This window comes from Sylvia atricapilla, chromosome 8 (assembly GCF_009819655.1).
Source record: "Sylvia atricapilla isolate bSylAtr1 chromosome 8, bSylAtr1.pri, whole genome shotgun sequence".
NCBI lineage: Eukaryota > Metazoa > Chordata > Aves > Passeriformes > Sylviidae > Sylvia > Sylvia atricapilla.
This window is the reverse complement of record NC_089147.1, coordinates 34,681,628-34,796,144: the sequence shown is the minus strand read 5'-3', so window position 1 is coordinate 34,796,144 and position 114,517 is coordinate 34,681,628. Positions and strand designations below refer to the sequence as shown.

General features: G+C 39.8%; 6 protein-coding genes across 16 annotated transcripts; 1 reads left to right on the top strand and 5 right to left on the bottom strand.

Moving 5' to 3' along the window:
• Positions 1-3,102: 3,102 nt before the first annotated feature.
• ATOH7 (atonal bHLH transcription factor 7) lies at positions 3,103-4,558 on the bottom strand. Its single transcript, XM_066324521.1, has one exon. It carries the CDS (start codon positions 4,349-4,351, stop codon positions 3,896-3,898), a length of 456 nt encoding a protein of 151 aa, XP_066180618.1. The 5' UTR covers positions 4,352-4,558; the 3' UTR covers positions 3,103-3,895.
• Positions 4,559-20,197: 15,639 nt separating this feature from the next.
• PBLD (phenazine biosynthesis like protein domain containing) lies at positions 20,198-34,305 on the bottom strand. Of its 2 annotated transcripts, none has more exons than XM_066324400.1 (9): positions 34,043-34,300; positions 31,936-32,035; positions 29,505-29,603; positions 28,859-28,968; positions 28,689-28,718; positions 28,065-28,153; positions 26,697-26,869; positions 25,822-25,884; positions 20,198-21,000 (listed from the first exon to the last, which is right to left on the bottom strand). In XM_066324400.1, the coding sequence occupies exons 1-9, from the start codon at positions 34,124-34,126 to the stop codon at positions 20,888-20,890; spliced, it is 861 nt and encodes a 286-aa protein (XP_066180497.1). In that variant the 5' UTR covers positions 34,127-34,300; the 3' UTR covers positions 20,198-20,887. The 2 variants fall into 2 exon arrangements, with proteins under 2 accessions (XP_066180497.1, XP_066180498.1); XM_066324401.1 differs by lacking the exon at positions 20,198-21,000 and adding an exon at positions 26,401-26,460 and having other exon boundaries at positions 34,043-34,305.
• Positions 34,306-34,910: 605 nt separating this feature from the next.
• Positions 34,911-40,972, top strand: HNRNPH3 (heterogeneous nuclear ribonucleoprotein H3). Of its 4 annotated transcripts, none has more exons than XM_066324404.1 (10): positions 34,911-35,105; positions 36,093-36,229; positions 36,762-36,900; positions 37,445-37,632; positions 38,038-38,124; positions 38,455-38,570; positions 39,769-39,904; positions 40,120-40,200; positions 40,285-40,371; positions 40,637-40,757. In XM_066324404.1, exons 2-10 carry the CDS (start codon positions 36,112-36,114, stop codon positions 40,648-40,650), a joined length of 966 nt encoding a protein of 321 aa, XP_066180501.1. In that variant the 5' UTR covers positions 34,911-35,105; positions 36,093-36,111; the 3' UTR covers positions 40,651-40,757. The 4 variants fall into 4 exon arrangements, with proteins under 4 accessions (XP_066180501.1, XP_066180500.1, XP_066180499.1 ...); XM_066324403.1 differs by having other exon boundaries at positions 34,912-35,105; positions 37,445-37,587; positions 40,672-40,972; XM_066324402.1 differs by having other exon boundaries at positions 34,914-35,105; positions 40,672-40,972.
• A 2,620-nt stretch (positions 40,973-43,592) lies between these two features.
• RUFY2 (RUN and FYVE domain containing 2) lies at positions 43,593-69,259 on the bottom strand. 2 transcript variants are annotated; one of them, XM_066324397.1, is made up of 18 exons: positions 69,216-69,259; positions 66,665-66,838; positions 66,053-66,170; positions 64,753-64,854; positions 63,535-63,658; positions 61,909-61,970; positions 61,264-61,329; positions 58,990-59,059; positions 57,712-57,813; positions 57,152-57,268; positions 55,937-56,104; positions 54,681-54,778; positions 50,748-50,867; positions 48,835-48,964; positions 48,208-48,302; positions 46,905-46,953; positions 45,948-46,025; positions 43,593-45,133 (listed from the first exon to the last, which is right to left on the bottom strand). In XM_066324397.1, exons 1-18 carry the CDS (start codon positions 69,217-69,219, stop codon positions 44,990-44,992), a joined length of 1,821 nt encoding a protein of 606 aa, XP_066180494.1. In that variant the 5' UTR covers positions 69,220-69,259; the 3' UTR covers positions 43,593-44,989. The 2 variants fall into 2 exon arrangements, with proteins under 2 accessions (XP_066180494.1, XP_066180495.1); XM_066324398.1 differs by lacking the exons at positions 43,593-45,133; positions 45,948-46,025; positions 46,905-46,953; ... (1 more) ...; positions 48,835-48,964; positions 50,748-50,867 and adding an exon at positions 52,459-53,809.
• Positions 69,260-69,322: 63 nt separating this feature from the next.
• On the bottom strand, positions 69,323-90,410 carry DNA2 (DNA replication helicase/nuclease 2). The gene is made up of 23 exons (XM_066324553.1): positions 90,367-90,410; positions 89,493-89,684; positions 88,907-89,090; positions 87,425-87,570; positions 85,826-85,951; positions 84,787-85,006; positions 83,579-83,696; positions 83,145-83,310; positions 81,757-81,951; positions 81,359-81,589; positions 80,738-80,854; positions 80,525-80,634; positions 79,343-79,452; positions 78,196-78,420; positions 76,918-77,111; positions 76,725-76,814; positions 76,422-76,614; positions 73,726-73,815; positions 72,938-73,120; positions 72,621-72,799; positions 70,199-70,259; positions 69,905-69,959; positions 69,323-69,468 (listed from the first exon to the last, which is right to left on the bottom strand). Exons 1-23 carry the CDS (start codon positions 90,408-90,410, stop codon positions 69,323-69,325), a joined length of 3,375 nt encoding a protein of 1,124 aa, XP_066180650.1.
• Positions 90,411-92,435: 2,025 nt separating this feature from the next.
• SLC25A16 (solute carrier family 25 member 16) lies at positions 92,436-111,705 on the bottom strand. Of its 6 annotated transcripts, XR_010744152.1 has the most exons (10): positions 108,717-108,872; positions 107,794-107,886; positions 105,546-105,679; positions 103,818-103,881; positions 97,914-98,035; positions 97,313-97,379; positions 96,431-96,593; positions 95,541-95,609; positions 94,446-94,632; positions 93,809-93,995 (listed from the first exon to the last, which is right to left on the bottom strand). XR_010744152.1 is itself a non-coding variant. In XM_066324395.1 (9 exons), the coding sequence occupies exons 3-9, from the start codon at positions 105,606-105,608 to the stop codon at positions 93,839-93,841; spliced, it is 705 nt and encodes a 234-aa protein (XP_066180492.1). In that variant the 5' UTR covers positions 105,609-105,679; positions 107,794-107,886; positions 111,420-111,705; the 3' UTR covers positions 92,436-93,838. The 6 variants fall into 6 exon arrangements, 5 of the variants coding, with proteins under 5 accessions (XP_066180492.1, XP_066180489.1, XP_066180493.1 ...); XM_066324395.1 differs by lacking the exons at positions 94,446-94,632; positions 108,717-108,872 and adding an exon at positions 111,420-111,705 and having other exon boundaries at positions 92,436-93,995; XM_066324392.1 differs by lacking the exon at positions 94,446-94,632 and having other exon boundaries at positions 92,436-93,995.
• Between the last annotated feature and the right edge of the window lie 2,812 nt (positions 111,706-114,517).

Below are 114,517 nucleotides of genomic sequence, written 5' to 3'. Positions count from 1 at the left end.
CACCATTTCAGAATTCCAGTCTACAACTAAGACTTGCGCTGTGTGTATGTATAGTACAAGATGGATTGTGCACAAAATACCTCATAAATGGGGAGACAGAAGACAAAAGTCTAAAAAACTGGAATGAATGGAAGTTGAAAGACATGTTGATGATAAGGAAGAAAGCACTGACTTTTTATTACTAACATACGTTTTGGGAATGTGCGACCCTAATTCTGCTTTTAGCTGCTGCAAACACACTGCAGTTAAAAATGCCAGTCTAGTTCCAAGCTCAGAAATAAGTCTGGGCATGTCAAAACACGGTAATATGATTAAAAGGATCATAGAAGCAGAGAATCTGTAGCTTCAAACAGAAAACCCTGCAGAAAGTCCTTTCAGAAAAATCGAGGTTAATATCCCACGAATAGTTCATTAGAATTTCACACTGAGTTTCAACAGTGAAACACATATTTGTAGAGTACACAAGACATATTTCATGAAGCAAGCATTTGTCATCCCCAGTGCTCTCACAATAACGTGGTTCCAGGATTACAGTGATAACTGGACACATGGATCAGATGTAGTACTGATACTACAAACAAAAGTATTTCATGTTTGCACTGCTATTCAGTGGGACAAAGATTTATGAGCAGACAAAACTCAGCCTCTAAGAACACACCAAAGTCTGAGAGTCTAAACGTTTGCTTATTTGGGGACCAAATAGAAGCCACAATTATTTAAGGGGAGGTGGTATGAAATGCCCAGACCAGCAAAGTCCAGTACAGAAAGCAGCTCAGAGCCATTACCAGCATCAAACAGTCTGGAGGGAACAAATATTTGGGATATAATAATCAAACCCAAGTCAAACTATCAAGCTTACATTTCACAAATGTCACTGATATATTTGTAAAGGAAAGCAGTGAAGAGAAATCAACAATTTACCCAATAGTTGTTGAGAAGTTGAGAAGTTGTTGAGTTGTTTGAGAAGTCCCAACCAGCATGGATATTATCTGTTTTTCAAACCGCACTCAGAAAGAATTTTTAATGATCTAACCTCCTCATCACCTCAACTGACTCCCCAAAAGGCTTTGACAGATAATCAATAGACAGAGCTGTCTGTGCAACGCAGAATTTACTCTGCTGCCCTCACTGCCACAGTAAACTGAAAATCCCAACTTCAACACTGCACCCTCCCAAGAAACAAAACCAGTACAACATTAGATAAAATCACAAAATTTCCAGCAGCAATATTACTAACTATAAATAAAGGTGTCAATAGCATTCACATCCCATTAGCACAACAAACTCTAAGAGAATGGGGATTACAGGGGATTATAACCTTTAACCACATTGTTCAGCAGCAGAGATTGATACCATGACCTGACTAATAAGTGCTCAGTACCTACATACTGCACTGAAGTGCTTTGCAGGGCTGCAGTTTCAATTCTTCATAACTTGGTGACATGAGCACAGGTATTTTATAGTTTGCGTTGCTTCGTTCCTCTTTATGAGAGTTTACTACCACTTAATCATTCCCTGCATACTAATCCATTATTTTTAACTATATCATCATATGCAGTAGAAAATAAAGTGCAAAGCTGCATTTTAAGAAGAAACAAAATTGGAAGAGAAAAGGCTGTTAAGTACTTCTACCTGAATTACTGCAATGCCATGTCCCACAAAAACAAACCATTTGCCAGAAGCATCAGTTGTGTTCTTGCACCCTATTCTGGCATTTATCCTTTTGAACTGTATTTGCCTTCACACCTCAGCTTTAGGCAATCTTTTACTAATCCAAGCTTTCCATGTCATATAATCACATTATTTATTTGCATCCTACTCCTGTTTCAGTACGGAAAACCCACTCCTGTGTTAGCAGTGCAGGTCTGCCTGAAGTTTACAGCTAATACATTAGGGTAAGATAGCACATCATTTAATTAAGAATTGTATTCATTGTTACTACATACATAAACTTGCCACTTACTGGTAAGTAATATTCACACAATATTAACTTGACTGTATGATGGACAACAATTAATTCTACTGTCTGAGTAACATGACTTCATATCTCTAAAGTTGAATCCACCGTCTGCTCGCTGATAAAGATCTAATATAATTCACACAAAGCGAAGGTCCCCATTTTAATAATTAACACTATTCATTACCTTTAAAGAGGCTAAATATACGTTTAAAAACCCATTCCCGAATGCCAGTGTTTAAAGGAGAGAGTTGCTCAGAATATTCAGAGTGTTTAAGGCAGCCTGGAAGCCAGCCTCCGGGCCAGGAAGCACCCAACTCGCAGAACAGGAAAGGCGGCAGCCTGTATCAGTGAGCGAGGGCGAAAAGTCTGCGAGGGACAGCCACACGGGGAGGAACTGCTCCTGAAGCACGCCCCTCTCCCCCTAAACACGGCTTAGTTCCTATGAATGCCTTTGTTCTTCTCTGAAAGCTGCTTAATTGCCGAAAATAACTCCTATCAAAGCTATTCACTCGTCATTCGAAAGAATCCTAAAATTCTAAAATAAGGCGTGGCAGCAAGCCAGCAGGGAACTCGCAAGCCTTCCCTGCTGGAAATCCACCAGCAGCTGTTGTGGGACAGCAGCTCCCTTTCTCCCACCCTCTCCGGGCTAACACCAGGGAGGGCTTTTCTCTGCGATCTCCCCTCCGCAGAGCCAGCAGAGGCACCCTTCAGCCCCACAGTCTGCTATCTCCACACCAGACACCGCCAGCTGAGCCTCTGCAGACTCTGCACCCTGCTACATGTGCTTCCCCACTCATTCTTCATCTTCCCAACCTCTTTCCTCTTCTGCCTTTTCTCCCCAGACCCCTCTATCCCTCACAAGTAAAAGCAGCAAGTAAACAAAAGGCCATTCAGCACATCACCAGGGCTGAAATGAATCTGCAAGAATGCTCCATAATTTTTTCCCAAACTCATACATCAAATAGACTCCGTACTGTAGCTGGGAAGAAAATATCACTTGCTGGTTGGCTCTTCAGTACATTAAACTGCCAGGATTGTGACAGAAATAGTGTAATGTTTGGGGTAGAAAATCCACTAGTAAGTAATTCCCAGGGTAGGAATTCTAGATATTCGATGAGGACATAGCATAGAAAACACTTTATTTATGATTTACAAAATCTGTCATTGTTTCCAGATAACATAAGATTAAAAAATAAAATCCCATCATTTAAAGACTACAAAAATCTAGAGGTTTAGATTATTTTCACGCAAGCATTCTCATTTGTAGTATATAGACACACGTGCTTTTACAACTACTGAAAAGAAAACATTCCTTCCATGACTTGAAACCAGCTCGTTTTCGAGCATACAAGAGACACCATAAATTGGATTAAAGCAAACCTACACAACTTTGGAACCCATATGTCAAACTTACAAAGTTTAAGAAAGTTAGTTCTCTGAGGACTAGCACTCCAATACATTATAAAACTTTTTCCATGTGAACCATTTATGCAAAAAGAAACTAAAGAATAACTTTAAAGCTGACACAAAAACATGGAATGAAGTTAATTTCTGGTGCTATTCCATTCAGTTACACCATGGGTCAACTTGTCCCATGATCTGTAGAAATACTGTCATGATTCATCACAGTTAAAAAAAAAAAACACCAAAAATTATTTAATTAAAGCATCAAATACACTAGATGAACTAGGAAAAAATGGTCAGAAATATTTAAAATTAAAAGTATCATTTCCACCAGCATTAAATAGATTCAATCATCTTAAATGCCTTTTGATTTTACATTCTCAGAGCAAATTTATTTTGCCAAATTACTATAAGATGCAAACAAGAATGAGCTATTATAATGCCAATATTACCTTAGTCAAGCAGATTAACTCTTGCTAATTATTAAATTACACATCTGGCCTGCTGCACATTTTTAGCTGGCAACAAGTTCTAATTAGCTATTTGGAAGTGCTCCGGGTGGTAGCCGAACACTCTCTGCGTGTAAGGGTCGCTGTCCGCCGTGGGTTTCTGTGCCGGGTAGTGGTGGTAGCTGTCGGCATGGAAGTGCTCACAGTGCAGGCTAATCCACTCTCGCTCACTACTGTACCTTTCAGCTTCGGCCAGGATCCTGGTCAGAGCCATGATGTAGCTCAGAGCCATCTGCAGGGTCTCATACTTGGACAGTTTCTTATCCTGCCCCCACTGCGGAACCACCTTTCTCAAGCGATCGAAGGCGGTGTTCAGTCCCTGCATCCGTCTCCTCTCGCGGGCATTGGCAGCCAGTCTCCTCTTGGCAGCGTTCTCCATCCGTTCCGAACTGCACTTCACAACACAGCCTGCTCCGCTCCTGCACTGCGTGTCTGACTCCACACCTGAGTCCAGGTGACTGGATTTACAGGTTTTCATATTTGATGCAGCTTCACTTTCACACACACAAAGATCACCTAGCAAAAATTCGGTATCTAAAAAGTGGTAAGGAAAGCACTCATGGAGTAGCCTTTGTATCTCTCGAATCTGTTTCCCGATATCAATTACAGAGTATTTTTCTTGGCTTCTAAAAAAATAAATATAATAAAATAAAAGTTCTTCTGGTTCCTCTGGGGAAGTCTGAAAATGTTTTCTTATCGTTGAAAGAAAGAATGAAGCTTTTTTTTTTAATGTCTTTTGCTTTCATTCATTTAATTTCTATAATCTCAGCGAGCGAGAGAGAAAACAATGAAATCTCCATTCTCCAAATGCATGTTACTGGAGAAAACGGTCTGTTTAATCCAAGAAGGATCTTAGTGGATTAAAGGCACAACAACTCCAAATGGCTGTTTCAAATGAGGAGAAGTTCTGACTCAGTTTAGGAGAGTATTTTGCGATGGTGAAGGGTTGCAATCTGAAGATGTAACTTCCTAAGAGAGATCTCTTTTTCCTTGGCTCCTGCTCGCCAGCAACGATTGTGTCGAGTGGACAAGACGATGCTTTATAGAAACTGTAAAAGCTAAACAGGTGGTAGCAGGTGGGCGGGCGGCACGCTGCTGCCATCCCAGCACCTTCCCACCCTGGGAACTACAGGGGGGAAAAAAAAAGCCAAACAGTAAAATCCCAACATTACAGCCTTCATCTGGTGAGAAGTCTTCCAAAGCCATTCTGTCCAGCCCTAACAACTTGCCATCTGGAGTAGTGTCTGGCTGGCCCCACAAGATTCTGGGCAGTTAAGCAAAAGATCCTTTCAATGGATAATCGGTTGCAACTCAGGGAAAAAGAAATCTTTGTGCATTGCAGTATTTGTACATTAAAACTCGTGAAAATCCTGGCTAAGTATTTAGGATAGAAGAAATAACTGCATTAATGAAAAAAGAGAAAGAGCTAAAATGTACATGGCCAAGAATACCACTGTTTTGCACATGTGGTACCAAAATAAGTAAACTCAAATTATTAGAAACCCTCCAGCATTCATAATTTTAATATTGTATAAAGTATACAACAACATTGCAATCAGAGCAGTATCTTGAGAAAAAGGGAATTATATATTAGCCTGTCAGCAAACTCAAAGTCATCAAAATAATTTAAATATATTTAAACACTTAAAATGTAGCTATAGATTTATCTAATAACTGCAAAAATATTTAGATGGGTTATGATAATTATACACAAAAACATGTAACTATACAAGTCACCTGAAAACTGTCCTTTTAATACACCCTAATAAAGTACATATGTGTATTTGATGTAAAATAAAGGTGTCTTTTTAGTAATATCTCTAAATAAGTGACAAGAATAAAAGAGGATGTGAAAAACAAATCTGATTGCTGGCAGCAAGGAATCAATTCTGCTACCAACTGTAATGACAGAGGAGCCACAATATACTCACACCCATGCCCTACAATTAAAACATCTTTCTTTTACTATACTTGTATTACTAAAATCATAACTACATAAACTTACAAGGATATATCATATGATCTTTTTCTGATGTACACAAAAGGGAAAAAAAAAACCTGCCACACAACGATTTATTATCAGTATTGATTTCAAACGTAATTAAATTGTTACCAGCATTCATAAATTAGTAACTTTTTTCACTAGAGACTGAATACTGTATATTTATTTAGAACTATAGCTCAATTGTTTTCATTATGACTGCAAAACTTGGTGTAGTTGTAAACAGCTGATTAATCCCTAGCAAAAGCAATGACAATGAAATGAGGTTGAATAATCCAAAAACAATAGGATGCAATTGAACACTCATGGACTCCAGCACGACAGATGTTGGACGTCGGCTGTTACGCCCAGTTGCTCTGCTCTTAATATTCCGCATCCTAATGATCATGAACAGAGATGATAGTTGGGGTAGGGAGTCTCCATTATTCCATTATCAAAATGTATGCCACTTCTTCAATTTTTAAAGAAGTGCGACTTCATCATGTTTCATTAGAAATGTTCAACTTGGCTATCTGTGTGCGCTGACCTATTCTCCCAAACATAAAGAGCTACTACCACACGCTAAAACGCCACTTTCTGACAGACAATTTCTGATTATCTGTGTGAGAACAGCTCAGTTCAAAGCCCCACGGAAACATATGTCTTTCCCAAAAGGATCAGCAATTAGAACTTGTGAGAGCTCTGTTTCTGAAGATGCTCCATGGGAAGTACTGCATGTGCAGTAGAAAAGAAAATTCACATCTGATCTTCATACTATTGCTAAAGCGTATTTTAGTGCTACTGCAGCCTTTGAACCCAAATGAGTTTGTTAGTTAAACTCTTTGTCTCCTACAATGAATGTCAATTGATTTTTCATGTAAAAATATTAAGGTGTCTTGTAAGTTCTTAAATACTGTGTATTCTCATGAAATAGCTAAACTCAGTTCAGGTAATTAATCACTTCATCTTAAGAGTGCTGCTAATGTCATGCCGTAAATTTGAAAAGCTCCCCTTTAACACACAGTACTGTATTTTTTCACTTGGCAGCAGTTTTCTCTTTTTAACTGATTATGTCCTGCCAGTATAAACGAAAATGAAAACTTCAAATACATTGAAAATCACAGTGCATCAGAAACTTTGTATTTTACTTCACTAATGCACAGTAACACAGTACACAGCAGTGCTGTTAATTTTCCCTTTCTAATTGATTCACCACCATTATCATGCTTTGACTAACACACGCCGCTGTAATCTCAAGAGAGAAACTGTGATTTATCTCTCCTACTGAACACACTCTAACTTCAGCTTAAATGATTTACTATCAAAGCACAGGACAAGAGCCCAGATCCATTTAGACTAATAACAAATTAACAACAGGATTTTATAGCTCAGAGGCAAAGCTAAAAAATGCTGGCTGATCAAAACACCTGCTTTTCATCACTTAAAATCTTGTTAAGTTCCTGCTTTATTAAAGTGAAATACAAAATGTATCAAGGTCTTATTCAGACCCACCTAGTTCATTTACACAGCCCTCTTGCATAGCCCTATAATAATGTTATCTCAAGCTAAAAAATAATCTGCTTTATGGCTCAGTGAATAAGAGAAAGGGTATCGATTGGAATTTTCACAGGTTTTCTTCACTCAGTTTGATTTCCCCTATATTTCTGTTTATCTCATTTAGTGCTTATGTAATCTTATTCCCTCTTCCTATCACCTTTAACAATTTCTCATATATACGACTATTTGAAACATTTTTTAAAATATTATCAATATTTTATTATATATTTTGTAAAAGCTATTACTATATCCTGATGTGATGAACTGCTGTAGTGCTAAAAGCTTTTTTTTAATCCTACCTTATATTAGTTTTGTAGGTTTTGTACATCAATCATTTCTCAGAAAGTTCCCTTTTACTCTTTTTTTCTCATAAGAAAATCTCAAGCCAGAAAAAAACCAGAATCACCACAAAAATCTTCTGTGCCTACCCAGTTGCTCAAATTTCAATCTTTGATTTTCTAACTATACAGGTACCAATTTAGTGCTATTCCATGATCACTGCAGCATTATTCCTGAGTCATATTTTAATTCTAAAACAGTGTCATTAACCAAAATATTATGTTTGCTTCAGAGAAAAACAATAGTCAGATAAGAATGCTATTTCAGTCACAAACTTTTAGCAACTTCAAGTCACCTCCAATATTAGGAAAATAAAGGAGAGTTTAAATCCATTAAAGAAATTAGCTAGTTTTAGGATTTATGACTACATACATAAACCCATTCAAAATTGTCAAGGTATCCAAGTTAAAAACTCAGATGCAATTAGTGCACCCACTAAGAGATGAACATCTTTCACCTGTACTACTATGGAAAACACAATCTAATTACTTTTATTGGGATTGACTGGGGCCAGATACTAAATTTAAAATGAAATTAAAGCAGTATTTCTGGTTAAAGTCTAATCCCTCCCTACTTTCTCCACCTGTGTTTATAAAAACATATACAAGCAATGTATCAAAACAAGCATCTTACCTCTCCCTTCTAGCCAGAACTATTTCCTTTGAGGTAGATCCTTTCTATAAGCCTTAAGACTCCTCACCACTGTAGTTTACCATGAGCAAAGCAGGAAGACTGGCACGCTGTACACTGCCTAATTAAGAGCAGGTGGGTAACTACCAAGATATGACCATCCTTAAGGGCCCAATTTCTTGTAACGTTTGACTCAGCTCACAAGACAGGCTAGAAATCCATGGTGCGCAGAAACACTTCTTTTCCTGCCTTGGTTATTTGCGTTGGTTTTTTTCCCTGTTACAGCTATAGAACTATCCAAAACCAACAATTCAGTAGAGAATGTTTTATCCTGAAGGGACTAACTTAGTAACTAATTCTGGAAATGGAATAACAATCTACAGCCGGAAGAAGAGTTTGCACTCATTTCACCTGGGGGCTTTCCACACTGGTACTGGACATTCTTTCCTATAAAGTGCTTAGAACAGTTCACTTTCCTCTTCAGTCTCTCTGGGCTCAGCTCTTCTTTCTAGCAGCTCAAGTAAATGTCCCAGCTATACTTCAGGCTCTACCTGCCATACTGCCCTCCAGTTACCACTTCTCAATTCACCCATTCCTCCTCTGTTCCACATCATCCTTCTCACTTCCTTCATGTGAGTCTCAAAAAGCAAAGCCTCCTCCAGCAATCCTGCAGAGAACACCCTTCCAACATAACTTTGCTTGAAAGCGTGCTTTTAAAACAGAAGGTCAGAAACCTCTTCAAAAACCAAAAAGGGGAAAGGAGTCCTTTTACCACATTACTAGAGGAACATGTTTTGAATATTAACCTGGTTTTCACCTACATTACATACTGAATTTGGGTAATTGGGCACATTATGTGCCTTAGTATACACACACAACAGATCATGAAAGAAGTTTCCACCTAGAATGATACTGCAACCCACTGCACCACTAGAGCAGCAAAAAAGCTCTGACGTATTACAAAGCTAGTGAATTTTCCAGGCATTGTATACATCTCATGTGTTTAAAAATACAGTTATCTATCAAGGTCAACTGCACCTGCACCTGTTCAGCAGTTTGCAAGAGCTGTCCTGATGTTATTCACAAGGGAACCTACAGACACAACACACCAGGGCACACATGGTGACCTGGCACAATGTTCACTGGTCACTGCTCCAGCAGAATTGTGCAAGGAAGCTTGGCTGCTGCAGTACTACAGCTGTGGGAGCTTTGTTCCACAGCTGAACCAACTAGGGGTGAAATACTGACTCTGTTCACCTCTCAGCTGAGAATTAACTAGATCAGCATTATCTCCAGTACCACCGGGCAATATAAGTTTTTAAAAAGTAAAAAAAAACCTTGTTATGCATTACATAGGCATTCTGACACAGGCAAGAGCAGAACCCCATTTATTTAAGATGTCATCCAGTTTCTTTAAGCACTTTTTATTTTCCTATATACTCAACTTCAATGAGACAAGAGTCTTCCAGAAAAGACCTCCCATTACTATATGGCTTGAGACTTATTAAAAGCACTATGCATGCTCTGCACCATGAAACAGATGAGGGAAGGAATCTCCTTTATCCTCCTGACTCCAGATAGGAATTACTCTTTTTATGATCTCTGGCAGATGTTTTCCTAACCTGTTCTATAAAACCTCTAACAGGGTAATTAGCAGCATGAGTGATAAATTATTATCTTTTCATAGATCAGATACCTCAGGATTAGAAAGATGAAGTAGATGGTGAGGACATACTTCACCAGCGGGCTTTACCACTTTTCCTCACAGCAGAAAGAATTATAAACTCAGAAATCTTGAGCTCAGTGCCCGATTCTGGAAAAAGCAATTTTCCAGAGGTTGTTTACCTCTTAGTCCTGCGGCTCTTACCTTAGTCCTCCTCTCTTGTGGCCCCTCCCCTTTTTCAAACTTTTTCAGGTGTCTCTCATCCAATTATCACCCTGCTCATTCCTCACACCTGTGCATCACAGCCACCTCTGTAACACCTTTGAGGTCACAGGGATGGGAACTCCCCTGTTTATTCCCTGTGCCCACTGCCCTCCAAATACAATTGGTTGGTCCTTGCAGCCTCAAACCAGAGATGTTTGTTCCAAAATGATTCTGCAGAAAGGGCAACAGCCAAAGCCCAACTGTTTATGAACCCGCCTGCGTGAACTAGGATGTGTGCACTTGTTCTTCGAACTTTATAAATGGAGCTAAATTTAATGAGATTCTTGACACTGAAGCAACACCAACTGCTACAAATGAAACAACCCCCAAAATCCCAAGCTTGCTGCAAAGAAAGGATGAACCAAAATCTTTTAATAGGAAATCAGTTGTGTTCTTCCTCCAAGCAACACACATGGTCAGACAGCCTCAAGCAGAGGGTATGATTTGTTATTACATTTTACCTGCTGACAGGTCAGCCTTTTGCTGGATCAGGTGGTGTTATGGCTTTCCTGTCCCTAGGAGCTGCTTCCTGCCAAACACCATCATGGGAGGCGACACAGCAGTCACAAATTGAGTCAGTTCCCCACACCAACCTTGTGAAAAAACAATCTTTTTTACCCTGCAGTAAGTTATTCTTAAATTACCTATTTGCTATGACATCAGAAGCACAAGAAATACATTAACATTATGGCAATCACTGCTAAAAAACCCCTCAATTTCATTTGCTCTTTCAAAAACAAACAAACAACCCCACAACCCCCCCCAAAATACCAAGACCATTCATAAGTTAGCCTTTAATTATTTTCCTTTGCAATAGAAGTAGAATAGAAGAAAAAAAAATTCTTTTTTTGTAGAAAGCCAACAAAAAGCCCTAACAATAGAAACTGAATCAGTAACTATGCTGAGAGACAATACGGAAATTCATCATACAACAAAATTTCTTCCCTAGAAGACTCTCCCCAGCTGTTGAAGATCATCAAATATCAAAGTGTGAAAACACAACCCCTTTATATTTTCTGATAAACCTTTTTCTCTTAATATCTGGGGATTGTATTCCTGATACATAGGAGAACTAAACTGGTTCATGCAGTATCTACAGACTTTAGTATTGACTTAATCACAGACTATGGAAGAGAGCTGTAACAGGAGTGGAGTTTTCTCTTTACTCTTGAGGGGACAAAGAGGAGCAGAGAAAGGGAGCTATAAAAGGTGTGTCATGGTAGGAGTGTAAGAATGTGTTCGACCAAGTTTCCCAAATACCTAATCAGAAAAAATCTTACTTACAATCAAGCAAACAAAAAAACTGCTTGCACATGCAGATTTTGATCAAACAAGGACTTTGGTGTACTCCAAAAGTAGGAAAAAAAAGTTGCAGCATTTTATTACTGAATTACACTCTATTTTATTAAAATTTTTCTGAATGATTTATAACTGTGAAAAAAATGCACTTCATGAGTAAAAGCACCATTTCCCCACCCAGACATGAACAGCTAGTCCATCTCACTTTTAGTGAGATTTTTTTTCCCTCACATGCCAGCTGTCCAGGGGACAGGACCAATGACAGCCACTCTGAACACTTAGCTTTAAAGGAGTAACTTTTTATTCCTTCCACCAAGAACACTGCATTTCTCAATTCTTTCCTACAGTGAAAAGTCACTGTCTAGTGTGTTTTCTTTATCAAGAGGTATAAAGACCCCAGACTGAAGCTGACATCTTCCCTGCCCCTGTTGCCAAAAAACCCAAGGAGACATGGAAATGAGTACTGCAATCCACTTATGGGACACTACGACTCGTGTAGTTTCTATACCATAAAGACTTTGCAACCTGCAACCTGCTTCACTCCAAGTACAGAAATAATGAATGTGCAGAACAATACAAGCTAGTTTAAGGATGAAAATGAGTGGTGAAATTGTTGAAAACAGAAATACTTCTTGACAAGTAGACAAAAAAACAAAAGCCAGTAGAGAATGGTCCCCTTTTTGAGAACCGGAAAAGTAGACAAGGAAGAAGCTCTGTGTGGGATAAAATGTAGTCTCTAAAGCCATGACTCTCTGAAGACCTGAGTATATTTAATACTCAGCCCTAAGTCATCTCACTGAATTGAATGGCAGTCTGCTTACAATATTAGAAACCAGAACCTGGAATTTCAGGGAAAAGCGAAAAGTGATGAAAGGCAACAGGGAAAAACAAAGCCCACAATATGAGATATAAGCAGATATACAGGCAGGAAAGAAAGTGACAATAATAAAACATGGGAAGGTTTCAAGTGGACTGAGCTGCAACAGTTTACAGTGGCAGGAACGTACAGTCCCTAAGATTACAAACCGTCTTTGTTTTATTTCTTCTCAAGCTCTCTGACTGATTGTTGTAAAATGGAGAAGAGAATGTAATGCACCTTGGAAATGAATTACAATTATACAGCTGGTTCTTAGCCAATTAGATAGAAGACTCTCAAAACTCCTCATCTCCCAAAAACATCATCAATGCTACAGTTAATGTTGCTTGCTCAAAACAAATTCATGTGTAGATTGTGCCACAGTTTATTGACTAATCAAAATACAAGAAGGAACAATGGAGAGAAGTGATGCCAAAGGATGCTGTAAGCTTTTTATAAAATCATTTTTCACTTCAGAAGGAGTTATTTTCTTGTGTAAACAGGCATGAAATCACTACCCAGTGCCCTGCTTCTCATTGATTTCTATTTGGCACAGTTTGCCAGATGCTGTTTAGTCTAAGTGATGCCTTGACCTCCACTGGTGACGCTGGCCCCTTTCTGCTTTGTGGCGCAGCATTTTCCCAGCAGGGACATCCCACTCTTCTAATAGTTGTTGCAACTTTTGCGGAAGGCTCAGAGGTTACCCATATGTTGTAGTGAAGAGGGCAGCCTGGCTGGAATTAACTCAGGAATGGCGTCCAGCTTTGTGGCTGGAGCTGGCCCAGAGGAGATTATAAATGTCCCAAAACTAATTAAATATTTTGTCTCCTGCTGGTAAACAAAAGCGAATGAGGGCAAAAATACGAAATGCCTGATTTAACTAGGATCTGTAAGTAGCTTGACAACAGCAACCCTGAAGTCAGTGAAGCATGATTTAAAAGCCCCTAATGGGTCAAAGCTGTTACACAAATGAGACTTTTGTCAATTATCCTTCACTTTGCAAAACTGTTACATAAATGTACTTCCTATCAGTTTTTAGAGCATTTTACACAGCATTTGGGCCATGCAGTCCTGATATTCATTTAGAAGCTTTAGCTTTCACTTTTGCACTGAAGAAATGCAGAAAGTATATATAACCACCAAGGAAATAGGTTCAAATAAGAAGTAACAGTATTTTCAAGGATCTGACCTGTCAAGTGTTGCTTCATAAAAATGAGAGAATAATTCTCTCAGTTAATAGCAGATCTAGTAAAATTTTTTCAATTCAATTTTCTCAGCTACGTGCCTTCTTCTAGGCATTCTATTTAAATATATATATAAAAATATATAGAATATCTAATCAAATTCTTTAAATGCACAAAAAAATCTATTTAAGTAGTTAAATTATTTAAATGACAGATCAAATGCTTTTGATATATATAATTCAGACTTCATGTATTCAGTTGTGTAAATGAAAAATCCACTCTTGTGGCATTTTCAATATAGTATGTATACTATAGTATACCCCATGAGGGTATACTGTATTTTAAAACACACTGCTGCAGACTCAGTTTATTTTAGAAAAATGTAAGAATTGTCACATAAATATTCCATGACAATATTTTAGAAGGTTAAGTGATGGAAAGTCTCACAAAAATCCCCTTATGAAAGAAAATGAGAATTCTAATTTGATGTTCTGTATACTAATTTCTCATTCATGCTTAACTTCACGTGTTTCTGTAATCCTTCTGCAGCTAATGGGACTAATCCAGTATCCAAAGGTAAAAATCGCCATAAGGTTTGGTTGTCCAGGATCCCAGTGCATAACGCTGTGAACTAGAAAGTGACTTGTTAATGAAAGCAGAATGTTCACCTCATCTAGGAGGGCACATGTCCAATCTTTATATTTTCCATAAGCCCTGTTTTATTTGCTTTTTTAAAAAAAAAAAAAACAAACCTCTTTACAGTAAAGTTATCTTTATCTGCTGAAACTTGAAACTTACTCAAAAATGGCAAGGATCAAGTATAGGAGTAAAAGAAAAGGAAACCTTAAAACTAATTGGTGTGTGTACATATATATAGATATATATACAAAATATAAATATAGATCTCACTTCATTTTTATTGTACTTTACCACTAGATTTATACTTCATAATTTAACTGTTATGCAAATTAAGTAATCCTCAGTCAGTTTAAGTAAAAGTTGATAGTAATGGCTGATGTTGCAATTACTGCTTTCCAAATTAAGGAGGAACTCTTGCAGCTCTCTTGGTCTGCACCCTGCCCAGACAGCTGAGTGCCCACGCACACACTCATATTCCACATCTGCTCTTTTGTCTGCAGGGACAGCAGGACGCCACAAAGGTTTCCCCATCAAAAGAAAGGCAATTCTAAAAGATTAAGATGTTCTAGTTAGGCACATGGTAACATTTAATGTTTTGGATTTTCAGCCCTCCCAAGTGTCACATTTGCGAGCTCCAACGAATTGGATGTGACGGGTGTATTCTAAAAGTTACCAGGAAAGGCAGTTTGTGAATAAAGAAACACTTAATGTCGTGCCTGCTAATAGATAATGCTGGCTCAGAATGCACATAGAACAACATTTCCCATCAGGTACAATAGAATAAAGTGATAAGCCATGGCTAGGAAAGCAAAAATTTCACTGCATTCCATGTACATAGCAAAAGGACTGAACATTTGATTTCAGCAAGCTTGATGTTTGTTTATTTCTCCCATGAAGCTAATTGTTTCCTTTAATTCCCTGTTATTTCAGGATTTCAAGAGTCCTGAAAGTCAGCATTCTTTCCATTTCAGTGGAGTTTTCTTCTGAATTCTACAAACTCGAAGATGGGAAGGTTAATTATTATTTTAGTGGAACTTAATTATTACCACAGTGGAAATTTCAAATTAGGAGTTCTCATAATTTTTTACAGAAATATTTTCAGCCACTGCTGTTATACAAGTTTCCTTCTTTCCATACAAAATATATTACAATCATTCTTGTTTAATACAATCATTCTTATTTAATTGCATACATCATGGTTTTTGTCATCAACTACTCATAGATTTTAATTCCTGCAAAAAATGTAGGAAGGCAGCTCTGTCGCAGCTGACCTTATTCACATATAATTGAGAAGCAAAAAGATATGCATTACTTTTTTTTTCTTATCATTTAGAAAAAAAGTCTGAGCATAGTAATAATACTTGTGTAATTCAGACTCACTGAAAAATGAGGCTCCGATAAAAGTGCTATTGGTTTGAAGAATTTGGGATGCTTTCAAAGTCAAAGATTAAGAAAAGTTTTGAGGAATATGGGTGACAAAACAGGAACATGTATGTATGACTGGGCAGGGGACACGAGCTTGTCTCTACTTTTTTCGGTCTGTTTTCCAGACAGGGTGTTAATGTTTTCTCCCGCAAAGAAAAAGGTCTCAATACATTGCACACGGCCTTTACACAGGCCCAGTTGGAAGAAGCACGTAAGAAAATTTCTCCTAGTTAAGAGAAGTGGCAAAATCGGTGTCAGGTTTCACTAAAGGAACAAAATGCCTGAAAACAATTGAGGAGAGAAAATAAACACACAGAACTTATGATACCTCCTACTTTTCCTTCGCTGGCAGGAAAGGCTAACAGAAGCAACAAATTCATATTGTACTGTTCTAAGGATCAAGATCCCACTTTTTGATTGTCCATCTCAAAATCCTAGGGCATAGCACAACTTAATCCATACTCCCAATCAGCCAGGAATGTAGCAAAGACTACACCTCCTGAAGTACAGTTCCCTTTGGAGCTCTTCCTGGAACTGGCTGTACTATTCTTTAGTCAGTGCTAGTGCTTGGTAAGACAATCAAATCCTTTGTTAAGAACTTCCAAAATGAAACAGAAATACCAATTAGCTGGTATTCTGTCTTGAACTAATTTAATTCAAAGGCATCTTCTAGTACCTTGGGATATGGTGTGTTCTGCTCTGGAGAGAATCAATCGGTGAGAGATTGATGAAGGGGTGGTGAGGTCACGTTTGCAAATACAGAACCATCTGCAGAGTCTCCTGGGTTGGTACCTGCAGCATAGTAATTTACAGGAGCAGGTGTTTCCTTTTAAATCTACATTTTTTTTCTGCTGAAATTGTAACTTCATCGAAAAGTGCCTGCAGTTTGTTATTAAGAGGGTACTTTGTTCCTATTAACTAACTGCTGAAAGGTTTTTGAAAGTTCTAATGCCGATAATCCTCAAAAATACATTAAAGAAAAGAGGCTGTGATGTTAAATATGGAAGTCAACCAGCCACATCTTCAGAAAGCTGAAACACATGAACATAATAAAGCCCAAAAGTCTGTTCTTAAAACTCAATTATATGGCTCAGGAATGAGCCATTTCTTCCCAAATAAGGCTGACTGAAATTACCATAAGCTTATAATTTATTTATAAATTGTTAAGATTATAATTTATTTTTGTTTACAGCCATAACTAATTATGGAGAAAGGAAGCTTTCTGAGACAGAAAAAAATTCCAAGAATTCCAGCTGGAATTTCCCACCTGAGTTGAGCTTGGTGGGATGGGCACTCTGGTCAGACCCCTTTCCAAAACACAGCAAAAGGTCAGTAAAGAATATATTTGAACTCAAACTCAAGTTCTTGGCTTTGCTGCATCTCACACTCTGCTCCATCTCTACTATAATATACATTATCTCTTCTCTGGCCTAGCGTCTCTCAACCTGACTCCCACATCATCCAAACTGTCTTTGCAAGGGTTTGAATGGTGCTCACATTCCAGTCTCCACACAGGAATTACACCTTCTGCTCCTCACACACCTCCTTCAGCTCCTTAAACCCTCTGCCTCCACAATTCTTCAAATGTTCTGGAGAATTTTCCTTGGGTTTGCCTAATATATTTTACCTACCTGTAACTCTTACCAGGACAATAATGACACACAGGAAAGTAGTTTCCTGGTTTGGGTGTATCACCAAAAAAGTTACAGAACACTGCAATGTGAATAGAACTTGGGCTTATATGAATCACAGCATTAAAACCCATGGAATATCCTTCTTTGCCAATCAGTGAGGCAAAACCCACGTCAAAGTGCACCTCTCACTGAAGAAACCAATAGATTAGAAATGTTTATTTTTTCATATTGTGCTTTAGACATTAAATCTAAATGTCTTAGTCTAAAACCAACTTCCTAGGAAAAAACCCCATACACACTATTGACAATCTAGTCATATCCTGGGGTTTTTTCTTTCACTTTCCTATTCTTTGGAAATTTTTATTTGTGGTTTGCAGTAAACTTCAGGAAATAAAAGGACAGTGACTCAGCAATTGAGAAAAATCCCTTGTTCTGTGTTTTTGTTTAAGTCTCTTAATTAATTTCAAGACAGATTTACCTCTTGGGGACAAAAAAAAAAAAAATGGATGTGAGAATAAAATGTGCTTAATTGTCAGATTTTTCAGTTTTTAATTGAACTAATTTAATTTTTACCTGACCAAGCATTGCTCTTTATTTTAATTTAGGTTTGGTTTTTTTTTTTACTTCTGGGAATGTTCCCTCTGTTCCTGGCATGTTTCCCTGTCACTCTGATGAATACTGAGACAAAGAAATCTTTCCTTTCCCAGAACTAACTGCTTCATCTGTTGCTAATTTCCCTTCCCATTCCTTATGGAACACATGGCTCCTTTCATGACCTCTTGCTGTGTGCACATTCATGAAGTCTTTAATCTTCTCTTCTTGCAAAACTTTCCAAAATTAGTAACAACATTTAATATATGTTTCTGTCTATTCTCATCTAAAAACGCAAAAGAAATGCAAAGTATTTTCATGACTCCTTTAAGCAAAGCTGTTAAATGGCTTGAATAAAAAAATGGCTTTCAATTTTCTTTATATCCCTTTTAGCTCTACATTCATTTCCATAGCAATAAACTTGTATGGTTTCTGTCGCTCACTAATCTTGTTTTGCCTCCTTCCTCATGGCTATGTACTTTCCTCCTGGTCTCTACATGAGCTGTGCCTCTGCAGAGGCACACTCCAAAGAAGCAAAATAAGCAAACGGACATTTAAATGTGCATGTCTGGGCTCCTGATCTAGCCATGGATTTACTCCAGCCTTACTGTGCCCTGAAGCTTCTGTTGGACACTCTCACAACATGTAACACTCAAGTGAACAGAAATTTCTGGAATTGTATTTCCCTTCACATAATTTGCTCTTGGTTCAACACATCTCTATGCCACCAGTCTTAATTAAGAGAGCAGCACAAAACAGTTCTGCAAATCTTTTGCAAAAGGATGTGAAACAAGGCCACACAAGTTCTAAATAATCTTACTTCAAGTTTGCACTACCTGTTTTATGAATTTGTCACAACTAATTTCCCTTCTGCTAACTGAAAATGTGCAATACATTAAAATAAGTCTTAGTGAATAATCAGTATTTCAGGAGAATAAAGTTGCTCCTCAGAAAATAAGTGCTCTTTTTCTTGCCATTCTCAGCAGCCTTACTTGTTTTGCATATGGTTGCATTTTAATTAGCAATCTTTCTGTAAGTGTCTGCAATTAGACAATGATGATTAATAAAATAACTTCTTTAAAGCTCCATTTAGGCAGCAGAACTGCACAACCAGGTATAATTAATTCATCATTAATAAATCATTGCTGATTAACTAATATGTTGATTACAAACACATTACTGCATCACCTCCCACCTGAGCTCTGGTGATTTTTCTATCCTGAAAAGAAACAGAGGCAAAGTAGTAATAAACTGTTAAAAAAATGCTTTAAGCAGCAAAGATATTAGTTTGGTCAGGAAATTTAGATAACAAGTCTCTTTAAAATGTATGGGCCTTGTTCATTATTAGTCCTGTTGAGTAAAAGGAATCACTGTACTATTTGTCAGATGTGGATGGTGAACAGTAACTGGTTCTTTAGTTCATTTATATTCCTAAGGAAGGCTTTTTTTCCCACAAGCATCTCTGATTATGGGCCAGATTCAGTCTTTGCCTGAGCGAGCAGGAAAAATTAAAGGCAGCACCACAAGCACACAGCACTGCTGCTCCAGAAGGTGCATGTCCCCTACCAGGCAGGGAACAATCCGTGCTGGGGAGAGGAAGCAGAGCTAAAGCTGCCAGAGCAGCCGTGCTGCTGCCACAGCTGTGATTTGCACCTGATCACCAGTCCATGTTCAGAAATCATATTGCAGCTCCACCAACTTCAGCAAGACTGAATGCAGGAGAAGAACGTGCCTTTGGACACTCCTTTTGCTTGCCACCTAGCCTCTGAGCTGAGTATACTGCACTTAAATCACCTTTTTGGTATGTTCTTTGTAGCTGCAGGAGATGGAACTTTCTATTTAAATTAAGATTCTCACACTGTTACTTGTCCAGCTACTTGGACTTAAGTAAGATGCAAGTAACAAGTTCTGATAAAATTAAAAATAAATGGAAAAAAGTCAACTTGGCATAACTAAGTTCCTCGTGATTTGTAACAGGATGACATCCAACTGTTCCCACAGTATTAGACTGTCTTTTGAATTCAAAACACATCACTCTGAAATATTGCAAAGAACTAAAGCAACGCTTAGGACAGAGGTGACTTAAAAGGGAAAACAGTTTTAGCTAGAGTAACTGGAAGTTCCATATTCTTAATAAATCCAGTGAAAGACCACATCATGGTCACAAAATCTGAAGCAGTATACTTCATGAAGATTATAGAAGAAATTTTTCATTTAGAGAAAATCTTCCGGGTTTTGAAAAATAATTGACATTGGAACCAATAAAGTTTCCTTTCAGATTTTAATCAACTTTATGTGCATCACAAGGTCAATCTGTTAAATCTTTCTTATAAACCTTTAATTAAAAGTATTGACTAAGCAGCAGCACTATGATCAAAGGCAATACCATTCAACTTTGAAAAATACTGCTCATAAAAGAGAGCCACAAGGCACATTTCTAAAGCATTTGTATTTTTTCATATTTTAATTCAAGTAAGAACATGGCTGTCACTTCAATATATAGCAGAGAACATTTTATTAAAAAAAAAAAAAAAAAAAAAAACAAAAAAAAAAACCAACCAAATTTAGATTTAATGAAAAATTATCTGTATGGGGAAAGTTTGATTATCAAACATATGCTTACAGTTGAATCCTGGAGGCAGTAAGGTCTTTTAACATGGAATTTGGAAATAAAGAGAAGAATCATTTAAAAGCAGAAGAACAAGATCACTGTACTCAAACATTATCATAGGTCAGTGTACATAGGAAGTGGCAAGATGGAAGTGAAGAATACCAAGGATCTTGAGGATCAGAAGTGAGTACTTTGAAGCAATTTTTAAAAATGGACAACGAGTAATCAGACTTTTGAGAATAGCAGTGATTCACTGGCTAGAGCTGAGATAAAAGCAGCATATCAGAGTAATGCGAAGATTAATGATTAGTGAGAGAAAAGGGAGATTAGTGCCAGTTCTTTCAGAAAATCAGATTTCCCTTCAATACAATGGCAGTTTGCCCTGCAATGTCAACTCTTCCATCACTGCGCAGGGAAATCTTCAACTCTCCTCCACGGCGGGAACATTGAAAAGCTAAACAGAAACAAGAACCCAGAGTTAAAAAACGAGTGTGTATCACAAATTATTTAGAAATCCATGAAAACTCAATGAGAGGAGGCTTCTGGCTCCAGAAAGCAAGCAGCACCAGGGCAAACAGAGCACCAGGGACACCCTGGATGAATTTCCTTTATGGATGAAGGTCAGCTGAGGGTGTATTTCCAGCTAGACCTTGCCTATTGAGTCTGACAAAACTGCTACTTCATACAAGCAGCGAAGGGTAGTCTGCTTTGTTGCAGCAAATTAAGTTTCCTATGTGTATCTAAGAAGTCTTGAATTCTCCCTTTGTGGGATACGGCTTTTGGAGGGAAGAAGAAAGAACACCAAGCATTATCTGCATGAGAACGAGTAACCATTTTACTGGCACTGAACTCCAAAGGCACCAAAAGTTGATACTGCATTCAAAGAATGTGCCTAGCTAAATGGTGAATAAGTTCACAAAGGCAATGGGAAAAGTCTACAAAGAAACAAATACTGCTTCAGCAGTCACAAACTGACACTAAATTCTTACACAGGCAGCAACAGATATTGATTTATAGAATCTTGAAGGTATAATTTAATACACCTGGATAAACCTGAAGTAGAAACAGCCTTCTGCTTGTAATTGCTTAGAAAACTAAGCTTTTGCCTGAACTATTGAGCCGTACACAGGCGGGATGATGTTCACTTAGCATGTAGAGCCTCCAACTTGTTTCATTTGAGTTGCACAACTTGACCAGAAAATGGTCTGATTCAGATGGCATTTAGAAGAGGTTTGAGTTTTGAGCAGAGCTGCTTTTGTGAAAGGCTCTAAATGGATGAAAAGGCAATAATGTTCAATCTCCTTATTCAATGAACTTCCAACTGCTCCAGAAGTTGTCCAAAGCTAAAGGGCATGTTTTTGCTCTCAAACCCACAATTTATAAATTGGGTAGATTGTATTCAGATCTCAATGGAGCACGGGCTCTCTGATGGCATCTATGCTGTATGCTTTAAAACTATTTCTCAGCCACTGCTGCTAAGAAGGCTCTTCTTTGATCAGGAAATTAGATTCTCAGACAAAGCAAGCATTCCAAAAGAGAGGAAACAGGAACTACTTAGAGATTGATACTTTCTGTTCTTTTCCATTTATAGAACCATGAGTTGTTTTTGTCAGAACACCATCTATGAATGGAGTAAGGCTTCAACTGAATATTTTAGACTCTTAAAAGACCCAGGCCAGCTAAAATTGACAAATTATTACTACCAGGTATGGAGATACACCTAAGCCCTCCCACTCCCACATGATAGCAGATTTAAATAAAGGAGATTAATTATTTCAACCCTTCAAAGGTTGGTTTGATTTGTTTTTTCTTCTTTAAACGTTCAAACTCTAGCTCTTTCATGTCAGGACTGCTGAGATTGTTTTGCTATTGGTCCGTTTTATTTTACTTTTACAGAAACTTCCAAAGTAGAAGAAAAAATAATCCACAAAAGAATTTTTTCCCAAGCTTATATGAAAATAATACTCGACCTATCACACAAACGCACTGATATCTCAGGCTGTGTCCAAGAGTAGACAGGCATGCACGAAACATTTCAATACTTAGAGGATTTTGTTTAACAGCAGCACCTCTGGAGGCATTCGGACATCTCTGAAGTGCACTCACCCTTTAGATCACAAAGTTCTTGCACACCTATTCCTGTATTTACCAGGAGTACCTCATACTACACATACACTATGTAGACTTTATACATATTTTCTATCAAAACAAATATGTATAACTGTACAAACAACATCTAACAACTGAACTCACAGTGCTCTGGGCTCCTCCGTGGTTAACCTGACACACAGGAAAGTCTGGGAGCAGCCACAAGGTCTGTGAGGTTGAGGATGCTGGTATCACACCCCCCTGCATTCACACATCAGCTGGTGGCCTTGTACAAACATCCTGTTGGTTTGGAGCTTCTCACCAGCCTAGATGGAGCTCAATGACCCCTGCTTAACAAATTTAAGGACTAATGGTTTTTCTACATAATGTCATCAGAATGACACCAACACCAACTCAGGAAGAAGTGACAGTCTTGTAATAATATTTATTTTCAGAAATCACTAGTATTTTGTTTGAATTTCTAAACCCTATAGAGGAATGTTGAAAAAAAGCACTTGTTCCTTAACCTAAGTGAAGGTTTCCAAGACCTTTTTTTATCCTAAGAAAAAAGATGGACTAATCTGGTGATTGATGGAGGAAAACACCTCTCCTTTGAAGAAATGTTACACTTGGGCATAAATCTGATGTTGTCAATCTGTGTGTTGAAACTACTTAGAAAATAGGAAAGCTGCAATGAAAACTCCTGACTTCATGAGAATTCAAATTAGCATAAAGTTAAATACAGGTAGAATTTTGTACCTTAACGAAGCAACTTCTTCTGTCTTTTTATGTGTTTTGTTGTTGCTGTTAATGTTGGTGGTAATTTTTGTTTTGTTTCTGGCCCTCAAAAAACAACTTTTAAATCTTATAAACCTGTTCTGTGCTGGAAGGAACCAGAGAAGTTAAAGATAGTAACAAGAAACAAATCTCCCCATAAATTAATATAGTTGTCCCAAGTAAATTGGTATATCAAGATTGCCCTAGCATAACTTGAGATAAAAACTGTCCTGGATAAGCCCTTTCTCATCACAGTAATTTGGGAAGTCCTCTCTAATTTGTCTAATTGTATGGAATTCCTTATGCATGTTTATAAAAGTTACCTTAGAAATACGACGACAGTGTGAAGGGCTGGGTACACAGACAGTTGTTATACACTGCATTCACTAGCAACTGTGGAAGTCTACACATCTGAGAGATTATAATTTTTATACATTGCAGAGACTCCTCAAATGAAAGAAAGGCAAGGACTGATAAAATACCCTGACTTAACCAGCAGCTTAAATTCAAGGACATGTACCCACCTTCAAGAAAAGATCATAAAGTATTTCACCTTGCAAAAATACTGGAAAATTCTCTTTGTAGTTGGTGGAGGTGGTTATTGTTTGACAACTTACTCTAAAAAAAGTACGAAGAGAACCCAAACACAGGAAATTAAGTCTGATGCTTCAGCAGAGCTGCAGCTGACCCCCTCCTAAAGGCCTCAGTAGCCAGAGAGATCTGACAATAGATTTATTGTTTTTCATTTTTTATATTATTTTATATGTAATCTATCTGGGAACTAACAGATCCTTCATTTTATGGAAGAAATTCTCCCTTCATTCTTGCAATAAAAAGTATTGGATATTACAGAAGCTACCACAGAGGTTTCTAAAAAGCCTGAAGATGTTCTTATTTATTAGTAATTGGTGATATGGAATGCCCTTGAATGCCAACTATCTTTTCCAAATAATCTCATTAGTAATAGAATTTGCCCAGTACTACCTGATACCTCTCAGACAGACATATGTAAGGAAAACTTATTTCTCATAAACACACATCAACTTAACTTGTCCTATTTAAAGCAGTTTTGTACAATTTCTACCACAGAAGAAGTTTGAGGACATATATGTATGGAATATGAATTAAAAAATCCAACACAAACATATCTTGTGGACAGACAAGACTTTTTTTGTGCTAAACACATTAAAGCAGCTGATTACAGTACCAATTGAAATCTTGGCTTCTTGAGCTGGTTTTCCTAAAAGAGGAAATGGGACCATACATACAAAATACATGGAAATGCAAAACAGGTGGAAAGTGTCAATTTTATAGACAGGCAGTATTCCAGTTTAATTGAGTACTTAAAGAAGCAGCGTCCATAGATGGCATGGGGAGTTCTAAATCCTCATTAACACCCAAGAATGTCAAAATCTTCTGAGAGACAGCTGGTCCATAAGGACACATTACAAAAGACAGCTTTTCATCTTCAGAATGAGATTCTGCCCTGTCGCCCCCCCCCTCCCTCCCCAACATTATTTAAGCTATCACAGATACTGTGTGGTGTAAATGCAAATACAAGATCTTTGAGACAGAATGTTAAATCTTTCCTTCAGTCCATGATGGAGAAGGTCCTTTCATGGTGTTCATGGTGAATCCTTTGAAGACTTATTGTCCTCAAGAAAATCCATTTTGAGGCTCATTTGAGCAAATGCAGGAAGGCTTATATTCAGGGTAGCAGTTTGTTTGGAAAAGTGTTTACTTTTATGGACAAAGAACCTTACTAGATCAAGCATCCAAGCTCTGTTTTAAACTAAATGTGACCAAATGCTTGTGTGCAGAATTGCCCCCAACCCCTCGTGGGGAACCAGGTAGGGGATGAGGGTATTTTGTATTGCTTCTCTTGTTCGTCTGCTCTCTGGCAAAGCAGTAGGAACAGGAGAAGCAAGGAGTCACCCAATACCTCCTCATCTAGCATTGTCAGATGTTAACAGTTTCTCTTGGCTTTTTTCCACCAGGTTCTTAAGTTTCTTGCTTAATAACAAAAGGTGATCTAATAAGCATATCTCACTGATTAAATCAAAACACATAAACAACACGCCCTGAGATTCACCAAGCTTCCGTTAGGATGAAAGGTCATGAGAACTAAAATCCAAAAGCCAAGATCAAAATTGACTGCAAAGAGTTATGATCCAGAAACCAACACCTCAAACTCCCTGGGCATGATGCATCATGGTGGTGGATAGGCAAGGTGGTGGATTCCTCAAAGATTACCTCACACACAAAATATTCCACAATATTCTATTCATCTTGAGGAAATGGATAGGGAGTTATTGCTACAGCTTGGATTGCAGTAGTAATAGAACCTTTTCTTTTCTAGTGAGTAGATTTACATAAATGGACAGCTTTGCAATAAAACAGTTTATCTTACCAAGCATTTCTTTCTTCCCCAGCTGCTCTGACCAGTAGCTGCTTAAAACAGCATGAGCAGATCCTTAAAAGAAATTGGAAAACAAAGTACAGAATTAAATTATAATCACTACTTTACAGAGTAAGCATAGTCAAAATAGAAATATCATAAATCAAGTGCCACATGTGTTTAGGGTAAAAAAAACCAAGAGTCTGCACAGCAGACAGAACTTAATGCTTTATAATTTCAATTTATGGTAAAGCAGTATTACTTTCACATCCTCTAGCTTCAGTGGAAATCTTGCTAGGTGAGGGAATCATCATTAGCCACAACCCTCAGCTGACTAATAACAAAGGAGACCATCCTGCAGCAATGACCATCACACTGAGTGCAACATCAGAAGAAGAGACAGGAACACATCCTGCTGCCCCAAGCATGCAGCTAGCTGAGCTCTCATAAGCCTGAGAACAGCAGCAGTGTCATGAAACCAGTGAAGATCTCGGGTGAAATGCATTGGAAAAAAACCCAAACAAAAATCCAAAGCACCACACAAAAAGAACACCAACAGAAGTGGATATAAATTTGCACAGCAATATTCACTGAACTAGTACTGAACGAGTCTCTCACTTTTCTCTAATTGTAATACTTGAGGAAAAAGATCTGAAAAAGGCGCAAGAATATCTGGCCTAATGACAGAAAGAAGCTGATTTGATTTTTTTCTGAATGAGTTGGCCTCAGTCACTAATGTTTCTAGTTTAATGAGCGCTCCTGCTATCCATACAAACCAATAATTTATAAGAGACTTCAAAGTACGAAAACAGATTATCGGATTTTAATAAGGACCTTTTAATTGAACTGAAACAAAAGTATGAGTTGCTAATCATATAAACACATACCTGTAACAGGGTCTTCCAGAACTCCATACCAAGGTGCAAAATATCTGGAGTAAAAATCATGGCCTTTTCCACTGGAATTTCCCTTAACAGTGAGTATGAGTCCTTTCACTTTTCCTGTTTTTTCAGCTGACAGAAAGCGTTGTGCACTCACCTTCAAGTCTTCCAACACAGACCTTGAATATAATGATGAAATTTTAATAGCCTATATTCTTTATTTTACATGAATGTAAGTATTGAAAAGGAAAAAAAAAAAGGAAAATAGAATCATCTTTTCTACAATTCAAAACCAGCCCTAAAATATTAGAGGAGACAAGATTCCTAGCATTGTCCTTCTAATTGGTATTTGACAGAAAATCACCTTGAACCTAATACACTCTGAATGAGCAGAGGAAAAAAACCTCAAGCCATGAGGTTCCTATTTATTTCTGAAAACAGAGCATCCTGAAATACTAGCCACAAAAAACCAAAACAACAAAACAGCAAAAAACCCCAAAAACCCAAAAAAACCACCCAAAAAACCAAAATCCAACAAAACGAACAAACAAACAAAAAACAAACAAACAAAAAAAAAAAACCCAAACAAAACCTCACACGTTGTTTCAACATTTTAATCACTGAAAGAATTATTGCCTCAATACAGAACATACCAAGTGCCCCACCTCCTTTCAGAGCAGGCAAATAACTAATCATGAAGGTTTTCATGGCATCCTAAAGCCATCTACAACTGACTGACACCTCCCTACAAAACAGTCTGAAAGACTGAAATAAGCTGAGAATACTTTTTTTTTCCCCACTTCTCCAGACTTTAACCATGAGTTAGGCCAAACTTCAAGTTTGCAATAACAGTAATTCGGCCTGATTAAAGAAGTTATGTTCTGGCAGTATATACCTAAATTATACCTGAATTAACAACAAAGTTCAGATGAGCTTTTGAATAATTTGAATTGGAATTTCCTCTCTAAAGCTACTTATGGTGCTGTTAAGCGTGTGTAAGCAGATTACAGTCCAATGGAAGTAAGAATCCCTGGCATTCTGACAATGTGCCCTGAACTGAAGCAGGACTCTCAACTTCCTGCCAGATTACTGGATCATCTTTAGACTCAGATGGATGGGAAAAATACACCACCGTTAAAACCGTTTCCTACACCTTCTTCTCTTGAAGACAGATTTCAGAATGATCTTATTCAGCTTTGCAGCTTCAGTAAGCTCATAGTAAAAGATAAAATAACCACTTTACACAGAAATTTAAATCAGAAGATTTTAATCTCCACCTGATTTAAAACTAGATAAAAGAGCCTAGTATGTAAGGAATAGAGAATAAGCAGACCAACTCAATTCTTGATCAAAATAATGAAGAGTGTAAGATACCTTTCGTAGGTGTCACTGAGGCGGACTAAGAGTTTCTTTGTGTCAGGAGAATAACGGACATCTTGAACAATCATGTCACCAACAGCTGCCTGGTGGAAAATGTAAAGGAGACAGAAAAAAAAACCATCATCACTTGAATATAAAATATTATTTCCTTAGCATATCTGTAGACCACATTCCACTGCTAGAGGAGGACTTATGCAACATATTCCATGCAACACTCGAGTACCCGCAAGCAAGAAAAGCAAATGCACCAAGTGCATGAATGGATATGGGTGAGTTACGAGCCCCACATAAGTCAATTTGGGAAAATATGCAGGACCTAGAGGAGGGCAAGGACACAGACCTCCCTCTTCTGCACACAAAAGGCTGAAAATGCCATTGAAATAAATATCGACACTTCGGTCAATGGTAATGGGAGACCCAGGTTCAGTTGTGGCATTTTGGAGGATTACATTCTCTGACCATTACTGACTCACTACTGAGAGCTTTGAAGTTTGGTGTGTCAAATTCAGAGTACATCGAGCAGTGCCTTGCCACCATTTTTAACCCATTTTAATACATAAAAATAAGCAAAGCTATTATAAATGTTTTTCTAAGACAATTGATGGATTCTTCTTTTACCTTTATTAATTCTTCTACTTCCTTAAGTTCCTGAAGGAAAAAAAAAACACATACACTGTAAAAAATGCAATATGTAAGTAAGTATGTATCTATGCAACTACAGACAGACGCATATACTGACATACACATACTTCCCCTAAAAGCCTATCACAAATAAAATTTTGACTAACCTGGGGGTAGGCTGTGTAAAGTGGCAAGTCCAGGACAATATGATCTTTCACTTGTCTGGCCTTTAGTTCCCCACTCAGTGTCACAAACGTGAGAACGGAATTTGTATTTTCTAGAGAGAGAACATTGCAACATTATCAAACGTAAGAACTTTAATCTAAATTATTATATAATGGGAGTAGCTCAGTATATTCAGAGGAAGTTAGTTATGCAGCACAAATATATCTAGGGTAACTCTGTATTCTGGGCAAAATTCCCAACTAACTCAATAAATCTGCTGAGGCTAATAAACACAGCAATTGTCAGGGAATCGTTCCTGCATAGGCCTAGAATGAATGGGAATGTCCTTTTAACAGAAAGAGCAATATTCCCTATTCATCAGATTCTACTGTACCTCTCCCAGATGACATTTGCATATTGAGCACTTTTCTTAAACAAGAGTAATAGCAGGGCATTGGAATCAGAGGCTAGGCATCAGACTACAGCCTTGTAACAACAGAGCAGCAGTAAAAGGCAATACCCAGGGTATCTCCATCTCTGTTCCATAGACGTTCTCAATGTTTAATTGCCTTTGTCTTAAAAAACAGAGGTGCTAACTAGAAGTAAATGTTCTAAAAAGTTATAGTAATACACAGGTTGTAAACCTACTTTGTACATGGAATAACACAGCAGCTGATGCAAGAGTAGCATGACCACAGAGAGGAACTTCATTGGCTGGGGTGAACCATCTGAGGCCAAAGCAGGAACCTTGAAAAATAAAGGTTATTTAATGCTATTAAGAGGAAGAAGTCTATTTCTTTATTTTATCTCAACATATGTATGTCCAATGATGATGTTCCAGTTAATCAAAATGCATGTTACAATCAGTTTTGGTCCTAAACACACTTTTAGGTACCCATTTTGCACTGATTTTTCAGAATAGCTGTCCGTTTTGAATCAGGTCAACAACGTTTGCATGCTGCACAGATTTTTCTTTGTCCTAAACAGGCCTTATTTAGAAGATAAAGCCTCCATGCCCCTGTGCATGATGAAATCCTGCAAAGGCACAGTCATGATCTGTATACACCTGCAGGCCAGGTTACCATTTAGAGCTCATAGGTGGTTTTGTTGGTATAACAGAGCCTGTACTGGAGTTAGCTCAGTTATTAATTATTTTGCTTAAACCACCAGTCAAGTCTGGTAAAAGTCTCTAATGTGTACTAACCCTTAATTGCACTAGAAATCGTATTTCTATTTGCCGTTTAAAAAATTTGGAACACAAATGCATGATACTTGGTTTCCTGTAACTTTTGCACACACATTTCAAGTGAATAATTACCATACAAACACAACTAAAAGTGGAAAAGAATTTTTTTTTTTAAATCCAAACAAGTCTCTTGTCATTGCCACTATGGAAAATTATTGCATTCAAGTCAGTCCCCTCTAATGAAAACCAAGAGAACCCAAATAAAACCTTGTGGTAGAACCTAATGGCCCCAGCAGTGAAGTGCTATGAGTGAGGGCTGGCCCAGCCCCAGCTGTGAGCCTGCTCCGTGCTGTTCATGCACTGCTCCACGGGGAAGCTGCGCCTGGGAGCAGGAGCACGTGAAGGATTCCACACACTTTGAATGGAGACAAACATCTCTGGGACCCAGAACAGCTGCCTGGACACTCCAACATACAGCTGGACTGGGACTGAGAGGACATTGAGTACTCTCATAAATTCACATGTCCCTAAAATAACAGAGTTGATTGGCTTGGGTTTTTCTTTAATTAAAATTAAATTAAACAATTAAACATACTGATCACGAAGGCCTGTAGAAACATACACTGTGTCTGAGAGCCCTCACTACACCAATCAATGTTCCAGAAGCAGATGACAAATGACATTCTGATGTTCCTGGTTCACTCCCACGACCCGTCAGCACACACAGTCTCAGGTGTAGCTGAGTGACCAAATTCCTTTGAAAGATCTGTGCACTTCTTGGGCAGCTGTGTGGGTGTGATGCCACAAACTAGCCCTTGGTATCAAAAGCACTATAATGATAAAGAAGCTGGTATTTTGTATGCCATCAGATACGGATGACTTGAAAATAAGTGTGTTAAACATACTGGCAAAGTGCTAACATGAAAACTGAAAAGTAGTATTGCTTCTTGCTCCAAGCAATTACTCTAACCCTAAAATAAATTGCAATTTATTAACAATAGGAGCAACCAATTATAGTTACTACTATCCTTCATATTTTTAATTACAGAGACTGTACAAAATCCTACTCCCTGTACAATCCATCAAACAGCAAAGACTCCTTAACCTGGAATCTAAGTCCGGACCAGTGGAGTTCCAGCTCCTTTGGCTTACGCCACAACACAACTGTCAAGTGAGCAGATTCAGCTAACTGACTCAGCTGAAAATTAATCCCCAGAGTCAGTCTGAATGATTCAATTCATTATCTGATGTTTTCTATCTTGCCCAGAGTCCCTCCAGTTCCTCTCCCAACGTACACACATGCACTACCAACAAACTCCAGTCAACTCTCTCCATTTAAACTGATCAAAGGAGCAGCTTTAAGTATGAGGTTTGGACCACTCCAGAATTCCCAGCTTTGTTGGAAACCTGCATTCTCCAGTACCGGCTCTACAGACATCTCTGTGACAAACTCAAATAACTTCAGAGTTACATTACAGCAATGATTCTCTAAACAGCCAAGGCAGATTCTACTCACTTTGCAGTCCTGCACATATGGAATGAGTATGTTCCATCTCTATTCTTCCGCTTGTATAAGAAATTATCACAGGGTATTATTAGTAATAAGGGAAATAATCGAAAGATGTCTGCTTAGCATTTTCTTGCTTTTTTGGTAAAAGGCATTAAAACAAATGGTCTTAATTCTGAATAAATATGTTTATCTTCTAAAATAAAATTAAGCACGAATACTTTCAAGAATACACATCCAATAGTCTTACTATGATCTTAAGATACATTGCAACTTCAAGATTTTGTTTTACTGTGTTACAAATTAGAACCATTCCTTATAAATGTACCCACAAGTGTCTTCCTATTCCTTTGTTAGCATTTTGGAGGGTAAACAGAACCACTAACTTTTGGTAAAGTCATCTCCAGGTTTCAGTTTTCTGATGAAAGCCGTTTCTGAAAGGTTCATTTCTGTTGCAATTTTTTGGTGCAAATCTTCATCCAAGTCCTAGAGGCGAAATAACAAATCCAATCAAGAGCAGGCAAAAAATGCAGAATCAAACTTTCTGTCAAATAGAGTTATTTAATTTTCTATTACAATAAAACATAGATTCAGTTTTAATTCAAAATACTCTGACAGTAAAATAAACTTTAAGTTGGACAATACGCTCCCCCTGTAGGAGCTGAGACAAGACAAACTGGGAAAAAAAATAAAACTGCTGGAGGTCACTAACCGCCTGTGATTTAAGCCAGTAAACGTTGATCCCAGGATACCCAAGCTCCAGGGATTGTATAACATTCTCCTTGGCCCACGGTCCACTGTTCTTTCCCCACAGTTATGCTGACTGGCCAGGTTGGAGAATACCAATCTTTAAATACTGAAACTCAAGTGAAACAAAGTACTAAAGGGACCTCACCAGGTTCAGCCTCTGAGAGATAAAAATGTGCCCTTTTAACTTTAATTACTTCCTTTAATAACTAATCCTTTTCAGCCAATAATCCCACACTACAGCTATAAACCAATAACTGATTAGTACACTTGAGCAGTACTTGCAGGCTGAATTCTGTACAGTTAAACAACATTCTAACGCTTTACAGTACAGTTGCATTCCCTTTATCCCAGGGAGAGTCCTGTCAGTTACTGTAAAGATCCTAGACCAGAACAAAGACCAGTAAAAAATGTTACTAAACATAAGGGGGTTTTTTTAGTATGTAACTTTATTGAAATACTGCCATCCTGTGGCACCTCTGAAACACTGAAAGGACCGGTTTTGCCATTCTTGCATTTCTCCTGATTTTTTTCTGTAAAGCATCTGCTGAGACTCTGGAGGAAGCAGAGAACAGCTATTTTGCATGGCTGTATCACACTTTCTTCAATCTTAGAATAAAATGCTGAATTAGGATCCCAGTTTTAGTTGTCACACTAAAGCCTTTACTCCCAGGAACTGTAGAAAAAACTTTTTAAACGTCTGTATTCTAAAGTCGTCATCCAGGTAAGGTGGCCTCACAATATCTTAAAGTAATAAAACAAAGCTAACATAAAAATGCAATTAAAACCTCATACTTTTAAAGCAGAGATCATTTTGAGAGTATTTAGATTTTATGGGGCCAAAAATATCTCTGAAGAGAGATGTTCCCAGTCATACCTTTAGCTGACCTGGTAAATAGGCAACATTATACGAGATTTAGACACAGGAACATGTAGAAAGGATTCATGGTCATTACAAGCTCCTGCCATTGGCTACTCTACATATATTTTCATATTTACAATTTTTATCAGGAGTTACTATACAAACAATACAAGGTGTGTAAATTTCTAATCCAACTTAATAATTATTTTTGTTGGAAATCAATGCCAATTAGTATCAACTGTTCAAAACACCCTGATGAGGATAACCATCGTCAACTGCGCCAAAACTACCATGCAACAAGGAAGCAATAAGCACTAGTAGTTTAAACTTGGCTAAAGCTGAACCCAACACACTAATGGTAAAAGACTCATATCCAGTTCAATACCTGCTCTTTTTCTTTCCAGAGAAAGAGGAAAAATGAAAGGAAAAAAATGAAGAAAACCCACACCAAAGAACAAATCCCACAGCTTAATCCTTCTAATGAGTACTGATTCTGTTTTACAGCATTACTTTTCAGCTTTCACTCTGAATCCTTCTTAATCCTCGAGTCTTTATTCTGAATCATTTTGGAAGAAACTGAGACATTTTTCTTGACTAAACTCAAAAGAAATCCAGTCTATCCCTTAATAAAGTATTTCTAATAGCCCACAAAATATTTAAAGGTTGTCTCGGATGACATCATTTTGATTAAAAAAAAAAAAAAAAAAAAAAGCACCCCTGAACGAATTTCTCTGTATTCTGGCGCCACAGCAAACAATTCTGGAAAACAGAAGTCTCGAGTAAAGACGGCGAAGTCTGAAGCAGTGCCGACTCCTCAGGCCAAGTATAGAATGGCAAATGTCATTACAGTACCTAAAAAAACCCGCTGGGGTTTTTTAACTTACATTTTCAAGTAGACAAACTGCCGCAGGATTTCCAGAAAATGGCCGGTTTGTAAATGCATCGACCGTAAAAATCGGAATCTGCATTGTCGTGTGCACCTGTTTAGCCGCAGGCTGCGCTCTGCCAGGTACTCTCTAACCTGTTTCCCCCAACCCGACAGCAGAACCCCAAGTTAATGTTTTCCTGACGACAGGCGGAGCCAGCGGCCCTATCCCGTCACTTCCCAGCGGCGACACGGAGCGAGACTCCTTCCTACGCCCCTGGCGCTCCGATCTGCTTGCCTTTTTTTTTTTTTTTTTTTTTTTTTTTTTTTTTTTTTTTTTTGTTTTGTTTTGTTTTGTTTTAATTAAAACACACATTTTAGCCTTCCTTCCTCGCCACCAGACCCTGAACATCTCAACGCGCCCTTTCACCACAGCGCCCGGCCCGGTCTGCCCCGCACTGCGGGAGGCGGGATCCTGCCCGCCTCGGCAGGTTTGCTGAGGAGACGTGGGCAACCTTCCTCATCCTCACTCCTTCCCAAAGCTGCGCCGGGAAAGAAGGACACGGTGAGCGGGACACAAGCTCCAGACCACGACCCGAGGCCGCCTGCACCGCGGCCGTGAGGCGATGGCGGCGTACCGTCATGCCCAGATGCGCGCGCCCCGCACCACCGCCCCGCGCCGCGCGCGCTCCCTCTTGGCGCCAAAACGCGCGGCGGCGGCCGCGTGAGCGAGGGAGGAGAGCGCACGCGCCCGGGCGGCCCCTCAGCAGAGAAGGCGGTGAAAGGAAGGGGCGGGAACGCCCCCTCCCTTACTTCGCATGCGCCGTCGCTCCCTTCCACCACCACCCCCGGGCCCCCGCTCCCCCCCTCCGTGAGGCGCGCGTGCGCGGGAGCTGCCCGGGCGAGTGTGAGGCGGCGCGCGGCACGGATATCGCGATAGTCGCGCGGCGCGGACGCTCCGCTGCCCGTGGGCGCTGCGCGGGTGTGGGCCCGTAGTACGGCTCGGCACTGAGTGAGGAGGCGCGTCCTGCCCGGAGCGAGCGGCTGCCGGAGCACGGCCAGGGGTGCGCGAGAGGCTCGCGGTGAGCGGAGAGGGCCAGCGGGCCGAGCGAGCGGCGGCGGGGCGCGCCCGAAGGCGTTCGGCGGGCGAAGAGAGGCGGCGCCGGGGGGTCGGAAGCCGCCCGGAGCCGGGTCGGGCCCGGCGCGCGCACGAGGGCGGGGGAGGGGGGAGGCGGTGCGGAGCCTCGTTCTCGATCGCGGCCGCCATTTTGAGCGGCGGAGCCGAGGGCGGTGGCGGCGCCGGGAGAGCGCGGGCGGGGGGTCCTGGGGCCGTGAGGGAGCACGGGCCAGGCGGCGCGGCGCAGCACCTCTGAGGCCAGAGGTGAACAGCGGGGCGCGGCGGGGGGCGCGGCGGGAGCGGGGCAGGCGAGTGGCGGGTGCCCCGAGGAGGCGCGGTAAATGGCGGCGAGTAGCAGGCGGGGGGTCAGGGCCGCGGTCTCGGGAGGACGGCGGGAGGCGGGATCATCGCGATGGCTCCGCGCCTGACGAGGTGGGGATGGCGGCTCTCTTTGTGGAATGGTGGCGGTGCCCCCCTCCACACGCCTCCGTCACACGCACACCCGCCCGCCGCCCCCGGCTGAGGGCAGACAAAGAGAGGCCTTGTGGTTCCGACCCCTTCCTCAACAGTCACGCTTTAAGGGGAAAAAAAAAAAAAAAGAAGCAACCCGAAAAAAACCCCAAAACTCACGAAGCTTTGCGTAGAGGATGTGGAATGCATTCCGAGCATTATGTGCTTTATGCCAAGCTTTATGTGTTGTGCCTGCCCACGTGCTGCCCTCCGTCCACGCGGTGCTCCCCAGCAGCAGCCCCCAGTGACATCCCCTTGGTGGGGGTTTATATCCCGTTGGGGTTTGTTTAAACGCAGAGTTTCAAATCCGAAATAGAAATAAAGTTCACGACTGATCGTGATAATTATCTAAACGAAACCTAACAGATTTCTTTTTAAGGGAGGGACTTAGGCATGGACGGACACTCAAGGTTTTTATTTCTGTTTTGTTGGGTCTTTTTAGGATTTAAATTAAATAAAAGATGGACTGGAGTGGAAAACACAATGGGCCCAATGACACAACCAATGATGGAACAGTGGTACGACTCCGAGGCCTGCCATTTGGTTGCAGCAAAGAAGAGATTGTTCAGTTTTTCCAAGGTACTTCCAGTATACTCGAAGTGTAGTGGGTTTCTTTAGAGGATTTTTGTGTCTTTTACACAGTGTTTTGTACACGTTTAGTAGCTGTTAATGGGGTGGATGGGGAGGGATTGCATTAAATTAGTTTGTCTTAAGTAAGATTTATGCTCTGTAAATAAAGCACAGATAACCATAGATGTAGTAGAACACAAAATGTATCTGATTTTGTCGAGGTGGGGAACATACCATGCATATTGGGATAACCTGAATGTTAGCATTTGGATCAGTTAAATTGCTTGATTGGTAGTTATGTTTTTTCATGTAACTTAGGTGGTTGCATTTTTGTATAGTCTAAACAGAAAAGAAGTACGGCTAAATCCATAAATGTTTAATGAAAAATCACGGGCTTGTATTGTTGGGTGATGGGGGAAACAAGGTGGTTTTCTTTTTCGTTGTTGTTGTTTAGATATGCTTTAAGTATTTGCTACAGATGGGAATGTTTCAGCCTTTAACACTGTTCCCCTTGACGGGGTTATTTGTCCTTGGGTTAAAGGGTTGGAAATCGTGCCAAATGGGATAACATTGACGCTGGACTACCAGGGGAGAAGCACAGGGGAGGCCTTCGTGCAGTTTGCTTCAAAGGAGATAGCAGAAAATGCTCTGGGGAAACACAAGGAAAGAATAGGGCACAGGTGGGGATGGAGAGTTTGGGATGGTGTTAAATCTTTATTTTTGGGGGTTGTGGGTCAGTAATGCTTTTGGGGGGTTGGGGACCATTGGGGAATTGGCTGTTTTTAAGAATTTTTATAACTGATCCTAAGTTAACTTGGGAAATACGGTAGATTTGGGGGGTGGGGGAGACAGTATTGCACTGGGTAGTTTGCTAAACTCAGAAAATTGTTTCTATCGTGCTTGTGTTGGGTAATTTGTGATAAATGCTGCTACAGCCAGACATTGTTTTTCAACAGTATGTTTCTCATACTGGAAAGACGTGTTTTAAGCTTAATTTGTACAGCTAGAATTTTCACATACTAATTTTTGCCACCATAAAGTGGGGGGTTTTTAATACACTTAAGATTCTTACAGTTTGGAGGAGAAACTTAAGTTGTATGGCATTTCTAGTCACTTCTGTTGGCTTGTACGTTTAGCTCTAGAAAATGTAGTATGGCCTCTTGTGAAATTCAGACTGCTTCTGCCTGTGTTCTTACTGGTACCTTAAAAATCCTTTTTTATTAGATACATTGAAATCTTCAAAAGTAGTAAGAGCGAAATCAGAGGATTCTCTGACATGCCAAGAAGAATGATGGGACAACAGCGACCTGGACCATATGATAGACCATTAGGAGGAAGAGGGGGTTATTATGGAGCTGGGCGTGGAAGTATGTATGACAGAATGCGTCGAGGAGGTGGTGGATATGACGGTGGTATGTTCATCTAATGAACACAGGTTCTCTTGGCAGTTTCATGTTTCTGACATACTTGTCAAGAAATAAGAAATGGCAGTAGCTGTAATGCCCATTAGGTTGGATGTATTTATCTGGAAAAAGCTTGTAATGTATCAAAACATGTGGCTTAGTATTTAAGATGATCGTTAATAAGGGAGCTATTTTCATTAGAATCAGATCTTTCCATTTGCATGTTTCAGTGTGTGTTATATAAAGAGAAACGTACTTTTGCACCATGTTCAGAAGTCCAGGTTTGACAGTCTGCAGAGGCTGTTTGCAAAGTGCTGGGTGCCCAGAGACTGCAAAATTGAGTGTTGTGTGTGCATTGCTCTGTGAATTCTGAGCAGTAATGTAATGGCTCCCTTCCTTCTCTCTGTTGCACAGGATATGGTGGCTTCGATGATTATGGTGGCTATAATAACTATGGCTATGGAAACGACGGCTATGACGACAGGATGAGGGATGGGAGAGGTAAAAGAAGTTACTAGTTTGTCTGAAAAGGTTGTCCTGTTACTTGAGTTGCAAGACACAGTATTTCCAAGGCAGAGATAATAGTTTCATTCCGCTATTTGGTAAAGGAGGCTGTTTAAAAAGGGGAGGGGAGGGGAGTGGAGAATCGTAGGAAAACGTAAACAGATTGCTTAGGAGGGCTTCTGGTTAAGGTTTGGGTTGATCCATGGGAAGCATAAACACTGTGCATTCACTGGGATAATTTAGCACTTTCAGAAAGAGTAGCGATGACTTTTGGCTTTTCATGATCTTAGAGGTGTGTGGGTTTTTTTGGTTTGGGTTTTCCAATAGGCATGGGAGGACATGGCTATGGAGCTGGAGATGCAGGGTCGGGGTTCCATGGTGGCGGTCATTTTGTTCACATGAGAGGGCTGCCTTTCCGAGCCACGGAAAACGATATTGCTAACGTAAGTACCACGGGGGAAAGGGCTTCCTCATGCCAGCAGTGTGCATGTCCCTGTCTGTCCCAGTCCAACTCGGGGAGCCTTCTCAAACAAGTCACTGCTACACCTGCACAAAGTTAATGAGCTTTTATTAAGCTGCTGTCTGAGGTGGGATTACCAACAAAGTCAGCAAAGCTATATTTAACATTAATCCTTGAACTCTCTGCTGTTTTGTTTCCATAAAAGGTGTATTGCAGAGACAACAGTTGCTGCAATCAGTATCTTCATTTTAAGGCCTTTAGGGTTTCTTTAAGCTTCTCTGATTTTGTGAAAATGACAGATGTAAACTTTCAGTTGCTTACTTTGCATATTTGTTTCTTGACCTGACACAAACAGGTCAGGTGGCAGGGTGGGCAGGCCACAGAGAGCTGTGTTGGCTTGGAGAGGACTGTGTCCCTATCATAAGAGATCAGAGTGGCAGATAAAAGCATATCTGCAGGATTTGGGGAATGCATTCTTGTGTTAATGCAGATGTGGTGTTGTCAGGGGAAAAGCTTTCTTGGGATAGGAGGCCTGGTTTGAACATAGCACATCTTGGAGAGAGGCTGTCTTGCTGGTTGCTCCTATATATTACATATGCAGAGCTCCATTCTTAAGCTTGTGTTCGTTTGCCTTTGTGGCTGGTCGGTTTACTTAGAAGGAGATGTATTTTCTTGTGCCAGTTTGATTGTTCCATTTAGGGTAAACACTCTGTGACAACAAGGGCCAAAAGTCAGACTTTGATCTGGAGCAGTGAGGAAGAGCAGTGTGATTGCCAGGCAGCTTTTCTTGAATTCCATGAATGCATCCTTGCTTTGGGAAAGCTGAAGAAGCAGAGCCAGATGAAAACCAGCTGATTATTTTGTTGTCCAGGATGCCATCGCAGTAGACTGTGTTGCTGTGTGTGGGCAGGAGTTGTATCTTTGCTGTCAAATAAAGCTCCTCAGGCTCTGTAGCTGCAGCTCTCCAAGCTGTGTAGTAACAATGGATTGTAAACATGGGTTGACCTGATGTTGAATGTCCCACAACCACCAAGTACTGCTTGAGAAATGAGTAGTTCAATGTACGTGGTAGGATGACGTTGAATTGAAGCAGTGCGCCACTAACCATGGGAATGAAAAACAAGTACCTGGCTTGAATTCTGCATTAATGTGATTTGTTTTTTAATTTGTTTTTTCCCTAGTTTTTCTCACCGTTGAACCCTATAAGAGTTCACATTGACATTGGAGCAGATGGAAGAGCTACAGGAGAGGCAGATGTAGAATTTGTGACACACGAGGATGCAGTAGCTGCCATGTCCAAGGATAAGAACCACATGCGTGAGTGTCGTGTTCCCTGCCGCTGCCACTTGGCCAGGCTCGAGCAGGGCTGTGAGCAGCAGATCCATCCTGAGGTTTTACCAGTTCGCCACTGTACAGACTCGCTCATTTGTGGCCTTCTGGCTGCTCCCTGTAAGGGGCGGGGGGCTGCTTTGTATGTCTGCTTCTGGTCTGGGAAACAAAATACAAAATGAGGCTTTTTTGGCTTCTTACAGAGCATCGATATATTGAACTATTCCTGAATTCCACTGCTGGAGGTGGCTCTGGAATGGGAGGCTATGGCAGAGATGGAATGGGTATGCATCAATTGCACATTCAGCTGATGCTTTGCCAAGTCTAATGCGTTCCAAGCTTGTAATGTTGTGCTTTTGGCTTTGCAGATCAAGGTTATGGCTCTGTTGGTAGAATGGGAATGGGTAGCAATTACAGCGGCGGATACGGAACTCCTGATGGCTTGGGTGGATACAGTAAGTACAATTTCTCTTTGAAATGTTGGGGGGGAGAGTGTGAATGTCCGTCTTCTGACAGAGGAGATAAGGGTTGGTGGGCTTTGGGCTGGCAGAAAGGAAAGAGGGGCAGTGGTGTTTTGAAACTGAATCTCTGGGGGCTTTACACATTGTGCTACTGCAGCAAATGCTGGTTAAGAGCAGTAGTACTGGAGTGTTGGTAGTGTAAGTTGTCATCTTCAACCAGTTGTTCTGTATTACCCATCCCATTTTTTCTTTTTTTAAGGTATGTATGCGTGACGTTGTGTCAATTGTTTGCAGGTCGTGGCAGTGGAAATAGTGGAGGATACTATGGGCAAGGCAGTATGGGTGGAGGAGGATGGCGTGGGATGTATTGAAGGATAGCCTTGCTTCTGCAAAACACCTTGGAAGAAACAGTCTCTGGTCTACTAGACTTTCTTACAAAATTTAATTTCTTTTGTATTTTAAGAACTTTATAATGACTGAAGGAATGTGTTTTCACAATATTATTTGGTAAGCAACAGATTGTGATGGGAAAATCTGTTTTCTGTAGGTTTTATTTGTTGCATACTCTGACTTTAAATAAATTTTTATATTCAAACCACTGATGTTGATACTTTTTATACTAGTTAATCCTAAGGATGTATTACATATTCAAGACTACAGTTGGTTTAAAATGTTGTACTATGGTTCCATAAAGGTGGTTGTACTGTAACTCCTATGAACACTGATTCAGTTCTATGTAATCTTGGTCTAGTGAACAAATTTAAACATTTCACTTGTTTAAGGGGAGAGAAGGGTAGATGAATAGGTTAGATTATTTGGTAATGACTTTCCTAAACCCTTTTGGTAGGTTGTATGTGATAACTGCACCACAGCATAAAGCTGTGGAGGCTCAGTCGTCTTTCTGGTTTCTTCCTCCTGCTGCCAGCACCCCCCAGCAAATGCACACCTCTGTAAAGGAGCTGCACCCCCATTTTTGCCTCCACAACACCAAGCAGTCACCATTATTCCCATGCTTTGCAGTAGTGTTCTAGAGCCTGCATTTCACACTTGTAACCTGCAAATCTAACAAACACTAGCACAGCTTTCAGCTAACACAGCATAGGTCAAATACTAGTTCATTTGATGCTTTTTGCTTAGTGTTTTTTTCACAAACATGCTTTTAGGAAGAGTGGAGGATTTGGAAGCAAGTTCCTTCTTTTCCTTGATTGAATTTATTGTATCTAAACATGGTTCAGCATTTTTTTCACTGCACAGAGCTGATTTATCTGTATTCAAGTTTGCCAAGCCATTCGATGTAGGAGCTCATTAGAAGCCAAGATCTCGAAAATATCTGTAGGCCCAGTATTTCCTCAGTAACACACAACCCAAACACATTGATAAAACTTCTCATGCATTTGCAACATGTAAGATATGTAAGAAACTTACTGTTTGAAGACACTTAACATACCCGATGTGTAATGGAAAAAGGTATTTATTCTTCTGAGCCAGTGTGATCTCCCAAATTAACTGCTTTGTTCTCAATGCCTCCCTTAAAATGTCAAATGTGATCTTGGGTATTGCAAGTCTGTCACCTGTTTTGCTAGTACTGTGTTATATCTGTAATAAATGTCTTCTTGTGGGAGAGAGGAGAATGGAGTTTATTTCACTAGAGAATGTGTTTGGGTGTCAAAGGGACTGGAAGAGCTGAAAAGGGTAACTGGCACAGGAAGCTTTCCAAGCACTGGAACAGTTGGCTAGGAATGGGAGGGAAAAGGAGTTCTTAACCATCTGAACCATTGTTGCTCTGCAGAAATAGGAGCTTCTTGGTCTGTTGCCAGAAAAGCTGAGGTGTTTCCCAAGTGGCAGGGTAGCACCGGAGTTAATGCAATTGCAGAAGTACCTTAAAGTAAGGTGGAGGAATGGTGCACTTGCAGGAAGCCTGTTGGTACCGTGGGCACGGCAGAGTTAAAGCCTGCAGCTCTGCAGCGCTTCCTCACTTGGGAACACCCAGGGTTCCATCTCGGGAGCAGGAGCCCTGACACCTGCCTAGGACCCACCTTTGGAGAGTGGACTGGGGTTTGTTTGAGCGGAGCAGGAGCAGGCGGTCTGCCATGAGTCCACTGCGCTTCAGCCCCAGCCAGCGCAGTTGCACTGTGCGGCACAGCGAGGCCCTTGGGCCCGTCCTGTCCCTTAATCCCGCACCGAGAGCCGCGTCCAGCCTGGAGCCTTCAGCTCGCTGAAGCAGCACTGGCACGGCAGAGGATTGGGTCCCAAGAGCCGTGAGCAGGGCCGTGCCCGCTCCGTGAGGCCGGTGCCGCAGCCTCTGCTCTGGGGAGCTGCAGCCCCGCTCCTGCCGGGCAGCGGCCACGCCAGGGCTGCCAGAAAGGGCCGGGCACTCCCTTGGCTCCCGGGCCAGCGGAGCAAACACGGGCACGGAGCCCCTGGTGGGGTGGGGCAGGAGGAACAGCACATCGCCTAGGGCACTTGGTAACGCCCCCAGAGCAGGAAGGCAGAAGTCGCCTCAACAGCTGCAGGTTCTCGTGGGTACCCCACCGCTCTTCCTGTGCTCTGTGAGAAGAATTTACACTTAAGAGCAGGGTTTTACAGAAAGACAAAGACACAGCATTAGTCACAGTGGTGTGCAAAAACCTTAAAAGCAGGCCAGGGATGTAGTTTGATGCCAAGGGAAATGAAATCGTATGGCATTCATTTTGTTCAAGGCAGAAGTCTTACCTGCAGTCAGTAATAGCAATCTGAATAATTATACACTTTCCCTATGCAAATAGGACAGCACAGAGGGGAAGAAAAGATGGCAGTTAAGTAACAATTTACTGCATGTTATGGAAATGCACTATATTCTTATTTTAAAAGATTGCCTATTTAAAATTATTTCTGTTTAGATGCATCCCTTTTGACAAGTTACCTATTAAAGCAGTACAGATTAGCTTTATCCTGAACCTCTATCCTGCATCACACCCTGCTGTCTCCATGCTTGCCCCTGTAAAACCCACCTGGAAATGCTCTCAGGACGCATATGAGGAGCACCTGATTGTGCCTTCAGCAGGGTACCCCACTCTCCAGCACAGGAAAGGCTTTCTAAGCAACTTTAACAAGTCATAATAAAATAAGATGTTCTGAATTACAAATTTAAATTAAGTGACATTATTCTCTTAGTTAAGTTGCAGATAACTTAAATTTATTTTTTTCCAAAAGTTATTTACAAATTTACAAGTATTTGTGTGGTATTTTACAAAAAGTTACATCCGGTCATTTTAAAAACGTTTTGCTTTACAAAAGCTACATAAGCAACTACATTGAGGTGTTAAAAAAGAATAGCTATGTTAGCTTTTAGGATATTCACTAAATCCCTATCCTCAGAGACAAAGCCAAGCTGAGCAAAGTGCAAGGACAACTAAAAGACCAGTTTGCAGCCTCCCTTTTGCTGTCAGCAATGCTACTCCAAGCCCATGGCTGAAGGAACTACAGGGCTGGAGCCCATGCCAGGAGTGGCTAAAGGGAGGAGGGTGCAGCGCAGTGAGGACAGTTTATCAAAGGATATTATTTCTATTTGCCTATGCAAAGAACAAGGATTTTACGTTCCAGCAGAAGTTACCATCAGTGACAAGACTGGTTAGATTCAGAAGAGCTCAAAAGTGCCCTGCTAAAAAAATGAAGTTTAGGAACCAACTCTGAAAGTTTGAGAAAGATGGTGACAAAATTAGGAAGAAGCTCCTTGTCCAGCACAGAAAGGATGTGATTCCCAGTATTTAATCCCAGTCTTTCTAGGTGGTTTCTGGAGCTATGCAGTGACTACATGTACAAGCTTGAGGGCATGACTTGCATGAGAACAATCCAGAGACTTATTCAAGGTTACAGACAATGTCAGACAAGAGCTCTGTGGTGAACAGCTCTCTTTCAGAGGAAACAGATATATCAAATTAATAGTTCATGTGAAAAAAAATCATTCAGTAAAACACACCTTCCTTCATCACGCGCCCCAAGGCACTGTTTGTTCCTCGGCTGACCAAAGCTCCCTTTACACCTGGGACAGCAGAGAGCAGCTGCCCCTGCAAAATTCTTGGATGTATCAAATCCTGCTAATGAAGGGGAAGTAAACAAATACACAGGGTTTGGCAATAACTTCTCAGACCACCACATTAATTGCCATACTTTTTCCCAGTACAATTTAAAACCAGCTACTGTTTGGCTTTGCTTCACAACAGCCTATCACAGGCACACTTTGTAGCAGAATTAGGTTGAACTTGCAGCAGATCTGTCTGCAAGAGTATCACCTTTCTCCAGATCATCTTAACAACTAAAATACTCATCCATTACACATTAAGACTAAGTCTCCTGTATAAACTGCCCTGCTTCCTACCAAAAATGCTGCTGAGGCTTTTGGTAGACCAAAATACCCATCTGGGTTTTTTTTCTTTTTAGATATTCATCTTCTACATTTGGGTCCCATTGTCTCCATTTGTTTAAATAGGAAGCAAAGGAGCAACTCATCCGCAGTACCTTGGAATTGCAACTCTACACTGCTTATCTGAAAGTCTGGAAATACTGCTGTACATTCTTTAGTTGGTGCTGTGGTTTTTACAAGATGAGCTAAACACCAGAATTAATAAATATCTTACGGCACAGTAGAAGAGCACCTCTGTATAAGTATTGCATGGCAGGAATCACAGACCCGGACAGGCTTTGGTGAAGAGGGCAGAGGCAGCTCATTGTCAGAACAGGCATTGCAGAAGATCTCCCCACAGTTCCTACAGTGATGCTAAATCATGGGCAGAAGATTAAAACTTTAAATTTACAATGGAAATGTACTTGGTCATTGGATACCAACAAACAATACACACAGAGCAATCCAAAACATAATTCCTTTCACTTCCTGGAGTCAGGAGTGAGTTTGCAAAAGATAATTCATCTTATCCCAAACTATGATGCAATCCTACACAAATCATGTTTGGGTAGCATTGCACCACAGACAGATACAAGGTCTTTCTAGACATTTATATATATATGTATGTGCTTTGAAGATTTCATTCAAATCCTGGATTAGGAATGTAATTCTGCTATAGAAAAATACAGCATGAGCAATGATATCTGAAACAGTGGATCCTTCTGTCAGGTAGTTAGTTGAGATGTAACATAAAAAGGTAAAGAAAACTTGCTGCACACATTAATAAGCATGGAAATTAATGTCATGTTTTACTTTAAAATTACAATAAACTCTTATTTTTTTACTCTAGCATATAAAAATGCCATAAAAATATCTTACACACACATCAAATTCTAACAGTGCCAGAGCTGGTAACAGTTTGGGATAACAATTCCACAAAGTAGTTAAGTAATTTTTAACTAAGTTGCTTTGTGGAACTTCACCAAGACACTGTTTCTTTTGAAATTAGAGTCCACTTGCTTTGTATGTATAAAAGAACTAGAAAAATATCTCAAAAATAACTCTGCATTTACCTAATCACTGACATTTCATGCCACACCCCAAAGATAATTAATAATTACATCATACTTGTAATAATAATTACACAATACTTGTAAACAAGTTGGGAGAAATCTTGTTAAAGTTTTACCTTCCTTTTGGAAAGCGAAAATTCCTTTTCACATAGCTTGCAATGAGTAGCCTCTTTGTCCTTCAACCAAACCTGGCCCTGGAGAAAAAATTATCATAATTATACATATCTGACGAAGTTAAACTTTGGGTTCCAGGGAACAAGACAAATCAAGAGCAGAACATTTGCTGCCTGAATGCTCAGTGCCCTGGGACCAGTGTAATGTCACACAGACACTCTAAAGCAGCACAGGATTGCTCCAAAACACTGCAAAACCTTAGGGGACAAGACAGGGCATAGGTGCAGAGAAAACATGCTCTAGGTGGTGCAGCTGGGCAATGGAAGAGCAGAAAGGTATCCAAGCCTCAGAGTGAAGCTGATGCCCCTGCTCATCAAGTGGGAACAGTCCTCAAGATGCATGGAAGCAAAAAAAACCAAAAAAAACAAGACAGTGTCAAGAATTGTCCATTTCCTTCTGTTTAAACCACTTAACAAATCTCTGCTCTCAAGTGCTCCCTGCTGTCTTTAAGAAAATCCCAAACCTGGTGACATTACACATCACATCATATTTTATCAGCTGTGGTGATACAAGTTTACTTATTTCTTTGGATGTTTATTGATTCAAATGTTTATTGATTCCTTGGATGATCAAATATTTACTGATCATTGAGAAGTACTATGCAGTTTAAGTTCAGTTGGCTACAAATTCTGTCCCAGATACACTCTGTAAATTACAGAAGGGCCAGAAATGCAAGAAAAGGGTCAAAATGCACAGCTGTGCATCAGACAAGGAACATCAAAAGCAAATGGATTTCTTCCAGGAGGTTACAGGGAGTCTGTGGTTCTCTCCCACTGGAGGAGAACACACAGTCAGTCTTCATGAAGTACTTCCTGTTAGAGAGAAGTCTTCTCATGCTCATGAAAGAGTTAAAATACAACAGTTTCAAAAAGAGTTTCTTTTCTCAAAATGCTACTGACCTGCAATGCCTTGTTCGCTTCTTTTATATCTTCTATTTTCAGCTTTGATCTAAAGAATAAGATAATACTACTTCAAACTTCTACATGGTCAGTTCTAACAACTTAAAACTCTGATTTAGGTAATTAAAAAAATCTTAAGCCAAGTCCTCTTAACAAAAGTACAAGACCACATTATGTGATTTTGGAGGAAGCAGCCTCCCCACAGCCATCCAGTGCCAACCCACTGAAAACTGAGTCACAGGAGACACACACAAAGTTATTCTACAGTGCATCAAAGGCCACATAAATCACAGCAAAACTACTGAGAAGACAGAGATCATTAAACAAAGCTTCAACAGCACATAACAATAAAGGAGGGTGCTGCTGAGGTGACCCTTCCATCCTCTACAGACTGGGCAGCTGTGCTGCTCCTGCCTGGGCTGGAGTTCCTCTCCCTCCCAGGGGCAGTCTTTTGGATCTGTGCTGAACACAGGCTGAGAGCACAGAGATGTTGCTGTTATTGCTGAGCAGTGTTCACACAGAGCCAGGGCCTCTCCTGCTCCCGCAGGGCCGTGCTGGGGAGGAGACTGGGGGTGCTGGCACCCGAGGGGACACGGCCAGCACAGAGGAGCAAAGAGACAACCCAGACCAAGGGCATCCTGCTCAGTATAGAAAGTGGGGGGCATCTGGAGTGATGGAGTTTCGCCTTCCCAGGGCACCATTCCATGGGATGGGGCCCTGTTCTCCTGGGGGTGATTGACTACCTGCCCAACAATGGGCAGAATTAATTCCTTCTTGTGCTTTGCTTGCTCGTGCGGCTTTTCTTTTCCCTCTTAATCTGTCTTTATCCCAACCCTTAATGAGTTTTCCAGTTTTTACCCCTCCAATTCTCTCTCTGATCCCAGCGGTGGGGCAGTGAGTGAGCAGCTGTGTGGGGCTCAGGAAGAGCAGCACTGCCCTGCTGCAGCCAGAGCTGTTACCTCCTCCTTGAGGCTCCTCTGGGAATGCCACAACTGGCAAACTGCAACTGCTGAGGCAACTGCTCTCACTGCAGAACAAAGCCTAACGCCCTTCAAACCAGGATTTGCTGTTCACAGCACTGTCTTTACCCAGGAGCTCACAGCCACCCCACCAACCAAAAATAAAAATTAACAGGCTTGACTTAACTAGATACACTGACTTCTGATAACTGGTTAGCTATCAAAATAACACTAATATTGTCATATACTGTGTAGTATGCATTACCACTGTCCCACTATTTTTCTTAATGCAAGTGTATATGACAAGAATAATATGTCTAAGTCATCATCAATAATGAAATTACTCGCTCAGCTTGGATGCCAGTTCTTGGAGAGCAGCTTCTTGGTCCTCACATATGCTTTTCAGTTGCTTGTTCTTCTCCTGAAGTTTAAGGAACTCCTTAAAACAAAACAAACAAAATAAAATGAAATCTCCGATTTTTTTTCTCTACTGCCTAGAAAGCTGCTCCTACTGAAGCCAACCTTACTGAGAAAGCCAAGTGATTGAGTGATCCCTCACACTTTTAAGGTTCCAAACACAACCTGAACAGCAACTGATCAAGATTAAACTCTAAGATCCCAAGAGATAAACAACATTTGTGCTTCTGTAGCCCACTCCAGGGAGAAAATAAACCTGACTGACTGGAGAGCTCAGGAGCACTGGGGAGCCATGAGTCCAGTCCACAGTGAGAAGACAGCTGAGAAGGGAAAACAACGATTTCATTTTTCCTTATCCAATGTACTGAGTTCTGATCTGAGGACTAAATGGGGAGTAAAAAGCCCCTTTTTTTCCTCATTCTATTTGTGAGAGCACATGAATGTAATCTTTCCTTATCTATTTGCAGAAATCCTTTAAAATACCATGTCTAAGTCCACAAATAACTTTGTAGTCAATTTCTAAATTACTAGTCAAAATCTGCTGCAGAATTTACTTTCTTAAGGTTAACTATTTCTTGGGTCTCTGTTCTCAGTTGAGATACAGTTTCCTTTTCCTTTTGAAGATCATCCTCTAGGGTTTGCCGCCACTCTTTTTCTATTTTCAAATCTGTTTCCAGCTGAAGCCTAGAACAGGGAAAACAAAACAAAACAAAAATCACTGTGCACAACAGTATCACTTTTAAAAACAAAACTGAGTTTACTTCTGAGTGCAATAGACTATTATCATAATAAACTACTAACTTACATGTCTTGTAAAACAGAAATAATGTGTCAATATAATGATATTTTAGGTATCAGTGTAATAAACAAAGCACTGTCACTTAGAAAATGCTTTTCAAAGTAAGTTTATTTAAAGGACCAGGGATATGACATAATTTTGAAGAGCTGACCTTTGAAATAAATGAATAAGAGAAGACAAACCACAAAACTCCGAGGCATTTTTTAAAACATGCATAAGGCAAAGCCCCTTAACTTTATACAGCTTGTTTCTAAAATACACCAAACCAACCGGCCACAGTGTCACTGGTGATGCAGACAACCATTGCAGGTACCTCTAATACCAGAAAAGTTACTTAATTTTACACCCTTAGATGTGAATCTTCTATTTTAGTCTAAGGTTTATGGCATTTTGAACAGAACTGAAGATAAAGGAGGAATGACTTTAAATTACTATTTTTATTGAGCTTTCTACACAGTGAGGTTCAGCATAAAGAGGGATATAGATTATATTGCCTTATCTGAAGTTCACTTGACGGAATTCGGGCTACTCTGATAGAAGACCCCATTCTATCTGGAATTTTACTCTAGGTTTCACAGAAGAGTTGGTGTTTAGAATGTTAGGGAGAAACCAAAGGGTGGAAGCACACTGTTCAACCTTCTATATGTAAACTGTGCTAACACAGGAAAAGAGGAAAAAAAATCCGAGAGTATTCATGCAAGGTCTTTTGATGGGAAACCTATGTCCACATTAATTTTCCTGTTTTCAAACCAAACCCACTTTTAAAGGAAAGACTTACATTTTGGGACACTACCTCAGCATCTGGCTGGAAAAGAAGTGAACATGACCTGGAGGTTTCAGAATTGCAGAATTCTAAGGCTGGGGTCTGAACTGTTCTTTTGCCCAAATCTGCAGAGGTGACTGTGGTAGTAAAGTGAACATTTGTCATGACAGTTGAACAAGTGGATTGACATTCAGAGTTTGAGAGAAGCAGGGAAGGGCTAATAACCAGATTGGAAATCACTAATTTTTAAGCCCCAATCTTTGTGCCAAAGATTTACTTAAATAACTAATGCTTTATCTTGCCAAAGAGGGAAAATACCTGTCCTTACAGGGAGCTTCTAACATCATATACTGATTTAAATTAGTACTGAAGGACGTAACAAGAGAAAGACTAGAGGGTTGGCTCTTACATTAGCTTTTAACTTTTATTAAGACTCCACTGGATTTTCACTTTTTATTTCCTGTGCAGTGGTAGTTAAACCGCTTTCACCTCATCCTTAAGCTGGATCAATCAAGCTATTGTTGTGCCGTTTCTGTTAAAGTCTACACTACTCCATACTTACGGGCTTTGTTAAAAATGTGTTTTACCACTACTCCACTATGTATTTTCCCCCACATAGGATAATTTCCTCCTGAATTAAGCTGGCACTTTTAGCCAAGAAATAATGCTGTTCTTCCCCTTCTTTTCAAGCTGTATGTCATTTCAGAGGCACCCAAAGCCAGATTGGCTTTCTTGGAACGACATATTTTCTTCTGCCCTGCCAGTACCTGATACAAACATCTTTAGTATTTACATTCTGTTCAAAAGCATTTAACAACAAGTAGCCTGTTATTAGGACAGATGACATATTGCAATGTACAATGTTCACTGCTATGCATTTTTCCAAACAGGAAAGAAATACTCACAGCTGTTTCTCCTTCTGGGAGAATTCATTCTGCAGGCTTTCAGATTTATTCACATATTCCTGTTTAAGTTTCTCATCCTCAGCCTCAGCATCCATTTGAGCCTTCTCTGCTTGCTGCAATCTGGTGTAATTCAAATCAACTTTGGGTAAAACTGAAGCTAGAACTAGGGTGTAGAGGGTGAAGAAGACAAATAAAAGAAAAATGGGGAAATAGAAACATTTCTAAATAAAAACAAAGCTTGGGGGAAACTCACAAACTCAAACGAGAAATCCATACAATGCCTAGAGAACTTAGCTCCTGGGTTTGCATACAGTAAGAGAGCAATCACTGTAAGTAATAATTGTTTTATTTTATGCTCATGAATAACAGGTGCCAAAGCATGATACATATTTTTAGAGTCAAAGCATTTAACTTGATGCTTTTCTTTTTTCCTTCAGCATACGTTCATGTGTTATTTCTGAAGCTTTTTTTACCCTCAAGTAAATTCTGTAAAAGTACTTGGCTTGCACTAATCACCCATTAAGACAGGGCAGAGCATGTGCTGTGCAAAAGCAGCTCAAAACAACTGAGGCAGAAGGTTGCAAACAGAGCACTGCAATCAGACAGCAAAAAACTTGACTAGCCTAATACAAAAAAATGCACCCTGACAGCTCCCACTACATTTATAGAACTACCTCAAACTACATAATAATTAATTTAAATAGTCTGTATTAAAAATAATGCATTCTTGCACTGGTTAAAATAGCTCCATACTATACACAAATCAAAATGATGAATCAAGAAATGAGGGATTGTTATTTGATTTAACCTTTTCTTTCTGAGTTCCAGGTTTGTTCAGCTGACACTACCCTTGGAATGCATCGGTTCACTGTGGTTCCTCTCTGGTGGACATACTGTAAAAAAAGTAAATGTACTAGAAGGGGACTTGTGCTGTATCACAGTTACACCTCTCTGGAGAATACAAGAGCCTGTAAAATCCCAGTGAATGGCCCCACCTGATGCAAAACTGTCTCAAGGGCCTTTCAGGTAAGTAGTGGGAGAAATCAGTGAGATGGTTGATTTCTCACTGCCCAGCAGCTCCCTGAACACAGCACCACTCCTAACTCCCAGTGTCAGCTAAAAAGAAGATGTGTCAGCAATATGTCTGCATTTGTGCTTCTGCTGCTGAAGTTGCACCAGAGGGAGTTTCCAAAAGCTGCTGGTAAACAAGTGAACAAGGCTGGAATTAAATCAACTTATCAAGGGTGCACTATCTCACTCAACTATCCCAGGGGCTTGAAGAATGCTGCCAGTCACATTTGTAATAGTACTGCACAGAGGGCCAAGCCATGGGAAGCAGAATACTGGGAATAAGCAGGTCCCTCTCCTGTGTAGAAGCTGACTGAAGCTACACAAGGCATGAACATCAAAAGCACATTAAGCCCTTTCCTAAATCGCAAAATCAACTGCAGACTTGCCTTCCACAAACTAGGCAGAAAGGCAACTTACTACCCAAAATCATCCCCAGCCCAGAACCAGGGCTGGCTGCACTGCTGAAATTCAGGCAGATGCTGAGCTGGCTGCATTTTGCAGCTGGGTTTGGCATTCAGATGATACTGGAGCAGATATTTGTTTGCATAGATGACTGTGAGGTGGATAAGGCTCCCATTTCTGCCATGGTCTTCGTGTTGTTCTAGTCAGTGCTTCTGGTTTGGGTTTTCTTTGAAGATACTTATTTTTCAGTAGCCAGCTCATGTTAAAGGTTCTTTCTGCTTTCGGACCAAGGAATAAGCTAGTGCATAACCACGCAGTAGAAACCCTTTCTATATTATTGCATCCTGTCCCCACTTTTTCAAACACATCTCCTTCTGCTGCAAAACTCCAAGATCATTTTCTCAGTCAACTTCCACTACAAACTTGAGAGCAAACATCGGGGAGTGTATTAAGGGCAGTCAGCAGCCTAAACTCTTCTTTCTGCAGTGCAGGTAAGCAACAGCTCCCAGCAGAAATAGGAGCTGTAAAGGCAGCCTAATGATGGCTGGAGAGAAGGAAAAGGGCTTGGGCACAGCACCCACACAGGTGTTGATCTCAGTGCAGACACAGGCAGGCAGGACCCTCAGCTGACAAACGGGTTAGGCAGGTTCAGGATCTGGGCCTTAACTGTAAATCCTGCTCACTGCTCCACCTCCCAGGGCAGCTGTGCTAGGCAGGAGTCACAGCTCAGAATTTGCTGGAGCACTCCGGCTGTCTGGAGTCCCTCACAATTCAGGCTCCAAACACATTTGCACTCCCTGAGAGTATTTTATCCCCCACAACATCAGGGAGGTGGAGCTGTGCTCTAGCGGTGGGATGCCCAAAGGCTGCCATTCCCTCACGGCACACACAGAACACGGATGGGGACACCACCCTCTTCTCTTACATCCATCGTTCTGAGAGCTCAGCTCCCTCCCTCCAACTCCTGCCACTCTGTTTAAAAAACAGTGCTACTTACAACCACAAAACCCAACAGAGAGCATGCATGCTTTGGGGATAAATACAGCCTAAAAGTGAAAGGAATAAGCAGGGGAGAAGGGAGGTACTCGCCAGAAAGGCAACTTTTTAAATCTCTTAGTACCAAAGAACTGGAAAATCACTAATTAGAAACAAGTGTCATAAAAATGTACAGTCAAAGTAAAGATATCTAACCTCTGAAAATAAAATTTGACAAAGAAGTGATTCAATAGCATTAGAAAACTAGCTTACATTTGCTTAATAATAGTGCAGTAATTTACTTTTTTTTCTTTTTCCTTTTTTTTTTTTTAGGAGGGGTAAAGTGAGATCGGAGATGATGTTCTTTCAGAAAACAAAACAGAACCCAGCTACGATCAGTTACAGTGCAGGATTTCTAATACCACTTTCAAGTTTTAATTGGAAAAAAATTCTGAAGTCCTATTTTATCAGCAATTATTTCAACACAAGAGATCTGGAGGAGCTTTCAGAATGATATATCCTTGACAAGTTTGTACTGATGCTGAGCCTCATTGCTGGCACATTTGACGAATGACATTGCAATAGTCCTAGTTTGAGTTAATAGATCTTTGTCACTTCATGAATGCAGTGGACAAAAATCAAAGACAGATGAAGGCAGCAAAACAGTGAAAACAAAAATTGGGATAAAAGGATAAAAAGAAAAAGAAAAAAAGAGGAAAAAAGGATGTCAATAAAAGAATATTCATGTCACTAATTTTTTTAATACATAAGCATGTTTTTCATAATCAGATTTAAATGAAAAAAAAGACATGTCAAACACCAACATGACAGGGCTTATGGATATGTTATATTTTACAATTAGAAAGATCAATGTTGCATATAAGGCCACTAAATTAAAACACGTGAATCACATCTTAATATTATGTAGTACATGCAGTCTAACAGTAAAGTAAATTTATATTCTGGGATTTTAGTCTTTCACTTTTCAACCTTTCAGCATGAAAACTCTTAAAGTCATTGAAATAATGGCACTTCCAAAGCAATGGACAACAATTATAACAGCTTCAGCAAACAACCAGTAACCCTTGAAGGCATTAATGTTTATATTAAGCATATGCTTAAGTATAAGCCAGATTAATGCTTCGTTTTCTATTGCATTTCATTCAGGTGGGGGGGAAAGCAGGCAATAAGGAATCAGAATTTTGCAACAACTGAAAGAACAACTTTTGATATAAGCATAAAAACATAGGACCAGAAGAAAGATAGTAGAGGAAGAAAACTGAAAGATTAAGTTTGTATTTAAAGTGAGTGTGTTTGTCAAACAGAAAAAAACCCAGTGAAATGGCAAAGCACTAATTGGAAATTTCAGGAAGGTTTGGTTTAAATGTTCCAGTTGAAAATTATATTTCAATGGCAACTGTAGGAGTGCAGTAAGGTGTAGAGGTGTGGAGTTGTGAATGAAGAGAAACAAAGATGGGGCTGTACCTTTGTTCTAGTTGTTTCATAGTTGCATTAATTTGATTGGTCTTATCCTCTAATCGACTGATTATTTCATTCTTTTCTTTCATAGCATCTTCAGAAACCTGTTAACCAAAAGAGGTTAAAACTGAAATTAGTATAATTGCACGATTTCCTTGTATGGGCTTTTTCTTCAGTATCCAAAGGGGCAAATGGTAAAAATGGCATCAAGTTTTGATTCCCTTTAAGGACTGCCTCCTAAAAACTCTTGAGGACAGTAAAATCTTAAGCCTAGAAAATTTGTAGTTTTATACTTTGCAAGTGTAGATGCTATTTAATATTTAATAAGTCTAAATGCTCCCTTTTGATTTCCTCCCTTAGTTAATCACTTTAGAAGTCAATTTGAATTAACTGACCAAGTAGCCCATTAGAGCCTTACCAGTGAAAAGCTTAGTCCAGAAAAATCACCAAGGTTCTCCTAGAAATCAACCCCCCCAGGCTCCTAACACTGGAGAACACTCTCTCTCATTATCTTTCTCTCCAGCTGTATTTGTACTTCCCATCCTCTGGTCCAGTTTCCTGACATTTGCAGATGGGAAAGTAGAATCCTTTGTCCATCACCTCAACTATCTCCCCACAGCATTCTAATTTTTTCCCCTCATTATGCCACAGATTTGATTGGTTTCTTGTGCTGGTTTTCACAATTTATTCCCTACATCAAATTCATGTTTTGCATAAATAATTCACTGGTCTTTGGTCATTTGTTAACTGCATTTGGGGTCCCTGAGAGCCATATTCTTCCAAAACCAGCATTTTATTGTTAAGAGATTGTCTTAATTTGTGAACAGATTTAAAAATAAACCCAAAACCGTAACTAGCTTTTTCCATTTAATATATTCTGGTCTTCCTTTCCCTACTTTGGAAGGTCAGGGCTTCTCTTCAACTCCTCACTATGTGCCTACATCCTTCTGGCTTTTTTTAATACAACGCAGGCCAAAAAAATGTCCTTGGTACATTAAACTATTACTCTCTCTATTTCACATAGGATACTATTATTATCCTCGTATTCTTTTCCTCCCTAAACCCAGTAAGTGAATGCCTTAAGAACTTCTTTGTATGAAACTATGATTACATAGGAAATGTTCCAAAATGTCAAGATGACCTAAGGAGCACAAGGAAACCAAAACTCCAGGGAGCAGCAGCACTCAACAGACCAGAATGGTAATAATGCATTTCTCTCTCTCTGATCTTTGCAGCAGTTTAAGAGCAGACTGTCCCTTTACCTGCAGCTTTTGGTACATTTCCACATTAATTGCTTTAACTTCATCAAGCTGCTGCCGCAGGCCGATGAGAGTGTCCTGCTTCTCGTGGATGTCCTTCTCCAGCAACTTCATGGCAAGTTCTATCTCATGTTTCATGCTAACTTGAACCACTAACTCATTCTCCATATCCTATAAAACACAAGCACAATGCAACATAAAGGATTCAAATAACTATGGAATCACTTTTTTCTGTTTTGAAACTCTAACAGAGCTGCAGCACCACTTATTTTGCCACTTGGGAAATTCTGCCCCTCTTTACCTTTGCAAATTATCCATAAATGTTACAGTCATATGCCAACTGACCAATGGCTTTTTTTAACTTTGGGAGAAGGTAACTCATATTATAAGAAATCACCCTGCCAACATTGTACAGAGTTGCCTAAGTATTAATTACAAAAACAGAAGTATTTATATTTTTACAGGAAAGACTTAGTATAGATAGATATCATACAGTATTGCTAAAAGCTTACCTAAAAAAATTATCAAAGAAAATGTTCTTTGTTCTACTTTTCTTCAGCAATATTACTATAGAAGTTTTGGTCCTCTAAAAATTTCCTTTATGTGATAGGCAGTTGTAGGAGAAGGGAATCGAGGCGACCTTGCCCCTGGTAAGTAACAGCTGTATTAATTACCCAAGACAGCCTTGCCCCAATGAGTCACAGCTGTATCCAACAGAGGTAAGTGTGATAAAAGGGAGTGGGTTAGCTGGTGTGGGGAGGGATCATTGCAGAGGATCATGAATAGAAGGAGGATGAAGGATCCTGGGGAGAGAGAATGACTGCTGTGAGGTCAGTCTGGGTCTGCAGTTAGAGCCTGCTATTGGAACCTGCAGTCATAGTCTAGCTAGGTAAAAGCCTGCACTCAGAGTCTGCACACTGATACCAGCAGTCAGAGGCTGCAAGGGAAACCTCCAGCAGAACTTGCTGCATCAGAGTCAGCGAATGGTTGGAGCCATGATGGCTGAGCTGTCAAAGAGGAATAAACCAGGACCATTTTCATGCTGTGATAAACAAGAAGTCTGTGTCTCAGCTCATTTCTAACCTCTAACAAGAGGACTGCTGCAACAGGCAGATGGAGAAAAGCCTCCTGAAGTAAACAAAGTATCTGAATCCAACAGAAGCAGCAGTATTCCCACAGTGAGAGCTGTGCAGAGGTGCAGTGCCAGAGAACGCTCACCTGCCGCAGCTGGGCCTCCTCACGGAGCTGCCTGCGAGCTTCAGTGTACATCTCATCCAGGCCCTGCCTCGAGTGCTTGTATGTCTGAAGTTCTGCTTCCACATCCACTTTAGTTGCCTACAAAGATACAGAGGTTCTGTCTTTCTTCATCTTAAATTCTGCAGTTTCATGGAATAAATTTAATATTTATGGGGAATATGAAGGATGATTCATCATCCACACACAGGACAAAGATGGAAAGATCTGTTTCTGCTTTGTGGCCATTGGTTTGATAATGAGAACTGAGTAAAACCAGCAAAATGAACATCAATACTGCAGTACTGTCCTCCTTTGATGTCGCTCGAATACACTACACATGCGTATGGTTCCAAAAGAATCTAGTGTCCTAGAATTTTAATTTACTTATGCCATTTAAAAAGCTCCACAGATTTAATAACTCCCTCATAAAAGTTGTTTCAGATTTGGACAAGTTAAGCTTTCTTGAAGTTGAGATGTACAAACTTTTGAACAAAAATTAACCACGTTATATTACAGTGTTAAAAATGGTAAAGTTAACGTACCTCTAGATGATGCTGTGTTTTCATTAAAATCAGAGTATTTTCACTCCTTAGTTGATGGTTTTCTTCCTGAAGTTTAATTATATTGTTTTTTGCTATTGCTAACTGAAAAGAAAAAAATTTAAAAAAAGAAAAGCATTGTGACCACTTTTGTGAGTAGAAATAAAGAAAAAACTGTTCTGATTAATGCAAGACCAAGACATTCTCAGCTCTATTGTCCCTGTCTGCCAAACAGAGGATTAACTGTTTTTAAAGAAAATATAAAGCTCCTGGTTTTAACAATGAGTCCCTTTCATCACAAAGCAGCAGCATATTCAGGATACTTCACTGTTTCATGACTGGTTAAGATCTTGCTTTCTTTTCATTGCTCCATTATGACTTAAAGACCCTCAATTCTCCTTCTTTGTCCTCAGCTTTTTCTTTCCACTTGGCTTCAAGCTCATCCAGTTTTCATTTTTATATCTGGGCATCCTCATATATCATATGGAGCAGCTTACATAATAAAGCCTCCCCCATATGAAAGACAAACATCTTTACAAAAGATGACACTTTATAACTGGGCCCTACAGTACATAGCTTAATGTCAGAATTATAAGCCAAAAGATCAAAACAGGTGGACAGTTCGGCTGAAGGCATATAAAAGAACCAGAATACTCTGAGAATTAACACACAAAAAAATGTTTTCACTCTGTCTGGATACATTATTCCCAGAGTGAGCTAGCTGTCCCTTCAGCAGCTGTGTTTAGAGTTATCAATTTTCCACTCCACTACCTAAAACAGGTGCTCTCTCTTATAGAGCTAAAAATACTGGAAACTAGTCAAGCAAACGATAACGAGAAATATAGGCTATAAACACAAATCCAGAAGCAGACAAGTCTAAAAGCTGTATATAACCATCCAGTAAACAAGCAAGAAACAATCCTTTGGCTCAAGCTGAGAACTGGAACAGAAATTGCTTGTCTCTTTGTAGCAACTGGTGCCATCCATTCTAGACTAGTCATCTGCACAAATCAGACTGACAGCTGGCATTAAGAAAGGCTTCTCTTCTCATTTTGTCCAAAGTTGGAAATTGCAGTGTTCTGCAGAATTCATGCACTGATGCTAGAGGCTACCTGGCAAGCTGACTTCAAATCCCTGCAGATGCTGCCCCTCTTCTTTAGGCTAAAATAAAGGTATCTGAACACATTATACAGAATTTCCATGGCTTAAAATAATGTATATTTAGAAAAACAGTCTTTCAGAAAAAATAATATGTGACACATTACTAAAATAAAAAAGTACCTCTTCAATCAGTTTAGTGTTTGATTTCTCCAGTGAGTCAACTCTTGCATGTAGACTACTAACTGTGCTACTGAAAGGCAAAAAGAAACAATGCTATTCAAGATTACATCCAAACTCATTCAACCAAGCTCAAAAGCTTTAATGCCAGGTACAGTGATTAATGGTTATGAGCTGTGAGGTCTGTTCCCATTGTTGGAGGTTTTCCTAAATATAAGAAAATTACTCTCCTTTGTTGAGCATCTATATACTTCTTTCCAATTCCCAGTATCACCCCTGTCACTTCAACTCCTGGTTGACTCTAACTTCTCATGCACTCTCCCTTTCCTTTATCCTCAAAACTATACTGCATCCAAAAGATAAACGAGTTCCCCACTATAGAACAAAACCAAACCATTCTCCAGATTCTCTTCCTCCAAAATACATTCCTTTTATAAAATCATTTGTTTCTCTGCATTCTTTGAGATTCGTCCTCAGGCTACCTCTTTCTTCATGCTTCCCGACTTCATTTAGGAGCCTCACCACAGTTTTATTGTCTCTTATTACTTTGTTGCTTTTTATAGTATCAAACTACATCCAGGTATTTTCCATAACCTGATTGCCTATTTCTGCAGGAAGCACCTTTTTTTAGGCTGCACTTCACACACAGGGAAACAGAAAACTTATTCTCTAACGCCATTTTACTTTTCCACATATTACTCTGTGGTGTCCTCAGAAGCTGGTAGTTCATTAGGAACATCACGGCAGAGAGATTAATGCATTTTAGGATGCCTAAATACAAACAGCTGAACAGAAATAAAATGGGAGCATTGATGTGGCTTGACATTCTAAGCATAAACCAGAGTACAAGAACACACAGAGGCTCACCTGGATAATGACATCACACAAACACCACTGCTCTTAATTGTGATAGCTCCTTTGTCCTCTTTTACTTTCACTTTGCTCGTATTTGATGTACTCAGCTTTTCTGTGCTGTTGAAGGTTTCTGCTCATTTCAGAGCCTTACTCAGAGTATCCTTAAGAGTATCCTTACCGCAAGAGGAAAGGAGCCTTATAGTAACCAGTGATCCAGATTACCAAATTTTAAAAGGTGATTGCATTTCAAAAAGTATCTAGATCAGCTGTGCTACAGATTCTATGGAGGTTCTTTCTGGCTTTGTTGTTTGGTTTTGATTTGTTGAGGTTTTTAGCTTCGTAGCTCCTCAGACTGTTTAGTTTCATACAATACTCCTCTGAGAATTTAAATCACTGTTCTTCTGTTTGCACAGTAATAAACACAGTGGTGAACTAGGTTTGTTCCATCCAGCAAAGTAAGAGGAAAATGCTGCTTTCCTAAAATCGTTTCAATGGGAACCACAACCTACTACATGTAAGCAGCTTCTAGCAAGCAATGAGCTTACTCAGTTTCAGTCCTAGGCCCTAAAGTCACGAACTAAAATATTCTGAAAGGCAAAGAAATAAAAAACATACAGATTCACCAGAATATTCAAAACCACTTTTGCCAAGCTGTTACATAGAACATAGCTGGAATCCAGAACAAGCTTTTCATTTGTCCTGGATTGTAGTTTAGGATGTATTCTATCACCATCTTCAGTTAATGGCCCATCAATGCCTTTTGCATGACTCAGAGATAACTCCCAGAGGGAGTTATCTCTCTCTTTAATGGGCCATTAAGGCTCTCTTCCACGACTCATCATCCCATTGTGAGATGCTCCGCCCATGGGGAAGAGCCAAGCATTCTCACCTGGATATAAGCTGGGATTTGGGACAGTAGAAGCAGCCCTCACCCACTGGATTCCCAGAGGACTGGAGCTACCAGACCTTTCTACAAGATTTCTGTTTCAGGAAGACCACCTCGTCTGGACTGTTTCCATCACCCTGATCAGGTTGTATTCTGACTCTTTCAGTGGTTTTTCTTTTTGTATTTATTTTATTTTATTCTATTTTATTTTCCTTTTCTTCTCATTGAATTTTATTTCTGACTTAGAGCCTCTTACTTGGTTTGTTTTCAAAACCACAACATCATTCCTGTGAAGTTATAACCCACAAGGATCTTCATCACTCTGGCCTGTTGGTTTTGCGTTTCCTTGAAGAATAAAGGTTTTGACTGTCCAAAAGCAGGAAACTTCGTGAGTGTCTCTTCCTATTTCACTATATATTCAGCCTAAACATGAAGACTTTTCAGCTCTTTGTCTGAAGTTCTCTCACAAAGCTGTGGTACAAAAGGCATTTACCTGTAAGCCTGGCCTGACACCCACACTCCAAAGTAATACTTACTTTAGTTGCCTGTTTAGTTCCTCAACATAATTCTTTTGGTCCAATATTGCAGCAATCTGTACATTTCTAAAGCAAGCACAAAATAAAATTGACTTTATCAAAACAATGTACTAAACTATGGACTGAGAACACACATATTTATCATATGCAAAAGTCCACCTCAGTTGTGCTTTTAGAAAGAAAGGAACCAACTTCTGCTCACACTCATGAAGGCAACAACACATTGTGTGTTGTTATATCAGTGAGACACAAAAAAATCCAATGCTTTAACTGCAAAGAGTTTCTCTACATGAAACATAACATACACTGGGAAGCCTGGGAAGGATAAGGATGTTTATTTACTCCGCCATAACTCTGAAATTCTGACTAAATCCCAAGCTGAGGGCTTAAAGATCTGCAGGTTTCTTTTTCCTGCCACCTGGCAAGCCTCCACTATTTGGAGGCAGTAGGTGATGCTGCTGAGGTTTGCTTCAAACTGCAATTATTCTTCCAGCTAACTAATAACACAGAACAACACACTGGGGCATTTTTCTCAGGATCAGAAAATTTCATCTTTAGGGATCCTGACTTATTCTAAAAGAACAAGCCCCAGCCAAGAAATTATTTGTTAACATGCAAAATAGGAGGTGTTTTGTGAGGACATACCTTTCTTTACCCCCAATGTCATCATCACTCTTCAAATACACAGAGAAATCAATCACCCCAACCTAGGGGAAAGCAGAAGTACAGTTTCATATCACACAAGTAAGTCCTGCTGATACTTACAGCCCTGCATTTATGTAATTGATAAACCCTCAGTTACAGCATTTTTAAGATTCATCCAGTTTCAGCCAGAAGCTGGAAAACCTGAACTATAACACTTTGAACAAGATTTTACTAAACTGAATATTTTTTTGGTTTATACAGTGCTTTCTCTCCTGTCAGGATCCTGTTTGTTCTTTCGATGTCTTTTCTAAAAAGTCTCTTCTCCAACTTTTTAAAAACATGTTTTTCTTATTAAATCAAAATAACATCTCTAATTAATAAGGTAAAATGTTCTATCTATGAAAGTTACTTTATTTCAATTCACTACAGCTGCATAAACACACTTCACCACTGAGTAGCATTTTTTTAACATACCAAAACTATGATCCTGTGACTTCCATCAAGGTTCAGAAGTTTGCCTTTCTGCTCAAAAAACCCTGCTGCTTCTCTGAAAAGAAGCCTTCTTTCTACTACTCTTCACAAACTGAATTATTCTGGACATTTTAAAACTGTCGAATTTGGACACACTGCAATCAGAATCTCATTCACACAGCCACTACTACTACCCTCTCAAACTGAGTTTTCTCTCTCATGCAGCAAGGCCATCCAGTGATAGCAGAGCTGTAGCTAGCAACAGATTTTATGGTCTATAACACATATGTTTAATTCTCAACACTAAGAGCAAGCTGGTAAGTTTTCTGAAATGGAAGGCCTGTCAATGTCATACCTTCTTTTACACAAGACCAGTGCCTAAAACTAACACTACACAGTAAGTAGAACAAACAATGGAGGACAAGTTAACCATGTGATTCAAAAGCACACACAACCAATTAGCTGTAACTTCTCTTTCCCAGAGGAACTGTTCTTTCATCAAATATATGAATATAATAATAACCACTTAAACTACTATGATTTTTCCCACAAAGAAGCTAAAAAGAAACCAGTCAGGGCTGAACACAGTTTACATTTATTTACAAATACCTGTGCATCTGCCTTTAAACAGAATCTGTTAATAATTTCTGGGAAAAGATCAGGGTTAAAAGTCAAAGCCCATTCAAAGCAGGAAGAATTCCAAGTCTTGCTTTGCAGAATCAAAGTAGTCACGCTCTTAGGAGGTCACAAGAGAGTGTTTGTTTCAGGTCCCTGTATCATTCCTATGATGTTCCAGAACCACAATAAATGAACCAAGCAGGGTAAACTGATCATGGAACTATACTTGTCCCACAGAGGGAAAGGATAGGTCACACAATCAGATGGAAAGAACTCTGCCTTGCTATGCCAATTTGAGGACAAAGCACAAAACTGCACTCTTGCACTCTGACCGTTATCTCCATTTAAAGGTCTGACCCCACTGATAATGAGGTTAAGGCAACAACCCCACAGATCCAGGGACTGGATCATCACATCCTGAACAGTCTCTAGTAGGATTTCTAACAAGTCACCACTCCAAAGTAAGAAAATTCACAAAGGAAAGAACAGAAAACACTCATGGATTGCATGTACATTCCTTTACCTGGATGGACTTACTTGTGAATCCAGGTCTTCTCCCTTCACACACAGGTTGGCATCAATCACATTCAGACCAACCAGGAGCCCAACAATAACTGCTCCTTCTTCCTCCATCATTAGTGCATGATACTCATAAAACTCACTGTGTTGAAGGAGTAAATTGCATCTTACTGGTATATTCATTATATATACATCCAATAAATTAATCATAAGTGACATACACATCTCAGTTTTCTCTTATTGATGCCTTACTACAGCATCCCTAAAGATGAACTGGGCCTGCCCATACTCTCACCTCATAAATATTTAAAACTTCAAAGTGCATGGTTTATCTCAGAGGCTATTAAAAACAAGGATATTGTCTTAGGCTCCAGATGCCTGGGACACTGTGGGGAGGGTGACAAGATCTACTTTGACTGTAAAAGAAAGCAAAAAAAAAAACCCAGAAAAGTCTCTCCCCTACACCTGCTATTAGCCAGTTTTGAAGAGGATACTGCAACAAAATACTGCAACAAAAGGATGTTTGGCCACACTGAGTCAGACAACTCCTAAGAAGCACTGCAAGCAATGCAAAAGAATAGCAAAAGAATTGCCTTTTGAGAAAAAAAGCCTGGAATTTAGTGAATACACGCTTGAAACTCAAGGACCCAAGGAAGAGATTAAATGGATAAATGAGAAACATAAAAGGCTGAAATGCTAAAAAGGTTTTTAAAATATAAATACTACATTAAACAGAGTATCAACACTTTCATCTCCTTGCACTTTTAAAATAAAATTTCAGATTCTATGCAATAAACTGTCTTTTCACTGGAAAAGTCCATAGCTGCTGATCACAAATGCCATCCTGACATAGCAGTGTTATCTAGGCACAAAGTCAATCTTAAAAATATGTATAGCTTATAAAACTGAAATTAAGATGTATCTTTCTCCATTTGTGCTTTAATTACTCCATCAGACAGGAGAAGTAACATAGAAGAGGGCAGTTCCAGTGTTAGAACTGTGAAAACAGAGTCCAAAGCAAGAGCCCTCCTTTCAGTAGCAGCTCAGTGGAAACCCCACACAGGGTAGGGATGAAGTCACCTCCTCTCCAGTACTTATTCTGAACAGTAGGAGAATGCAGGATTATTTTTCAGGAGACTAAAGCAGTAAAAAAACAAACAAACAAACAAAACCAACCAAACAAAAACCAAAAAGAAAAAAAAAAAATTTGCAGACAAAATCTAAGGAATTGTTTACCTGAGGAGGTCTCTCTGAATGATTAAACAGCGAAGATAATCGGCCATTTTCTTCTGCATCAGCGCTAAGCGGAGCCAGGCCCGGGCACGGCCCAGCGGTGTCCTGAAACAAAGGGCATGAACACAAACAGTCCCAAATTATTAACGTGTTGGTTAAATCAGGGTCTTTAACACCTTATCAGTCTACAGCTGGAACAATTGGTGCTTCTGAAGGGGTGTTATTAGCTGAGCATCACCATCTGCAAAGCCATAATGTTTAGGCCTTGACTCCAAGCTCTGGGGTAACAGGAAGATTTTCAAGTACTCAGCTGAGCTTGGGAGCAGACCCTGGAAAAGCAGCAGTACAGAATGCACAAGAGCCTGATAATCTTGATAAAGTCCTGTTTTGTGCTGAAGAAAAGTGTTTGCAACCATTGAGACTCCTTTCTGCAATTTGTTTATTAAGAGTTTGGGGGAGTTGCAAGAAAACGAACCAAGCGCCCATGACAAGCCACCATGGCAGCCTCCCTTCCCAATTCTACTCTCTGGCTCTACCCAACACTTACTCAATCCCACCTTTAATTGTGTACAAATTCAGTGAAATCTTAGGAAGACAATGAAGAAAGAGATGAAGACATCTGTAACTGGCAAACACTAACAGCCAGCAAATTACACCTGGACCTTTAGAACTTCCCCTTCTAGTGCTTGCATACTTACAAGTAGTAGGCACATAAGTGAAAAGGAAAAGCTCCTCACAAGCTGTGTTAGGATAGGACAACAGTAACACACTTCAAAGGTTATTACTTCCCTGGCCTGCCACACGAGTAAATAATAATTTACATGACTATGTGCTTTAGATAAGGTCTAAAGCTGTAAATTAGAACCCTTATACTGCCATACACCAATCTGTGTAACCAAGCCCTTCTGCAATTTCATGTATGTCCAATTATAAAGCTAAACACAAAAGCAGAGTGCAGTGGAATGGGAGGAGAATAAATTCACAGCTGAGTAGGACCCTGCAGGCAAGAATCTCAAAAGCTGCCTCATTCTTTCCTCTTTGGCATGTCACCCTTTGATTTGATACAGCCTTTGCTGACTACACTTACTAATGTTTGCTGCAGTTCTAGACCTGCAGAATGCCTGATATACAACCTGCTCCTTTTTGCACTGCTGTTATCCACCTTTCATTCACCTGTGCTCTCCCCCAACATCACAGGCTAGCTGTTCAAAGGTTTAATTAATGGCAAATGAAATCATGAGACACCTGCAGATTCTCAATCAGGTCCTTTATTTTCCTGCTGCATTTTACCAACACTACTTACTTAAGGCCAGGCAAATCTCTGACACTTGCTGCTATTTCCTCAGCTTCTGGATATAATTTCTCCACAAGTTCCAGAGGACCCCAGATGGTTTTATTGTAACTTAGAAAGGATTTTCTTACTATGAAAAGAAAAAAAATCAAGTAACTGAATTAATTTAAATTACTGCAGTAGCTTCCTTCATAATATCTGGTGTATGGAAGGGTCAACTACTGCGTCCAGAGTTCAAGATAACTCTTAACTGAGACACTGGGCAGCTCACAGTATCCAAAGCCAACTCCCAAATTACTTTGCTGTGAATATAAAGCTGATATGCTAGAAAAAATTCATATAAAATGGATGTCTAGCTAAAAATATACACTAGATACATACTTACAGTTGGTAAACCCTGGACCACTTACAACAAATGCTACAGAAAAAGGCAAGTTGGTAAATGTGGAAATACATGTGGTGAAGATTTAAAAATTACAATATTCATTACAAAAGGTGACCATTTACATGTTTTACTCAATTCTTTATCCAACATTACACATTTTTTTTATCTACTTCCAGAAAGAAAGGAAGAACAACGGCATGTTTGGGATGAGAAATATGCAGCTGGACTAATTTCCACACCTTTCAGGCCATGCTTCAGGCAGTGCTCCATGACAACAAAGAACTGCTGCAAAGGTGGGTAGTCAGAATCCAGAGTGCGTCCAAAGCTCAAGGCTGATTCAATGAGTCCTTTGATGCTCAGTTTAGCCATGTTCAATAAATTGGCTCTTTCTACAGCTGTAGGGTCTTTTACAGCTAAAACAACAGAGGGGAAAAAAAAAGTTATGGTTCAAGTTTTAGGAGTGACACAAAGAAATAAAGTGCTTCACGTCAACCTTGTTCAAACCTTAGCCTAATAAACTCAACAGAACAAATTCAGTAAGTGCTATAAAGCACCACATCATTGAAAAGCATCCAATCCAAAACACATTCCGAGTGTTTTAATAGGTGAATGAAAACCCGAGGCTGGGAATGTCAGTTCTTTGGCACCATGTTGTCTCAGCAGCAGCCAAGTCACTGCAACAGAACACAGCACCCCTGCTGCACCCCCAAATCTGCTGCACGACTGCATCCAGTGCCCCTCCCATGGTATCAAAGCAGCCTTCCTCTTGATTTATAGATTTATTTGGTGTATTACAGCCTACCTACAGAAGCAGACATCATACTTTTTATATGTAATCACTTTCCACTCTAGCTTTGATTGGACAGTGACACAAACACATGCCTTCCTTCTCAAGCTGTACAGAATCTCTGCCACTAAATCAGAAGCATTTTCTGGAAAGTGCTACATACTGAAAATTCAGTTTCTCATCTTGCCACAAAGTATTTTCTAGACAGAAAATCTTAATAATTAAAGATTTTGCTTTAACTTGAAGTTTTTGGTAAACATTACAAAGTGTACACTGCAAAAATACATTTGAGGGTTAAATCTAGTCCATAACAAATCCACAGCTTTTTACAATCACCTTAGTCTGATGGAACGGACAAGGTTCCTCTTCTCAGAACTCCTGCTACTGAGAACAGAGTGCTCAGGAAATTCTTAAGCTCATTTTCATTTACAATAAAGCAATTCAAACATTCAGGCCAGACCCTATGTTCTCAGAAACAAAACAAGTCTCTGTTTATTCACTATCATCAAAGTAACCTGGAAAGAACCAAAGAGTTGATGATTTACTGTTTAATTAAATCCAACAAGTAAAGTAAAAAAACAAACTTTTTTTTGACATGACTTGAGACACAGGTGTAAAAATCTAGAAAGACTTGCATCTGAGAAGAAAAACCGAGCCTGCTCTTTTGCAAAACTGAATATTGGTACGAGACTGTACCTGTTTGCGCATCAGAAAGCACAAAGAACCCAAATCATCATAACAGATGGATATTTTCTCAATTCCTCAATGAAATTACTTGCCTTATTTCTTGCAGACTTTAGGTATTTAGGGGCTGGATGTTAGAGACCCTGAAAACTACTTTCTAATATTCAGTTTCCCTAGTTGCCTACCAAATACCCAACTACCCTACTAACCACAAAACGTTACCTATCTCTGCTTTCTAGGAAAAAAAATGACTGAGATTATGTGCCTGCAACAGCCTTAAAAACTGCTTTTATAGTCCCCCAGAACTTCAACAGCAAACCCTGGAAGACATTAGGAAACAATCAGATAATGAGAGACAGGGCTCTGGTACCCAGTTAGCAGCCACAGCTCACTGCTTTGTCTCTTCCTTCCTGCCCAGCTGCTGGGGACTGAGCAGCCCTGCCAGGAGCAGCACCAGCACAGCAGCCCTGGCTGGGACAGGTGGAGGCTTGCAACAACAGCAGCCTTTTGCTGGCAAAGCAGACGTCCTGCTTTTTTTTATTAGCTTTGCTACCGGCAGTATTAAATACAAGAGTTAGTGTACGAAACACCTGGATCAATGCAGACTTCAGGTGGTTAGCTACTCGTTGCTATATATCCTGTCTATTTCCCCAAAGGCATCGTGAAAATTCCTTTGTCAGATGACCTCATTTTGACTTCTGGAGCTGATCCTCCTCAGACAGACTTCTGTATCTGCTGTCCTTTTACTTATCAGCCCTCTCGTCTGTTCTTTCTGAGGCAAAATGCATTTTAGGTCTGTTTTAAATCGTGTTTAAACCTACATGTTTTTCTTCATCCGCTCCTTAAAAAAATAAATAATAGACAATTTTTTAAGAAATTTAAAATCCAGATTTAAAATTTAAAATCGTGTGTGAAATCCTAAATCCTAGCTGCTGCTCGGGTGCCGCGCGGGGTATTACGGACAGCGGAACAAGCTCTGCAGGGGTCTTCTCCCCGAAGCAGCAGCGCCCGAACGGGCTCTTTGCGGTGACAACCGCTGTCGCCGACATCACCGGCTCTGAGCGGCGAGGCTCGGCCCGCGAGGGGACATCGCTCCCCGGCCGGCCGAGACCGGGTGGGGCTGCAGGAGCCGTCCCTGCGGCAGCGCCGGCCTCTCCCGCACGGCGCGGCACCGCCCGCACTGCGGGCCCGACACGGCCCCGCTCCCGCCGCGGGGACGCTCCCTGCCCGCGCCCGCTCGGCCCCAGCCTCGGCCCCGCTCATTTCCCGGCGGCCCCCGCCCCTCCCGGCCCCGCTCCCGGCCCCGCGGCCCCGCTCACCCATGGCTGGAGAGGAGGAGCCGCCGCCGCCGCCGCTCCCTGCGGGCCCGTGGCTCCGCCCGCCCGCCGCGCGGCGCCCCCGGCGGCGGGAGGACCCGCCCCCGGCCCTATCGCCCTGTCGCGATAGCCGCCCCGCCCCCGAGCGCCGCCGCGCCGCCCCCGGCCCCGGCTGCCCGCCTGGAGAGCGGCAGCGGCCGCAGGGGTGGGCGAGAGCGCCGGGGCAGCCTAGGGCACAGCAACGCCCGGCCAGGAGCTGAGCACAGTCAGGCGGCAAAAACAAGAGACTTGTCTGCCCTTCTCTTGTAACATAAAGCTTCAATCCCTAGCATTTATTCCAAATAATAATTCTGTAGCATTGGATAACATGCGTCAGAATGAATAATATTATTCTAGAAAAATCTGTGAGTTTAGTTCCTTCAAAGGTAACGTGCTGGGAATCAAAACCGGTATTTAAAAAACCCAAGTTTTTGAGGTTTAATTTTAAAAAGCCCTAGAATGTGAATCTGTTATGGAAAGAACCAAAACACACTGAGCTGTTTATTACCAAGTATGTTTGTCACATCCAGATGGGATCGCAGTTGATGCTTACTGCATCCTCAGTACTACAGTGTTTTGCTTAGTAATTATTTCCTCTCACCTTTTTGGGCAAGGTTAACCAGCAACCTGTAAAATAAAAAGGTGGTTTTTACCTTGCCTAGCTTCAGAGACTGCACAAAACAGCACAAAGGGTGTCACTGCCTGGGCCTACAAGGAAAGACCAAAGGAGAAGGTCAACACAGAGACAGACCACAGCCCATGGTGACAGGGACACTTCCTTATAGCCACTTCTTATATCCACCATTCCCACCTCTTCCAAGGAAAAAGGAACCTGTACATTTAAACATTAAACAATTCTCACACACTGATCCTGCTAGTCTGGCATAAAACAGCTTTTTTTTTTTTTTTTTTTTTTCATTTTTGGGAATCCCCAAACAACACCTAACACAGTAGGCACCCATCTGCATGTTTTCCAGCAGCATCAACGGCTGCTTCTGCATGAGGAAGCTGTTTTAAACACAGCACACAGAAAAAGCGATCTTTTACTGCTAGAGGATACTCACTTGCCATAAATATTCATTGGAACACAGAGTGTTTTAGAGAATCACATCTCAATTTTGTTTGAGACTACCAGAGCAAAACATGGTTTCGTCTGTAGACTGCTGCTCAGTCTAATTTCTACTACATGACAAGAAGGATTTATTTTTTAAGTGGATAAGGAAATGTTCTTGTGTTTGTTTCTCATGCAACTTCATGATGGGATGGCAATACCTCTCATTTATTTATTAAGTTTTTTATAGCATGCGAACCATTTCCTGGATAAGCATTACTTGGCATAAGAAAACAGATTAGTGAAATCTTAAGAGCTTTCTACAGATAGAAAGAAAAATCTCTTCTCAAAAAGTATTCTGATGTCATTACTATAATAAAGAGCATATTTTACCCTATTTTTTTCATCTTTCGCAAGACCCAGAGCATAGACACCGTTGATGAAGCACATATTTTCACCTGAAAAAGGAGGCTATCCAGTCAACTTTTCAAATTATTGTTGTACTGTTCTAAACATTTGCCTTGTATAAAGCAAAGTATTAATGAAGTATAAACAACTTTAACAAAACCAACAGTAAACTTTTATTATTTCAAACATTACAAAAAGTTAAGGAGCAGCTTAAAAGGGTGAAAATGCCCACATTTAACAAGTTTGTTTGTAAATGTATGCACACTGCTACTTGACATTGATCCAAGAGAAAACAAATGCTAATGATTCTGAAGAATCAAAAAATTGATGTTTCCACTAGCAACCTTGGAAAGAAACTTCTCAGTCTCTTCAGTCAAGAATATGAGGAAGCATAAAAAAAACTAACACAGATCTCTCAAGTAAAAGGTGTTTTCTGTTATTTATATGCCATCATCTTTACAAAGATAAAACCTGAGCATGTAAACTTCTTAGTCAGTAAGCTGCATGTCTAGTTATCTGGGAAATCTTTGTTTTGAAGACTACAGATCAGATCAACTGAAAACAAGAGTTCTACTATGAAGCATTTCACTTCAGATTGATCTGCTGAACACATTAGTTATTAACAGGGGATTAAGTGAATCAACATCACATTTCCTGATGTATGCAAAATCAAGAGATTAGAAATGCCATCAAGGGATCTTCACATGAGAGGTTAATTACATTATGTATATAAATATAAAAGCCTTCAGCATTCTTAAAAGGAGTAGACTTCAAAGGACAATGTGAGGCTTCAAAAAGAAGAAGTTTTTCTTATTTTTTCTCCAAACAGCACAATACAGCACTTTAATTAGGAATTGTAACAAATGTAATTATTGTGTGTAAACTACATTTTCAAGTTTTTAAAACCAAACTGAGCCCAGAAAACTGTGACTCAGTACAACAGTGGTTTACACTCCCTTCCTCTTCCAGTGTTTCCCACTCACTCCTGCAGGTAACTGTTTGTCAAGGTAAAAGACAATATAGGAATATCCAGTAGTGGAAGGAACAGAGTGCTTCACATTTCTGGTTTGTCACAAGTGGGTGCTTTAGTACTGTAACCATCAGCTTCTTCAAGAAATGTCTGTTATTCTACTGAAAGGAAACTTACAAATAACTGAATGCTCCCTATGTTGGCTGCCTCCAAGACTGAACAGTGCACATCAGCACTGATACTCCAATTACCAGTTATTTACATTAAAGGACACCAGAAGAAAAGATACAAAGGCCTGTAAAACTTTCCATCTTCAAGTCATAAGATGTTACACTTGTGGATACTGTCATGGGCCCCGGCTGGAAGATTCAAGATGTAGCAAGTTAAGGAAGCATTTTGACAACATTCTTCTTTCACAAAACCTGTTTGAATATGCACTGGTGTTTGCAAAGAAAGAAGCTAACGAAGTTCTTTCCTGTTTAAATAGGAGATGGAAACAGCAATAGCTAAAGCTTATTCAGTACGATGCCAGAGAGAAAGAAAAAAATTATCAAGTCATCTGAAAGTGACACTATTTTCCTTTCCACTCAGATTATTCATGAAGCAGATGTGTTAAGTGGAAGTAAGCAACCACACTGACGTTAAGACGCCAAGAATCTCAAAATGATCACAGGAAAAAATTCAAAAGCATTAAAGATTAAAAATTCAGGCCTTGAAATCAAAAAATTATGTCAAAGTTGACTTGCAAATCAACACTGACTTTTTCTGCTTTTGAAGACAGAGTAGGTTCTAAACTCCTCCACCAGCTTGATCTCAAGTACACTTCTGGCAAATTTAATCAGGACATTTTGTGCTGTGTTGCCAATCACTGTTAGAAGTATAACCTAAATAATCAAAGATCTTCCCATTCTTATGTCAAATCTCAGTAAGTCAATCTTACCTTTCCCAAACTAGCATGGAGAAAAAGGATATCATTGCCTGAGACTGCAAATGGCAGAGGAGCTTCTCCAAGGGAGGATAGCAGCACAAGGATGGAACACAGCCCACCATGACCAGCTTGTGCTTGGCTCTTGTGATAGCAACATTCAGGCGGCGCCAGTCCTTCAGGAGGGTGCCAAGCTGGGAAATAAATGTAACTTGCTTTTACTTTTCCTACTTAATGGATATAAACCACTCATTTTCAAAATGCATCTAAACTAATACTGGATCTAAATGCATCTAAAATTGACTGGAACAAAGTTAATAAGACCAACTCACGTTTTCATCGATACTGTTCCTAACAAAAGATACAATTATGATACTTTTGTCTCTTCCTTGGTATTTGTCAACCGTGTTAACTTCCACTCTGCTCTCTTTCCATTTTGCCATCAGATCAGTGATTGTTTTTAACTGATGTCTGTAGGGTGATATAATGCCAATGTCTGAGGGCTTACAGCCAGCCTGAATGAAGAAGAAACCAGAGAAAAAATCTGTCACTGCAGTTGGCTTGGAAAACTTAGTATGGTCAGAAAGAGTCTTCTAATTACATTTTTTTTAAACAGTGCTGCAAGATACTGTATCTACATTATTGGAACTGTAGGTGTAACTAGAATTAACTAAAGGAGATATAAAACATTAGTTACTGCAAGCTCCCAAGCTTTGTCTTAACTTAGCACAGACAGATATCCTTGAAATCCTCATTTTTCTTTCTTCTTTAAACTGTGATGTGAACACTCAGAGCTCCTGGTCTGCACTACTCCTGAAGCTGACTGGATAAAACAAGGAACAAAGGCCTCTCCCCTCCCTACCAAGAAAGCCCTCATCTCTTAAAAGAATTTGGCATCCAGCTTTTGTTTTTGGCATTTCAGATCCAAGCAGGCAAGGAACAGTGAAGGGAATGCAGACCTCAGGCTCCCCACTACACTGACATGAAGCCAATCTTCAATTTATCCTTAAGATTATCTCTAAGAGAACTACTTCCTACATGCAATTACCACTACTAAAGCAATGCAAAAATATTAGTTATAAAGCTCTCCTTCAAAACCATGTAATAAAGCAACAGATACCTTAATAAATAAGGATGTGATGAAAAGCACTATTTTAGCTTCTGTCACATTGCTTATGCCACCTTTTTCTGCATATTCTGGTGCTGGGACCTTTAAAAACACAAACAGAAAATAATGACTTTTGCTGTCTGTAATGGGGTAATATATTCTGTCCCTAACTCGCTAAGTTGTATGTGGATTTATACTAAAGGTATTAATTAAAGAAATAAAGTTAAATGCTAAATTTTACTAAACAGAAGAGCCTGTAGTGTGAATTAACTTCAGAATACTGCATTTGCAAAACAAATAGGAACAATTCCCAAAACGAGTTTCTAGCACCAGCTTGTCACCTTAAGAAAGCCAAAAAGCTTTCTTTTGCCAAAGCTTAATCCTCTGACTTTACAGTATCATAAATCAAAAAAACAAAAAATGAACATTTTCCTGCTGATAAGAGAGCAAATTATATTTTACATGGGCCTTTTGCTTTAACGCTTTCAATACAACATTATTTACAGTGGATTTTCTTCATTCCATGGCATAAAGGATAATGTTTTAAATATTTGAAACCCTGCATTTAAAGCTAAAACAAGAACTATCCAAAATGGTGGTATTAAACTAAACTCCCAACCTTTAAATAGAGTATTCACTGAATTTACCATTTCTTATTACCTCTCACTCTCTACATCATGTATGAATGTAAACTCTTGTCATTGTAGTGTCACCGTTTTGCAATTTTTTGTCTTTGCTTGACTCTTGCCTTCTCTAAAGTTAAAGTAGCACCAATAGCAATGATTGTGTGTTTGGAAGCCTCCAAATTCCACGTACTCAAGTTCTCTTCAAGCAGAAGGGCACTGTTCTACTGCACAGGTAATTTCTGACCACACTGGCATTAGTGTAGCTAAAAACTACACAAAAATCATTTTAGGAAAGAAGTTCTAGAAGCTGTGTTAAGCTTACGGTAACACATGCTTACATTTATATTTCTCCTGTTCCCATAGGACACCAGCAGAAGCACCAACAAAAAAAAAACCTGAGCCTAAAAATTCTCAGGAGACTTGCCCTAAATCAAGGGTGTCACTTTTCAAACAGCCAGCCCCAAGCTGTCAGAGAAGCACAGACTGACACAGGAGTTGGCAGAAGAGAAACAATAGATTTCCGATTGCTGTCACAAATATGTTGCATTGTTAAGCAGAAAACAGTAGAAGCTTTTTCTTTTTTTTTTTTTTTTTTAAGGCCAGCATAATAAATGTAAGCTTCCTGGTGCCATGGTGTTTTTTCTTCTTCCTTCTCTGTTTGTATCCCTCCCTCCCAAGTCTACTTCTTCATAAGCATTTCTTGGTACTTGACACTATAAACAATACAGGGGGAAAAAAACCTACTATAAAGTCAAAGGAAATAAATGTTTCTGTTTGTTGTCAAGTTCAGTGGTTTTTTTTTTCCATTTCTCCCTCCATGACTAGCACAATACATGGAGTTCTGACAGGAAGTACAAAAGGAGAAATGACATTATAGCCTCATGTTTGTATAGGAAATAAAAACTTAAACTTTCTTCCTGGCTCTATGAAGAGGATGGCTGTCTTACTCTTGAGATGGGCTTTCTAGGGAAAAAACAAACTAAAATGGAACAGAAACTCTACTTTTGTCATTAGCAATTTTGCTATGATTACTAGATAAACAGTGTTTCAGCCAGATTCCTATTAACAGGCCTCTTCCCTGAGACCAACTGTCTGCTTTCCTGGGAAAGGGCCTGCAGCTGTCAAGGCATTCCTGGAAAATGTCTCTGTTTAGTTTAGACATTTTTAGAAATTTCTCTAAGTCATCAAAGTAAACACTGGTTCTTTTTTGGTCATTGAAAAGGTTCTATCAGAATTGTTGTAAAAAAATATGAATCCTGTACAATGTCATAAAGAGCATAGAGACACTGGTGAGTTCCAACCAGGGTCAGCATAGAAGATCATCAGTTAATATAATTATTGAAAAAGCACAGTATTAATAGGAATGAACATGAAATCTGTTAAGGAGGAAGAAAGATCCAAATCATAATCCAATGACCAATTACAGTGATAAGTACTAGAGACCACAAAGAGGTAATTTATTTTTAAAAAAAATTTAAGACTAATTTATTAATATTTTTCCTCATGCATTTAAACTCTTCCTCATTTTTCCTGCAAGTCAGTTTCTTTGCAGAATTTTTATCCACACTAGAATATTACTTTCCCAGCAAAATTTTGAGTCTCCATGAAAGGACACACCTAAACCAATTTATTCATCCCTTACACTTCAATGTATAGAATGTCTGCAGACTTCCAAAGAGAATTGCAGTTATTGCTGCCACTGGCACACAGCTTTGACACCTTTGACCCTCAGCCAATGGAAATAAGGCCATCGTCTGGTCTCAAGGACATCCAGTATGACTACACACTTTGAGCTATAATTTACAGGAAAAAATGAAGTGTAAAGTTCATTCAATATTTCCTGAAACGCTATCTAAATTCAAGTTTTCAGCTGTTCTCAGATATGATGTTTCCAGCAGCAGCTGAACCACCCCTGCTCAGCTCTGCCAACAATACCAATGATGTTTTTGTGTGCTGCACACTTCACATGTTCCTACAAAAACACTTTCTGAAGTTCTCTGTTTTACCCTACAGTTTTACATGTTGACTGTATTGAGAACTTGCTTCAAAATACAATGTCTGAAAGAGCATAATGAACTTTACCTTCTCTGTGTTCAGAAAACACACAGGTGTGTCTGGATCAAGGACTTCTTTCAGCCACGTCTTTGAAGCATCCCCAAGGTCCAGTTTCAATTTCTTTAGGTTGGGCAAGTTAACAGTGGCATTTGACACCTTCTCTGAGCCACATTCCAGTTTGCCTTCATATACCAGCATGTTACTCAATGACATAATCTTACTGAAGATTTAAAAAACAAGAAAAGGCATAAACCCCTCACAATTTCAATCCCATATTATGAACACAATTTAATTAATAAACGTTGAAAAGTAATTTTCATTGAAAAGTACCTATTCATTCTGTATTGCACAGTTAATTGGACAACAGCTTTTTGGTTTTGTTCCAGCCTTTTAAATAAGCTTTCACTCATGCCAAGATCTCTGTTATAACACAAAAACAAAAATCAAAATGTGTCGATCAGAACACTGCAAGAGCCTCCCCAAAATTTGTGACTAGTAAGTGTCCAGCAGCATTTTATCTTACCTTGCTTCTGCATTCAGCACAAGTGGAGGCAGCTGCTGATGATCCCCCACTAGCACAAACCTTTTGGAGCAGAACAGTGGGCCCAGGCAGATGAGCTGGCTTATTTGGGAAGCTTCATCAACAATACAGAAGTCAAATTGCTTCTTAACAAAGATGGGGTGATTTACTCCCATGCAAGACGTTGCTACCACTGGCTGAAAATTGAGACACACTTCAAGGGTAAGGCACATTTTATATCCTTTAGCACTATGTTCTCCATATTAAAAGAAAAAAATATTTCCCATCAAACTGAACTAAACTGTAAAATCACAGAAATCAAATTATTAATCCTCTAAATCAGATCAGCATAACTTTAGACAGTTATATTGGCCTGACATATTCTTGCATCAATTGCAAGTGACAAAAAGATCCAGCTTTAGAGCAGACTGTAGCAAACAACTTGTTCCTGTCATCTGTTCTGAGTGATGCCAGGTTCTACTCATGGACAATTCATGGAGTGTGCTGAAATTACTATTGTGAAAAATCAGGTGGCTTGGGGTTTTTTTTCAATACTGAAGAGAAGACAAAACAACAACAGCAGCACAGTTCTTCCCACCACTGTGCTTCTGCTGCAATCCAAAATGACTAAAATAAGAAATGCTAAGTCATTCCCCTTATGACTTCAATCATTCCCCTGCAATACTTATCAGTAAAAAGTAAATGGCAGATTTTGTGAAGTTGGCATTTACTTCAACTACCATCAGACTTTATTCTTTCAGAGAATTTGATTTAAATCTGCCACTGACTCATATGACCCAGCTCCCATTGTGGTTTATGCATTAACATTCACACAGACAGCGCTAATCTTTCAATCAAAAATAAGGGTTTGGCCAGGTCAGCTCCACAGCATTCCACTTCCTCTTCTCCATCTGCTGATTGTACTAATAGCACAAGTGGGAGGGAGTAGGGACAAGCAGCAGCAGTACGTAAATAATGCTAAAAGAGACTGCAGCAGCCTGTTCCTAAGATCTCAGATAGAAGCACTGGAGTCTTTGGGGCTTATTACAATGAGGAGTTACTTTGTGTGGACAAAACCAAAACTTGTCAACTTGCAGACTTAATGTAGGTCATTACTGGCTATAAAGAAATTGAAACAATGCAGAGGTTGAGTATCTCAGCTCAGATTTCTTACAGCAGTACACACCCTTGGGATGGGTTCCTTCTCTGCAGCATCCAAACAAAATACTGATGTAAATATCTTGAATTATTTGTAGGGCTAGAAAAAAACATTTTTCTCACCTGACTATTATAGACCTCTTCCAAATCTGTGACTGACTTAATTGATCTGGACCTGCAGATTTCTTCTTCTGTATATTTCTGAATATCTGGATGAACTTTCTGAGCTCGCCCCAAGCGCAGGAAACCAACTTTGAATTTGGCCAGCTTCAGCAGGACATTGTCTACAGCCGTGTGTGTAAAACTGGTCAGAAGGACACTGAAGCCACAAGCAGAAAGAATTCTCACCTAATGAGTGGCGAAGGGAAAGAAAAGGAGAAGCTGTTAGCTCATCTGCAAGAATCAACCATCCCAGGTTTGATAAGATGAAAAACACAAGGGGTTTTGGAGGGAGCCAGTAATAAGCATGACTTGGTCTGTGTGAGTCTCCCTGGCCAGATGTGTCAGCTGGCCACAGACAAGGTGGGCAATAACCCTGAGGGTTCCTATGGACAGCAGGCTCGCAGCACTGCTGCACACAGTGAGAGCCAAGAACCTGGATGTGCACTCGCAAGGAACTGCACTCCTAAGATCCCCACTGTAAGAACAAGCCACGCAGCCCCTTCCCACAGCACTGCTGTCCATGGCAATTTAGCCACTAAAGATTCTGGGTATCGGGCTGATCTGAAGACAGCAGCAGCTGTCTGCTCTCCAGCCTCCTCTTTCCTCACGAGCTGATGACAACTAGAAGCAATACTGCTCTTTCATGAAAAACTCACTCACGCCCACAGCCTGAATCCAGTAGGCTGCTACAGTCCTTTCAGGGAAAAGAGAACCACCAGCTAGAGGAGATGGTAGTAGACTGCACAGATTCAGCCCCACAGGCTCATACAATTCACAGTGGACAAGTTACTGGCTTTGCAAAGAGCCCCTCTTTTAAGCTATAACTCAGGATTTGAAGATATTGCTGATATTTGGAGCCAAAGAATTTTAACACTAAAACAACACAGAAATGATTAACACACTTCAATCTCCTCCCTCCCACATATACTCCTACACAAGCAATAGACAATCCTACTCCACAAAATCCAACTTTAGTTCTACCAAATGTAGGTTAAGTAAAAATAATTATACAGATACTCTTAGATTAAACCATGACACTGCACAGTTGTTTTAATTCTATCTTCTAGATCTCACCCAAAAAATTAAACACCAAGGCACGTGATCTTACTAGAGCACATATTGTAGTTGTTTTTCCTGTTCCAGGCATACCCACAATAAGTGTGTAGTCTTTTGAAAGTAGCACTTGTTTCATTGCCTGTTTCTGAGGCTTATTTAGACCTTTTAGAAGAAAAAGCAAAATTAAATTACTATACATCTCCATAATTGTGATAATTACTAAAGTCAGAGCAAAATTATAACTTCCTCCTTCACTAAATAGAGACAAGAATGGAGCAAAGTCTGTAGGTTCTAATGAAGATATGACATTAAACATAATACACTAGATAAGTAGTAAAGGGTCTCCACTATGGTCTTAAAAGTAAGTCACTGAAGACATTTTTATTTTTAGACCTTTTGTGATCTTTTCTTTCCTAATACCTTAATTGACCACTCCCATATGTTGTGTCTGGGCACTTGTGTGTGATAAAACCATTTTCACATTCAAACACACAGCTCACAGCAAGGACTGATGAGCTGCACATAGAGGCAATGAGCAGCACGTTGTTTAGAACAAACATTACAACAGAGCTGGTTTGCTACTGATGCAAACAAGGTGCATGTTTCAGCTATCTGGACTAAACAAAGCTCAAGCAAAATAAGACTTCAAACTGAGTTTTTATAAAAAAAATCAATTTGCTTAAGAGAACTCATTTAAATTTATGTTTTCACAGGCAACTCTGTCAGAGAACAAGGAAATATTTCCACCAAATACAAGATACCGCCTCACACCTAAACAAGTCTTGTTTCTAAATAAGTGCCACAAAGCATGACACCACAGAGTGCCAACAAGCCAGCAAGAGTGATTATACAAGTGGATGTTTTCACCAAAGCCCATCTCCTTCCTCTCCCTCAAGGTCAGCTTCCTCCATCCCAAGAGCTGTCTCTGTTCATTCCTTCTGTAAAGGTTACAGACGTAATCATAAATCATAATCACTCTGTCTGCAACTGCTTGCTGCAGCCACTAACAAAAGTAAAATAAAGTTGTGAACAAGTATCTGATCACATCTTCCTGCAATTAAATGAGTCTTCAGCTAGCTGGAAGACACGCATGGCAAGAACTTGGTTTTAATTTTTAAGCTGAAACCTATCACTAGACCCCAAAATAGGAAAAATTCCTTATATCTAGCATGATAAATACTTTGGCTAGAGACACGCTGCTAAGCAGAGTGTTTTGGAGAAAGTCACTTTGTACCCTTTAAAATATTTGCAACAGTTTCCTTTGCTCCAGGAGGAAGGACAGAGCTCAAGTGCTGAATGAAACGTGGTTTCTGGAAGTCAATTATCAAGTTGCGGAGCCTCTCACTGTGGATAAAAATAAGACAAAACTGAGTTACAATAAAAGTTACCAGTTGAGAAACTTTATTTCAAAATACTGAAAGCGTGAAACTAATTTGATTTTTCATACCTGACTGGGGAATCTTTCATCAATTTAGAAAGATTTTCAAAAGGGATTCCTGTACCAACATCTCCTTCTCCATGATCTAACGTAAATATGGTATTCTTGGGGAGGTTTGACAAATTCCTGAAGGATGACAAGAACATGGATAAAATAATTTTATTTATCAGCCACATGTTGATTAAAGACTTACTACTACATGTTAAATTATATCTTCCAGAGATCCCAGAGTGAAGCAATAGCTAATTGAAATAACACTATTAACTGATCTAAAGAAAGCATGATCCAAATAAGGGATAATAAACATAAGCCCAATTTAAAGACAATACAGACTGAAGAATGAAATTTACTATTAACACAGTAATCACTGTATCCATACTCATGCTAGAGATGTAAGTAAATAGAGTTTAAGTGTGCTTTTATTCAAACAATCTGGTTAAATAGACAGGCTTATATACTGACCAAGTACCAACAGTTTTAATCAAGACAAGAGAATTTCTGAAGGGTATTACTCCAAAGCCAGTAGGAAGAGTCAAGACATGTCACAGCTTTTTGGATACCTAGCAGCACACTTCTTCAAGCCAGTGCCAGTATGTTTGCAAACAGATACTCTTCTTTTTATCCTATTACCTGTCCAACAAACAGGAGACTTTTGTTCCACTGATTTCTCTAACATAGCCAGTAGCCAAACCAAGTAAACCCTTCTCCTCTCCACTCACAACCACTCGATCACCAACCAACAGGTTCGTTCCAGGAATGGCACCATTTCTACGCTGGAAAAAATGCAGATACTGGCCCTCAGAAATTTCATGGACTTCATCCACTCTGATCATGTTTCCAACACAATCTCCAGCCTTCTCTCTGAAGATATTAAGAAGAAATATTTTAATATTAAGATCCTCTCTGTAAGAGAACTATTAAGAAAACCCCTCCACAAGTTAAAAAACTATATCAACCATCAAAACCAAAACACAAACAAAAGGAAGGAAGGAAGCATCATCGGTATGAGTTTAGAAATTATACCTTACCTTTCCAAAGAAGGTATCATCCATATATTTTTATATCCCTTTTTATGCTCTCCACTTTGCAACTCCAAGGTTAACATCAGATACCAAAGGCTGAAATATTCTAGGTGGGAGGGTTTCAGGTGCTGAGTCTCTCTGTCAATGACAGGCACCATAGCAGGAGGAAAGGCCACACCAGCCATCTTCTGCTCCACAGCTCTAAGAATAGAACCAAATACAGGAGAGGCTCAGCCTGGATCCTTTATCACTCCCAGGTCCATATGTACATAACAACAACCCAAACATCTACTGTAGCATACCAGACAGATTAATTTATCCTTACTTGAATAAAGTCGAATCTGTATCCTTTATTCATATTCTTACATGAGTAACTTCACATCATCTCTATGATTTTGAAGGGCAGTAAGTTAATCAAAGACCAAATAAAGGCATTTCAGAGCTAGTGACCTATACATTTACAGAGTCAATCTTTTATTCCTTTTACTGTAACATACAAATATTATTTTGATATTTAGGAAAGCAATGGGGATTTCATAGTTAAACCACAAGCAAACTTCAAGTCAATTTATTTCAAAACTAAATATCAATAGACATACCTAATCATGTACACAAAACACAACCAGAGAGAGAGAAGCTTATTAAGAAGTAAAAAGCTACCCAGCTATAATCCTGCTGCTGCAACAATGGAGTATTAGAAGCAGGAATCCACAGAAACATATCGTGTATCCTCACAAATCTCCCTCAACATACACTTTTACGCCTAGGATTTTAAAAACAACCAGGCATTCTATTTCCACAAGACCACCCCAAAGGCTCTCCTGCTCTAACATATCTCCTTTGATCTCCTCCCTATAAAATTATGGTTGTTTTTTGTGCAGCATAGAGCCTAAAACTTGTAAGAGTGGTTAAAACAATTCAATAATTGTGTGTGAAGTTTCCTCACTACTTCTCTTCAACAGGAGATGCAACAACACTTCAGCAGAGTCGTATCAATGCATCACTTGTGTCATACCCTACAGGGAAACCGTCTTCTACAGGATGAACCTCAAAAAGTGGTTCTCCAGCCAGAACTCAGGCCCAAAGATCGCCTCTTTCAGAGAGCTGAAAGAATATAGCTTTTTTTAAACAAATCTGGTTTTGTCATACAGTATCTTGTTGAGACTTAGCTTAGATTTTATCTTGCAGAAAGTGTACCTGAGCAAACATATTAAGTCCCTGTGAGATCAGGAACTGAATTATAAAAGTTGTAGAGAAATCTGTGGAATATTCTTTTGAGGTGGAAAAGTCCTCAATATATACAAAACTGTCCACCACAAGAATGAAATTATTATACCAAAAGATACAATTATTCAATCTCATTTAAAAACATCAGTCAGATTTTTTTTTTTTACCTGCTGTATAGAAAGCAGTTGTGCATTTGAGAGCAATGTTTACATGCTTGACTGTCATCAATCACAGGAGGCAAAGCAGCAAGCTGTGACTTCTGCCTTCCCACATCAGATTTATACGTACTGTGTGTTAAGTAGAAGGCCACATGATTTCTTAACTTCATTAATTCTGTCAAGAAAAGAAAAAACTAAGCTGGTGTTTTCATTTGTAACAATTCCTACCTCAAAACTGATTAACTATCAACATTTTAGTCAGCTAAGAACTGATTATTCACAAATAGCAAAGTCTTCTTAACATAAACTTAGTAACATTGTAACAAGTGAAGCATCCCTCCCAAGTACAGCTATTTTCATAACAGTAAACTTTACAGTTATAAAGAAAGATTTTAGTAATATTTATCAGAATTACAGTTCCCAGAGAAGGGGAAAAACTTTACCTCTTCGGTCCATTCGAGCTCCAGAAACAGGATACATTGTACCAGTTTTTAGATAAAGAAGAAATCCAGCTTCAGGATCTACTCTCCGCTCTAAATTCATCAAAGTGTACAGAATAACCTGCAAACATTATACATAAACTTATTCCAATATAGTTATTGTAGTTTAACCCCAAGCAGCAACCAAGTACCATACAGCTGCTCACTCACTTCCCCACCCTTGTGGAGGGTTGGGATAAAAACAGTTTAAGATGGAAAAAAAAGTCACACATGGAAGCAAAGCACAAGAAGGAATTAATTCTGCCCATTGTTGGGCAGGTAGTCAACCACCCCCAGGAGAACAGGGCCCCATCCCATGGAATGGTGCCCTGGGAAGGCAAAACTCCATCACTCCAAACCTTGGAGCGCTCCCCACCCTTCCACATTCTTTCCCCCACCTTAGATACTGAGTATGGTGATCAGCTCCACAATCTGCAACGCCCCTTTGATCACTGGGGTCCTCTGTGCTGGCCGTGTCCCCTCGGGTCCCAGCACCCCCAGTCTCCTCCCCAGAACAGCCCTACGGGAGCAGGAGAGGCCCTGGCTCTGTGTGAACGCTGCTCAGCAATAACAGCAACATCTCTGTGCTCTCACCCTGTGTTCAGCACAGATCCAAAACACTTCTCTACTGTGAAGAAAACTACTGCTAACCCTAGTCAAAACTAGTACAGTATTAAAACCAAAATACATTCTAAATTGTATCTAGCTCTTCCACAATTTCTATGGCTAAACAGCCATTATTATCACAAGTCTTCTAGAAGCTGTAAGTAGTAAAAACTTGACCAAGGATTTAAATTAAAAGGCATCTCTAAAACCTTATAACAAGGCTACTATCTCTCCAAATCAGGCCAGCTATATGCAAATATGTATAACACTAGTTCCTGAAACAGTTTGCTTCAACCTAATCTTTGAATGTAGTAAGAAGAGACTAAAGAACAAATATTTCAGCATAAAACCCAGAAGTGTGTTTGAAAGTGGTAAATATATATACTTTTAACAACTCAGTTCACTTTCATTTTATACCAGCAGCTTTAGGCACGCCAGGATGAGCCATCCATGAATTTAGATTATACCACACAAAGAGTTTCATATTCATAAGACCTAAAATAGGTCACCTAACAGGAAAGTATACACAGCCACTGACAGTAAAATTAGACATTTGGTGTTTGTACCTGACTTCTGTGCTCTACAGAGTTTGATTCCTTGCCAGACTTGAGTTCTAAAGGCATTATCCGAGACTGTACTCCAGACTGGGAATGGATTTTCACCCTGGCTGTAACATCAATCTTTCCCTTCAACCCAAACCTGGGAGACCAGATATTCTCTTCAATGTCCAAGATATCTACAATCTCTACCTTAGAAGACACATCTTCTGTTTTTCTACCATTTGATCTAGGAAGAAAATTAAGCCAGAAGTTAACCATTTTCCTTAATTACTAATATTTAATCATTAAAATGTGTTACAACTAAATATACAATATTTCCGCATTTTCAGTGCCCTTTAGGCTCTAGCTTTAGAAATAAAATGCATCGAGTCTCACTCAAACAAATGTTCCCATTAACAGAGAAAGCAACATATCAGAAACTAACTATTGCTATTAGTTCTTGCTATTTACCTAAATTTCAAAGTTAAAATGAGACTTTAAACTCTTTTTAATAGTTTTTGGTCTTTTCTCAATAACCACATTCTGTCACACACTTGACAGTAGCACACAGGTTTTACTGAGACCTGCGATTTCACTGAAACTTAACACCCTATGGTTATTACAATTAACATCAAGAAGCCATAGACAAGAAGAGCTCAGCAGCAGTTGAGTAAAATCACCATTTCACTGAATTTTTTTTATTAGTCAAGAATTCCATTTGATTAATAGCTTCACGTTCTAATATGTAGCCTTGCTCATAACTACAGTAACTCCTAGTTTAGTCAGCAACTCAAGTATGCTTGCTCTTCTACTCACTAAAAGCTCTGGTTTGTACCACGCTGTTCACAAGGATTTTAAGTGACTCAGTTCACCCTCAGGCTTCGTGTTTTGCTCAGTACTCACAATGGCAGCTAAACACGCAGCACAAGGTCAGCCCTATGGTCAGTGGTCATGAATTAGCTCCAAATCATCCAACAGATGTGCATAATAAGTTTTAAAAATTTCAAGTGAACTAAACAAGATATCCAACATAGAATGGTTTAAACTTTTAGTTCTGGCTTCTTACAGTTTTAGTTGCATTTTGTTTTGGTTTGCTGGATTGTGCATGAAGTCTTCTGCCCACTTAAAAAACGATGGCAAATATTCTTCTACTTCTTGCATTATTTGTGCTTGTTTCAGATTCAAGTGATACCTAAAAAAAAAGACATGCACATTAAGGAAACAAAGTATTAAATCTGCTGCTGGTACTAAAGAAATTTGCCTCAAGTCACAACCAGATCACTGGAACTAACTGCCACGTTTTTACAAATATCTATAAACCATAGATAATGACAATTTCATAGAGGCTCAACTCAATTCATGGAACTATTAACTCAACACCTATAACAAGAGATATACTATACCAGAATACCCATTTCTGATGTAACCTTTGAATCAACAGGTACAGCACAGCGAGAGCATCAGCATGGCAGATGTGATAAAACAAAGTTAACAGTCTGACTTCAGGAAAGGAGTACTAGACTCATACATTTAAAAATGGGTATTCATACAATTCAGGCAACATTGAAAAAAAAATTTAAAAAACATTTGCTTTTAGTCTGGATACCCTCATTTGCTCCTTACATGCATTTTGACAGAACATGACACAGAATCTAATCATGTGGCATTAGATAATTCAGTGCTGGCAATCACTGGAAATAATGTTGTTATTCTACAGCAACAGAGAAATACAAGTGGATTTTGCACAAAAAGGTTCATAGGAGTGCAAATGACCACAGGCAGCAGACTTATGCAACTTATTTTTCAATCCCAACAAACAGTAGCTTACATATGCAAAAAGGATTTGCAAATTAATGATTTCATGGAGGCCCAGAGGAACATAAAGGCCTTTAAGTAATCTTAGCAGCCACAATTCAAAATATTATCTTCATAACAGAACTAAGAGTAATAAATATTGCCACTACAACTTTAACTTCTGACTCATCTGGGGCTAACAGATACCGATGTTGCCCAACATACAATTTAAAACAGTTTAGATATAATGATTTTTAATTTACATAAGTAGAATTGTATTTTAATCAAGTCTGCAGTAAAATGTTAACACTGACAGCCATTCATCTTCCCATTTTCTGATGGAAATATTAAGACTTTTTGTTTGGCTAGCATTTCTATCAGCTTTGCTGAGAAGATAAGTTAAAGGTCTTCTAACAACCGAGCCTTTAAGTAACCTGATAAAGATATGAAATTATCAGACATTCAGTTCTTGGTCAGACACAAGGTTCTAGATTCATTGCTGAGGATCATAATTAACCATTTGTCCCATTCAAGTCATCTTTGGGAGATGCCTGGAAATCTAGTGTTACAGACACAAACACTGCAACCTGCTTGGCCTGAAAGTAATAAAAACCCTGACACATACAGTTGCTCAGAAAGACTAGTTCAGATCTATAGAAGTAGCTCAGCAGGGAAGGCAAATAAAATTAAGTTATCACACGGGGAATTATTCTACTACAAGATCCCCAAATTCCATTAAGCAGTCATTTGTCAGAACAATAATGTCTCCCAATACCAGTGCTACATTTTTTTCAAGGATAACTTAATCGGCTAGTTCAAAGAGTTCCTGCCTCGTCTTCTGAACATAAAAGACAGCTGTAATGCTACTTACATTTCTTTGAGATACTTTTGTCCATACACAATTTTATTTGCTAGTTCTTGTACCTTTTCTTGTGTCAAGTTATTGGTTACTGATTGCTGGAAGATGTCATGAAGAATTGTACCGATTAGCATTTGGCGTGAACCCAACTCGGAGCCCTGCAACGCATGTAACCATAGGTGAAGATTTATGCCCATCTCATGCCAACTTTTCTCTAAAATTCCTGGATTTTATTTGCTGCACACCACGACCTACACTTGTTTAACTACAAGATCATGACAGCTTTCACCTCACTGATGATTATCTAGTCAGACCTGCCTGTGAAAGCAGCTGAATTGAAATGGATCTCTCCTATTGCTTTATCTCTCACATTTATCCCACCCCTGACAACGTTAGGATACAATCCCTATGTGATTGGCAGGTGAGAAACAAAGGCGCAGATTAAAATGAATTTTGAGAAAGTTTTGCCTGTGGGCATTTCCTAATGCAAATACATACCTTTAGAATCTTACATATATTTCTTGCAAGAAGCAGTTTCCTGTCCATTACCAGCTCACAGGAAAATCATTCCATGTATCACCAACATGTCTCAGAAACCCATCAGCAGGGCTGGGCTCTGGAGACTCACAAGAACTGGAAGTGGTAGTAAATGACCTTCATATGAGTCACCACCAAACTGGAAACCTAAACACTGTGGTGTTATAGATCTCTTACAGACCAGTCACTTGTGGATTGCACTAACAAGCAGGTGGACGGTGTTATCCCAGTCAAGCCCCTGTGTATTGTCACAAATATTTTATTCCCCTTACTCCTCTAATAAAGGGTTGAAGACCACTTAACAGTCTCAGTCTCCTGTACTTAATTTTTTTGTTTCAGTCACAGGTTCCCAGCCAGGCTGTTTACCACTCCATTAAAATTTCCTTATTCATTTGTATTTATATTCCTATCGCGTCTGGAAGTTTTCATCAGCTGAAACTGGCAGCTGTTGCTTCTCTATTTATCAGAACGTTTCTCATATATCAGCAAGCATACTACCACAAGAAATTCCTCCTCCTTCCAAGGTCGAGCAGCTGGATTTATATTCCAGAGTTAGCCCACACCAATTATTAACTGAATTTGCCAAATTTTTCAGCAGCTCTTAACTTGGCCAAGTGGGGTTATGTTTTCATATGGATGGCAAGAGGCACATCCCTCACAAAGGATTCATATCCACACAAACTGTGGCAAGAGATTTAAAAAAAAAATTACCAGAATTATAAGTGGAAAGACCAGTTCTTTAGCCCAGTAGCTGTATTAAGAGTACTCCATTATCTCAGGCGCAATTCTCAAAAAAACAAGAGAAGCTCAACCAGAGACAGTTTCCCCCCCAAACTATTCTGTGTTGTAAACATTATGAATTGCTAATAATGACATTTTGCAATACAGCCTCACAGCCAGATTTAATACTGAGCTAACCTAGCAGTAACTCACTCACAGGCTGGAATTAACACTTACCCTGAAGCGTTCACTCAGCACTGCCCTTCTCAGACAGCGAATACTGTTTGAGATTGTAGTGCCCGAGAGCAGCAGGTCTGGGTACAGGACCAGGTATCCACACTGGGCATTTATGACCCAGGTGCCAGAGCTGCACTCCCCTTCTAAATGAACAATGTCCCCTGGAACAACTGGGACAGACTCCCTGCAAGGGAATACATGGACACAATAACTTGCAAATGACAGACACAATGTATAAGAAATTGCACATTAACAGAGCAGATTCAACATTCTTTGAAATGCTGGGTTGGGTTTTTTTAAGAAGTTGACCAAAAGAAATCCTGAAAATGAATCAAGGCACTTTTACAATGACAAAACTGCAAGGTAGCAATACCCACGCAACACACATTACCTGCTATCAGGTCTCTCAAGATGATAGCCATTATGCTAGCATACTGATAATATTACATTAAACAAAGATTGTTTCAGGATCCCGTATCACTTTTAAGGCCGTAAAACTCTCACTCAAAGACAACACAAAGAAAATTGAGTTAATAATGCAGTATTTCACTCCCTTTTCAAACATCTGTGTATCTGTATGGATTACCAGCCATTCCTAAGAATGCACAGTTCTGTATCTTCCAGTGAGGGAGATGCTGTAATTGTCAAGTGTTTCTCAGGGTCACTTCCATTTCTCTGTATTACACTGACTTCCAGCACTCGGTATCTGTTGTTCAACCCATTCTTGAGGATTGTATCAGGTGAGTCAGGCGCTTTCTTCTGAAAACTGAAGTAACAGCTAATTACAAATACAGAACACCACACTACTTGAAAAGAGCCAGCCTACATACAAAAAGAGAGAAAGCTTCAAATATAAACCAAATTTTACTCTCCTTCAATTTTTATAAATATTTTGGTGTTTTTGTGGGGTTTTTTTTGGTGTTTTGTTTTTTTTTTTGGTTTTTTTTTTTTTTTTTTTGGTTTGGTTTTTTTTGTTTTTTTTAAGTTCTGTACAGGCAGACTGTAGAAAAGCTCTATAAATACTAAGCAACTTGCTTAGTTGCAAGTGCAAGTTGCTTAGTTGCTTATTACAGCTAGGACCTCATTTTTGTGTCCACAAATCCATAAGTACTTGCAAGTTAATTATAACTGTACTGCAAAACCCTGTGCTTGTGAGAAAGCTTATATCTCCCTGCACACATGAACTCCCACAGTCACACAAATACCTCGAACAAGGAGCAGTAAATTTCTTACCGGTTACCTGAAGCCGCAAATGATAATTTGGTCATCGGAAACTGAACCTCGATATTCAAGGTTCAGTTTCCAATAGCCAAAACATTAGAGTGGCCGAACCTGCCGCTCTCCTGTCACGGAGTGACGCCGGAGGGAGCTGCAGGGCGGGCTGGGGAGAGCCCACGCCGGGGTCCCTCAGGCCGCCGTGCCCAGCGCCAACACCCTCGGCAGCGGCGGCTTCCCCTCACCGGTTATGCTCGGCAGTCCTGGCCCCTTCCCGCCTCTCGCCCATGCCCGAGGAAGGCCGGTGCCGCCCCGTCAGCCCTCAGAACCCCATCCCACCTTCCCGCGCCCGGAGCCGGGAGCAGTTTGAAAGTTCAAACCCCCCGCGCTTCCGCCCGTCTCCGCCCAGCTGTAGTTCCCCACACTGGGCCGCTACCTCTCTGCCATGAGCAGGTTCCGCGCTCGGCCCGGCTCGGCCCGGCTCGGCTCGGCTCGGCTCGGCCCGGCTCGGCCCGGCTCGGCTCGGCTCGGCTCGGCTCGGCTCGGCTCGGCTCGGCTCGGCTCGGCTCGGCTCGGCCCGGCTCGGCTCGGCTCGCGCGCAACCCGCCCGAAGGGAGGCGGCGGCGGAGCGGTTCCCGCGCGCGCGAGACGAAGGCGCGAAGCGGCCCGAGGCTCCTCGCGCCAGCGCTCGGGGCGGGGCGTGAGGGCGGTGAGGGGCGGTGAGGGGCGGTGAGGGGCGCTGAGGGCGGTGAGGGGCGCTGAGGGGCGCTGAGGGCGCTGAGGGGCGGTGAGGGCGGTGAGGGGCTCTGAGGGGCGGTGAGGGGCGGAGTGGGCGGTGAGGGGCGCTGAGGAGCGGTGAGGGGCGGGGCGGGGCGGGGCGGTGAGGGGCGCTGAGGGGCGCTGAGGGGCGCTGAGGGGCGCTGAGGGCGCTGAGGGGCGCTGAGGGCGCTGAGGGGCGGGGAGGGGCGGGGAGGGGCAGCCGTCCATTTCCGCTTCGTCAAGTGCTGTCCCAGCCCCGACCCCGCTTCTGCTACTGCTGCGGGGGCACGCGGTAATATTAGACGTGCCTTCCGCTCCCAATTCGCTTACGGGCCAATCTGAACCCCAGAGTCCCACCTTTCCCCTCACAAAGATGAGTGGTCGCTGGCTTTCTGAGATTAAGCTGAAGTTTCAGACACACAGGTTTCACTCTGCTGCAAAAAAGAAGAGTTTTGACCCATGGTTAGACATCCCAACAGAAGGATCAAGTTCAAATTGGTGAATTTTAAAAGGTGAGAACATTCTTAAGTTAACCCTTTCAGATTTATTTGGGATAGTCCTGAAATACATGCAGTAAACTATATTAATGTTGCTTCCCATTGCAACATTATTCCCTGAGAGAAGCTTAATTATCATCTAATAGTTGCTTATTGATACCATTAAATGAAGTCATAATGTGGTGCAACATCAAGAGATTACATAACTGCTTTGAACACTTGCTAAACCTGTGTGCTGTAGTCTCTTTCATGTTGCCTACAAATCTCCCATACACCAGAAAAAAAATCTCTGTAGGGAGTATGCTTATGAAGTATAAAAGACACTTTAAGTATCTTTTTGAAGTTACCTAAGATGCAACTAGTCTGGGGAATCTCTAGGGAGAAAGTTGGACACAAGTGTTCCGACATCAGAGGTTGTGAGAAATGGTTGCAATGTTAAGATACAGCAGCATTCTCCAAAGATAACTGTAAATTCAGGAATTAAAACACTTTCATACACTGTTAAAATTTATTTTGAAAAACTAATTTTGAAAATATAGCACAGTTCCACCAAGTAGGTATGTTTTTCACATTCAATACCAGACTCAAGTATTTAGGAGACATTTTTTATGGTCTCCTCCTTCAGGCCTCAACATGCCAGGTTCTGCTTTATCCTGCATAACAACTGCTTAACTTATCAAGGCGCTCCTCAAATATATGCCCTGGTAGTAGAATTAAGATGTAAAACTCTTAACTTAGTAATCCCTAACAGTATTCACATGAGAAGGAACTAGCTTATTTGCTCACATAGCAAAACAATATAAAGAAAGGCACTTTAGTTTTCTTGATACAGTAGATTTCTCTCTAGTGCAAGAACTTTAAAATGTAAAAATCACTGTGATATCGGCTAGCTTTCCTTTATGTGAAACTAGAGATCAGATGAAAAAGAGTATTTGTTGTCTCTTAATTAAGAATGACAGTGTTGTGCATTTTCTTCCCTCTCCTATTAGGGCAAACACAAATCATTCCAGAAACATGTATTCTTCCTGGTTGCAACATACACAAATCACACAGAGACATTCATTCAAAAATTTTAATAAAATATATCCAGATACATTTCACCCTCTGTCCAGAGCTACACTGTAAATTTCAAATACATATTTTTAAGAAACTGGGGGGGGAACTGAGCCACAGAAGTTGGTATTGAATATATAACTGAAAATCCAGTTAGTTAAATTTGTCAAAATTAAGCCAGTCTTACCATCCACCACTTAACACAACCATTGCCAATTCTTAGAAGACACTAAAATATTTACAATAAATAAATCACTTACATGAAGTGTTTTACAGTTTCCTGAATCAAGTGAGTAAAATCAAGAGTACCAACGCAAAATCACGTATAAAATTCCTTCCAGAAAAGGAATTATAGGAGGAGGGAAACATGCAATAGTCTGTCGCATACCATAACTTCAGAAACAGTACATACACACACCTACAGATGCCAATACGATCTTCAATTTTCTTTTCTGTGTGAGGTTGGATGTGGTCCATATGCCTAAACGAGTAAACGCAGCAGCATGCAGTCTTCTTTGTCACCACGGTTTAAGATAGGGAAAAACCTGTTTACACCAGCTAGTACTGACAAGTACATAACATACTCAGCCTCGAATAAACCAAATCAAGAACATTCAGCTCCACAGAAAAGCTTTCTAAGATTAGGCTCCTACTACCTACCACAAGGACATCTTTTCTGGCACTCATCCCTGTAAAATTCCACCCTGCTTTTATTTCTGTAGCACAGCATTTATTAGAATAGAATGTATGCCAAGAAACTGTTTTCCAAATTGCAAGATTTCTAATACTGCTAAATACACCTTGCTGATTTTTAACTGCAATGGCTGAAGAGACTTTCCTGTGCAGCAGTCTGAAGACAAAGGCATTGTTCTTGCATACAGAAAACCTGTACAGAACAAGAATAAAAGGCTGCCCAAAGTGTGGTCTGCCAAGCTCAGCTTCTGCAGACCTGCCAAGGATCTGAATGCCAATATCACTGCATTATGTTCAAATCAGTTTATTCAATTTAATTTTTAAAAAACAACAGATGCCTAATTTCTAGCTTAAAAAGCAGCATAATCAGCAGCACATAACTCCTGGAATGCTGAAAAGCTAAATAACTAACAGCTTGGAACCCATATAAAACATGGGTGTCATCTCCAAAACTGTGTCATTCCTAAAATTCACCTAATGAAGCCTAAAAGATCAAGTGCAAAAAAAGTGTTTAGAGCTAGCTAATGTTTATTTTGATGTGTCACCTGGTTTTGACTCCAGGGAATTAACCACATTTTGGCAAATAAGGATCTCAGACAACAGCAGGTGCACAGTAACAGAAAGGTGGTGTTTTTTTTTAACTTCAAGTGATTTAATCAATATCATTTGAGGATTGACAGTGTAGTTTTACAGAAAAATCTTCTGAAAGAAAGAATCAGTTGAGGTGCAAGAATTGTTTCATAAGTTCGTATGTGGTAAAAGCCACGGCCTGGGAAGGAATACAACGAATGTAATTCAAGGATAAACCACGGTACAGTCCTCTTCGTATTCCATGTTGTTGATACACATATTTCAGTGTCTGCACCATTGTACTGGAAAAATAAGAACTCAAATCATTAGTGGAAACACATTCAGTATCAAAATCTTTTTCTTTAAATGCAAAATACTTTTTACTTGGGTTTTAAGAGACCCATGGAGAAAAGCCCATGGGTCTCTTAAAAACCAGGAAAGCTCACATGGCAAAGCCACATGACTAAAAAGGCAACCTGAGCTCCTGCAAGAAATTTGGGCCCGAGGGCTGGGAATTGGAAAGAGGACAGTGCAGTCCCAGCTAAACAAGTGTCAGTCTGAAAGCACTTGCCTTACAATAGATATTAAGGTATTTTACACCAGAACAACTCCACACATTCTCTTGCCTATCTGGCAGGAAGGAGTTGAGAAGCATCAATTCTTTTTACAATTAATAATCTGAGTATATAATATTTGACCTTATTAAAAGCAGAAATTGTTCTGTATATGCAGAGAGAACTTTCCTCACATACTTGTATTGAAACTAAGCAAACAGATGTGAAATGGAAAGAACTTCAGGTGCTTGTTATTTCCATGTTATTGAAGACAGTGCTCTTGGAGAGCATCTTCCATATGTTCCAAAGCTTCGAGACTTCCTGCTTGCTTTATGCTCTCATCCTCTAAAGATATTCCTCTGTCTCTCCTTCAAGGCACAGCTCTCTATATGGTCACAATAAAATTGTTAAATTGGGAAGCCTCATGTCTGTAAAAGTAGTCCTCACAAATGCACAAAGTGAAACCCTGAGAACAATGAACACATTTTTATTTTAAAATTATCAGGAGTGGAAAATATCCAAGGGTTAAGGAAAAAAAAAAAGAAAGCTGGTAAAGAAAACTGAGCAGAACCTTCACAGTTAAACAACACTGAGGTTGTTTATCAGAGGTCACTCAGGCTGCTCTTGCTAGGGCCCAACTTTCCAGGCAGGAGGTTCACAGTGAATTGCACTGGATTCAGGCATACACAATTCCACCAGATTGAAACTAACCGAAAGAAAACTGTCCCAGAATTGAACTTGATTGAGACAATTTGAAATTCAGTAAGTTTTTCAAAATGAGAGCTGACTTAATACTATTATGATTTTTAAGTTATTATGGTGCTTCCATTCTACTGGAGAAACCTCCACAATGTGTGGGGTGTAGGAGATTACTGTAAGTACCAGAAAGCTGAAATAAAATTTTATTACACAAAATTATGGAACTGATCCTGCACCATTAAAATATACTCTGAAGCTATCTCATTTCAGTAGAAGCATTCCATTTCTCACAGAATTTGCTAATATTAAAAGTAGCACAAGCTGCATTAAAATACAAAAAAATTGTTTTACTAATACACATACAGAATTAATAACAAAGATGCTATTGTTATTTCAGGTATTTTTTTAATTCCAGATTGATAATGGTAGTTCTTGTCTGTGGGGAAACTTCTTTGTTAACAGAATGAAGAAATTACCAACATAGTAGTTCAGGGGATGGGAGTGGTTGTTTTCTTATTTTTGAAGTTTAAAATTAAGAACTACACTTAGCTCAGACATCCAGGCACTTAGTAGAGATGAAAAGGAAATACTTACAGGCACTTTTCAGAGTCTGGGAGAACTGCTCCTAACTGCATTCGCCTACGAGTTACATCCAGGGGATACCTACAGAGAAGACACTGAAACTGCAATCCAAGCAGATGTGTGACAACTATTTGAATATTGTTTAAACAAGAATACAAAGAAGTCCACATGCAACCTCCAAGCTGCCTTTTAAGTGAGTCAGGAACCCAGCTTAGATTCTCAACACAGCTGAAAGCTCTTCAAAAAGGGAGACTCCCCTTACACAACCAAAACCAGCAAACCAGAGCTCTTAATATACTCCATTCAGCACTAATAAGGAAGACACATGAAGATCAGATGAGAGTATAAAACAGTCTGTAAAATGCTGAAGAGAGAAGACACCAGCATTGAAAATAAAATTAAAGATTAATAGGCAATTATATTTGCAATGCAGTGATTTAGTGAAAAATCCATGCCGTGTGAGTCCATTAAATTAACTTATATTATGGACAATATAAAACAGAACAAGGACAGGGTGAAAAAGGAAAAAGCAAGCAAAGTAATAAAAATGCCAAATACAATATCTAAGACTTGTTTGGTTTTGGTTGGGTTTTTTTCAGTCCTATGCCTTCACAGGTTACATAAATTTGCAAGTAAACCAGAATAATAAAGTTCTGCAGATTATGTTCAGGGTTAGAAAGTGGATTTTACCAGATTTGCCTGAATTTGTTTAATTGACTCACTCTTAAAAGACCCTGAAGATTAGATAGATATTTAGTAAGTGAAACAATAGGAAATACCTGAGTTTCAGTATTTGTTTAATTTTAAAACCTTACTAATAATTAGATGAAATTGTGTCAGATAAAACGTTCTTTAGAATGAACAGCTATAGAGAGGAAAACCAGCCCCATACCCAAACTTACGATATGGTCTGAGCTATTGCTCCAGCTATGCCACCACACAGTAGATTCACATGTGTTTTCAAAACTAAGACATCGGGGTTATCTAATGAAGGCCGTCCAAGCAAGTTAGGAGCTCGAGCAAGTCCAATGCTCTTTAAGGTACCGAAGGTAAAAAACGAAAAACCTAAAAGGAAATTTAGTTTTATGTATTTTCATAAAAAAGCAAACTATTTGTTGATGGATCATCATAAACAGAAAGCTGCATTTACAAAATGAAACTGTTTTCCAGTTCTTTTGGAAGATTTTCTTAAGGAGAAAGACAGATAAACAACATTTTGAGCTTTTACAGTAACTTCTGTCCAAATTAATTTGTTTATAAGTAATGCTACAAGACTGCTTTAAATGAGCTAGACTGCGAGTTTAAAGTTACTGGACTGCTGTCAATAATCTTTCCTTCCTCCAGTCTTTCTAACTGAGGGACATCTGTCAGCTTCTAAAAACGAGTGTAGTTTAGCCGGGCTGTTCTGCTGCCCTGTTCCACATTACCGCCGCTCAGTATTTGCGGCAGTGTTTATGGAAAAGCCACCAGGAGATGGAGCCAACACTGAGGCTCTGAGGCTCCACTTACAGAGCGCCGCTCCCGAGGATCTCTCTGCCTGTTTGAGAGAAACAGCCTCCATGTTTTCTTGTGGGAAAACTGTGAAGTACAAGACAACCACTAGTTTACCTTTCTCACTCTCAACTCCAAATTGCAGAAAAGCTAGGCCTTGACTATTGAAGACACTTCTTAAGGAGCATCATTGAAGATGATTAGGACAGGAGCTAATTAACTAGGTGTGCAAATATATTAAACCAATTTAATTTAGTAGTGCACAGAATGGCCACGTTCTGGCTTTAACTTACCTGCATATGGTGCCATTCCCACCACAGTTGGCATCAGCCCTCTGTAGAACCCACGAAAACCACCTTCCTTTGAAAGAAAAACACAGCAGCATTTGTGGCAAGAAATACAAGTGCCTTGAGTTACCTGACTGTTCATACGGACTCTCATGACAGCAATCTGACTAGCACCATCTACCACCAAGGAGCTTATGTCATGTTCTGCTTCCTGTGCCTGAGGAATTGAAGGGACAACTGCCTGGCTCCATAGGAGACATAAGTGAAAATGAAGGAGAAAAATCTACACCAAACATCATAACTGGAACTTATTGGAATTTATGCATTATACAAAGCCCTCCTCCCCAGATCTTTTTGGTAACAAACATTACTTTCCTTGAAAAGCAGCTTCTCTGCTGTTTCTGACCTCCCACTTACATGAGCCTTTGCTACAGCTTAACAGCCTAAGTCAAAAGCAGCATCCAAATAACTTTTTACATTAAAAAATTCAAAGTGCACAAAATGAAGTCATGTTATTTTGCACTAAGCCACTACGTTCAATTCAGTGCAATATTATTTAAAGAACATATTTTGCTTTGACAGAACTGAAGATTAAAAGAAAAAATACCTTTGTGTAAATCATCTTGAATGCATGGATAATCCCCATGTACTTGTGTTCCCCTTTTACTTGGAACGCCAGGCGAACTCTAACCATATCAAGAGGGTAAGTACAAATCACTGCTGTAATACCTTTATTAAAAACAAAAACAAAACAAGCAAACAAAACTCACCTACACCTTATCTGATTCTAGGATTATTTTGAAAAGTAGAATTTCCTTTTCTGGCAGTGAATACAATAGCATATACAAACTATTTTGTTAAAGAAACATTTAAAGTCACTTATAATCAGAGAACAGGAACACTAACTCCAGCAACACACAAAGGATTTAGGCTTGTACTTGGTGTTCACTGAAGCAGCATAGCTAGAGGCCTAGATTTTTCAAGATTTATGGGTCTGACTATATTCACCTGAGCAATCTTATTGAAATTCATAGCTCCTAAGAGTCAGGCTAGTCAAGTACATTAGCTTTACTGGATTGCAACCATGCAACCTAAGCCTATCATATTAAAAAAAAAAATTCAAACCACCAAATGTACACGTTTTATTCCAAAAAAGTTCTGTCAGAATTTGGTGTAATTACTGAGATAGATACATGTATCTATCTACTGTATTTGAAAATACAAGACATATTCTAATGACACACTAAATATATCCTAATTACATCTAAAATACAGCCAGGCTCATACTGATGAGAAGTACTTAACTGTGTTGCATTACTGCATTTTAATAGTTCATGTTAAATCGGGACTTTTATTTTCAAACTTGGCAGAAAAGCCTTCTGGACTTAGGATGCAAAATAAAAGGGAAAAAAAATCAAATCCAACAAATGGAAATACAACTCTAGTACAGAAAACAACAATTCTAACAGTTACCATAGTTACCATTGAGGTAAACCACTCAATGGCTGACAAATTCTTTGGAGGGAATAGTTAAAACTGTTGACTAACAAGTGTCCTTTTCTGATGGTGCACCACAGAAAAACCCCCACCAACCCCCCCCCAAAACAACAAAACAAACAAACAAAAACCTCAACAAACAAACAAATCCACCAAAAAACTGGGGAAAGAAGAAAAAGTAAAAACCTTCATAATTGGCACTGTCTTCTAGCAACTGCTCTGATTTAGCCAAATGTAACTTTTTACAATTGGTCCTATAGAAAATAAACACACTTTTTATGCCAGCAGGAAATTGTCACTTCCTCTTAAGTTTTAATAGTCTCTTAATGACATCTCTTTTTGTAGCTGTATCATCTTGCCTCCATTCCACAAGGCTAAGAGCAATCCATAACAGGGAAGAAAAAAAAAAAATCAAACACAAACCAACAACAAAATCCAAACACAACTCCTGCAAACAAACTCTTCATAACATTTATGTCTGGAGTTAAAAAACAAAAAAACACTGCTCTGATAAGCTGAATGACTTGAAAGGTATCAGGATTAGATGGTGAGGGAAAAAAAAAGCCAGTAAGTGAGCTATCTAAAAACCGGACCGGACATGGGTCAACTCTCAACTGAGTGCCAAGTTTTTGGGATTCTGGATCATCCCACCAATAATCCGTTTTAGAAGACAAAACCACCTCTTTTGGAGATTTTGGACAAGTCCTCTGAACAAAAAGCAGACATCTGTAGTTTATTTCTGAAGCTGACTCACTCACAGGATTCAACAGCTGGAAGCTGCAAAACACTACAGCAGCTTCAAGACTGTTGCCACTGACTTACATGAAATGAAATCCCTCAGCCTAGAGCCTTTTTCTAATGGATTCTCTGAGATTTCCAGAAATATCATAAAATAGATTAATTTAAGCAGTTAAAAAAATTTAAGAGGTGGGGGAAAGCACTTCTACAGAGCTTAAGAGTGCACAGGAAACATCCCACTTCAGAAAACAGACTTCACCCACTCCTCTCTTTCCAATCATGCACTGATATCTATCCAGGAACTTCCTCTCAACAAAGGCTGGCAACAGACCAATCAGGAGCCTGGTGAATGGCACTATTTAACGAACACAGCCTGAAAACAGTACAACTAAAAAAAAAAAAAATAGAAGAAACTGAAAGAAACTATATGTAGTAAGGATTTAAATAGAAACTTCTTCATACTTTCTTAAAATCCTCTAGCAATAAATTTCTAGGAAAAAAAAAAAGGAAATAAGTAAAAAGGAGATTTGGGACATCAGCCACAATATACGCTGTTTTGCAGTAACTAGGAGAGGCATGCTACTGCTTTACTGTTCATGTAAGGAAAATGTACACACAAGGGATCAAGATTTCTTTTGGGGCTCAGCAGAGACACTATCCTTTCCAAGAGGAATGGCAGCCAGTTGTGGGATACAAAGTCATCGTGGTGAAGTCTACAAAATGACTCATCTCACCTCTGCTCCCCAACTACTATGTTATGAGAAGTCGTACCACAGCACCTTAAGGCTCAGTCCCAGGCTTGAAAAAGTAAAGTCTATCCCCACTAATAATAGCTAAGCCAAAAAAATCTCTCCTTGGGTAGGTTAAACAGGACAGATTCAAAAGTGTATCAACAGGTCAGAGATACATACAGCAATTGCCACTGTATGATCTGACAGAATCATAGTAGGGGAATGTAGATGCTCCCTTGAAAGAGCCACTTCCTCAAAACCAGTAGAGTTTTTCACTGCCAATGCTGACTCAGAAGCCAAGGAAAGACTGTTCTTCACTTCCCATTTTGTCCTCAAGCACCTTTGACCACTCTTGGGGACAAGATACTGGATTACACAGACTAAAGACAGTGACAGTGAAGCACATTAGACTGTCTGGGATTTGCTTCCCAGGCTCTGGGACTTGACAATGAGATGAGCTCTACATGGATTCATGTGTCTCCCAAGTTCCCTACTATTCTTCTGTTCTTACTAATTTTCTTTCTTTGGAAATAAAAAAAACTGCCTGGAGCAAGAAAAAAACACAGGTCAAATACATTTACATTGGAAACACAACTGGTATGCAAGTATTTATGATCTATCATGCTCTTTGTACTTTATCAGTAGCTCCAGACATCAAATCAAGCCAGGAGATTCAGAGGAATAAAGCTCAAAAAGTGATAAGCACAAGACACAGACTTGTCTGCAGAGGATTTGCCCCTTAGCTAATATAAAGATTAATTTATCCAAGTATCATCTTCTGAACAAAACAAAGCTTCAGAAACTACATACAGAGAAATTGCTAATGACAAAAAAACCCCCATTGATCACACAGGTTAAAGAATGCCTAATTTATCACACCTAGTATTTCTTTATGTCCAATATGTAATTCTGTTTCCCTCCACAGCGCATCAGAAGAACTAGACCAGATTTTTTTTTAAATGCTGACTGAAGCAGGTAATTGTTAATTACATACTATATAAAATGGGGACAGTCAATATAGATAGTTGTAGCTAGTCCTAGATAGTACTAGGTCAGTACTATCTTCAATCAATTTTAGTAAAAGTAAAAAGCTATAAACAAAAACATACTTTCTGTATTAGTTTAATGGGACTTGAGTTTATTCTAGATAACATCTAGTCTTTTTTTGCTTTGTTATTTTAAAGTTAATCAATTGCAAGAGAGGAAATACACATATTTGTGTTTTAATTTAGATTTTTCTATCAGAAAACTTCAAAAATTAATTTGTAAAATCATCCTGTGATGTTATATTTAATGTTACTTGTTCATTTTTGTTGTTATTTATAATTTTCTTTCCTAAACCCCACCAACTTCTATGATTTCTCTTCTGTCCAGCTCTGTCTTTCCTTAAAAGAAGCTATACACAGCTTATCTGTTAATGAAGTGTTACGGCTGAAATTTGAATCACACAAGACTCAGGAAATTCAGAGTTAGAGTTTCCACAGTAACTTTAACTTGGTCTCCTTAAATAGATGCATTACAATAGGCTTTTCTCTCCCTCTACTACCCCCATCCTCACTACCTTGTTTTCTCCTGTGGATATGCTTTTGATCCCGTTTATCACTTACAGAAGACATTTAAATGTTTCCCACCACTTTGAAGCTGATTCAGGTCTGTTGACTAGCAGTCCTGTTGGAAACACTGCCATAAACAAGATTTAAGTACAGTGGGTACAGAGAAGTGAAAGCAGACAGCTGTCTGGCTAGATGGTGGAGAGGGGACAAAAAGTTAAACACAGGTTATCTATTCTCAGCTTCTTAATACTTTGTCCCATGAAACTGTGAAGAGCCCTCTGCACCAACACTGGGGTTCATGTAGATCATCTCCTTTAGTGTTTAGGTATGGGAGAAACAGAAAAATATCCTTTATTGGAGCCAGCACAGGAGGGAAAGCAAGAAATGTTACCAACTGTTTTCAAGTCTTTTTTGTTTGCAACCTAGAAACCTCCTCTACCAGATTTCAAACTCTGCCCTTCTTAGTGCCTCCTTCCTCACCTATATCTCCTTGATATACTTATGATAAACCCTCTGCCTCTTATTATCTAAAGAATATCCCAAGAAGCAGTTAATGCCACCTAGTAAACACTCACATGTGATACTATATATATATACACACACACACACTTGACTGCTGTGTTCATTTCACCCCCAAGTCAAGCTGAGTTCCTCACTTTTGGAGTTCTAAAAATGAAACTATTTCATATTGTACTTCAACACACCACATAAAGTAGATTGTGGTTGCCAGATAGCTCTGTACATTGATTTATTTCTGTTATTCTAACCACACAAATCAGATTTAACCAGTAAGGTGCTTACAACAGTGCCAGATGCTGTTAATTTATTTATGGGAAGAATTCCACCCCATCCAACACTGACAGATGAAGCTGATAATTCAGTGTTTTCACAGTGCCTCCTAAGTCATGTTCCCAGTCTCTGACAAAACTCCTGGAAAATCTAATAATAATAATCTTTTGGGGATAAAAGTGAATTGCGAAATGTTCCTTAGAACAGTTAAAGCCATGGGAAAGGAAAAAAAAGAAAAAACCCATCTATGGATAATGGGGTTTTTTTGACTTTTCCAATAGAAAGCAAACCAAGTTCTGGAACATATAGCAAACAGGTTAGTTTTTAGGACTCTTCTCATTGTTTAATTTCATTCTCTTTCCTCTTCCCCTGATGCCACACAAAGCCAGAATATTTTTATGAGATCTTCCTAGTCTAACTGAAGGTAGTATTAAAAAAATTGCTTTTTTTCCAAAATAAGCTAAATATTAATAACCATAACTATTTAAGGACTGTCACTAGACAGTACAAAGCCTATTTTACAAATTCAAAGCACATGAAGAATTGCTTGAATTGAAACTCAGTCCAGTGTTACTTACCTTCCCCTATTTTTTCTTAGCTAATTCCGACTCAATGACTAGTAAGAGGAAAATATGTACCCATACTATACACTGGCAGTTCACTGATGGGGTTTTATGCTGCTATTGCACTAATTAATAAATGAGAATTTAACATTCACAAATATGATCTAAAAAGCATCATGACAATCCTGGACTGGACATGGAAAAGCACAGGCATTTCTGGCAAATCCAAAGAAACAACTCATTTAAAAAGCTGCAGTTCTCTCTGTTTCTGTGGGCTTATACTCAACCTAAAAGCAGTGGAAGAGGGGCTGATGAGCTGTTTCTACCAGAACTTGCAGCTTTATACTTCACATTGATGACACCGGTTGTTACACTTTCTAAACACCATAATAAAAGACTATAAAAAAACTGTGCTTCACAACATAGCACAGAATTCACTGCTTGCACAAATATTTTTTTAAAGAATACTCTTAGACAAAGAGATTTCAATTAAGCAAGCACATTAAATTAACCATTTACGAGTATATTTGCTTAATACAAATTTACAGGAGTTTGACCCAACATCACATCAAATCATCCTCTGAACGCATATTAACTTCTCAGCAAAAGGCATGCCTGAAATTCAAGTACAAAACTATACCTGCCAGGGATCCAGCCATTAAGCGATGCACATGCCCAGAAATCCCAAGCTGTTTCTTTATTACCTACACAATATGGAACATTTACAGTAGTCAAATATCAGAAAATACAGGGAAATACAGCACAAAGTTTATTAGCACTTTAGTGCAAACTCGATAGCAGTTTCCAAAAAGTTTATAATGCTACAAATTCAATCCAGAACATTTAATTACTGTTAGAATTTTTTAACTGCTGCTGTACGCAGTTTCTTATTAAAAACATGAAAGCGCTAAAATTCTAACAAAGCAAAACAGTGAGTTGAAAGTATTTGTGCTGTTCACTTCAGAAACTAGATTTAATTATCATTAATGTGTGTTAAACAAGGCAAACTGAATATGTAGTGAGCAAAAAGACACTGAACAAAGTTGAAAAGTAAGAAGAGTCAATTTTTCTTACATGCACATCATGTGAAACACTCCCATAAAGATTTTAACTGGATTAAAAGAAAAAAAAAAAAAAAAAAAAAAAGAAAAGAAAAAAAAGGAGAAACAAAAAGGAAGAGAAAAAGGACAACATTTCAGAGCAAGAAGTTGCTAAGTAATTACGGCCTGGAAGGAAGTTAGAAATTAGTTTCCAGGCTTTATCAAATAACTGAGACTTTCACTTTCTGCCATAAAGATCATTGTATCTTCCTCCTTCAAGATATTTTTTTCTTCTACATAGCCATGCAAAATATTGTGAAGGTTTCTGGTCAATTAATAGGTAAAAGAAAGTGTTATGATGTTAACTGCATTCTTGAAATTGCAGATTCATAAATCATTTTAATTATAAAGCATGGCATGCAGTCTTTTATTCCACATGACATAAAACATGCACAGATCAACAGCATTCATGATTACAGCACCAAAAAAATAACCTACAAAACCCATCACAGTAACTTCTTTGTATCAGTCTTCTGGAATTTACTCTTAGGGAAGGGAATCACAATTTCAATCCCATTGTCCTCAGTAAATATTGTACCATTTACTTGGCTGGGTACTAAATCTGACCTTTTAAACATGAAATTTCTCCTCGTTATTAGCAAAATGGTATTTTTTACCACTAACAGCAATGCTTAAGAACACATTCGTGCTAACAACTGACCTCCATGAGAATTTGCAAAGATTTATTATGAAAGGGCAAATGCAGGAAAACAGAAATGAATCCACAAATCTTGCAGAACCCTGAGATTACCATTTTTATCTTCAAGGTCATTTTTACCTACAGCCTGACATAATAATTTGTCAGGTAAAATATAACAATCATATCCAGACAGAATTTCAAGTTTAAGTCATTTTATCCATGAAGTACTAAGTATCCCAACATAAAAACATAAAAGTTGTTTCATGCTACATTTTTTTTCCTACATTATTTACAAAGAGCTACCTCACGGGAATACAAATAGCAGTAGACTTTAAATTACCTTTTGTTTCCATAAAAGAAATTTATTTCTTTTCATGAAAGCAAAAGAGAATTATCTCAACACTACAAACATTTAGAAATCGGTGTGAATTTCTTTTCCTTAAGCAACATTGCAAAAGTTCCCCTGTTACCCTGGTATTTTAGTGAGTAAATTCTGATAAATTAAGCAACCTTAGAAAAGATGGGTAGCTAATTAATAAGACACAGAAGTTTCAGTGTTAGTTTCACTCACTCAAGCAGTGTGTATTGCAGGCAGAACAAAAAAAAGGAAAACAATAAATTCAGCTACCTTTTTATATTGGTCAAACGCCATAAACTGAATAGCTCCATATGGAAAGATTCTAATCATCATTGCCCCATTTCCTTTATACAGCCCAAGGTAACCTTCCTTTTTGGGGACAGCACACAATGTAGAAAATACTCCTGCAGCAATACAAAAAAAAAAGGTAAAAAATCAACGAAATGCTACTGTAAAGAAATCAAGCATATAAAGCTAAGGCTGCATTATGTTGCTCATATAACTGTGGAAAATCCACTTTCACTGCCCACGCACTGCAGGAAAGGAGAGCCTTAAGGTTAAGGTTTATCAGTTTTCTCGTCTCATATTCAGTGAACTTCTGCACTCTGGTCCCAGCACTAGTCTGGACTGTGAACAATGCCACTGCAGATGCCACTACCCACCCACAGCAGCCTAACATCAGCAACACAAAGGGAGGGAACTGGCTGACTTACCATTCAGTCAATTCTAAATAAATAAATAAAACTTTAAAATCTAAAACCATGGCAAAACAATCTGATATTGCTACATGCTAAATTACACATGAAATGCCATCACTGAGGAAATCAAGTAAACACATTGAGGACTCTCATTACTTACAACTTGAACTCTCACACTCTATCTCAGAGTTACTGCAACAAGAAGCAAACCTACTTCCTTTTAATCAGTGGGAAAAAATGCAAGATTACACGAAGTTTGGGCAAAACCTACAGTTTTACTATAAACATTAGCTATACAAAGTTGCTGTCAATTAACTTTTTAGTTTAATTCTTTAAAAGAACCAACTGTGATAATCAAACAGTTTTAATTCATATGCAACTACTAAATCAAAGCAAAAAAATGAAAAAGACATCTTGCTTCCAGGCAGGAAGAAAAGAGTGGTTGACCCACTTTCATTTGAAGTTTAAACAAAATAAGTATCTATTAGCTTCTGGGATTAAGATATGAACAGATTAGTGCACCTTGTTACTATATCATTGTATAAGAATATATTATTACATATTTAAGAGTAAATGTGCTTTTAAGATCTCATGCTTATTACATGCCTCTGAACTTATGCCAAAACTTGAATTTCTCTCTATGCTGCAACGATGAGTTACTGTTTCTATTTCCTAGAACACACAAGATCCACATGGCACAAGCTCCACAACGCAAGAGTATGAAAACACAGTGAGGACTTTGATGAACTGACCCATTGTGTCTCCACACTTACAGGTACCTCATTCACATAATTCTCCTTTTTTTTGCCTACATGTAACATGGACATGCATTCAAGTCAGACACAGTTCAAATAATCAGCAACATATCTGACTCCCAAAATATGGAAGCACATCAGATTTTACTTACCAACCATGGCACAGTACAAACCAAATTAAAAATGACAATTCAAAACCTCAGTCAAACCAATTATTTCACCCTTCAATTCTTAGACTTGACTGTATACTTGTATCTGTGTTACTAAAACACATTCGTTTGGTTTCCCTTTTGTCACAGTGAATATATATCCACTGAATTTTATGGTTTAGTGGTGATTTATTTTCTAACTTTTAAAAAAAAAACATTATCTTTAGTGTCTAAGTTAATAACAAGTTTAGTTATATGCAAAATTAGCCAACTCACAATATTTTTCTCCCTGACAATTGCAACACTTAAATTTTGGAGCAAAATATATGACATATCTCAGTAACATCTGACACAAATGGCTCAGATACTCTGCACAAGAGGGCACTGTTACAGCTTACAGAGAACAGTTCTGGACACGTGGGTCTGCTCTCTCACCGTGATGCAACACAGATGCCAAACAGAGACCACCTGCACCTCACACCAGGCACAAACCCTCTGCTCTCTCCAGTTCCTACCAGCCATGCCTCTGTCTGAAAAGCCGGGATCCCCATGGCCCCTGGGAACTGGCAACCACTGCAGTACAGTTTTTACTGAAATGATCCAAGCTTTGAAGCTGTCATGACCAATCTCCTGCTGGTTTCTGTAAGCAGAAGATCAAGCCCAGCTCTTACACGCCTTATTGAGGATTATTCTGACATCTCAATCTCCAACACATCGATTGATACCACAACTTACACAGGGCTTTGTTTTTCTTTGCAAACAGTAACAAAGCATGGCACAGAGCCTGACCAAACAGATACAACCTTCTCTCTGATGAGCACCTTTTTTATCAGCCTCATCACTGAGTAAATTAATACACCCAAACCACACACACTACATTTAAAAGCAAAAATTAGACACGTTGCAGCCATCTTACCTAGATGTCTGTAATGGTGGTTATGAGCTTGCAGCAAAATCTTTACTCGATCCAGTGGTGCAGTAGTTGTTTTGGCACAACATCCTGCAACACCTTTTCAAGAGAGAAACAAAAGTGACAGGATGAAAAAAGTTCTTTAGGTTAGCAGTTAATTAAGGGATTTTTCTAATGTAGTTAACTCAGTCAGGAACTGGAAAAAGCCCCAATGACAAGCAAACAGCTTCTATTAGATGTTACAAAGCCCTTGAAGCCTCACCAAGACATTTATGCTACTGTTTCCTGTTTACAAAAACCCAGGCCACTGTCTGTCTCACTGCTAAGGTCATTGCAGAAGGAACTTTACTGAAGGTTACTCAAGAGTTTTCCATCCTGTTTCCTCCTTCCCTGTTTCCTGCAGAAGGGGAAGGAGGAAAACCCTTGCTGATCTTCCCGAGTGGGGCTACGTCTGTGCTACTTCGTGCTACTTCAGAGAATGAGATCCAAGAGAGTGCAGCATAATGTTTAAATAAACACAACATTCTCCTAGCCCCAACAAATCAGACAGCTGAGACAACACCTTACAGAAAGAGGCTTTTTCTCTAGGAGGTTACTAATTGGCGTTGTGCTTGCCAGGCTGTCCTCGCCTCTTTACACCACCTCATCATCTCAACAGCTTGAGGACGAGGGATACCCGCCCTCCCCGAGTACCCTAACGAGGATTTGGGCTCCGGGAACATTTAACTGGCGGCTGACCGAGGCTCCTCGCTGGTTCTAACACACGTGCGAGTCACTGGTGTGCACCTCGCCGCTCGCGTTAGTCTATTAGAGGGAGAAGGAAAAGCGAGCTCTCCGCTTCCCCAGGCGACGAGAGGCCGGCGGCAAGTTTCACCGGGGACGCCGACACCAAAGGTCCGCCTGTCGCCGCCGTCCGCCCGGGCACCCACCTCCGGCGATGAAGGAGCGCAGCCAGTAGAAGTCTCGGCGCGCCGCGGCCGGGGGCAGCGCGGCGCCGGGCCCCGCCGCGGCCGGGGAAGCCATGGGCCGGGCCGGGCCGTGCCGTGCCGGCGGCTCCCGCAGCGGCGAGCGGCGGCGCACGGGGCAGCGCGCTGCCCCCGCCGCGCCGCAGGGGCGGAGCTCGGGCCGGCCCCGCCGAGCCGCGGCCGGGCCACGCCGCGGCGCCTGCGGATCGCGTCAGCGCCCGGGCCGCCTCTCCGCGGCCTCCCCTCGGCAAGGCCGGCCCGCCCCCGCCGGAGCCGCCGCGGGGCCGCTTCTCACCCTCTGCATCTTCCGGGCACGATGCGGCGTGGAGCGCGTTTGTTAGTGCCCCGGGGATCTCTTGCTGCGCCTTAAAAATTGCCATATCGCGCGCTTCGTCTACAAATACGTGTATTTAGACCTATGGGCGCACATAACCAAAGCCTAAAGAGCTTTAATTAGACTATACTGTAAAATTCATGGATTTCTTTTTAGCCATTTAAATAGCTACTTAAATTCCCTGCTAGAACATAAATTCTTTTGTCTACAATTATGGTTTCATACCCAGAAAAAAATATTTAGTGCGATTATTTATATACAAGTTTCAAAATGCATCAGAAGGGGAAACATTAAAAAAAAAATCAGCGGTTTTAGAATCAGAAAGGTCAAACACAGTATCATTCTGCAACTGTCAGCATTTTTGACAATTTTTTAGATTTTCTGCAATGTCTCTGTTGAATAGGTGTAGAAGGCTCTCCAGGAGGCTTTTACCCTTTTGTCTCCAGCTCTTGAAGAAAAAAAAACCACAGGCGCATCCTCTGAATGCGGTGCACAGAGCAGGGAGAGAGCACACACACCTGATGCCTGGTGGACAGCTGGAGGGAAAGCTCATGCTGTCAGCTTTACTCTAAGTTTTCTGCAGTTATTCACCTATTCCTTATAGACTTGTGCCCTATGTACTTCGCCTGGATTTCAAGTGTTTCACATACCATATGCCTTTTAAAAGTTCGTCTGCTAAACAAAGGAACCAGTCAAACAGATTTCAGTGCTTGCATAAGTAAAAGGAGTGACTTTCCAAGAAAATTGCCAGAATATTTGCTTCCTGCTTGTGTCAGATTACCTTCAAGAGATATTACTTCTTTTTCCCCTTTAACATATTATATTCCTTAAGATTAAGCATGTGTCAAAATCAAGAAAACTTCATTTTTCTCCATTTGATCATGGCATCATTATATAATTGGAAATGGCTATTAAATATTCGTTTTCCCCATAATTTAAAAAAGAAAATACATTTCTTCTACAAAACATGAAATAGGCCCTTAGAGCAGAAACCCTCAAGCCTTTTTTACCTTTTGCAATATGCCTGCAAATTAATACTTTTTTGTTGAAGTCACTATAGAAAGGCATGTTTCTGAGTACTGAATCAGGTTTTTAAGTCAATGTTGATGCACATTGCTCCACCCAATTTGTATTCTTTTGGGTTTGTGAGCAGGAAAAGCTTCCTCCCCACCACAGCAATCATACTGTGTTAACAGCCCCACTAGAGGACCGAAATTTAACTGATTTCACACAGAAAAGCATTGCAACCGCACTAACAGCTGAAAGTCATCAAGTTTCTAGAGTTTCAGCACAGACTGGAAAAATCAATAATCACATAGATGGGCTGTTACTTCTCTAGCTACAGGCAGGATATTTCTAGAAAAGATAATTTGTCAACCCTCATAATTTAGGAAGGGCACCCCGTGTGTGCATACTGTATTTCCATGTGTTTAGGAAAGCAGTAAAAAAATCTCATTGCAAAACTGAACAGAACATCTGCAGGACATACTAACACACAAAGGAACTCAGCAATGAGCTCTACGTACCTAGCTTTATTGGGTTTTTTAAAATACTTACTATAAAGTGTCTCAAGGTCTGTTTTCTTCATTAACCCCGTAGTAGTTTTTGCACCTTTAAGTCTTAACATTCTCCCAGTTGTTGCTTCATCTTTTTACCTTGAAATGCTTACACCTTTACAGAATTTCTCTGGTGACATCTCTTCTATGACCCATTCTTAAAAGTCACCAGCAATTTTAATATCATTCAGGTACATTCATGTGTGACACTATGGCATTCTCCCCCAGTAAATCGACAAGCAGCAGGGGAAGACATTAAAATGATAATACTCAGGAGCAGAGCTGCAAATTAGAAGGAAAAAAAACAAGCATGTAGGTAGTTTCAGCAATTGTAATTTGTTCTTGAATTTTTTGTTGTTAAAGATGCTTGGCTTTTTAAACATGCTAATTAAAGAGATTGTTAAGGGTCTAGTTAGGTGAGCTCTCCTCATAGTAGTAGTTGTTGAAAAGACTATTTTCAGTGCTCTTAAAATACCAGTGTATACCAAGCCTTGCTGTGGGATAGCTATACAACTTACTATCAGGTGTCATGCCTCTGGGCTGTAAGCTTTTTCAGTCTTTAGGCTTGCTTCTGGTTTTTACTAATCAGTAATCTGACATAATATTTATCTAGCTGCATGTTCATTTCCCCAAACCCTATCTACAGACATCAGAAGTATATAACTTCCCCCACATGAGAATCATTCTTCTTCTGCCACAAAAGTCACAGTTTGCAGATTACAACTACTCTAACAAACCTCAGTTCCTTGGCACTGTACTGTCTTAAACTTGCTTTACCTCTGTCAGCAAGCAGACAGAAGTGCTTCTTCCTGAGGTGCACTGAGCAGGAGCCAGATATGACCACAGCACAGGCAGTGCCTTCACTGACAGGGCACAGTCCTGCAGCAGCACAGGCAGAGCCAGGTGCTGAAACAGGCTCCAGCCTCAGCTACAGGGAGAGCACAAAACACCTCTATGGTGCATCCAGAGAGGCAAGAAATGAACAGAAGACCAGAAACAAAGCTAGGGACAAGCCTGAGGGCTATCTGGAAACCGCAGTCAGACAACAGATAAAACCAGAACCAACACCCAAAACAAACACACCTACACCAAAACTTAGGTAGGAAGCAGCTACCTGGCCAGACCTGAGCTCAAATAGAGCTCCTGGGCCCACAAATCAGGTGTGTAGGTGGAGGCCCCAGGTGAGGCTCATCAGGGCTATTAAGCCTTGGTGACACCCTCAGGACCCCAACAGGCCCTGTCAGTGAGATCTTTAATCAACAGAAATATTTTACTCATCAGAGTTACTGAGTCTGCAAATACAGTGGGTGCCAAATTTCTCTGGCTAAGCAGGTCCCTTCCTTCCTTTCAGGTGTCAGGAATAGGTGTGTCCTATGTGACCACTGTATCACATGGCTTACTGCAAAAGTGCAGTAGACTTAAAGCATCCAAAGCTCTTGGGTCTGTACGTGCAGACAACTACCCATGTCTTGCCAGATGTAGTGTTTACCAGCAAGGCACTACACAATCATTCTGCTGTCATGCCTTTTATTATTCATGCAAAATCATGCAGTGAATTAAGGGCCAAGATTTCCAATGAAAATAGAAACTGGCAGCAAATTGCTGTCCACTGCAGGTCAGGAACATCTGTCAGGAAATACTTAGCATAAATGCAGTAGGCCTGTATAATGGGTATCAGAAGATGAAATCATAGTCCCTTCTGGCCTTATTCACATAAAATGGTGTTTATGCTTAAAGTATCTGTGTTCAGTGTGCCTACAAACATTAACATGTTTTCAGTGCCAGTCAGGGCCAAGAAAGACTAAATGAGGAAGTGATTGTCAAAACCACAATGAGAATTCAGGAGTTTCTGCATTAAACTCATGTTATTCAAGATTTTACTCTTTCAGACAGTGCCAACTAACAATGCTGTGGGTTTATCTGATCATCTATGTTACAAATCCAAAGGCATTTAGCCTGTGTTCAGCTGGATTCACAGGCACAGCACCACACACCAATGTGGCATACAGGTTCCTAGGTCACATCTGGGCTGTGAGCAGGCTGGTCACTTTGTCATGCTGGTGTCTGAGCTAATAAATGTGAGGCAGGCTTTGATAGAAACTGGAAGCTGTAATCTATGTTTTGTAATCACACAAGCAAACAGCCCTAAGGTTTCAGTAACATCTTTCCACTACAAGGAAAGCAGGGCTAGATTGGCCTGATTAGATCAAATCTGTACCTTAAAAAGCATCTTAGGTGTCTTTGCAGCGTAATTTTCAGAGCTTTTGGTATGTGAAGAGCTAAAGTTCAGCATCAATGTAACTGTTCTTAGCTTGGACTGATGCTGTGCCTGTTGCAGAGGTCTGATCCAGATGATTCTGCAGGACTAATTTAGGGACAGCATGCCGGTATACTTCTTTTTCCAGGGGCAAGGCCCTGAGGGCACTAATAGGTCTTAATGGACCTGACCAGCTGCATCTGAAGTCTCCACCCACATCCTTAGCCCATGGGCCCAGGAGCTCTATTTAAGCTCAACCCTGGCTAAAAAAATGGGCTTGTTAATTTAGAGCCTTAGTTTGGGCTTGGCCTTTTTTTAGTCTGTGTAGACTCTGTTCAGTATTTGCTTTGGTTGTGTGTATTTTCCCTTACTCCATGGGTCTCCAGACCTGCTTATGACCTGCAGATTGAGTTCTTAGTTAAAATTCAGACCTACATCATCTTCTGGAAGCTGTTTTATTACCTGGCCTTGTGCCTGAATGTAGATGGTGCCCCTGGGCCTGTTCTGTTTACCCTGTGTGTGTACAGTGGGGCTGGGTGCTGGCTGGTGAGGTCCTTGTCCTGCTGGCCGTTGTGTGGGGCTCCCTGTCCCTCAGGGAGCAGCTGCCCCTCACAGCTCCCTCATGTTTATCACAGACTTGAATTTTGCCAGAGCTGCCTGCAACGTAGAGCTACTTACGGGGTTGTGCGCTTTATTGCTCTGTACAATGTTGTTCCGTTTTATTCATTCTGTAGGTGGGTGTCAACTTGAATTATATTCTGGAGAATAGCATAGGGATAGGAACACTGTATCTGACCAAAGGTCTGCCAACTTAAAGTCTTACCCAGAAAAATAGGCAGTAGCATATATGCAGGGAAGGAGGCTTGGGTAGGATACAGGGCACTCAGTTCACTCTTTCAGTTTCAAATTACAAATATTTAAAATAGTACTTCTGCATTGTGTGATTTCAGTAAGCTTTCTTCCATCATTTTTGCTTTAAAAAAAATCCCTAGATTTTTACAGCACCTTTTTGGAGTGCTGTAGTGATGAGTTCTGTGGTTTGAAAACACGCTATATGATGTTGCTGTCTATGTTCTGATAACGTTTGATATATTGCCTTTATAGTCTCTTTTTTAGAGAAAAGCATGTTTGTGTTTCTCTAAACACACATTGAGTGAATGAGGACCTTTCTCTGATACTACTTTCCGTGCTGTTTTTGTTTCGCAGTTAGTTGATTGGGATATCATCCAGATTGCTGCTGTTCTAGGGTGGAAATATTGCTGTGTTTAGCTGCTCCGTGTGCTTTTAGGTACACTTGCTATGTTCATATGTGTCTTTCAAATTTCCATTTGTACCTTTTATCAAACTAGGACTGCACATGATGTTTGAGATATAAGTGGACAAGAGATCTGTGCTAAATAATGATGGTGTAGGAGTGTTTCCTGTTAATTTCTCAACTCTTTTGTAATGATTCCTGACGCTCCACTTAAGCACACAGAACAGCTTCACTGTAGCACCTCTCACAGTACCGGGATCTCTATTTTGAATGGTAGGAGTTGTCAGATGGTGTGATTTTAATGTTCTACTCCATGTGCCTCACTTTGCATTTTAGTCAAAGGGTTTAATCCACTGTTTTATT

Coding starts and splice junctions, on each gene's coding strand:
- RUFY2 (XM_066324397.1), bottom strand. Junction 66,171..66,664: donor CCTGAAGCATGGCCTGAAAG/GTGTGGAAATTA, acceptor TTCTTTTCATAG/TAAGAAAATCCTTTCTAAGT. Junction 46,954..48,207: donor CTGGCATCCAAGCTGAGCGA/GTAATTTCATTA, acceptor CTTATTCTTTAG/ATCAAAGCTGAAAATAGAAG.
- SLC25A16 (XM_066324392.1), bottom strand. CDS start 108,810: ATGGCTTCCCCGGCCGCGGCGGGGCCCGGCGCCGCGCTGCCCCCGGCC. Junction 107,887..108,716: donor GCGCTCCTTCATCGCCGGAG/GTGGGTGCCCGG, acceptor TCTCTTGAAAAG/GTGTTGCAGGATGTTGTGCC. Junction 105,680..107,793: donor CCACCATTACAGACATCTAG/GTAAGATGGCTG, acceptor GTATTGCTGCAG/GAGTATTTTCTACATTGTGT.
- HNRNPH3 (XM_066324402.1), top strand. CDS start 36,112: ATGGACTGGAGTGGAAAACACAATGGGCCCAATGACACAACCAATGAT. Junction 39,905..40,119: donor CAAGGATAAGAACCACATGC/GTGAGTGTCGTG, acceptor GGCTTCTTACAG/AGCATCGATATATTGAACTA. Junction 40,372..40,671: donor TGATGGCTTGGGTGGATACA/GTAAGTACAATT, acceptor AATTGTTTGCAG/GTCGTGGCAGTGGAAATAGT.
- ATOH7 (XM_066324521.1), bottom strand. CDS start 4,351: ATGAAAACCTGTAAATCCAGTCACCTGGACTCAGGTGTGGAGTCAGAC.
- DNA2 (XM_066324553.1), bottom strand. CDS start 90,410: ATGGGCGAGAGGCGGGAAGGGGCCAGGACTGCCGAGCATAACCG. Junction 85,952..87,424: donor CAAAAGTATCTCAAAGAAAT/GTAAGTAGCATT, acceptor CTTTTTTTTTAG/GTATCACTTGAATCTGAAAC. Junction 80,855..81,358: donor GTCTCCTGTTTGTTGGACAG/GTAATAGGATAA, acceptor GTCATCCTTCAG/GAATTTGTCAAACCTCCCCA.
- PBLD (XM_066324400.1), bottom strand. CDS start 34,126: ATGCAGATTCCGATTTTTACGGTCGATGCATTTACAAACCGGCCATTT. Junction 32,036..34,042: donor CAGTTTGTCTACTTGAAAAT/GTAAGTTAAAAA, acceptor TTTCGCCTCTAG/GACTTGGATGAAGATTTGCA. Junction 25,885..26,696: donor TCTGGAAGACCCTGTTACAG/GTATGTGTTTAT, acceptor ATTTCTTTTAAG/GATCTGCTCATGCTGTTTTA.